This window comes from Tamandua tetradactyla, chromosome 12 (genome assembly GCF_023851605.1).
Source record: "Tamandua tetradactyla isolate mTamTet1 chromosome 12, mTamTet1.pri, whole genome shotgun sequence".
Taxonomy (NCBI): domain Eukaryota; kingdom Metazoa; phylum Chordata; class Mammalia; order Pilosa; family Myrmecophagidae; genus Tamandua; species Tamandua tetradactyla.
Window position 1 is genome coordinate 8447645 of NC_135338.1, and position 144179 is coordinate 8591823.

Consider the following 144179-nt stretch of genomic DNA (forward strand, 5'->3'; position numbering starts at 1 on the left):
TTTGAGTTACAAAACAGGCTACATGAAAGTTCTCTTTAGTGAATGCCAAATGCATCGTATGGATTGTGGAGAATTTTCAGAGAAGCAGGCACTATCATAAAGAAATCGTGCAAAGAATTGTAGAAGGCTTATTTCACCAAGGTATGTTGTAGGGGATCAAGATGGGCAGAGATGGATGCTTGTACCTAAACAGAGCTCCCCACTTGTGTTTGGGTTGGTAGGTTCCAAGGGCATTCCCAATAGCCCTTCTTTGGGAAGGGTTCTGCTCATCCAGAAGTGTCTTCAGCTCAGCCCGTGGCCCTGAGTCCAGGGGAATGAATGCTGACTTGTGCTCTTCCCCTGACCCCCTGCATTCCAACGACTTCAATGGCAAAACAGATCTCCCCACCACTTTGAAGGAAGTGTGCAGCCTCTCAAAATAACCCACGAAGCTGAGTTCATACATCTAAAGAAAGGGAAAGATCAAAGCTCCATGAATTCAAGTGGAAGAAAAAAAAAAAAACAAACACCCAGGATAACCAGAGGGGACAATCTTTGCAAAAATGAACTTTATATCTGATTTGATGGGCCATCTCTAGTTTGTGTTCTTTTGGGGTAATAATAGTCTTTGTTTAGTAGTCACTCTCCTAGGAGGGATTGCTAATGTAATACTCACTGAGTTTTCAGCTGCTGGTTGGGAATTATCAATAGGTCGTAAATAAACTACCACTACAGAGGAAAGACAGTAAGATTATATATACTCCTACTACCTCCCATTACAGAAAGAGCAACAATTATAAGGTTGTTCTCCTACAGCCACCCTGGGGAGAAAATGAGAGGAAAGTGTTCCATTAGCTTAATGAAGAGAGCACAGCAGAGCTACAGTCAAATTTTCTCACTATGAGCACCTCTGGTGTCCCCTCACACACGAGGGAAGCTTGAGTTGCAGGGTAACAATTAAACTTTCTGACAATTAGCCCCTACAATGTACACTCCCTGAAACCAAAGGGGATATTTCAAAGAATCGCATTTACATTCTTCTCTCCTCTTGCCTATGAAATTTGAGTGAGTCGTTTGCTTGTGGAAATAGAGGGAGTCAGGGTGAAAAGTCTTTTTTATAGATGACTGCAAAGCCTAGTTGGCAGGCCTGCTGGATAGCACACATCAATGGAGTGCCACTATTTACAAAAGGGAGGGTTAAAAAAAATGAAAGACATGCAGAGAAATGTTCACATCGACCTAATTAGGGAAATGATGGATTGGATTATTATGATAAATTTAGCTTCGGTGTTATCTTTGCCAGAAAGAAGAACAGGAGGAGGGCAAATGGATGTGAGGACTCTCTTGTGACAGCCAAATAATCTGGTTTGCCTCCTGGAAGGCACAGTATTGGAGGAAGAAGAGAGCAGGCTCCAAAACGGGTGCCTAAAGCTTAGGTTCCGTCTCCACCACTTAACCTCACATAGACCCAGCTATCCTCCTTTGCAAAATGGAGGTACAGCTAGGAAGTATCTTCTTGGGTTAGTGGGAGATAAAAGAGAAAATGCAAGAAATTGATAAATACTAAGTGTTTAATAAATGTTAGTTATTCGTATTCAAAATTACCCTAAAACATTTGTACAATGTAAGTAATAACATTTGTATGATAATGAGATGCTACTTCTTGGGTAAGAGTGAATGAACAAATTACTTGGTTTCATCCTAATCCAAGGAGAAGTGAACGGTATTGATGTAACCTGGAGATGTAATCCGTCTGAAATACTCTACAAATTATGGATAAAAATGGGCAAATAATGGGCTTTCCTCTCCTTCCTGTGACCATTATCCAAAGCACAAGCACTTTTGTTTGGACTTTTCCACCCAATGGAGAATCAGCACAGCAGAATGCTGATATTGGTTACGCCTGCCCACAATTGCTACTTCTCTATTTTTTTAATTTTGGTGAAATATACATAACAAACAATTTTTTTTTAATTTTTTTATTAATCAAAAAAAAGAAAAGAAATTAACACAACATTTAGAAATCATTCCATTCTACAAATGCACTCAGTAATTCTTAGTATCATCACATAGATGTATGATCATCATTTCTTAGTACATTTGCATCGATTTAGGAAAAGAACTAGCAAAACAGCAGAAAAAGATATAGAATGTTAATATAGAGAAGAGAATTAAAATAATAATACTAATAATATATATATATAAAAAGGAAAAAGAAAAAAACAAAAACAAAAGATACAAACACACAAACAAACAAAAAACCATATTTCAGGTGCAGCTTCATTCAGTGTTCCAACCTAGTTACATTACACTTAGGTATTATTGTGCTGTCCATTTTTGAGTTTTTGTTTCTAGTCCTGTTGCACAGTCTGTATCCCTTCAGCTCCAATTACCCATTATCTTACCCTGTTTCTAACTCCTGCTGGTCTCTGTTACCAATGATATATTCCAAGCTGATTCTCAAATGTCGGTTCACATCAGTGGGACCATACAGTATTTGTCCTTTAGTTTTGGGCTAGACTCACTCAGCATAATGTTCTCTAGGTCCATCCATGTTATTACATGCTTCATAAGTTTAGTCTGTCTTAAAGCTGCATAATATTCCATCGTAGGTATACGCCACAGTTTGTTTAGCCACTCGTCTGTTGATGAACATTTTGGCTGTTTCCATCTCTTTGCAATTGTAGATAATGCTGCTATAAACACTGGTGTGCAAATGTCTGTCTGTGTCTTTGCCCTTAAGTCCCTTGAGTAGATACCTAGCAGTGGTATCGCTGGGTCGTAATCCATTCTGCCATTCTATGTCTTTTGATTGGGAAATTCAGTCCATTAACTTTTAGTATTATTACTGTTTGGATAATATTTTCCTCTACCATTTTGCCTTTGTATTATATATATCATATCTGATTTTCCTTCTTTCTACACTTTACTCCATACCTCTCTCTTCTGTCTTTTCGTATCTGACTCTAGTGCTCCCTTTAGTATTTCTTGCAGAGCTGGTCTCTTGGTCACAAATTCTCTCAGTGACTTTTTGTCTATAAATGTTTTAATTTCTCCTTCATTTTTGAAGGACAATTTTGCTGGATATAGGAGTCTTGGTTGGCAGTTTTTCTCTTTTAGTAATTTAAATATATCATACCACTGTCTTCTAGCTTCCATGGTTTCTGCTGAGAAATCTACACATAGTCTTATTGGGTTTCCCTTGTATGTGACAGATTGTTTTTCTCTTGCTGCTTTCAAGATCCTCTCTTTCTCTTTGACCTCTGACATTCTAACTAGTAAGTGTCTTGGAGAACGCCTATTTGGGTCTATTCTCTTTGGGGTGCACTGCACTTCTTGGATCTGTAAATTTAGGTCTTTCATAAGAGTTGGGAAATTTTCAGTGATAATTTCTTCCATTAGTTTTTCTCCTCCTTTTCCCTTCTCTTCTCCTTCTGGGACACCCACAACACGTATATTTGTGCGCTTCATATTGTCATTCAGTTCCCTGATCCCCTGCTCAAGTTTTTCCATTCTTTTCCCTATAGTTTCTGTTTCTTTTTGGAATTCAGATGTTCCATCCTCCAGTTCACTAATTGTAGCTTCTGTCTCTTTAGATCTACCATTGTAGGTATCCATTGTTTTTTCCATTTTTTCTTCTTTGTCCTTCACTCCCATAAGTTGTGTGATTTGTTTTTTCAGATTTTCTATTTCTTCTTTTTGTTCAGCCCATGTCTTCTTCATGTCCTCCCTCAATTTATTGATTTGGTTTTTGAAGAGTTTTTCCATTTCTGTTCGTATATTCAGCATTTAGTTGTCTCAGCTCCTGTATCTCATTTGAACTATTGGTTTGTTCCTTTGACTGGGCCATATCTTCAATTTTCCGAGTGTCATCCATTATTTTCTGCTGGTGTCTGGGCATTTGATCAGATTTCCCTGGGTATGGGACCCAGCTGGTTGAAAGCTTTTTCTGTGAAATCTCTGGGCTCTGTTTTTCTTTTCCTGCCCAGTAGGTGGCGCTCGTGGCGCTCGTCTGTCTGCACGGCAGTTGGCCCGGGAAACCGCGCGGGGAGGCGGGGGTCGCTGGCCGCTGCGGCTTGGGAGAGTGCCGGTCCTAATTGCCCAGCTGGCCCGAAACGCCAAGCGTGACGGGAGGGCCCCGCTATCCAACGTTCCCAGTCAGACCGGGGAGCCACGTGCGTGGACGGGACCCCAGTCGCCAGCCACCCCAGTCGCCAGCCGCCCCGGCCGGGAAAACACGCGCCCCTCGGGTATCTCACCGCAGCAGATTCTCCCTGCCCGTTCAGCTGTTCCAGAATGGGGTACGCTGTCTTTTTGGTCTCTGTCATGACTCCGGGAGCTGTTTCGTATTGTTTCTGTTTCTTTAGTTGCTTTTCTGGAGGAGGAACTAAGACCCGCACGTCTTACTAAGCCGCCATCTTCTCCGCCATAACAAACAATTTTAACCATTTTAAGTACACAATTCTGTGACAGTAAGTACACTGACAATGGTTTGTTTATTTGCTTATTTACTTATCATTTTAGAACTGTGATAACATATAGACAACATAAAATTTCCTGTTTTAGCCACTTCCAAGTATACAATTCACTGTTGTTAATTAGATTCATAATGTCATACTACAAACACCACCCTCCATTATCAAAACTTTTCCATCACCTCAAAGAGAAATTCTATATCCATTAGCCATTGACTGCCCACACCTCCCCCCATAACCTGTAATCTATTTTTCTGTCAATGAATTTGCATATTCTAGTCATTTCATATAAGTGAAATCATACAATATTGTCCTTCTGTGTCTGGCTTATTTCATTCAACATGATGTCTTCAAGGTTCATCCATGCTGTAGCATGTATTAGCTTTTCATTTCTTTTTATGGCCGAGTAATATTATACTGTGTATACATATCATATTTCGTGTATTCATTCATCTGTTGATGGACACTTGGATTGTTTCTGCCTTTTGGCTATTGTGAGTAATGTTGCAGTGAACATAGGTGGACAAATATCAGTTTGAGTTTCTGCTTTCAATTCTTTGGGATATATTCCTAGAAGAGGAATTTCCAGGTTATACAGTCATTGTTTAACTTTCTGAGGAATTGCCAAACTGTTTTCCAAGCAGCCGTACGTTTTTACACTTCCATCAAGAAACCATATGAGGAGTTCTATTTCTTCGCATCCTCACTGACACTTGTTTTCTGTTTTTTAGATAATAGCCATTCCAGAGGTTGCGACGAAGTATATTGCTGTGGTTTTTATTTGTGTTTCTCTAATGGCTTAAGATGCTGAGCACCTTTACATATGTTTATTGGCCATTTGTATATCTTTTTGGAGAGATGTTTATTCACATCCTTTGCCCCTTTGAAAACTGAGTTGTGTGTCTTTTTATTGCTGAGTTGCAGGAGTTCTTTATATGTTTTGGATATTACCCCTTACAGACATATCATTTCCAACTATTTTCTCCCCATCTGTAGACTATCTTTTCACTTTCTTAATGATAATATTCTTTGGCCCACAAATTTTAAAATTCTGATGAAATCCAATTTGTGTTTTTGTTTTTATTGCCTTCTATTGCTTCTTATTGCCATATAGAGTTGCCTTTGAAAAATAGATACTGGATTGTCCAACGGGCTGCAAAGAGACCTCTCTGAGCAGGACGAAGCTGTTCTCAGAAGGCGGCTACACCTCCATGTTTTGGAATTAACATTGACCAGAGATGCAGCTCTAGTGTGTGTCCCTTTCTGTTTTGAAACACCCTGGTCTCCAGGGCACCAGGCAGCCTTACTAACTCTGGGTCAGGATTGGTCAAACGTCACACCTACTCTCAAAGGGGTTTCCCACATTGAAAATTTCTAGGCTCTGACTTTCAATTGTAATTACTGACAAGAAGCTAAAACGTGGCAAGTCTAATAGGGGCACAAAAGCACGGAGATTCTAAAATGGGAAGGGAGTTGGCTGGACGCTATGAATGTCCTCATAGGCAAGCAAAAATGCTGAGAGTCAATTGCCTACTTAAGGCCAGTCTGAGTTTCTTCTCCGGTTAAATGGGTCAACAGGCCTTTATGATGCTAACAATGGGATAGGATGCAGAACTAATCATGTTGTATAAAGGCATCGGGAAGCACATAGTTAACGCCCAGGTATTTGACAATCGCTAATTGTATTAATAGATACCACTCAAAAATTGAAGATTTCGGGCAGGCAAGGTGACTCAGTGGCAGCATTCTTACCTGCCATGCCAGAGACCAGGGTTTGATTCCTGGTGCCTGCCCATGTAAAAAAAAAAATTCCCTCGGATGTCCTTTTTACTAAGCATTGAAGAACATGTAAACTTAATTTTGGGATTGGTGCAGCACATCTCTGTTTCTTGCAGTTGGATGTACTTGGCACAAAACAAAACAAAATGAAGCAGGTTTAGTGAGCAGGGGTGAAATGAGGGTTGCAGTGATATTAAGGATTCTTCCGGGTGCAGGCAATAAAGGGATCCATTGTCTGCAGAGACATAATAAAACTCACCCAAAGTTGCTCTTTTATTATCACTATGACCAACAATTCTAAACAATGTTAGTGATAAAATATTGCTCCCCAAAACTATTTCACTGGCCTAAGTTCTAAATTGCTGTTATTGTTGAAATATCATAGGTGAAAGTTCAAATTAGCACATTTTGATCAGCCTTTACAAAACATTGAATCCTACGTGTAAATTAGTTTGGTGAAGTCCCAACTATACAGTTTGTTCCCTCCCTTCCCCACAAATGGATTTAGCTGCACCTGTTCTTTCAAGAGTAAGAGACAGTTGAGAATTGTTGAAGCTTGCTTTGAGGTCAGTTTTTGTCTCCAGTCCTTGCGGTACTACATATTCCTGCTTTTAAACAGTGTATGCGAAATTAACAATTTAGTACAGTAATTTTAAAGATGAAGAAACAGAGCTTCAGTTACTTCAATTCTGTTCTTTTGTGCAGTATTTTCAATGTTTAAAATTTACAACAGTGAAACAACATGCTAGTTCTGGGATGTATTGTTTGTTTTCGAGAAGTGCAAATTTTACTTCAAATGTTCTCTTTTATTAAATTTGAATAATACTTCTGTTTTCATTGTTAATCATTTCTTTTTAAACTAACTTAAGAAAACAGAATGCTACATCAGTGAAATGAGTTAGTTGTCTATATTGGAACTTTTACAGATGGTTTTATTAAAATTTATTAAAATTCACAGATCAATTACTATACTAGGTAGGTATTACTGTGACAGACCAATATGCAGGTATAAATTCTCTGTTCCTTACCTTTTAAAGATACATTCCTGTAAATTAGAAATATTAGTACATATTTATTTTTACTGTAATATCTTTGTTTACTGTCATGGTTATTAAGATTATATATGTATGTGTGTGTGTATATATATTCAATAAAAGACAGTTTTCACTACCTGCATCTCTTCTGTCCCTCATTATTGTTTCCTTTCATGATTATGAGTGAAAATAATGTTTTATATGGAGGCAGCAAGTGTTAAAAAATAATCCAAGCTGGGTGTCAAATACACAAGGTATGCTACTGATACACTAGACTGATAGTACTCTGAGATCTTCTACTAGAATCTCTATTAACCTGTTGCAGCTTTGCAAATATGCTTTGCATCTTAACCAGGTTGATTTTCAGTGATTACTGAGCCAATAAGCTATATAAGGCCAATTTGAGCTCCATTATTGACCCCATTAAAAGATAAGAATTCTTATTATTGTAATTACTTTGTCTTTACTGGTTAAATTAGCATTTGGTTATTGGGGCTGCTGTGCAATATACAATATTATTTTACCTACTGTGTGTTCAAAGAATTCTTGTCACAGTAACAGCATGCTAGTATGAAAAGCCTTATAGCAAATAGGTAAATCATGTCTTTTGTGAATTAAAAGGGGGGTAATTATGTCAGCCTTGCTGCATTTGTGGGTGAATAGCTAAAAATAATTGAAGCAAAAATGTCAGGAATTATTTAACATTAAGTACAAATAATCACAAGATTGTCATAAGAAGGTGACCTGTAAAGCATAATTTTTAGTTTATCGGGATAGCGTATCCAAATTAGAATAAGAAAACGCATATGCAAATACTTTTTCTTCATTTTTAGCAGTCCCAATTCCAGACCACTCATTACAAGGTACAATTGCTGTAATTTTCCTGTCAAAATAGGTCTGTGCAATAAAAGACCGCCAAATTATTATTTTTATTTTAAAAATTTATCTTTCTGCTTAATACAACTAGAACTCAAATAAACCCTGATATTGAAAATATTTTGGCTTCCTAGGAACATGTAGGATTATGCTGTCTGGGGTGTACCTATTACTGAGATTCATTTAAAAACAAACAGACCAGAACTTGCAATTGAGCTTCTAAGTCGTCTGTGATTAAACTGCACACTTAGTCCAGTGATTCTGCCATTAGGTCAAATCTTTCCGGGCAATCCTTTTTCTCTGCGGATGGCGTTCAACTCATGTGGCATACTCTTCTAAAATATTTGATTTCTTAAAATTGAGCCCCACGAATATAAGGTGGTTAAGCTAGATAAATGGTTTTATTTTAAAAGAAGAGGTTATAAGATTAATCTTCTGGGGCTTCTAAATTAGCTTTGAAACTATTTCCAGTAAGAAGCCCTCCCCCTCGCCCCAAATATTTTTCTAGCTGTGATAGCTTCACTGAAATGGACTCTAGAGGTGACTAATTTGAAAGACAACATGAATTTGAATACATGAACTGGTACAGTTAATGATATGAGCCTCATTTCTGCATAGTCAAAGGGATTCTAATGGCTTAAAGCAATGTTCAGTGCCATAAGTTAGTTGTCTGCATAAAAACGAAATACTTAGTCACCAAGGCACTCTCTGCCCCAATCACCTTCAGTATCACATTAGATTTTCTCCAACCTTTTTCTCTTAAATTTTGCTCAATTCATTACTCATGGTTGATTAATGACATGGTTTTGCATAAATAATTCTCAGCTTTGTTCCAAAAATGATTTGAGGAAAAAAGCAAGAAAGGACACAGTAGAGTAAAAATAAAGATCAGTACCATAAGGCAGGGTAGTATAATAAAATGTAACAGAATAAAAGCAGATAAATTGAGGCAAAGAAAAATAAGGGTAGACTAGTAAAATGAGGACAGTAAAAAGATAATAACCAGAACTGTTTATGCAAAGGTTACAAACAATTTTAAAAGTTAAAATTTCAGTTCCAGCTTCTTAGGTAGCAAAGCAGAGAGAAAAGTTTGTTACAGAGTATATATGTGTGTGAGTGAATTTTCTGTGTGTGTTTGGCACATAAGTGAAAGAAGAAGCAGTGGGGCTGGTTAGCTTGACTGGATGAAAATCTAAACCTTATTTTGCCCTTGACATAAAATTTTTAATTTCTCTGTGCTGCAGTTAATATAGGGAACTAATATTTGGCTTTTCTCTATTTTGCTACCACATTACCAAAAAATAATTGGGATGGAAACAATCACAACTTGTTTCCAGTTCTTGAATTATTTTAAAAATAGAAATAGCTGATGTCATTTTTCAAAAAGGAGTGCAGAGAAATGAAAAAGCATCACTTATGTACAATTTACTTTGTATTTGCTATATCATTTTATTCTTGCACCAACCTAAGAAGGCAAGAATCCCACTTTACAAATGAGGTCACTGGGTCCTAGCTCCCTCAGTTCAGACCTTCTTAAACAGAAATGGCATTTGAACTGAGGGTCTGCCTATCCCCAGATACTCTACTGACTCCATTGCTCACTGACCCTTCCGGGGATTTTACTGAAAACAACAACAACAACAAAAATACTTAAGTAGCATAATTAAGAGTTATTCCTACTTTAGAGTCCCTAAGCGTCAATCTCTGATTTTCACAGAGGCTCAACCTTAACTTCAGTGCAGCCATTTGAATTCAACCTCTGTGTTAGCCATATACCCCTGAACAAATATTTACTCAATATTTTTGTATTATACATTCATTTTTTATTTACATTTATTTAAAGAAAGGAAACTTCATATCACTACGATAAAACTTGTCTGTTTTCCAGAAATAGGAAAAAAAATATGAAGAGAAATAACTACGTGAGTTCACGCAGCCCCCTAGGACTCTTCCAGGCACCGCCATCCGTGCCTCTCAGGAAATGTCCCCGTGCAGGCCTGGGAAGTGAAGACACTCCTTGGATGTAGGGGAGTGGACTTCAGCAGAGTTTTCCTAAAGGTTAGATTCTGGCCTCGATACCATTCTGTAATTTACGTTTCTGTTGTCAGACATCAGAGATAGTTGGCATGGTGGCAGAGACTCAGCCTAGGAGAGGTGAAGGAATACGTCCACTGCCATAGAAATCCATAGCTCTGCAGCTTAGAGTGCTTACTCAATAGAGTGAATTTGGACAAACGTGCTAGATTAAAATAAAACAAAATGCCCACTTTCTGTGAGACCAGAACAAATTCTTTTCCATTCTTTTTAGCATCACTAATATTTAAGTGCTCTCATTCTGAAACTTCAGATATTCAGGAAGCTAAATTTGACAACTCAAATAATGTTTCATTAAATCACCAAGTTAAGTAATCTGGCATTTTAAGAACATTTTATCCTGTCAATTATACAGATATCTATTATTGGGGAAAAAAAGATTTCAGGAAAATTAGTGATAACACCAAGTATTTAAAGCATTTCTATATCTTTCAGATTCCATGTTTTGGGAAAGCAGGTACTTAGTCTTTATCTTTATATTGTTTCTTATTATGTGGGAATAAATATCTGTGACAGCATATTCTGAACACATGCATGTCTTGATCAGACATGCAACTTAGATTTAATCAGCAGTTCATTTTATGAAGAAATGACTCCCGCCTAGCACTTAGTTGTGTATGGAACAGATCGTATTTTGGACTATATAAGGAAAATACCTCCAGAAATGAACTGAGCTCTATCAATAGGTTGTGGGTTATTACTGTATTTGCTCAATGTTCCTGCAGATGAATTTCATTTTCATTCAACCCTGCTTTTGACAGAACAGGACTATTTTTTCAAAACTTATAATAAGTAAATTTTTGAGTAAATGTCTTTCCACGAATAATTATTACCAACTTTATCGAACTTTTCATGAATAATGATGGTCAAACTTCAGCAAACTGTTATAAAAATCCCTAGCCAAGTGCTATAAAAATCTTTATTAATTCCAGGCGCCTATCCAAGCAACTGAGTAGGTATTTCTGCATTATACAGCTGAACATTCAAAACCGAAGCCAAATGCACGATTCATAAAATCTTGATAATTTGAAGGCATAGCATTCTAATTACAGGTAGAGACAGTCCCACGACAAGGCCATCTACATCTTTCTCATAGCAGGGAATGAGCGCTGACTGACTACTAGCACTTAGGACTTCGAATCATTCTGCGCTCGCAATAACACTACAAAGCAGGGGAGAGACTGAAGACCCCAGAGCAGTCTCTCCAGGCCCTCCCAGCTTGTAAATGGAGATGGAATTTGGAATCAGGCCTATATGACTTCAGATGATTATTTTCTCTGGATCACTCTGCCTTTATAGTTGGTGGAACTGTTCAAAATAATTACTTGGAATTTGTGGATACTGGCAAGTTCATTTCGCCAGTATGTGAGGATCACTGAAACTCAGGGGCCTTTATGGGATGGGGTGCTCACATCCTATCAGGTCACTTTATAGCAGAGCAAAATCAGGTTTGACTAACAAACAGCGGGGAGCCTGTAAAGCTCACTGTAGGGTGAGTCCCAGAAGGAAACAGCTAAGATAGGTGAACCAGGTGCACCAACGTTCACTGAGGCACAGCTGCACAGAATGCCCCCCCCTCCGATGGGCAGCAACCAGAGGTCTCAGCTGTTGCTCGTCTAACCGGTTGAGCACAAGCTCAGCACAGACACGACGTCTGAAGAGTTGTGTCATAAATGGTGACAAACTTCCCAATAGTGCTAGAGATGGGAATTGCAAGGCAGATCCACACTGCTGAATGTGGTTCGAGTCACTGTTTGCACAATGGCCTTTTTAATACACACTTGCAAAATCACAATCAAGCAATCATCAATTTGTTTAAGTGGGAGGACAATCTGCTCAATACGCTTTATTACATATTTAACATCTTGATATTTCACTAATTCAAGTTTCTTTAGTGTTTCACATGGTACTGGGAATATAAAGATGCAAAGATGAACACCATTACTCTCAAGAAGTTCAAAATATTGGGATGGGAGGTGGGGGAAAGATACACAACCTAGTATAAACCTTTGTGAGGCCAGTGCACTAGAGCTTGCATTTTCCTTGTCCTACTCACACACTCACACACAGGTATGGATGTTTGAGGCTGAGAATGTGTTCCAAGAAAGAAGTTCTATAGGATGTGAACTATCCTGGAGAAAAAACTTAGCTTATCAAACGATGAAATAAAACATACACCTAGCCTACTGATGGATTAAAATACATTTAAAAATTTTCCTTATAATGCTATTTATCCATTGTTCCATGTATTCATTACTAATGCAGAGGTAAACCTCGTATTAGTATATGTGAACACACTGAAGACTAGTAAGGGTAAGAGGCAGAGGATGTAGAGTGCACAACGGCAGAGGGCCAGAGGGGACAAAGAAAGCTGAGAAGAGAGACTAATAGCTACCGCGCAATGGTTCCCCTGCAGCCCCCTATCTCCCTACCTCATATGACAGAACCCTAAAGCTTGGACGGAGAAATCACTTTAAGTCATGCAGATGGCATGTCAGTTGGTTCTGGAACCCACGCCAGGCTCAAATTTGAGGATATTTATACTAAATACACAGTAAACAAAAGTATATGTAGAAGCATTAGTGTACTTACTGCATATTTGGCTGGAAATTAAATATAGTAATAATTACTTTCTTTAGAAATCTATATTTACTCCAAACATTCAAACCCCAAATATTTGGAGGCAAAAAATAGTCTCTTGCCTGTATACTTACTATAATCGCCTTTTTTGTCTTCTGGTCTACTAGACTTTCAGGTTTCTGGGGTCGTTTGCTAAGGAGATTAACCTAAAGACAGGCGCTGCTGTCCTCCGGGGGCTCTTCCTTCCTTCCTCTGCCTGGTGAATCTCAACCATCACCTGCTTCGTGAGGCCTGTCCCCAAATTTTGGACAATTTCCCTATTAACTTTATATAGGAGTCCAATACTACCATGCTAATAATGCATTGCAGGAGTTTTCATGTACATTTTCTTTTTCTAACCACCTTCGTATCTAGTTTTGAAGATGCGTATACTAGCACAATAAAAGTGTAATACTGATTATGAATTTTTATTGACCAAATCCACTTGTACTAGATTGCTTTGCAGTTTCATTTTATTAATTTTTTTAACAGTTGTTAGGTTTACAGACAAATCATGCACAGTACTTTCCAAATCTCTCCCACTTCCAACATTTTCTCCTATTATTGACATTTTGCACTATAATGTGGTACCCTTCGTTACAGTTGATGAAATGACGTATATTATGAACTATGGCTTATAGTTTGCATTAGGGTTACACACAGAAGTTTTAAATTTCAAACCACATCTTATCTTTGATTTGTTTTTAGGCTTTCAACATTAGGTAAACTATTAGGAGCCATTTTAATAGGTGTGAGGGAAAATATTATAAGCTAATGGTATTCACGTTAGTTAAAAAAGTCATCTTTAGTTTATCAAATGGTATCTAAGTTAGTGTTTAATATTTAGAATTTAAGAACTTTGCTATCTGAATTTGTAGATTTTTTTCCTTGTTGCCTTAATTTTAAATTGGTTAATGAAGTTACTGTGCACAGGTTTTACGTTGATTATATGGATACCTTATTTAAATATGCCTCTGTTTGGTTAAGCTAACTAAGATATCCATTTTTGGTGGTTCTAAATGTATTGTTTGTTTTCTTCAATTAAAAAAAAGTCTTCTTGCCACTATTATCTAACAAGTAAGACATTACTAAGCACCACTGCTGGTTGTTTCCTTACCAAAAGCAGAGTTAGAGGCTTGGCATCTGCTTTATTTTAGATTATGGACAAAAATTAAAACCTTCTTATTAAAAGTGTCAAATAAGATATCCATTTAAAATGTAAAGTTATGATACAATAATTTGTAACTTTTAAACCATTTTTATTGATTCCTTCTGGACTTTAAAATAATAATTATATGATGCTCTAAAAATGTATGAGTTGCAGAAATGGTAAGTAATAAAATATCTGGCTAAGAGGTTCACAAGAGCCTTTACAGTATGGGCAAATCATTGATAATTAATGGATAATAATTTTAGACTAAGACGTGGAAGAAGACTGACAAACTTGTCCTGTCAATCAATCTAATAAAATAGTTCTTCAAAACTAGTCAATCCATAAAAGATTACAGAATGTTGAACTTGTATTCAATAACAACTGCTAAGAGAATAAGTAAAATACGGTACTTTAATTCCTCTTAAATACCATCTATGACCTGTAAAAAACAAATGATAAAAATTGTTCATTTCAGACAGGAAAAGCCAAAATTCTTTCTGAATTTTAAATTATCGACTTTCTATTTTACTAGTGCACTTATTTAAATGTTTATATGGTCAATCAACTTCAGTTTAACTGCTGCCCTGTCAGTTCTCAATTTAGTCCTTACAAGGTAATTCAAGATAACCGTAGATCTTAGAAATTATTTCATCACAATTATCAACAGATATTCCTCCAATGCACAAATTATATATCCAATTACCCTCCATTTCAGTAGTTTCACAATTGTTTTCATCTTTTTGTTTATTTTCAGCTAATCATTTTTTTACACATTGTAGTTCCTGGGAAGAAAGTTACATAACGCATTTGGAAGCAATTAGGAGGTGAATATAAGTAAATGGGTTCCTTTTCTTTTTATAAGGGATATATTTCCTAGAGACAAACATCTTTTTAAAAGAAATTCTATTACTAAAGTAAGATAGCAGAGAAACAATAAGTTACATGTCATTTCATATATTTTTCTAAGATGTACAAGTGATTTTTTATTATCATGCTGTATCACGGAGAACATCAGGTTGCTTGAAGATGCAACAAATATTCTTTGAACACTTCAATAAATACAGTGTAAACATTCACTTTAATAACGTTTCCTTTGTTAATGCAAAACTGGGTGCATTTTTCCCTTGCCTCTGGCTGAGCCATGACTAGCAGTGTAGCAACAGCAGAGAGCTCAAAGAACTTTTCAACAGCGATTTGCTTGTTCTAATTTACTTTTCAAGGCTGATGCTCAGGATCATTATGCTGCTTGCAAAAAGATCTATTTCTATTAATTTGGCCCATTCATTCCGATTGTTCTCATCATATTTAGTTTCCCTGGCAGCTTCACCAAGTAAGTTAACTGAATCAGAAGTGCCACAACAGTTTCATATACAAAACGAACTCCTATATCCTTTAGAAACAAATAAGCGACATCCGTTAAGAAAGTATGGGCACACTGACATGAATGACTCAGCTATATTCCCACATTATGGTGAAGACAGCTTTGTCTTTTGCTCTTCAAATAGTAAAACACTCTTTTTAGTTAGACCTATACAATAATAATGCCAAAGCATTGTTCAATTATAACTTCCTTAAATAAAGAAATTCTAAGAAGCCTTGTTTTCTGAGCTTGAATACAATAATCACTGATTAACAAGATCAAGAAATAGAAATCATGCAATTTTACATGATGCGTGTTGGAAAAGTAAGGCATATGTGAAATAATATTCTAAAAATAAAATGGGAAGTAACCAAGTACTCTCCACATCATCAATAAACTTCAAAATAGCAAAATAATTTCCCCAATATCCTTTCTGTGATGAGTATACCAATAGTTTCAAAATTTAAAGAACCCCAGCTAAGAGATCTGGTATCCCATTTCATATTGAACACGACTATAAAATAAGCAGAGAAAATAAACTCCTACTTCAATCAAATTAACAGTTAATAGACTTAACAATATAAGATAGATCATACTTTTGTTTGAGTAGGTGTAAGCAGGCTATTACTTTTAAAAATGAAAAAAAAATTCACAAGGTTAAAAAAAAAGTCATTAATTATTAATCTTCTAACCTGCAGAGGGCAGTCGAGTCCCTTAAAGGAGAAATTGTAAGAGATAACAAGAATATAATTTTTCATTTTTATTATTAGAAGTGCACTAAACAATTAATTTTTTACAGAAAGAAGTATTTAAAAGAGGCCACTTAAAGTAAACATATATCTGACTTTAAATATTTAGTAGATTATTTAGATATACAAATTTTTACGTGTCCTACAGGAAAAACAATTCAGCTGGTGGGTCATATCCTGGGGCATCGGTCAATCTGTAAACGCTTATGCACCATACATTAACATCACACTGCAAACAATTACACAGATTAGCCAGGGCTTTCTAGAAAGAAACCTGGACCTCAAAGTAACTTGCTTACAAGGCAGGTACTGATAACACAAATATACAGCATTGCACTGCTCCAGGCTTATCACATTCGTAAAACAGTTGGTGAGAAAAATTAGAAGCTAGTTGAAAAGGCTTTAGCTTAGTAGTTTTAACCATTCTAAGACTAATTTCATGAGTTACTGGGCAACATTCATTTTGCTGAATCTTTTCATTATGGATTAATTAACTGTTTTTGGAGAATATTTAACTTTAAAATATCCTTTTTCCTCTGATGATTCTGAAATTTCTCAGAGAAACCCACAAAATGAGACACACTATCATATTAAATACATTACACAAACATATGATATGTATATTCATGTTTTATAAAAATATACCCTTTGGTCATCTATTTTAAAATATACTGCAACATTTTATTAATTCAATATTTGCTGTATGGAGCAGTTAATTATTAAACAACATAGCTATAGGATCCTAACCTCTGTTATATTTTTTCTGACCCTCAATTTTTTTGTGGTTAAGTAAGCTGCTATCAAAAGATATTTATATACTGTCTGTTTATTAAATTGAAACTGGGGGGGGGGCTGGTTATTGATACCAATATAAGTTAGAAATCTACTTCTTTGAGAACTGTTTCAACTTATAAATTAGATGAAAAGTTTGAGCCAAAAAAAGTATAAGAAAAATATCTAAATACCTATCGCAAATTGCTTCGAGACTAAATTATGAAGCATTTAAAAATGTTTTGTCTAAACACTGTCTATAATAAAAAAGGAATCATTAATAAAAATGTTTCAAAAAAAATTTAGTTACAAATAACACTGAATTATTATTTTTTTAAAGGTCTTGAAAAATATTCGAAGAATAAATCCCCTAATTTGAAATCTTACAAGATAAATATTGACACTGGTATTGATAAAAGTTTCAGACAAATTCCTCGAGAAATCCAGTATAAAACAAATCTATTGACACGTTTTCTCAAAATACAGTATTCCATAAAATATTTCAAAATTTAAAATTACGGGAGAATAGGTATCCAGATTAATGAGGAAAGGCAGAAAAAATAGAAAAAATGGTTATTTTGATAATTTAAAATAATTACTTTCAAGTATTTTGGAAAAGGTATAATTTCTTCATTAAAAAAATTCATTCTGAAAATGAATGAAATTACTCTTATAATGAGAATATAAGCTTTTTTCTTCAAGCAAGGACAAAGTCAACAAATAAGGCATTGAAATTAAAATAGACACGGATAATTGTGCATTTTTCCCCAATGAGATTTCTTTATCACATAGCATGACATTTTTTAATGGGGGAAATGGAGAAATCATGCAGTTTAATAAAAGGAGCATTTTCTCCGCCTAAGTTGTGGCCACCCGCATGTACGATTTTTGGGTTATCTCAAGGCCAGTAAGTATACACCTAATACATGAAACACAACTGGGAGCTGCACTCATAACGTAGTTTTTGATTTTTCTTTCTTGGAGGACTGTTTCCTAAAATCATTCTCAGGCGAAGCAAAAGAAATGCTTATTCTATTACATAAAAAATAAAGTTTATTTGGTATTCAACTGACTTTCTAACTTAGCAGACAGGACTTTACATCTTCAAATACTGAAAATAAATTGCATTCTTGGCCCTTGCTTTAAAAGGTTATAGAGAATAAACGCACACCCTGGTAGTATTCTAGCGATCTCCCTAATCTCAGCTGCACTTTGTTAGAACGAGGTAACTGGTAGTTAAGTGAAAAACCCTAGATCAAAGGGGGATTAATCACCAACTGAATCCTTGCTGAATAAAACTGTCATTCAAGGAAAATTATTTCCACTGAACTTAGCAGAGGATTGAAGGTATTTGCATAACAGGGACCAACGTACTTCAGCCAGGTTAAAAAGGTTCAGAATTCATCCCATGTTTAGCTTTTTGCCTCCTTTTCCTTTCAGCAGCCTGGTACAATGGTTTCTAATCTGATAATACAGCTAACTATCTAAATGATGTCAGAACAGGAAAGTATTGCAAAGTTTGGATGAGGGATGGATCAATTTCACTTTCACTAACTCCTAAATCTGATTTGTTGGAATTTAAGATGTAATCCTAAAAAAGTCCCTTAAACCTGAGGGATGTTTATTAACATCCCTTTTTTGACCTTTGTCTTAGAAACAACTTTTCTTCTGTGGCAGCAGTCTCTACAGAGGCTCTTCTGGATGATAATTCTACCTACCCAGGGATATTGTAGGAGCCTATGAATGTCTATAAAATATTCTGAAATATTATAACAAAAACCAGAAAAGTATTAGCAGTTGTTATTTTATATAAAATGTCTGCTTCGAAAGAGATTAAGTCATACGTTGTATAAAACAACAGCTATTCTAACTCATTAGAGATACTGAGTGGGTGTGATATCAAGCTTAATTGAAAAGATTAAATTATTTTATGGGACAAATGTTTAATAAAAAAACTCTTAAAAACAAATAATCCTCTTAAGAATTTCTGACAAGGCTAACTGTTCAAACTCGACATTTAAATCACTTAATTAAAAGGTAAAAACGCCACCATTGTAAGGGCATTAGTCTACTAATATATTGCTAGTTTTAAAAATATTATTTAGTAAAAAATGAAGAGAAATATTTTAAGGGATTTATTATAATCATGGACCTTCTTGAGTTCATTTTCAGAAATTTGACACTTTAACTTTTGGGCTTCCTGAAAAATAATTACCAATATGGTAGACATAAAATTTCATAATCATATATTGTTACTAAAAAGGAAATTTAGCAATTTTGCATCTAGAGTAGGTCTGACACCATCCAAATCTTTCACCAGAAGTGGTTGTTCATATTCACTGCAAATGCAAACCATTTTTCAAGTTAAAAAATGCAAAGAATAGTTATCAAAGAAAATGAATAAAATCCATAGTGAGATAATTTTTTAGAAAATGATTGAAGTTTTAACCCAAGAAAGGACTCTCTTAGAGTGTCTTATAGCTTAGAATAAGAACATGCCAATCACGATTAAGCTTCTGGAATCGGAATCCCTTTGAAATGCAGCTGTTTCTTCTTTAATTGTGGCAGCGGACTCTAAAGAAAAGAAAGGTCCAGCCTTAAAGATGAGTAAGGAATACAAAATAGCTCAGGATTAGTTGTGGAGTTCAAAGGTCGCTAATTACACTAAGGAGTTCCCAGACACAGGGAAAACATTAAACAGGTCACCTACCAAACGGGAAACAGACTTTGTCTTCAGAAATTATCCTGAAGTGACAGGTTTCTAGACAAAATCAAAAGCATCGCTGCGTGCTCAGCTGATTTCAATGGGACGAAAACATGAGTTGGTTTTAGTTGTGTAGCGTTATGCTTAGAATGGAATGGCAACAGATGGCATCAGGTTCCTTATAGTCCTATACTTTTCCAGTACTCCCTAGATTTTCTTCAGCTTCTAGAAACATCAAACCAAAGATCTACTAGGTTTTCCAATTGTTAATAAAGTAAGTTTTGCCTAGAGGGTTATTATATTGAATTTCTGCCTACTCAGTAGATAAATGCCTTTTCCTATCTTTGTATACGTAAACATTTATATAATCAAGATTTCCAAATGGCTCTATTAATGCTAACAAAAGTGAAACTTTAAGATTTTTTCAAGTTTAAGAGGACTGAAATAATTTATGGGGAATGTTTTTTTCTTCTTTCAAAATGAAAGTTGTTATTACTAATTATCTATGATTACATTAGAACAAGTTGAAGTTCTAATTAGGAAATTCTTCTATTTTCTTTGTTACTTGGGATAATTTTGAACATGGAACATTATGCCATGAAAATGCTTGGCAGAAAGTAAGAATTTTTAACGACTAGGATTGACCTTCATTTAAAAAATCATTATCTGGGCAGCACGGTGGCTCAGCGGCAAGAATGCTTGCCTGCCATGCCAGAGGACCCGGGTTCGATTCCCGGTGCCTGCCCATGTTAAAAAAAAAAAAAAAAAAAAATCATTATCTAAAATTTCAAATTTATACGTAATATCCCTCAAACCATCATAGCTCTCCTCCCAGATTTTTCTAAAGTCTTCCTTAGAAGACTCATTAAATAACAGAAACCAAGATATTACTGTATTGAATAATAATTTGTAATGCATATTTTTTATAACACTCTTACTTTAGGTCGTATAAAAAGAACCTTCATGTGAAGTAAGTTTTGAGGCTCTTGAGATTTCATTTTTTTGAATAGTCACTTAAAAGTCCAACTTGACAATGAACTACTGTAAAAAAAAATGTGACGTGTAATTGCAACGATATTTAGAGAACAGAGTATGACCAGATAGTTTCTGAAGAAGCCAACAGAATGTTAATGAGAAAACGTGCTGCATGAGACTGAAATGAGAGCATATGCTACACTTTACCTACAGAATGCCTTTTGAATTTTTACATGAATTCATTCACAAATGAATTTTAATATAATAGAACATGGAAAAATCAATATGCGATAATCAGCTTTTTAAAATTTGGCTGCAGACATTAAGTGATCTCAAAACACTATACTCCTCTCCCCACCCTTCTTAATATGCTTGCTAACATCCTAAGCAAAATGTTACTGTGGCATATTACCTGTACCCTCACTCCCCACCCCAGCTAGATAAGCAGCCTGCAGTACATTAGTTGGGCCCTCAGGGGTTGCCAGTAACAGAAAATCCACAGGACTGCTCAAGTGAAAGGGGGAGAGTGGAGTTAACTGTAAGAACATAAAACACTGGCCCATGGCGAGTGCCACTCAGCGGGAGTCCTTTAGAGGGGAGCAGAGGCTTCTTGTCCACGCTGCTCAGCAAGGACTGGGAGATGTGGATTTCCTCGGAAGTAGCCTGGAGTGGCTACACGAGATGCAGCAGAGAACCAGGCACACAGTTACTACTTGCTATGCACGCTGAACCCACTTAGGAAAGTGGCCCAGAATGTGAGCGCTGCAGACCATCAAACAACTCCAGATGGAAAGCCCGTCAGGTTTCAGATGCTGGGGAGGACCCGAGCTCTATGAGCTGACCCAAGAGTGGAAATAAGAGAAGAAATCCCAGGGGGTGTGGGTGCGAGTTCCATTATGGGTACTGAGGCTGTTCAAGGAGCTCCTGGGTGCAGAGACCCAACAAATACTGAAAGTTTAGGACTCTGGGTCCGGTGGGTCCCTTAAGTGGTCCTCCCTCGGGGACAACGCTGGGCTGGAGTATGCGATTAGGTTGGAGAACTCCAAGGAGGCCTGCTGTAGGAGGCTGGGCCTCGGCACTCCTGACCCAGGCAGGCCCTGCAGTGGCTCACTGAACATCCTGTGCTTTGGAGGGGAGCCTGCCTCTACCTCCATCCCCACCACACTGAAGGAGTAACTCTTTCACCCCGAGGGGCAGAGCATGTAGTAGAGAGCACTGTCCCATCCCTCCAAGGAGAAAGCTGCCTCGGTGCTGGAGGAGTTGAGTTGGTTGACTCACCAAATGACTCTTTCTGCAAGTGCCATCGCACCTGACCTTGTCTCTTACCATAGTATCTCTGAGGCTCTTAGGAACATCAAATAAATTCCTCGCTGAGGAGCAAGGAACTGACACCCCCCAAAAAAGTGTTATTGTGACATATTAATAAGCGCTTAAAAAATTACTCTAGAACAGAGATAAACACCTCAACCAAACAATGTAGATTCTTTATTAGTCAATAGGATAGATCAGATTAGGAGAAGGTTAATAGTTAAACAATTTTCCTTTTTCTCCACTGGCTGCTTTTTCAAGAGATTTATAATTGTTTCTAGTGTGGTCTTTGCTATTCTATGACAATGCATTGCCCTAGGAGTTTAGTAACTTAGGTTTGAAAGAGAAAATAGGTTTGTTTTTTTTTAAATCTTGCATGCCAGCTACAATCTATTGGTAGTGGTTGCTTGGAGCTCTGCACTAAAAAAGAACCTGAGCCCTTTTCCAAGAAGGCTCAGAGGAGAAAGAAGGCTGAGATTGATTAGCAATGTCTGCTACAGGGGTAGAAAGCACATGGGTGACAGAATGACTAGTGGCCAGGACTAGTAATAGCACAAACCCAAGGAGAGTCATTATTTTGTGCTCAGAATCATATCCAAGTAAAATCAAAAGGTAACAAAACTGAGACATTCTATTTAAAATGCTCTTTCCAACTATACCAGACTAAGAACATTAAATAAGAGAATTCTAAATATTTAAATTGATGCTTTTTCACTCAGGCTGGTTATAACCATACACATTAAAAATAAACGATGATTACATTTAAGCTATGCTACAATTATATAAATGTTTCTCATTTAAACATGAGAAAATTACAGTAATAATGATCCATATGCCACTGGAGCAGGGGCTTTAGAATTCCAGATGTAATAATCAGAAGAAATTAGTTTCCGATCTAAAAAAAACAAAATTTCAAAAGATTATTAAGTTAATAAAAATTTGGTGAGATCAAACCCATGTTTTTTTTAAATTGTGCAAACTCCATCATTCCAAGGCAATACCTCAAAGTATTCATTTTAGTTCTACTGTATCACGGATTATTATACATTTTTTACTATTTAAAAAATATGGGTTCATTACATATTCAACTAATACATCTCTGAGATTGTACGAAATAGTGAAATGCAAATACGTTTCATTTATGCTAAAGAACTTTTTTTCTCACATTTTTCCTATATTCTGTTTCTTGTGGACCATTACCCTGATTGCAAATCCATTTAAAATGTTTTATTGGTTTCCTTCTGTAACCTTTTCACCAGGGTTCTGGTTCTGGTCGTGCAATTCGTTATCCATTCAAAGTGCCACAGACATATAAGTAAACACCCAACTGTTCCCAGCAACATTCTAATAGGTTGCTTTACTGATTTCTTATAGTTCTGATCAAATTTAGGCTCTTTGTTTTAACAGCTTTTAGACAAAAGACAATCTCTGTGAACTTCAGTTTTCTGATACGTAAAATGGAATGTTAATGCTCATTTGGAGTTAGACACACGTATATACTTATTTTTCTACACTATAACTAACAAATTCAGCCTTTTCTACCTTTCTTCTTCATAACAAAAAGACTACAGAATATATTACCTATTTTTTTTTTTAAAGTTTTGAAAACCTAGAAACATTGAGAAGCAATAGAGCACATTGGTTAGGGGCAGGCTCCAGAGCTGTTTGTTTGGGTTTGATTCCCAGTTCCCCCATTTATTAGTTGTGTGAACCTAACCAAGTTCTTTAATCTGTTTCTTCAGTTTGCTCATCTGTTAATAGAGGTGATAACAACATGTACATAGGGTGCTGTGAGGATAAATGAGTTAATACATATAAAACACTTAGAACTGTGTCTGGCACATAGGAAGCAATAAATGTTAGCTTTTTTATTAAAATCAGCATCACTATTACTATTACTAAACAATTTTGAGAACTAAGTTGTATATTGTAAATAAAGAGTTAATTGTCACGATAATGGCAAAAAAAAAGATTTCACATAGTTGTACACACTGGCAGTTACATTCTGAAACTAACAGGGGAAAGAAATAAAAAACAGGTCATAATGATCCATTTAAAATAACCTCTTTCATTCAATATATTTTGTATTAAGAAACAGGTATATTACTGAAATCCCCCATCCTATATTATGCTTTCTGAAATTTGCTTCAATACGTTTAGTTAACATTAATTAAATACTTAAAGTATTTCAGGTATGATCTAAAGAGGCAACATATTTCCCATAGATACAATCTAAATTATTGGTCTATTTGTATTCAGTGACTCTTGTCACTGGTTTGTCTAAACTGACATACTATATTATGCCTTCACAAAAATACAAATGCATTACAAATACTTTTTCATACAAATGCATTTGTTAAAAAAATGATGTAAAACAAAAAAAGTCTAGGGAGATAATGAATATCAGTGTACTCTGATTGTATTACATAGAATTCATTATTGCCATTCTCAAGTAACTGTTTAGAGTTCTTGGTTTTGAACTCTGTAATTCTCATGAAGCTTTCCAGAAGAGTACTGTCTTATTCCTCCTGTTTAAAGGACCCTAATCTTTAATTTAAGAAATACTTATGTAAATATAATAGGGAATACCTCTTATCATAGGAGGCAAAATTTCTGCTTAAGTTTAACTAACTCTAAACTGACTCTAGCTACTCTTCTAATGCCACTTTAGCAATGACTTGAACTGAATTAAACAATTTTGAATTCATTTATAAATTTTTTTCTATGCTTTTATATACAGTATATGCCTTTGCTTTACAGCCAATAAATTAATTGAAGGCATAAGACGTATCTATGGCCCTAATTCTAAGTAGAAAGGAAAAAGTGCTCATTAAATGCTTGATGACTATATTTGCTAAAAGTATTTAAAATTTTAATAACAATCATTTCTAACTTTTTTGAATCCTTAATATATGCCAACTGTCATGCTAAGTGCTTGGTTAATACTATCTTATTTACAACCTCATAACAATTCTGAGGTAAATGGTACTTATTTATTTAATATTTATTTCCATTTTACAGATTTGGAAAGTAAAACTTTGAAAAGTTTACTAATTTACCCAAAGATAAACTGTCTGAGCTACACTCAAGCCCTTGTCTGTCTGACACCAAAGCCCCTGTGAATCACATCTAAAGAGTATATTTATTATAACTAAGAGCAAAACAAATCCAACCTTATACTAAGTCAGGATACCACCTATATCCTGATTTTTACTCATCAGGAGAAGGGAGAAGGCAATGTAAACTACCTAAACTGTTACGTAGGGTGAGATGAGGCCAGAATTTTTGTATATTTGGATTATTCTCTGATCTCTTAAGTTTTGTTACATTTTAATTTTTACCTTAAGTAATAATTGTATAATAACAGTTTAATTCTGTCAAGTTAGCTTGAATCTGTTCAACTTACGTGTACTTATTTTTGGTTTTCCTGATGCAAAAACTTGAACTGAATGCTGATCCGCATAACACCCTGTGAGTGTGTAATCTGAGATCCTAAAATGAAGCTGGAAAAATAAGAGAAATGTACTAAATTAAGGTGACTACGTTGTAAAAACGATAGTCACTTTTTTTTTTTTAGGGTATTTATCTTACATAGATCGTAAAATAAAAATCACAAATATTAAACTTGAGTGTTTATACACACACACATACAGACACACAAACACACACTTTTCCCCTTTGCATTAGGGCCACTTCTTTGAAGGCTGCCATTATGAAGTGCTTAACACATGGCAAGGCACTTCACAATATGAACTCTAATCCACAATGCAAGGTAGGGTAATACACCTTCGAGGAAAACACAAGACTGCAGTTATTAAAATATTAATACCAGCTTATCTGGTGTTTGGGGGAACGAGCTGCTCTACTTAACTTAATTTTTAAAAAAACTGAAGTTTAACTTTATAAACTAAGCTTAGAAATGACCTCTCTCTTCACTTATAAAACCTTCCTACAGTTTAAACCAAAGTTCTTGGATTTAACTGATCATGTAGAGTCCTCACTATCAACACCAATTACTACACTGTGCTCTAATAGAGCGGGCCACCAGCTCCTTCTCTGAAGGCACAGCACTGGTGCCCCTCTGAATCACAGTGATATTCAGGGGACAGGCTATGAAAAGTCTTTTGTGTTATAGAACTTCAGTTTCCTTTTGTGTGGCTCTTCTCATCTCTGTTCTCTATTGTCTGCTGCTGAAGACTCCTGACTTTACAGTATCCCAATATCTTTTCTGCACTTTTTTCCTTTTATCTCCCGTCCCTGAAAATTTTCCCATCCCGTAACTTTCTCCTTTTGACTGCCAAACTTACTAATTGTATGCATAGGATGAAATTTTTGGATGTTCTCAGCAATTTTCTTTTGTTGCAACTCAATTTATCTCTGATAGTATAGAGCTCTTTTGCTTGCTTTTTTGGTATAATTCTGGATGTTAGAAGTTATGCCAGGTTTTGATTTTCACATAACAAATAAAATCATTTAGTTCATTCATTTATATATTAAATGCTTCCAATGAGATTCTAACTGGTTAGATGCTGAAAATGAACAGAAAAGTCATAATACCTACCTTTGAAGGACACATAAAGTGATAACATCTTACATTTTTTTCTGAAAATTATCTAGAAGTAGGATTTTATTCATGAATATCCTTGAAAGACAGCATGTGGACATAGTTTAGTCCAAGATAGAAGAAATGAGTATCACTAGAATATTTCTGATTTTACTACCACCTCTTCTAATTGCTTTTAAGTATAGATTTCACCCATCTCTCTTCTTTGATTTCTATATCATACTATTTAGATTTTTCTGCTATCTTTCCGAGCATCCCTTCAATTTACCTAACTGGTTTTCTGAATCTGCCTATTTTCTCTTATCTTTTTCTGATTTTATTCATTTCCACTGACTCAACTGTTTCTTCTCTATGAATAACTCCTAAATCCTTATACCCAGCTCAGCTCTCACAAGAATTAAGCTTTAGTATTTTTAGCTACCTACTGGAAACTGGGATATGTTACCATCACAAGCAACCTATATAATATTCAGCTCACTCCTTCTGACCTTTCTCTATATCAGAACTTTCTTATAAGTATATTCATCCCGTCAACAAACACTTATATACTAGGCACTACACTAGGTATTGGGGATAAAACGAAGGATTAGACTCACATGGTCCTTGCCCTCTCAAAGCTTCAAATCTGATGTAAGTTACATATTTCTTTAACTAACATCATCTTTGATTTATAGCTATTTTTTATCTCTCTAATTAATCAGTGACCAAGACTTTACCTTTATCATGGCTCTTATAGCAGTCCCTTCTTCTTCCCCTCCCTTTTTTTCCCTGTTGACACTATACTTGCTCAGCAAAACAACTTACTACCTTTCCCCTGGAATACTGAACAGCTATAAAGTGGTTGCTTTGTCTCTAGTTTTTTCACTCATCTTTCCTACATCAATTCTAGATTGAACTTTATAAGGTACATTTTGTGAAAGACCACTTTCCTGTTCCTCCAGATATAATATTTCCTGCCAAAGGAATAAAAGTCAGACTCAAACCTATACAATCCAGATAAAAATTACTTATCCAGCCCCTCGAGGTGCAACTGTTTCCAGCACTGGTTCTTAAGCATTTCTTATTTATCCTTCTCTTTGCTCCTTCAATTCACTCATTTCTTTGCTACATAAATGTTATTCAATTTTCAAAGCTTCATATTCATTCTAATCTAGGCTTCAAAATTTGTTTTAAATTTTTTTTAAAAAAATAACAACATACAAACATGAACATTCTTACCATATGATCATTCCTTCTTGGTATATAATCAATAACTCACATAGCTGTATATTCATTACCACAATCCCCTCTCAGAACATTTGCACCAATCCAGAAAAACAAATAAAAAGAAAAAAGAGAAAATTCGTACATAAAATACCCCCTGTTCTTCCCCCTCACCAATCACCAGCATTTCAATCTACTAAATCTACCCTAACATTTGTTTCCCCCTATTATTTATTTTTAATCCATATGTTTTATTCATCTGTTGATAAGGTAGATAAAAGGAGCATCAGACACAAGGTTTTCAAAATCACACAGTCACACTGCGACAGCTATATCATTATACAATCATCTTCAAGAAACATGGCTACTGGAACACAGCTCTACATTATCAGGCGCTTCCTCCAGCCTCTCCGTTACACCTTAACTACAAAGGTGGTATCTATATAACGCATAAGAACAACCTCCAGTTTAACTTCTCGATTCTGTTTGAAATCTCTCAGTCACTGACACTTTATTTTGTCTCATTCCTCTCTTCCTCCTTTTGGTTGAGACGTTTTTCTCAATCCCTTGATTCTGAGTCTCAGCTCATTCTAGGATTTCTGTCCCATCTTGCCAGGAAGGTCCACACCCCTGGGAGTCATGTCCCACGTAGAGTTTGCTTGGCATTTTGGTTGAGAGAAAGAGAGTAGGCCTCAGAGTTTTGCTTAAACTCCACCTTCACGGCAAAGCTTCCCTTAACTACTTTAGCTGGAAGTGCTTACTCCTTTCTTGAAACCAAAACCAGTTAGCACTGATCACTTATTGGCATACACAACTGATAAACCTCTAAGAGCAAGAACTACAGCTTCTATTTTTTGTATATAAATCTCGAATGTGATAACCAATAGCTGGGTAGAATTAGGTTAAGTTGGGTTGTTTAGGTTACACTTCAGTGTTTTACTTTGAAATTTTCTAAGTTTTAAGCAAAATAGAAAGTAGTTAAAATCAAACAAAAAAAATCTCACAGGGTGGGCCACGGTGGATTGGCAGCAGAGTTCTCACCTGCCATGCCTGAGACCCAGGTTCAATTCCCAGTGCCTGCCCATGCAAATAAAATTAAAAATCTTCACAGAAATCCCTCTCCTCTGCCTCTCCAAAATCTTAGCCCAGACAAGGACAGAATTCCAAGAATCATTGAAAGTAAACGAGACATATATAATTTAAAAGGGAAAGGTTTCTAATATAGTGAGCCATATAAACATATGTACCTTCACATATGCCGTACCTCCGATGCAAATCTGGTCAAATGGCTGCTTTTCATAGCCCTTAGATCCAAAAGTTACAGTTCCAGAAAGAGTAATTTCCATTGATTTTGGGAATTTTTGGCCTAAAAATACAAATACATCAATTAACTACTCTAGATTAAATAAATTCTAGAGCATATGCAATAAAAAAAATCCAAATAAACAACACTTAGCTCACCAATAATCCAAATCAGTAAGCTTTTCTCTCGAAATACTTCAAGTTGGCCAAAACTAACTTTGTATTCCAAATGCGTGATTGGACCTCTTTAAAAACACATAACAGAAAGAAAACATGATCACAAATGTCTCATTTTTAAGAGCTGCACAGCAAATATTGCTGCTGTCACTAATATAAGGATAGCACAAATGTAGATCTGATTCAAGCTTGCAGAATGAAGTAGAGCAAGTAATAAATATTATACACAAAAGCACCAGAAACCACTCTAACATTTCTGGTGATGATATACATTCCATTAATTCTAAAGACAACTAGAAAATGATACAGAATGTATTAATGCAATTATATGGGTTGACATGTAAAAATAAAAAATTTACTTTATATTTTGAAAAAAAAACTATGCTGTAGAACATATTTAAAAGAACTGATGATTTATACAATAAAAAATTGAAAAAAAAGTAGAACTGATGAGCAAGTAATTTATAACTGGCTTACTTTACCAACTGACAGTTGGCCTTGATCTGTATGTAGAGTACAAAGTAATTACTAAAAATAAAGCTAGTAGTGAAATACTCTCTGAAGAAGCGACACTGGTTTATTTACTAGCATGTTTAACTAAAAAAATGAAGAAACCCTCAAAGTTAAGGAGAGTATTTCTATGGCCATGTTTTGGTTCAGAACCGCCATTCATTTGAATGAAGTAAAATTATTTAAATCTTAAAACAAAGGTGAATCATTTATTATAGGGTGGGAAAGCAGTACTAAGCTAGGTAGAAATTATGGTATCATGTTATTCCTACCTATTGTAAAAAGGTATATGAGCTTCACAGAATTCAAAACCATTTTTCACACTTTCATGAAGTTTTAAATTAACAGTTATTTTTAGTTGAACTTCCTCCTCTTTCATCTGATAAAACCCCAAAATTGGTGGGACAGGGACCTGCAAACAAACATAAATAAAATTTTACATAGTTCTCAATTAACGGATCTAAAATAGTGATTGAGAAAAAAAGCCTTGCAGTAATAACCATGATTATGCACAGACGTCTTTAAAGACCAGGGGTTACTCCAAGTTGTTTTGGGAATAGCAATGGTGGAGCTATATTTGTTCTAAAAGCAAGGATTCTTATCTCCTTCTGCTCTCAGGGATGAGAAAGGTACCTTACAAAGGAATCCAATACGTTATTGTTTCTACTCTTGCTCGTCCATGTTTCGCCCCCTGCAGGTTCTCTAAGACCTACAGCATAGAATATGTAGCAGACAAAGTGATCACTGCCACCCTGCCCATAGTTCCTGCTGCCACATTTGAGTCCTGTGATCCTCAACCCTTAGATGAGAAGTACTTTACTCTATTAGTCATCAATACCTGATTGAATGGGAAACAATCCATAGGCTTGGGAAGCCAATCGTTCTGGAACACAGAGAGACTTGACTTATAAGGGGTAGGTCCTAGAGCCACATGCAAGGAGAGAAGGCTAACTGAAAGGAGACTGAGAAACAGAGATGAGGCAGACAATGTACAATGCGGACCTTGGGTAAAGAGTGCTTTTCTGAATAGAACCAGAAAAGCACTCTTTTCAGTACGGCCCGGCCCTACTTTTTTCGTTACCCTTGCATGACAATGAGATTGCCTGTTGCATTCTGAAAATAAAGTCCCTTTACTTAAGCAAGCATAAAGGATTTCCATCCTATTGATTAACAACTAGGACAAGAGACAAATGGCATAGCAGAAAGGAGGCAGGGATTTGGAATATGGAATATGTGAGTTCAAATCAAGGCTCTGCTTCGTATCAGCTATCTGACCTTGTGCAAATCATTTAACTCTCTATGATTCCACTAATTGATAAAATGGGAATAATAAAGTTTAACAACGTAAGAATTGTTAAAAAGGATTTGAGAGAAAACATGTAAAGTGCTAGGACAACAACAGCTGACAGAAAGCAGTTATTCAATAAGTAATAAACAGCTATTAAAAACATCATGTATTTGAAACTACACCCTCCTGGGATTAGAGGCATTTTAAGTTCATGGTTAAAACCATGACTAAATCATACCAGGATCTATCCTATGACCATGGACTTATCAGAGAATATTAAAAAGACGAATTCGTTAACCTTGAAAATCACCCTTTTTTTTTTATTCTCCAACTCACTTTATTTTGCAAGCATAACCTTAATACCGAACCTATCAAAAACATTACAAGAAAGGAAAATTAAACCCAGAGTCACAGATGCAAAAGGCATAAGCCAGATAAAAGCAGATAATATCTAGACATATATAAAAAAGATAATATACCATGACTATGCTTATCTTATTCAAAAAAGAAACGATATTTTAATATTTGAAAATCAGTCAATGTAATTCACTATATTAACCAAACATATAAGTGAGAGCAAATAATTTTTCCACATATATGGACATTGATTTACGACAAAGGAACCAGTGTAGAACAATAGACGTAGAAAGTATTTGGTAGAATTCAACATCCATTAATGATTTAAAACAATCAAATCTCCTAATTAAGGAATAGAAGAAATTTTTCTTTATTTGTTAAAAAGGGACTTCAAAATACCCATAAGCAAACATTACACTCAATGGTAAGATGTTGAAAGCTTTCCCTTTGAAATCAGAAAACCACTTATTTGTTACAATGATTTGCTGGGTAAATGTTGACAGCTTGCAGGGTTTTATTTAATGGTGTATTAAGCTAAGAAATAAAATTATAATGAAATAATTAGAAAATGACTTCTTTTTAAAAGAATACTGACAATCCCTCTACAAATCACATTAACTTCTTTCTAAGGAGATATGGTAAGAAGTCAGGCATCAAGTATGTAGGGTGTAGGGAAGAAAAATCTAAATTTCTGGACCCTCAATTTCTTTTTCTTGCTCTTACAACCTTCCCAGATCTTTATTCACTCCAGGGTAAGATAATAAACTACATTTGGAATTCAAAGAAAAAACAAAACAAAAACAAAAAAAGAAAGCCATTTAATACTGTTAACAGTTAACAGAGGTCAGTGGCAACCTATTCTAAGAATTGGATCTTCATTTATCAATTATTGTCTGGTAAATAACTCATTTACTTGTCTGGATCAGAAGTATAAGTGACTTGCTTATCCACAGTATTCAAAAGTATAAAGAAAGCAAAATCTCAACTTCTCCAAAGTAGCTTACCTGGGAAGTATAGTAGCATAAGTTGAATGACTCTAAAGGTGGAGTGAATGGAAATTTATAAGGTCCACTAAATGCAGAATCATCCACTGTATCAATACTACTAGAAGTCAGAATGGCAGAGTCAAGAGAAGTCACACAAGGATGAACAAGAATATCCTGAAGTGGAGATCCATTGGTGGGGAGACTCAAGCTGATGGTAACATTTGGCATGATTCCTTCCAAGTCACACTGCAACACAAACAGAAGGTTATTGCTCAGTTCTTAGATGCACACATCTTCTGTATGAGGCTTTTCTAAATCTGTCAAAGGGTCATTTCCCCCAACTTAACATTTCCTGCAAGCTATTTTTCTCCTTGCTTTCGGTGTTCTGATTAGCAAGTTCTATCACTCTCTCAGATACTCAAGCCAGAGAGAAGAGCCCTCCTACACCCTTGACTCATCACTAAAACCCTTCAAAGTAGTATTTTAAATCCACTGATCTCTCTCCATTCCTGTTGCAACCATTTTGGTGCAGGACCTTACAATTTCTGTCATAGCCCTCAAAATGTGTCTAGTTTCATTTTCCTCTAATGAATCCATCTTCCATTGATGCTAGAGCTATCTTAATGAAACATAATTCTAATTACATTGTATACATGCTCAAAATCTTTCAATGGTTTCCTTCCAGTTTACACTACTTTTAAAGTCCTTTGTTGTTTGTCTCCTGTCTTCCTCTTCAATCATTTTCTATCTCACAATTTATGGTGCGGACAAATTTGATTCTTACATTTCCTTTAATAAATCATAATATCTTATACCTTCATGTCTTTGCATGTGCTATTACCAGCTAAGCTGTCTTTTCTCCCTTGTAAACTCTTTCATTCTTCGAGTTTTAGTTCAACTGATGTTTTCTTGTGAAGCCTTATGTGCTCTATTATCACTTCTACAGCCTACCTCTGCCATGCAGAGAAGTCCAGAATCATCTGCCCAATGTGGTTTGGGTTACTTGTATAAGATTTGGAAGACAGAAGGGAAAGGAAAGTCATTTTTTTGGGAGGTCATGGAAGCCAGATGTGCCAGCTTCACATACTTCTCCATGAGCTCCTGCTTCAAGTTGTGTTGGTCAGATTCAAGACCTATGCAGACCTTTCCTTGAATTCCGTTGTAAAAGATAAGACATAGCAGCTTTTTAGACTTTTCCATGAACTCCAGCTTCTCTACTGACTGTAGTCTCCAGACTAAAACCATTAGTGATTATTCCTGGAAGGCTGAAGCCAGAGGATCAGAAAGTTTTATTCCACCAGCTCCTCCCACGCTTGAGTTGGCTCTAATTTCTATATAAACACTTTTGCTCCCATAAATCTTGAAGTGGCTTTTATTCTGACCCAACCAGACGGATACACCTTAGTTGAGTGTATGTGTGTGTTTATGTGTGTGTGTGCGCACAGCCAGGTTGAGATCAACAGTTCCTCCTGTGTACCTCAACTCTAACTTGACATTCATCTATTAAAGGATCTACTTAAATTGGCTGATTGAGCCATATAAAGCTCATCCATATGATTTGTTTGGCTAGAACTTCACAAAATTTTAAGATTTAGTGGAATTCAGCAAGTGTAATACTTAATGCAAATACATGCAGCTTAGTTCTACTATCATATACACAGAATGCATTGTGCATTAACTGCCCACTGTCTATAAGTATTAGTCTGCGCCACTGTTTGTTTTCTTCTTGAAGCTGTAAGTTCTCTGAAAGCAAGAGTTGGCATCCTCCTCCTCATATTTTTTATTCACCTACTACATGGCTAGGCATAGGAGATACTTAAAAAATAATTTCTTGCATGGTATGTTTTTCTAATTATGGACCTCACCGTTTTTACTCTAATATGAAATGCTTCATTAAAAAAAATGTTTTATCTACTGTTGAATATATGTGTGAATTCATTAATGTATCTGTAATACAATGTAAGCATAGAGGGCAGGCATTATAAACAGTACCATGTACAAATAGTGGCTTATAAAAAAGTCTTTCACCAAAGGGAGAGATGTTTATTTGGTGCAAAATTTATATTGTGGATAGCCCATTACCTAATTTAACTTGTATGGTCAGTTTAGTTGAACACCATAAGTACCCACAATCTTGAATAGGGTGTGAGATCTTGTTGGTTTGGCCAGGTTAGTGTGATGCCCCAGAGTAACTTGGGCAGTGAAAAAAGAAGTATTTGCAAAGTCCTTTTCGGAGACCGGGGAGAAAGGAGGAAATATTCAATTTCCCCATTTGGAGAGCTCCTGATATTATTTGCAAGCAGTGGGGACAATCAAATCAATAGGCTGAGCCCTCAATCTTGCGGTCTGCCCCTCTAAAGTTTATTCCTGCAAAAGATAAGCAGAGCCTACTTATAATTATGGCTAACAGTCACCCCCAGAGAACCTCTCTAAGTTCTCTTAGATGTGGCCTCTCTAAGCTAACTTGGCAGGTGAACTCACCACCCTCCCCACCTACATGGGACATGACTCCTAGGGGTGTAATCTTCCTGGCAATGTGGGACAGAAAACTCCAGGGATGAGCAGGGACCCAGCATCATGGGATGAGAAAGGCTTCTTGACCAAAAGGGGTGTGATGGTTTGAAAGGATTACATGCTCTAGAAAGTCATGTATTAATCCTAATAGATTTTGTGGGAGCAACCGTTTCTCTTAATCCCTATTCAATAACGCAGGTTGGAAACCTGATAAAGTTCTCTCTACAGAGATGTGACTCAATTGTGGGTATGAACTTTTGAACAGAGGGAGATGTGACTCCACCCATCCCATATGAGTCTTGATTACTTTACTACAATCCTTTAAAAGAGGAAGCATTTTGAAGAAAGCTTTAGAACGAGGGGAGAGCAGCAGAGACAAGAGAACTACAGAGTCCACCAGGCAGCAACCTTTGGAGATGAAGAACACCCCTGGGGGAGCTTCATGAAGCTAGAGGCCTGGAGAGGAAGCTAGAAGATGTTGCCATGTTTGTCATGTACCTTTCCAGTTGAGAAAGAAACTCTGAATTTCACTGGTCTTTCCTGAGTGAAGGTAACCTTTTGTTGGTGCCTTAATTTGGACACTTTTATAGACTTGCTTTAATTGGGACATTTTCTCGGCCTTAGAACTGTAAACTAGCAACTTATTAAATTCCCCCTTTTAAAAGCCATTCTTGTTCTGGTATATTGTATCCTGGCAGCTAGCAAACTAGAACAAGGGGGAAGAGAGAAATAAGACAAAATAAAGTTTCAGTGACTCAGAGATTTCAAACAGAGTCGAGAGGTTATTCTGGAGGTTATTTTTATGCATTACATTGAGATCCCTTTTTAGTTTATGGTATATTGGAGTAGCTGGAGGGAAGTACCTGAACTGTTGAGCTGTGTTTCAGTAGCCTTGATTCTTGAAGACGACTGTCCAACTATATAGTTTTTACAATGTGACTGTGTGATTGTGAAAACCTTATGTCACTGTGAAAACCTTGTGTCTCATGCTCCTTTTAGTCAAGGTATGCACAGATGAGTAAAAAATTATGGATAAAAATAAATATATAACAGAGAGGATAAGGGGGAAAATAAATTGGGTAGATTGAAATACTAGTGGTCAATAAGAGGGATGGGTAAGAGGAATGGGGTGTATGAGTTTTTTATTTCTTTTGTGATGGAAATTTTCTAAAAATGATTATGGTGATGAATACACAGCTATGTGATGATATTGTGAGACACTGACTGCACACTATATATGGACTGTATATATGTGAAGATTTGTCAATTAAAAAAAGAAAAGGTGACAGGATCTCAATTACGTTGCTTAAGCAGGAAGGCAGGCGCAAGAAACACCAGTCTAAAATAAAGCAATGCCTCAGAATCTGAGATGGTTTAGGAAGTGCATATAAAGTCCAAAAAAGCGGGAGAGATTATTGCCTTCAGTATATCTATATATAGTCTTGTGGAAAAAGCATTGGATACAGTATCAACAGATATGAATTCTGGTTTTAGATGTCTTATGTATAAGCCAACCTGCCTCAATTTTTCTTTCTGTAAAGGAGAATAATGTTTACACCTTAATCTGCCTCTCAAGGATACCATGTTAATAAAGATATGTCTATAAAGTAAAACAAAACAAAACAAAACAACAATTACAATGCCAATCGCATTTGAAAATATAATTGCCAAATAACCTCAGTACCAAATTTAAAAATATTTTAGTGTTTTGACCTTTACTACTGCTACTTCTGCTCTCTATATATGAAATAGCAAGAAAACAAAAACTTGTTTTGTTTTGTGAAACTTCTGAAAATAAAATAAGCAAATATTAATAGCAAATACTATTACAATTAAAAAACATTCTGTTTATGCTCATCAAATTATCCTTTAAAAGTTTAACATTCTTAAAGGGACCAGAGGAACAGCAGCCACTGTAGAAACTGCCAATGAAATAACCACTATTTATTCACTTAAAATACCAGATTATCAATCATTTATTATAGAATGAGGACATCCATTCTAGTAGGAACCTGTGTGCTTCCCTTTAAATCAATCTGATGTATGTAAATCTGACTTTTAGAACTAGGAATTATAAAACGAAAAGGGACCTAGGAGCTAATCTCATTCTAAAGATGGGAAAATATTTGTAAAATTTCATTAGTTGTCCAAGGATATAGAGAATCAGCAGTAAAGCAAGGACTAGAACTTCAGTTCACTGCCTTTCAGTTCACCAGGTTTTCTACAAGGACTAAGATAAACAAAAATAATTATTTCCCTTTATAATAGGCTTCACATGAAAACTGCTCTAAATATTTAAGCTCCTGAGTACTTAAAATATGTCTAGCAACAGTTACACCATTTACATACAAACTTTAAAAAACACTTAGTGTATGGATAGAGGTACACCCATCCTATTTTTTTTAAAAAGAGAGTTTTTTAAAGAAGAAAGTTCTCTATTATGATGATCAGAACTAAGACTAGAAGCCATTCTAAAATTTCCATAAGGAGTAAAATTGGGTCGACATATCAGTGAGCTGAGACATTTAAACACCATGATATTAACTAGTATTACATTATATATATATAACATATTCTCGGTTTATTGCAACAGAAAGAAAAACAGAAAAGTTGAATTCTCTTATTTCACTGAAATTATGAGAAAAAAAGATTCAATTTTTGAATACTTTAATTTCAGGGCCACTTAAAATAGTTTTTCCCAATTAAATTAGTAACTGGAATGTGCTTTTGATCATGATAGAAACGAGTTTAAAACAGATACATGAGTTTTTTCTTTTTATTTCATTTTTCTGAATTGATGCAAATGTTCTAAGAAATGATCATGGTGATGAATATACAACTATGTGGTGATATTATGAGTTATTGATTATATACCAAGAATGGAATGATCATATGGTAAGAATGTTCGTGTTTGTATGCTGTCATGTTTAAAAAAAAATTAAAAAATTAAAAACAAAAAACAGATACATAAACTTTTAGATCACTTTAAAAACAAAAAACAGATACATAAACTTTTAGATCACTTTAAAGTTAAGAATAAAAAAGAAAGACCCAATTTGCTTAATAGGACTATTCTAGTTCTCTGTCTTTGAAGTTCACTTTTATACACAGGATTTATACATGGCTACTCACCCTTATGTCTGATATTTTCCAATATTAAACCAGAGAACCCTAGGTTAATCTATCAACTTGTTTAAATAAAACAGGAACCCACTAAAATGATATCAAGTCAGAGATTTATCAATTCATCCCTAGAGATAATGGAAAATTGGTGTGGTGGTTTTGCAGTATGTCCATAAATTCGTAGCACTCTTCAAAAGGTGGAGTCTAATTCCACTTCTACTGAATGTGATCTAGACCTATGACTTGCTTCTTTCTAATCAACAGAAAGGAGGGAAGGGATGCTATGTGACCTCCAAGTCCAGGTAATAAAAAGGAGAGCTTCTGCCTGTTTCCCCCTTTCTCGCACCCTCTGTCTCTTTCTCTCTCTTGGATCACTCAACCTGAAGGAAGCCAGTCATTTCTTGCGAGGACACTAAAGCAGCCCGTGGAGAAACCCAAAGGAAAGCAACAGAGGCCTCCTGCCAATAAGCATCACTAACTTGCCAGACATGGGAAAGAGTCATCTTTCAAGTGGATCCTTCAGCCCCAGTAAAGCCTTTAAGTGACTGTACCTCCAGTTGACATTTTTACTGTGACTTCATGAGACACTCTGCTAGAACCACTCAGCTAAGTGGGTCCTGAACTTTGGACCCACAGAAACTAAGAGGATAATAATTGCTTACAGTTGTATTAAGCCTCTAAATCACTGGGGCTAACTCATAACACAGCAATAGTTAACCAGTGATAACAACTGGTAAGGAATGCAAAAAAGTAACATTATCAAATTTCACATGAATCTAGCATCTAATGACTGCTGCTTAAAATAAAAATCAAAAATGTTATCTGACAATGTAAAATACAGTTAGTAAATATTGCTTTGCTCAATATATGCTAAATGGTATGTTAAAGCAAGTATAAGAGAAAATCTCACCTTGCAAGTTACAGTTCCAACGACCTGCCACATGTCTGCTATATCCCGCTTATCATATTGCATGGATTTTATCTTTTCAGTGATAGAAATAGAAATTTGTGGTTTTCCTTTGTATGCTCCAGCTTTCCAAGCTGGCTGTTTTTGTGGCTGAGACACAGATGCAAAATTAATACTATCCAATGTATTCTGTAAGTTGGCATCTAACAAAGTACCAAATGGACAAGCCTGTAGAAGCAAGTCAGGCAACTGGTTCAATTTTGCATTTAGCTCAGCTTCATTTTTTTGACCTGAGTAAAGAAAATCCTGCAACCCAAAGAGAAGTTCAAAGCCTTGTGAGATTCCACTAATGCTAATTAATGGCGGACTAGGAGACAAAGGTTGCTCAACTAGTGGAACACAAGCATATATTATGCCATTCTTCAGAAAAGCCACAACTGGCCAGAGTTCTTCACCTTCTACTGAGAGTCCATAGACAGATGTTTTATTGATACGTGAACAGCTATCACGGCTCTCCACAAAGTCCGTATCATCATCCAATAATCTAAGTTCGAAGAGCAGTGCTTTAAGAAAGGGTCCATCTTCAGGAATAGGCACATAACTTGCTCCATTGAAGACTTTGGCTCGTTTTTCAACAGTTGGATATCGTCTGCATTACAGTAACAGAAACATTACAGTAACAACAACAAATACATATACACTTACAAAATCCAACAACCAAAAAATACCACATGTTAAGTTCCTACTATAGTATCTGTTTCATACTGGGTATGGTTTGTCAAATAATAAAGTATTACTATCTATCATTGAAAATGCTTAATTCAATTTATTTATTTAACATTAAAAACATATAATACATGGTTTTAATTCAAAATATTGTCTCTTGGCAGCTCACATTCTGTCTTGGTAGGCAAGGAATGTATACCTGTACACGTCTTAGGCATTTACGAGGATTTCATTTTTTTTCCCTGATACCATCTTAGTATAGTATTATTCTTATTTTTTAAGGACTCAAATAAATGTTTTTTGGATTCACTAACTGAGATGCTACAATTTTTAAAAGGATTGTTCTATTATACTCAACCTACAGTAAATAACGGATACCCTGAGTCTTCTTGTTAAGCCCTACAAGAACATGTAAGAGCATTTTAGCAATAATGGAAACTACTAATAGGTAACAAAAATAATACAATTTGAATAATCCTTTATGGTTTGCATGTCCTGGGCTGAATAAGTCACTGATTCATCCTTTTCTTGGGGGTTGGGGGAGGAGGAGTGGGTGCTGCAGAACAGAAGATGTTTTTAGTCATTACATAAATCTGAAAGATTACATTTTCTTGGTTCAAAAATACCCTTTTCCCTCCACTCCAAAGTCCAGGGGAAAGCCATTTATTAGCTATTAACCTTTGGGTAAATCATTTACCTTCCTTGAGCCTATTCTCTTATCTGTAAAAGGAAGGGGTGGCAATAAATTAGCAGCTCGTTATCAAGGGTTACTACCACACCTGGCCAAGACAATTATTTTCACTAACACTACTAATAAAATATTGAGGTTTGTTAATAATTTCAAAATACATAAATAAGAATGTAATAAAAAGTTATCCATAATTATCGAACTTCACCGATTTACATACTAATGCATTTTCTGGATTGAGAAGTTGGAAGAATTAGCTAGTACTACAGCAATGACCTAGCAGGTGAATGTCATTCTTCCTATGAGTGTCTGAATAAGATAGTTAAGGACTTGGAACTAATCTCTAGTTAGTTTTTCCTAAATATCTAAAGGATAATGAAAATTTTTCTTAAGCATAAAAATCTCATGATTGAATGTAAAGATGAAGCTGGGATTTAATACAATGCCTCAATATGTACTCAATAAATATTCTGTTATATGACTCACCCTGTCATTTAACACTCACCCGTATTTATGCTAGGCCTTTTCTAAAACAGGACTCAAACCTGGCTCTACAACTAGAGGGTACAATGCTAACGCAGGCCAGACTTAAGCTGATGCTATTACTATCTGGACAGCAAGCTATAAATCATAATCTAAACCAAGTTTCGTTGTGGGAAAAGACAGTTAGATAAAGGAAAGATCACTTGCCTTCTTAAATCTTAATCGATGGGCATTATCCTTTGGCATGGGTGGATAATATGACAAGGCAGTACCCGTTTGCCCTAAAACCAGCCCAGAGAGGTTAGTAAACGAGAATTATAAAAGTTAAGTAATGTGTTCAATTATACAAAATTTCAATCTCTTTTGTGCCTCCATAAAGATATTGAAAAGCCACCCAAACATATATAAATTTTTTTTCTGAAATATTATTCAGAACACTGTGGGAAGAATTTTCTGTAAACAAGCATGACTTCAAAGAATTTATCTTTTAAAGCTGTAAAAATCTCACCCCTTTGAGATCTTAAGATAAGCTATAAAGACATAGTAATAAAAACTGTATGGTATTGGTACAAGAGCAGACAAAGTAATAGAACGGAGACAAAACAATGCTTATATGGGGGAAATAATAAACATTATTGATGGCCTCACAAATCATTGAGGAAAAGATATGCTGTTCGAAAATATCAGTAATATCTAAATATGACATGGGACAAATAGCTAGAATACACAAGGAACTCCTGCAAACTAACAGGAAAAACCAGCAACTCCCACAAAGAAACAGACAAAGGATATGAACAGGCAATTCACAGAAGAGGAAAGGTTTAATAACCATGGCTATGCAGAGATGCAAATGAAAATAAGATATCCTTCGCACCCAGTACCCGGACAAAAACTAGAAATGTTAAGTACCAGGAAAAGAACCGAGATATGGGAACCCTCGTTCACTGGTGAGAGTGTAGACTAAAAGCAATCTAAACAACTTGTGATCTGTTTCGCAGTTTTTACTTAAAATCAGGATTGGTATGTTTGGATGCCTAGCAACATATATCAAATTTTCACACAGGTCATAAGAGGATCTGCTGGAGGATGTCCACTGCAGTACTGTTCTAATGACTGAGAGTTGGAGGTAACCTGGGAGATTATCACTAGGAGAGGGGGGTGTATACATACATAGCAGGTAAAAGCAACGATCTAGATCTGAATTGTCCAAATACGGTAGCCACTAGCAACATGCTAGCTTATTTAAATTAAATTAAATTTATTTAAACCTAAATTAAAATTGAATCCCTCAGTTACACTAGCCACATTTCAAGCACTCAATAGCTACATGGGGCTAGTCACTACAAAACTAGACAGCACAGATTTCGAATATTTCCCATTTTCACCACTGCAGAAAATTCTATTGGACAGCACTGGTCTCTCTGAACACCAAGTAATATGGATGTTTCTTAAAAACAGAGCTGAGTCAAAAATGTCATTGTTGTAAAGAAGGGGAAATTTGAAACATGGTTGGTTAGCGCCCCGTAAGTTTTCTTCCCTATGCTCTCATCACTTTCACATCAATTCTAAGCAGGATAAACTAATTATAAGACATTAGTGATAATAATAGGAAAACACATATATTACTTAAAATGTGCCAAGGGTCAACTCATCTAATTCTCGTAACACCGTAACGTAGTATTATTACAAACCTTCACTTAATAGATGAAATAAAGGAAGGTTAAATGACATGCCCTAGGTCATGGAACTAGTTGTGGCCGAGCTGGGATATAGATACGCTGCGTCACAAAACAATGTTACATATTATTATACCGATATTTTATTTCTGATCCATCATTCCAGAGGGTTCAGGCTCGCATTTACCTGGAGAATTTCACGATGCCACAAAGTGGAGTTCCGGGTTCGTGGCTTATGAGCCACACTGCTCGCTGGGCCATGACGGGCCACTAAAAGATCAGTCCATTTCTAATCACGGTCGCCACACAGGAAGAGCGCAGACCGGCTTTTTCCGCATGGACTCTTGCCAACAGCCCTGAAGCTCATCCCAGCTATCGGTCGGGCTCAGCAGAAAAGCTAGCTCCTTCAGATGACGTGAGTAAAATCTCTGAGCCCCTCCTGGACGACCCATGCCATAAAAAAGTTCTGTGAATCCGCACGCAGACTCCTGAGAAACTTACTTAGCCAGCCACCCTACTAATTCCTTTTTCTAAAGTCTACTTCCGGGACGGTGGCCCACAAGGATCATGATTCCTCACTTGCCCAGGCGACGAGCCTCTTCTCCGCTTCGCCCACTATTCGCTTCTCTGGTCGGCCCCTCCCGACAGCCTCTCGGGCGCGCGCAGCTCCACTTCCGGCGTACGCGGCGTTGACAATGGGAGCGGCGCGGGCGGCGCCGGGAGGCAGCTGACAAGGCGTCTGCGACTTCGCTTCATGGCCGCTCTCCCGCCCCGCCTGGGCTGTGTAGGGAGTGGGGGAGCCAAGGGCGACCCGGAGCCGGAGCTGGCGAGCCAAGCGGTACCTTGTGCACGGCGCCGCTGAGGCGCAGCATGTGAACAGGGGACGGCATCCAGTGCAGGGGCGAGTCTCTCAGCCGGCCGGTATGGCTACGACGGCCGAGCTCTTCGAGGTGGGTCCCGGTGGCTCCTCAGGGAGTGGCAGGCCCGGGGGTGCAGACACCGAGGCGGGCGGGGCAGGCAGGCAGAGGAGCGGGCGTTCGCGGGCTTCCCGGGCTTCCCGGGAGAAACACTGGGAAGAAAGGTGCGAAAGCGTAGGGGTGGGGTGGCGGCTCCGGTGTCGGTGCGGGCGCAGCGTGAGGTGGGGGAGGGGTGCTTTCGGGAAGGCGGTGGGCACGTGGGCACGTGGGCGCGGAGGGGACGCCCCGAAGGAAGAGGGTTGGTGTTCTTCGCTGTAGCAAGAGGAGACCCTCCGAGGTGAGGGCGTTGGGAGCTTTCTGCTCGGGAGTAGTAGTGGGAAGGGCTGACTCAGAACAGAAAAAGAGAATCCAGGAGCTCCAGCTTGGAGAATCATGTTTTCTGGAGGCCACCTGAGATGGGAGACTGTTCGGGGGTTCTTTTTGAGTGGTTATTCCGTTAGTAAATGTGGAAAGTGACACTCGTATGCCCGCTAGTTTACCCTTAACGTTTGAAAAGGCTGGAAGTTTTTTTTTTTTTTAGTACTGTAAAGGCCTTTTTATATTTAGTTCTTCAGACTGAAGACAGTAAAAACGGAAATGAACATGTGTTAGTCTTTAAGGAATTTAGGTGTATTATAAAACCAAGTAACCGCCAGCTAGAGAATTCTTAAGGCGTTAGACAACCAGCATTCTAAGGTGTTTTCAGTATCTAAAACTTACGTTTTAATTTGGTGAAGTCCAATATAGTAAGCTGTGATGTTTGAGATCATTGAATAGGAGAACTAATTAATGAAACCTATAAAGTTTCTCCTTTTAGGAAAGAAATGCAAGAATCAGATTTGAAAAAAAAAAAAAGGAAGGAAAGACCCTTTGTGTGTGCCTGTGTTTTCTACTGAGTCCTAACAGTAGTGTGAGCAATAGGGAAGGCTGTTGTTGACAATAGAAAATTCTTCCATAAGTAACAATTGTATCCTTTTTCTGCCTAAAATTCAGGAGTTTTTGTGGCTTAAAATTTTGTGGCCACAGTTTTTATAACAAATGGAATTTATCTTTTGCTACTGTGTTGCTGCATCTTGGATTTCATTCAGAATTCGAATAGATGCTTTTGTAACATCAGGTGTCATTGTCATAATAAGTTGTAGTGAAACAGTAATGTGTGACTGAAGGGTTATACTTACAAGAAAGACTTGAGAAATATTAGGTGCATTTTCTCTGATTTAAGTGTTGGGAGATATATTACACTAACTTCTGTGATCCCAAAATTGTTCTGTTTATCAGGAGATTTCTTCTTGCTAAGGACATTTACTGTGTGTGCCTAGACAAGATACTAAGTCGTTCACTAGTTCCTTGTTTTATAAATGTAGAAAACTATTTATGAAGCTGTTTGACATCTTTAATTTACTTAATGAAATGTGCGATAAACTAGCTGTTAACATAAAACTGTTATTTAAATACAGTTCATAGATGTTAACCTTTGGAGTTAATGAATCATGCTTGGCATTCCCAATTATGACTTGGGCCATATAATGTATATATTTTTTTAAATGTTTGATTGTATGAGTCGACATATGTGATTTGTGACCCCCCTGCGGAAGGAGGTGGAGGTAGAGAAATACGTATCTTGCTTTCTAGTGTCTGGCCTTTTAGTAAAGCAATATAGCCAAATTAGGGTTTAACCTAACTCAGTAACTTCAGCTACATGGCCAGTAAGATTCACTTATTGGTCAGTGATGAGGAACCAGAGGGTTCCCACAGCACCTTTAAACATAAATACAAATCTTGTGTGAACAGCTTCTTTACTGACCATAAATAATTTGTTGCTTCATCAAATTTAAAATGCATGTTAATAGTTAAAATTAGATGTCAGTAATTATGATTAAGAAATTTATCTTTTCAGACCTACAGTGGACTCTCAGCTCTTGAATAAGTTTTGATCTCTAAATGAAAAATTATCCTCTTTGCTTAAGAGGGAGAGGATAAAAACAAAACAGCCTGCAGACACTACTGTTGTTTCCTGTTGCTACTGCCATAGAAACTGGGTTGTAGGACAGGTCAGGATATCTTTTACTCCTGCTTCCTTTTCTTCGTCACGGCTGGATAACTGTGGGAAACAGGTCAGGATGTAGTCAAGGATATTTTTGTTTTTATATCCAGCTTTTCCTGAATTGTTAAGTTGAATTATGCTTTCATTTTCCACATTGAAAAAGGAGGTAAAATCAAAACAAAATTAAGCTTTTTGAATCCATGAAAGTTCATGAGTTGACACTACTTCTTTTAAAATCTAATTATTCATCTTATAACTATCTTTTTTAACATAAACAACAAACTCAAACTGTAGAATATTTGTTCAGTTAACAGAAATTATTTTGTAATAAAAAAATTATTTGGTGATAGGAGATTCCGTTATTTTAGTAAGGTAGCTCCAGGCAATTGCCCAGAATACCTTTTTAGTTTCAAGGATATATCTATGGTGTGTTTAAATGATCACCACAGGATGGACATGATAGACATTCTGAACATGGATTCCTGTGTAGTTCAGACTATTACTTATGTCGTTTATATATAAAGAGTGGCTGGGCTAGTAAAATTTTTTCTGTTGTAAATATTCCTCTCTTTTTACTATACTTCTGAGGAGGATACTGCACTTTCTTCTCACGTTGCTGATTTTCTTCTCTCCTAACATTCTTCAAGAGTCTTTCCTTCTCTTTGGCAAGCTTCCTTTCTGGGAGAGTTCTTTGTTAACTACAGTCAATTATTCATTCACTCAAAAAAAAATTCATTAAGTACCTATTAAATTGAAGATAAGATACTACAGTTGATGAGCTCACATATTCCAAAGGGCTTCCTATATAGAAATACTAATCCTGCAAGATGTGTGGCAAAAAAAACCCAAAATGGCTGAAAGGCTAAATAAGTTTTTGAAATGGATACTCTGCTTTGCTTGGAAATTTACAATAGACCTTTGTATGTTAAAGATTCTGAAAAGACCATTTCCCAATTTTTTTTTTTTTACCATAAGGCTATTTAATTTTCTACTACTTGTTAACTTTATTTTGTGAATTCCATGGAATGTGCTTTAGAAAATGTTGAATTAAATACAGAATCTGTCATTATCTTTAAATAGGGGGAGAAAAGATAGATATATAATCATATATTTAAAAAAACTCTTATCGTGAAATATATATATATATACAAAGAAAAGAAAGAAAAAGCAATAATTTTCAAAGTACACTTCAACAAGTAGTTTCAGAACAGATTTCAGAGTTTGTTATGGGTTATCATTCCACCATTTCAGATTTTTCCTTCTAGCTGCCCCAAAACACTGGAGGCTAGAAGAAGCGTCAATATAGTGATTCAGTAGTCAGACTCATTTGTTAAATCCTATTTTCTCTGTTATAACGTCTCCTTCTCCTTTGATCCTTCTCCCAGTCTGTAGGGATCTTTACGCAATGCCCATTCTGATTTTTTTCATGTTGAGAAAGGATGTTGACACTAAAGGATAGAGACATGTAATTAGGTGATAATCTTGGAGAGCCTGATCACTCTGGGTTTCAGGATTTATCTGGTCTAGGAACCCACTGGAAGTTATAGGTTCCAGGAAAGCAAACTTAGTGCACAAAACTTTTATAGAGTCTCATTTTGAGCCCTAGGTGTTTTTAAGAGTTAGCAGGAATGATGTTGGTTGTGGTTTAGCAAACTGTTTCAATTAGCACTATCTAACTGAAGCTTGCATAAGAGTAGTCTCCAGAATAACCTCTTAACTCTATTTCATCTCTCTTAGCCACTGATTTTATTAATACTTCTTTCCCCCATTTTGGTTGGAAAGGTGTTGTCAATCCCGATTCCATGGTGCCAGTGCCAGACTCATCCCTGGGAGCCATGCCCCACATTGGCAGGGGGACTTTCACCCCTGAATGTCATGTCCCACATGGGGGGGAGGGTAATGATTTTCCTTGCAGAGTTGAGCTTAGAGAGAGGCCACATCTGAGCAACAAAAGAGGTTTCCTGGAAGCAACTCTTAGGCCTTGTTATACGTAGTCTTAGCTTCTCCACTACAGAAATAAGTTTTGTAAGGACAAGACTCAAAAATCAAGGGCTTCTTGGGAGTTCTCAAATACCTGGGGTTTTCTAAATGGGAAAGTTTAATAGTTCATTTGTTTTTTTGCCCTTCAGACCCTCAAGGGGTGGTACCAATACTTATTATCAGCCCATGATAGTCTGAGATATATCCTGACATTTCATTAAGCTATACAAATATAATCATATACTTTAAAAAACAATAATTTTTGTTTACGAATATTCTATATCCATCACTCTCCCTTCCCCCTCTCCTTATATCTCCTGGTAACCTCTAATCTATTGTCTGCCTCTGTGAATTTGCTGTTTCTAGATTTCATATATGTGACATCATAACAGTATTGCCCATATATGCCTTGTTCATTACACTAAGCATATGTTTTCAAGTTTCATCTATGTTACACCGTGTCTCAAACCACATTCTTTCTTGTGGCTGAATAATACTCCATTGTGTGTATGTACCACATTTTGTTTACTCATTCATTTGTTAATGAGCACTTGGATTGTTTCCACCTTTTGACTGTTGTGATAGTGCTGCTATAAATATCAATGTACAATACCTAGTTTTAATTTTTTTTATATTTTTATTGAGAAATCTCCATACACATGCAGTCTATCCATAGTGTGCTGATTTGAAGTTAGTATGTACCCCAGAAAAGCCATGTCCTTTAATCTTTATTCAGTATTGCTGGGTAGAATAGTTTTGATCATTTCCATGGAGATGTGTCTCCACCCATTTGAAGTTGATTTGGTTATTGGCGGCCTTGAAGAGGAAACCATTTTGGAAAAAGCTTTAAAGCTACCAGAACCCAACGGAACGGACAGAGCCCTGGGGAAGCCATTGAAAAAACCCATTATAGAAAGCTAGCAGACATCGCCATGTGCCATTCCAGCTGCGAGAGAAATCCCTATTATTCTAACTACTAGAGTTTGCTTGTTATAATTAGTTCATATCAGTAAGGTCATACAATATTTGTGTTTTTTTGTGTGTGTCTGGCTTACTTCATGCAACATAACGTTCTCATGGTTCATCCATGTTGCATGCATCAGGACTTCATTCCTTCTCATGGCTGAATAATATGCTATCATATGTGTGCCATTTTGAATCTGTTGTATAACCCACAAAAGGCATGTCCTTTAATCTTCACTCAGTATTGCTAGATAGAACCTTTTTTATTGTTTCCGTAGAGATAGGAACCGCCCAGTTGTGCATGGTAGCTTGATTAGATGGTTTTCATGGAGATGTGTCTCCACCCATTCAAGGTGGGGTTGCTTTTGGAGACCTTTAAGAGGGAACCATTTTGGAAAAAGCTTGAGAGCCACAACAGCCACCAGAACTGACAGAGCCAACAGACTGTCTAGAGCCCCAGGGAAGCTGTTGAAGATTCTCGGAGAGAAAGCTAGCAGAGGTCACCATGTGCTTTTCCAGCTGAGTGAGAAACCTTGAACATCACTGGCCTTCTTGAACCAAGGTATCTTTCTGTGGATACCTTAATGTGGACATTTTTATAGTCTTGCCTTAATTTGGACATTTTCACAGCCTTAGAACTATAAACTTGCAACTTAACAAATTCCCCCTTTTAAAAGCTGTTCTGTTTCTGGTATATTGCATTCTGGCAGCTTACAAACTAGAACAGATTTTGGTACCATAGAAGTAGGTACTGCTACAGTTTGTGAATACCAAGCATTTTGGAACGGCGTTAAGAGGAAGTTTCTGGAAGAGTTGTGAGGAGCTTGATAAAAGAAGACCTAGAATGCTTTGAATGGACTGTTGGTAGAAATGTGAGCTCTAAAGATACTTCTGATAAGGCTCTAGATAGAAATGAGGCATGTGTTATTACAAACTGAAAGGAAAGCAACCCTTGTTTTAAAATGGCATATAATCTGGCAAAATTGACTAGTGGTTTTTGCTGAAAGGCAGATTTTGAAGCCATGAATTTGGCTATTTAGCAGAAGAGATTTCCAAATTAAATGTGGAAAGTGCAGCCTGTTCTCTTCTTGCAGCTTATAGTGAAATACAACAGGAAGGAGATAAGCAGAGAACTGAACTCTGGGGTACAAAGAAATAAAAAATTGAGTTTCTGGAAATTTCTGGGTTTCCAGAAAGGGAGACCCCAAGGAGTATTGCCCCACATGAGGATTTGACTAAACATGGACACAGCCATTAAAGAACAAGTGAGGATTTGAGATGGAGTTATGCAATTAAAATTTGTGGAAAGTCCTTTTGTCTGATGGGCATGATCCCAACCTATTGCATAGGAAATCAACAGAAGTGTTATAGTGTCTGTATAAATGTGAACCACTGCCAGTCTGGACAAAAAGGGACCAAAAAAAGGACAAATTTGAAGAAAAATAACTTCACAGGCAGAACTATGGAAGCTAAGGTGTGAAGTCAAGAAACCTCCAGCCAGGAGAGCAGACCCACCCAAGCACTTGGAGAGGGTGAGTTTGCCCCCAAGGCAGACTATGGACCTTCTGTGTCCCTGTTCCAGAAGCTTTGTGCCCCAGACCTTGGAGAGGGTGGAGCACATTCCTTGCGAATTGGGGAGAGCCTGGCTGCCACCACGTTGCCCTGGAGGGGTTCGAGTGTGTGCCCTGGAGATGGCAGAGAGCCTGGGTGCAACCCTGGTGCTTGAAAAGGTAGAGCTGAGAAAAAGGTGATTTCCTTACTGTTCCCCAAGTTTGCATTCGGAGACAGGTGGGCCACTGCATTGGACCTTGGAAAGGATGGGACTACCTTTTTCTAAATCCCGGAAGATAAATGACTCTTAAACTTTAAAATCTAATGGAGTTTTCTCTGAAGGTTTTTGAAACGGCTTGGGTCCTGTGACTCCTGTGTTCCTTCCAGTTCTCCCTATGGAAATAAGAATATGTATCCTATGACTGTCCCTCCTTTGTATATTGGCAGCAGATAATTTTACAGGTCCAGAGTCAGAGAAAAATTTTGCCTTAGGACAGACCAGGTCTGTAGCTGACTTTGATTGGGTTTTGTACTGTTTCTGATTTTGTATTGTATTTGTATTGTTATTGAAATGGTTTAATGCTTTGTGATGTTATGAAATGAATGTATTTTGCTTTTGGAAAGGACATGTCTTGTTGGGATCCAAAGGGTGGAATGTGCTCGTTTGAATCTGTTGTGCACCCCAGAAAAGACATGTCCTTTAATCTTCACTCAGTATTGTGGGGTGGAATCTTTTTGATTGTTTCCATGGAGATATGATGCACCCAATTGTGCCTAGTAACTTTTGATTATATGGTTTTCATGGAGATGCATCTCCGCCCATTCAACATGGGGCTGATTACTGGAGCCCTTTAAGAGGGAACCATTTTGGAAAAAGCTTTAGAGCCATAAGAGCCACCAGAACTGACAGATCCAACAGAACAAAGCCCTGGGGAAGCCATTGAAGATTCTTGGAGAAAAAGGTAGCAGAGGTCACCATGTACCTTTCCAGCTGAGAAAGAAACCTTGAACATCATCAGCCTTCTTGAACCAAGATATCTTTCCGTGGATGCTTTAATTTTGACATTTTCACAGCTTTGAAATTATAAACTTCAACTTAATAAATTCCTCTTTTTAGAAGCTTTGCCATTACTGGTATATCGTGTTCTGGCAGCTTGCAAATTAGAACAGTATGTAAACACCACATTTTGTTTATCCATTCATCAGTTGATGGACACTTGGGTTGCTTCCATCTTTTGGCAATTGTGAATAATGCTTCTGTAAACATTGGTGTGCAAATGTCTCTTCGAATCCCTGCTAACAGTTCTTGTGGGTATATACCTAGGAGTGTGATGCCAGATCATATGGCAATCATATACTTAGCTTCCTGAGGAACCGCCAAACTGTCTTCCACAACAGCTACACCATTTTACATTTTCACTAACAGTGAGTGAGTGTTTCTGTTTCTCCACATCCTCTCCAATACTTGTAGTTTACTAGCAGTGAGTGTTCCTGTTTCTCCATATCCTCTCCAGATACTTGTAGTTTTATATATATATATATTTAATAGTGGCCATTGTAGTAGGTATGAAATGATACCTCATTGTCATTTTGATTTGCATTTCCCTAATAGCTGGTGAAGATGAGCCTCTTTTCATGTGCTTTTTAGCCATTTGTATTTCATGTTTGGAAAAATATCTATTCAGGTCTTTTGCCCATTTTTTAATTGGGTTTTGTGTTTTTTTGTTGTTAAATTGTGTAGGATTTCTTTATATATTCTTGATATTAAATCCTTGTTGGATATGTAGTTTTGAAATATTTCCCCCGTTTAGAAGGTTATCTTTTCACTTTCCTGACAGTTTTTGAAACACAAATGTTTTAAATTTTGGCAAGGTCCCATTTATCTATTTTTTACTTTCATTGCTTGTGCTTTGGGTATAAAATCTGAGAAACCATTGCCTACCCCAAGATCTTAAAGATGTTTTCCTACATTTTCTTCTAGGAGTTTTATGGTCCTGGTTCTTATATTTAAGTCTTTGATCCATTTTGAGTTAATTTTTGTGTAGGTGTGAGATAGGGGCCCTCTTTCATTCTTTTGCACAAGGATATCCAGTTTTCCCAGCACCATTTGTTGAAGAATCTGTTTTGTCCCAGTTAAATGAACTTGACTGCATTGTCAAGTATCAGTTGGCTATAGATGTGAGGATTTATTTCTGAACTCTCAATTCGATTCCATTGGTCACCATATCTATCTTTGCGTCAGTAACATGTAGTTTTGACCACTGCAGCTTTGTAATGTGCTTTAAAGTCAGGAAGTATGAGTCCTCCAGTTTTGTTCTTCAAGATATTTTCGGCTATTTGGGACTTTCTGCATATAGGATTGTGTCATCTTCAAATAGTGAAAATTGACTTATTCCTTTCCAGTGTGGATGCCTTATATTTATTTTTTCTTGCCTTATTGCTGTAGTTAGAATTTTTAGCATTGTGCTAAACAGTGTTGACAGTGAGTATCTTTTTCCAGAATTTAGAGGGAAAGCTTTCTTTCTTTCACCATTTAGTATGATGTTACCTGTGGGTTTTTCGTATATGCCCTTTATCATGTTGAGGAAGTTTCTTTTATTCCTATTTTTTGAGGTGTTTTTTTTTCCCCCCAAGGAAAGATGCTGATTTTTGTCAGATGCCTTTTTTCCATCAACCAAAATGGTCATGTGGTTTCTCCCCTTTGGTTTGTTAATGTGTATTACATTAATTGATTTTCTTGAGTTGAGCCACCCTTGCATACTTAGGATAAGACCTGTTTGATCATTATTACATTTCTTTTAATGTGCTGTTGGATTCAATTTTCAAGTATTTGTTTACCGTTTTACGTCTGTATTTGTTAGAGAAATTGGTTTGAGATTTTCTTCTCTTGTAGTGTCTTTATCTCACTTTTGGTATAAGGGTGATGTTGGCTTCATAGAATGAGTTAGATAGTATACCCTCCTTCAATTTTTTGGAAGAGTTTCAGCAGGATTGGTATTCTTCTTGGAATGAGTCATAGAATTCATCTCTGAAGCCATCTTGTCCTAGGATTTTTTATTTTGTGGAAGGTTTTTGATAATTTATTCAATCTCTTTACTTTAAAAAATTTTTTTAATCTATTTATTTATTTATTTTATTTGTTAAATATACCAACATGCAAACACAAGCATTCTTACCATTCGATCATTCCATTCTACTTATATAATCAGTAATGCACAATATCATCACATAGTTGTATATTCATCATCATGATAATTTCTTAGAATATTTGCACCAATTCAGAAAAAGAAATAAAAAGAAAACAGAAAAAATTTTGTACATACCATACCTGTTACTCCTCCCTTTCATTGATCACTAGCATTTCAATCTACTGAATTTATTTTAACATTTGTTTCTCCTTCTATTTATTTATTTTTAATCCGTCTGTTTTACTCAATTGTCCATTCACTAGATAAAAGAAGCATCAGACACAAGGTTTTCACAAACACACAGCCACATTGTGAAAGCTATATCATTGTACAATCATCTTCAAGAAACATGGCTGCTGGAACACAGCTCTGCAGTTTCAGGCAGTTCCCTCCAGCCTCTCCAGTACACCTTAGCCAAAAAGGTTGTATTTATTTAATGCGTTAGAGTAACCTCCAAGATAACCTCTTGACTCTGTTTGGAATCTCTCAGCCATTGACACTTAATTTTGTCTCATTTCTCTCTTCCCCCTTCCAGTTGAGAAAGTTTTCTCAGTCCCTTGGTGCTGAGTCCCAGCTTATTGTAAGATTTCTGTCCCACGTTGCCAGGAAGGTCCACACCCCTGGGAGTCATGTCCCACGTAGAGAGGGGGAGGGCAGTGAGTTTGCTTGTCGTGTTGGCTGAGAGAGAGAGGCCACATCTGAGCAACAAAAGAGGTTCTCTTGGGGCTGACTCCTAGGCCTAATTTTAAGTAGGCTTAGCCTGTCTTTTGTGGAGTTAAGTTTCATATGAACAAAACCCCAGATTGGGGGCTCAGCCTATTGCTTTGGTTGTCCCCATTGCTTGTGAGAATATCAAGAATTCTCCACTTGGGAAACTTGGATTTCCCCCCTTTCTCACCTTTTCCTGAAGGGGACTTTGCAAATATTTTTTTATTTGCTGTTCAAATCACTCTGGGATTTATCGGGGCATCACTCTGGACAAACCTACAAAATCTCATGCCCTACTCAAGGTTCCATGTGCTTAACGGCATTCAAATAAGGTGTCCACATAAGTTGTATTGGAAATGCACTAGTCGGAATATAAATTTTGTACCAAATAAACATTTTTTGCTTTAGTCTCATACATTAAAGTTTTGAAATATTAATTACCATCTATTTTTAACACCCTGCAGTATTGACATTCCTTTGTTCTTACTCATGAAAAAAATTTTTAAATTTGTACATTTAGTCACTATCATTATACACTGTAGGCATTCCTGGATCATACCATCTGAGTCTTGATTGTCTATCTTTCCTTCTGATTTCTTTTGTGCCCCCAGGCCTCCTCCCTCGGTCATTCTCACATTCAGCTGCATTCAATATTCTAACATTGTATTACAGTTAGGTAGTATTGTGCTATCCATTTCTGAATTTTTATAGTCAGTCCCATTGCACAATCTGTATCCCTTCAGTTCCAATTGCACAATCTGTATCCCTTCAGTTCCAATTACCCAATGTCTACCCTATTTCTATCTCCTGATGACCTGTGTTCTTAACTGAAATTCTCCAAGTTCATTCATTAATGTTAGTTTATATCAGTGAGACCATACAGTATTTGTCTTTTTTGTGTCGGGCTAATCTCATTCAGTGTAATGTCCTTAAGGTCCATCCATGTTGTTACATATGTCATAACTTTATTCTGTCTTGCAGCTGCATAATATTTCATCGTATGTATATACCATAGCATGTTTAGCCACTCATCTGTTGATGGACATTTTGGCTGTTTCCATCTCTTGGCAATTATAAATAATCCTGCTTTAAACATTGGTATGCAAATGTCTGTTTGTGTCCTTGCTCTCATGTCTTCTGAGCAGTGGTATTGATGGGCCATATCACAGTTCTATACTTAGCTTCCTGAGGAACCGCCACACTTCCTTCCACAGCAGTTGTACCTTTTGACATTCCCACCAGCAGTTGGATAAGTGTGCCTCTTTCTCCACATCCTCTCTAGCACTTGTCGTTTTCTGTTTTATTGATAATGGCCATTCTCGTGGGTGTGAAATGATATCTCATTGTGGTTTTGATTTGCATTTCCCTAGTAGCCAAGAAAGTTGAGCATCTTTTCATGTGCGTTTTAGCCATTTGTATTTCCTCTTCTGAGAAGAGTCTGTTCAAGTCTTTTTCCTGTTTTGTAATTGGGTTGTCTGTCTTTTGTTGTTGAGGTGAATAATCTATATATTCTGGATACTAGACCTTTATGTGATATATTGTTTACAAATATTGTCTCCCACTGTGTAGGTTGTCTTTTTACTTTCGTAACAAAGTTCTTTGATGCACAAAAGTGTTTAATTTTGAGGAGTTCCCATTTATTTATTTCTTCAGTTCTTGTGCTTTGGGTGTAAGGTCTAGGAAACTGCCTCTTATTATGAGATTTATAAGATATTTCCCTACATTTTCTTGTCTTAGATCTAATGCTTAGGTCTTTGATCCATTTTGAATTAATTTTTGTATAGGGTGTGAAATATTGATCCTCTTTCATTCTTTTGTATGTGGATATCCAGTTCTCTAGGCACCTTTTATTGAAGAGATTTTTCTGTCCCAGGTGAGTTGGTTTGACTGCCTTATCAAAAATCAGTTGTCCATAGATGATAGAGTCAATATCTGAATATTCTGTTTGAATCCATTGGTCGGTATATCTATCTTTATGCTACTACCATGCTGTTTTGACCACTGTAAGCTTTGTAATACACCTTAAAGTCAGGTAGCATGAGACCTCCAACTTCATTTTTCTCAGAATACTTTTAGCTATTTGGGGCACCCTGCCCTTCCAGATAAATTTGATTATTGGTTTTTCTATTTCTGAAAAGTAAGTTTTGGGGATTTTAATTCATATTATATTGAATCTGCAAATCAATTTAGGTAGACTTGACATCTTAACTATATTTAGTCTTCCAATCCATGAACACGGTATGTCCCTCTATTTATTTAGGTCTTCTGTGATTTCTTCTAGCATTTCTTTGCATAGGTCTTTTGTCTCTTTAGTTAAATTTATTGTTAAATATTTTATTCTTTTGGTTGCAATTATAAATGCAATTTTTTTCTTGATTCCCCCCTCAGATTGTTTGTTAGTAGTGTATAGAAATACTACAGATATTTGAGTGTTGATGTTGTAACCTGCCACTTTGCTGTGCTCGTTTATTATCTCTAGTAGTTTTGCTGTGGTTTTTTTTATCATCTGTGAACAGGGAGAGCTTTACTTCTTCCTTTCCAATTTGATACCTTGTAGTTCTTTTTCTTGTCTTATTGCTTTGGCTAGAACTTGTAACACAACGTTGAATAAGAATGGTGATAGTGGATATCCTTGTCTTGTTCCTGATCTTAGGGGGAAAGTTTTCAGTTTTTTCCCATTAAGGATGATGTTAGCTATGTTTTTTTCATATTCCCTTTATCATGTTGAGGACGTTCCCTTCTTTTCCTATCCTTTGAAGTGTTTTCAACAAGAAAGGATGTTGAGTTATGTTAAATGCCTCTTGTGCATCAATCAAGATGATCATGTGGTTTTTTTGGCTTTGATTTGTTGATATGGTGTATTACATTAATTGATTTTCTTATGTTGAACCATCGTTGCATACCTGGGATGAATCCTACTTGGTCATGGTATATAATTCCTTTAATGTGCTGCTGGATTTGATTTGCAAGAATTTTGTTGAGGATTTTTGCATCTATATTCATTAGAGAGATTGGTCTATAATGATAGAAATTGGTAGTTTTCTTTTATTTTTTGTAAAAGCTTTGTCTGGTTTTGGCATGAGGGTGATGTTGGCTTCATAGAATGAGTTAGGTAGCTTTCCCTTCTCTTCAGTGTTTTGAAGAGTTTGAGCAGGATTGGTACTAATTCTTTCTAGAGTGTTTAGTAGAATTCACATGTGAAGCCATTTGGTTCTGGAGTTTTCATTTTTTGGAACTTCTTAATGACTGAATCAGTTTCTTTACTTATGATTGGTTTGTTGAGGTCATCTATTTCTTCTCAAGTCAAAGTTGGTTGTTCATGCCTTTCTAGGAAGTTGTCCATTTCATCTACATTGTCTGGTTTATTAGCATAAAGTTGTTTATAGTATCCTCTCATTACTTCCTTTATTTCTGTGGGGTCAGTGGTTATTTCTCCACTTCCATTTCTGATTTTATTTGCATCCTCTCTTCTTTTTGTTAACCTCACTAAGGGTCCATCAATCTTATTGATTTTCTCATAGAACCAACTTCTGGTTTTGTTGATTTTCTTGATTGTCTTCATGTTCTCAGTTTCATTCATTTCTGCTTTCATCCTCATCATTTCTTTTCTTTTGCTTGCTTTGGGGTTAGTTTCCTGTTCTTTCTCTACTTCTTCCATGTGGACAGCTAATTCCTCGATTTTTGCTCTTTCTTTCTTTCTTTTTTTTTTGATACAGGCATTTAGGGCAATAAGTTTCCATCTTTGCATTGCCTTTGCTGTATCCCATAAGTTTTGATATGTTGTGTTTTCATTTTCATTTGCCTCGAGATTTTTACTTATTTCTCTTGTAATTTCTTCCTTGACTGGTTGTTTAAGATTGTGTTGTTGAGCCTCCATATATTTGAATTTTCTGGTACTCTGCCTGTTATTGATTTCCAACTTCATTCCTTTATGGTCTGAGAAAATATTTTTTGTGGTTTAAATCTTTTTAAATTTATTGGGAATTATTTTGTGATCCAGCATATGGTCTATCCTTGAGAATGATACATGAGCACTTCAGAAAAAGTATATCCTGCTGTTGTGGGGTATAATGTTCTATAAATGTCTATTAAGTCTAGCTCATTTATTGTAGTATTCAAATTCTGTTTCTTTATTGATCCCCTGTCTAGATATTCTGTCCATTGATGAGAGTGGGAAATTGAAGTCTCCGGCTATTATGGTAGATGTGTCTATTTCTCTTGGGTGTTTTCAGTGTTTGTCTCATGTATTTTGGAGCATTCTGGTTTGGTGTATAAATATTTATGATTGTTATGTCTTCTTGTTGAATTGTTCCTTTTATTAATACATAGTGTTCTTTGTCTCTTTTAGCTGTTTTATGTTTGAACTCTAATTTGTTGGATATTAATATAGCTTTTCCTGCTCTTTTCTGACTGTTATTTGCATGGAATATCTTTTCCCAACCTTTCACTTTCAACCTATGTTTATCCATCGTACTAAGATGCTTTTCCTGTAGACGGCATATAGGTGTGTCCTGTTTTTTAATCCGTTCTGCCAGTCTGTGCCTTTTCATTGGGGAGTTTAATCCATTAACATTTAATAGTATTACTGTACGGGCAGTACTTTCTTTTACCATTTTGCCTTTTGGATTTTATATGTCATATCTAAGTTTTCTTCTTTTGACCTTTATTGATAGTCTTCATTTCTACACTCCTCTCCACACCTCTCTCTCCTGTTTTTTCTGATCTGTCTCTAGTGCTCCTTTAGTATTTCTTGCAGAGCCGGTCTCTTGGTCACAAATTCTCTCAGTGATTTTTGTCTGCAAATGTTTTCATTTCCCCCTCATTTTTGAAGGACAGTTTTGCTGGATATAGAATTCTTGGTTGGCAGTTTTTCTCTTTTAGTAATTTAAATATATCATCCCACTGTCTTCTTGCCTCCGTGGTTTCTGCTGAGAAATCTACGCATAGTCTTATTAGGCTTCCCTTGTATGTGATGGATTGCTTTACTCTTGCTGCTTTCAAGATTCTCTTTTTCTCTTTGACATTTAACTTTCTGATTAGTAAGTGTCTTGGAGTACGTCTGTTTGGATCTATTCTGTTTGGGGTATGCTGCACTTCTTGGATCTATAATTTTAAGACTTTCCTAAGAATTGGGAAATTTTCAGTGGTAATTTCCTCCATCAGTTTTTCTCCTCCTTTCCCCTTCTCTTCTCCTTTGGGGACACCCACAACACGTATATTTGTGTGCTTCATACTGTCATTAAATTCCTTGAGTCCCTGCTCATATTTTCCCAGTCTTTTCCACATATTTTTTTGCTTGTCACATTTCAGATGTTCATTCCTCCAGTTCACTAATCCTATCTTCTGCCTTTTGAAATCTTACATTGTAGGTTTCCATTGTTTTTTTTCATCTCTTCTACTGTGCTTTTAATTCCCATAAGTTCTGGGACTTTTTTTTTCAGACTTTGGATTTCTTCTTTTTGGTCATTCCTTGCCTTCTTTATATCCTCCCTCAATTCATTGATTTGGTTTTTGATGAGGTTTTCCATGTGTGTTCGAACATTCTGAATTAATTGTTTCAACTCCCGTATCTCATTTGAATTGTTGGTTTGTTCCTTTTTCTGGGCCATATTTTCAATTTTCCTAGCATTGAGTTGTTATTTTTTGCTGGCATCTAGGCGCTTAATTACCTTAGGTTTATTCTGGAGATTGTTTTCACTTTTTTTACCTAGGATTTTCTTGCTGGGTGACTTTGTTGTTTATCTGTTCTTTGACATTCTGTTCAGCTTATTCTGGACCTCTAGCTTCGGTTTTGTTTAATAGATCAGAATTTTTCAGTTCTTGTTTCTTGCTCTGCATGTATGGTGCCTTTTTCCCCTCACCCCTTAGGAAGGTATACTTAGGTATTATAGTCTCCAGCCCGATTTCCCCAGACCAAACTGGCCTCCTCCTAGGAGGAAAGAGTCACCTGTGTCCTATTTCCCTGAGGCTGAGACCCTGCAGGTTGAAAGACTTTCCTGTGAGGTCTCTGAACTACATTTCTCTTATCCTGCCCAATATGTGGCGCTTGTCTGCCTGCGGGTCCAACCAGCATAAGGTGAGGCAGTACCTTTAACTTCAGCAGACTCTCCCTGCCAGGGGCAGGTGGAGACAGAGGAGAGGTTGTAGGCTGGCTTTAATCGCTTCACTTTTTCAGACCCTGGGGTCTGAATTCCTTGAGGGAGGGAATCCACCTGAGCTGGTCCCCACTCCTGTCCCGGGGAAGGCACAGGCTGTAGACAAATACTCAAACAAGCTTAATTTTGCCTGTGACTGGGTCAGGGAAGCCTGAGAAGCCTTGCAGCTGTATCCAAAGAGTAGTTAAGCCATAGAAACACAGGCACTAAAACGAAAGAGAGAAATCCTTTTCAGAGCAGGTTCCTGCTCTTTGGGTTTGCCAATCAAGAGCTTAAGATGGTATGTTGCTCTGTGTATCTCCAGTTCCTGTGTGCCCCTGCCTTTCCTTCAGGGCCCAGACCTTTTCAAATCCAAAAGAGCCTCTGTGTTTTTGTTTTTGTTTTGTTCTGTTCTTTTCATTTTCCATCTGCCCTGCCCCCTCTGCACCGGGGCAAAAACCACTGATCTCTACTTTTAATGGATATTCAGCTGAGCTGGGGGCCTATTTTTATAAAGTCAGAATTTGTTAATTAGTTCCGCAATTGGAGCCTGGTTGCGCTCAGCCTCTGCTGCTAGTAAAGTCTCTTTCCTTTCCCCTCTGGGAAGCAGCCTTTGCCAGAGGGGCAGCTGGTCCAGCTTGTCCAGACTGGTGTACGGTGTGTTTCTGGTCACTGATGTGGCCCCAGCAGTTGTTCTGTACTGTTCCTGGTTATTTATTACCTGCTCTGAAGGGTGAACTAAATCCCACTCCTCACTAAGCCACCATCTTGGTCCTCCTCAATCTCTTCACTTTTAATTGGTTTGTTGAGGCCTTCTGTTTCTTCTAGTATCAGTGTAGGTTATTTGTGTGTTTTTAGCACCTTGTCCATTTCATCTCAGTTGTCTAAGTTTTTGGCATACAGTTCATAGTATCCTCTTATGATCCTTTTTATTTCTATGGGGTCAGTAGTATTGACTCCCATCTATCTCATTTCTGATTTTATTTGCATCGTCTCTCCTTTTTTCTTTGTCAATTTTATTGATCTTCTCAAAGAAACAACTTTTGGTTTTGTTAATTCACTTCATATTTTTGATTCTCAATTTCATTTATTTTTGCTCTAGTCTTTGTTATTTCTTTTCTTCTTCCTTTGGTATTAGTTTGCTGTTCTTCTAGTTAGTGCAGATGTGCATTTAGGTTTTTTACTTTAGCTCACTTTTTTTTTATTAAAAAAAATTAACAAAACATTTAGAAATCATTCCATTCTACATGTACAATCAGTAATTCTTAATATCATCACATAGTTGCATATTCATCATTTCTTAGTACATTTGCATCGATTTAGAAAAAGAAATAAAAAGACAACCGAATAAGAATTGAAACGATAATAGAGAGAAAAAAAAACCTATACCTCACGTGCAGTTTAGCTCACTTTTTAATGTAGGCATTTAAGGCAAAAATTTCCCTCTGAGGCCTACTTTCAGTGCATTCCATAAGTTTTGATATGTTGTGTTCTCATTTTCATTCACTTCGAGATATTTACTGATATTTCTTGTAGTGTACTCTTTGACACACTGATTGTTTAAGAGTGTGTTGTTTACCTTCCATGTATTTGTGATTTTCCAGTTCTCTACCTGTTATTGATTTCTAGCTTTACGCCATTGTGGGCAAGGGGAGATGCTTTGTGTAATTTTGGTCTTTTAAAATTTTGTGATCCAGCATATGGTCTCTCCTGAAGAATGATCCATGAGTACTTGAGAAGAATGTATATCCTGCTGTTTGGGATTGCAGTGTTCTATATATGTTTGGTCTAGTTCATGTATCACGTTATTCAAGTTCTCAATCTCCTTACTGATTATCTGACTAGATATTCTATGTATGGGTGAGAGCTGTGTGCTCAGTTCTACAACTTTTATCGTGAGATGTCTATTTCTCCCTTCACTTTGCCAGCTTTTGTCTGTACTTTGGAGAACCATGGCTCCGTGCATAAATATTAATGATTTTTATTTCTTCTTGGTGAATTGCCTTTTTCATTAATATGTAGTGTTGTCTCTTTTAACATTTTCACATTATTAGTCTGATATTAGTATAGCTACCCCAGGTCTTTTTTGGTTAGTCTTTGTCTGGCTAACTTTTCCAACCTTTCACTCTCAACCTATGAGTCTTTGGATCTAAGTTGTGTCTCTTGTAGGCAGCATTTAGTTGGTCATAATTTTTTATCCCTGTTGCCAATCTCTGTTGATTGGGGAGTTTAATCTGTTGTCATTTAATTCTATTACTGTAAAGGTAGTATACTTCCAGCATTTTATCTTTTGGTTTTCATATGTTGTATCTTATTTTTGTCTCTTTTTTTCAACCTTCTAGTTATCCTTACTGATAATTTTCATTTATACGCTCTCCTCCACACATCTCACCCCTGTCTTTTCTTTTCACCCTGCAGAACTCCTTTAATTTCCTGTAGGGAAGGTCTCTCATTGATGATATTCTCTCAGTTCTGTGTATCTGAATATTTTACACTTGCCCTCATTTTTGAAGGACAGTTTTACCAGATAAAGAATTCTTGGCTGGTAGTTTTTCCTCTTTTTATATTTTAAATGTATCATTCCACTGCCTTCTTTTCTACATGGTTTCTGATGAGAAATCAAAACTTAGTCTTATTTGGTTCCCTTATATGTGGTGGATCATTTTTTTTCTTGCTTCTTTCAGGATCTTTGATATTTGGCATTCTGATTAGTGTGTCCCAGAATAAGTCTATTAGGATTATTTTGTTTGGTGTACATTACGCTTCTTGGATATGTATATTTATGTCTTTCATAAGAGTTGGTGATTATTTCCTCAAATATTCTTTCTGCCTCTTTTCTCTGCTCTTCTCCTTCTTGGATGCCTATGACACATGTGTTTGTGCACTTTGTGCTGTCATTCAAATCCTTGAGATCCTACTTGTTTTTATGATTTTCATTATTTGTTCTTCTGTCTGTATAGTTTTGGTTGTTCTGCCTACCAGTTCACTGATTCTTTCTTATTATTCATATCTGCTTTTGTGTGCCACTAGTATATTTCTGATTTCTTCTATGATGCCTTTCATTCACATAATTTCTATTTTGGTCCTTTTTGTACTTTCAGATTCTTCTCTATGCTCATCTAGTGTCTTAATATCCTTGATCTCTTTTACTATAATTTCCTTAACCTTCTTTAGTTGATTTAGATTTGTTTGAGCATCTTTGATTAGTTGTTCCAAATTCTGTGTCTCCTCCAAAGTTTTAATTTGTTCCTTTGATTGGGCCGTATCTTTCTGTTTCTTGGTAAGGCTTGTAACTTATTGGTAATGTCTGGGCTACTGATTATCTTAATGACTTTACTCCAAAGATCAGTTTCACACTCTTGCCTAGGATTTTATTGTTGATTGTTCTTTTTGTTAAAGCTCTTCTTTCACACTTAGTTCAACTTATTCTAGACCTTTAGAATTGCCCATGTTCAACTGATCATATTATTTCAACTCTTCTTCATTTGATTCTTGCCCTGAATTTGCAGTACAGTTTTTAAGATTGCACTATGTGTGCAATTGTTTCACCTCCAGAAAAGAAAGGAGAAAGCTTCTTTTCCTGGGAATCCTGTTTCTTCTGTGGCGTTCTTGATCTTCTCCTTTAGTTTTTGTTTAGCCTCTATGGTGTGTTTTTTACACTGCTTTTGCTGCCTCTTGTTGCATTTGCCTGGAGGGTACATTCTGGGGAGGAGGGTCACAAGAAAGGGGACTTTCCCAAGTTAGTTTTCTGAGCCAAAACGGGGCCCCAGCCCCACGAAGGAAGTGCAGACCTGGTCCAGAGAACTCTGTGGGCATGGTTAGGGAGGACACCAAAAGCTTTTTTGACAAGTCCCGTAAGTTGCACTTTCCTGGTCTGCCCAGCAGATGGCACCATTCAGCAAACTGTTCCCCGCAGCCCTATATAAATACTGTATCTTTTTTTTGGACATGGGCAGGCTCTGGGAATCGAACCCAGGTCTCTGGAATAGCAGGTGAGAATTTTGCCACTGAGCCACCGTTGCACCACCCTTAGTACTGGGTCTTTAAACCTCCACCACTTATGCCCATGACGATGGCAGAATTGAAACAATGACCATTGCCATCCTTGTCCATAGTGGGCTAAAACAGCAGTTCTGAGCCAAAACCCAGTAATACAAATTTTCCAAGCAACAGTTGTGATCAGAGTTTGGCCATGTACCCTCCCCCACCTCCCCAACACACATACACTATTCTTTGGGACAAGGACTTCCACATCCCTCTCTGTCTACAACAGCCAAACAGGGACCGGACCTCATATGGTCGCCTTTGACGGGTGTTGTCAGCTGCCGTGGAATGAGCTACGCATGGTTCTTTTACCACATTTTCTCAGCCCCTTTCTCCCGCTCTTCCCTGGATGCTGAACAGTGCTCCTCTGGCCTCCAAAGCCCCAGAACAGTTGTTTTAGACAGTAGCTGTTTTAAGGAAGTAGTGAGTCCTGGAGTTCCCTGCTCTCATTTTTGTGCCCAGTTTTTAATTGGGTTGTTTGTCTTTTTGTGTTGCGTTGTAAACAACAAAGTTCTTTATATGTTTTGTATATTAAACTTTTATCTGATATATGATTTGAAATTATTTTCTTCTATTCCAGAGGTTGTCTTTTCGTATGTTCATGTACTCTAAATAAAGTTATAAGTGGTATCAAAGAATTCTTGATAAAGAGTTGAGAGGATGGAAAGACTGCCTCTAGAAGAGGGAAAGGATTAGAAGATGGTGTTTGAATGATCCAAAGGGATAGCTTTGATTTGAATTTTTGGAACAGGGTAGAGAGGCTATTCAGTAAAATAGACAAGAAAAGCCAAAACATAAAGAAAGGTAATTGTGTGTCCTGGAAACAAAAGAAGAGTTCATTTTGAGTGGGGTAAAGCATGTATGAAGAGGAGTAGTGCCATGTAAGTTAAATTGAGATCTGATTGTGGAGGCCTGGAAATACCAGAATTAGGAATTGGATTTTTCCTTCTGTAAACATAGGATTAAAGTGTCTGAGCAGGAAAGTAACAAAGTTAGGTAATTCGCATATAGTGGTAGCAGCTTTATGACTTCCAAATTAGAATTTGAATAGTCAAGAACACATTTTCCCACAGAAACACATTAATATGTCCCTTAGATTTTCAAACCAAGTTACAAAAGCTATTTAAACAGATTTGGGTAAAAAGAAGTCCCTCCTGTTCAGTTATAAAGCCAAGTATATTTTAAGGAACTTGAGATAATACAAGTAAGGACCATCTCTTCAACTTCAGAGTGCTGAAAAGCAGTCTGTTTTAGCCATAACAGTTGTTAAATAAACATTTGTGGAAGCTGACTACTACTATATTATCATTTATGAAAAAAAATGTATTCATTCAGTAAATGTATTGAGTGCTTGACCCACCCTCTGCCAGGCATCATTCCAGTTGATGGAGTTTAAAGATGGTTTAAGATAAAAATCTAATTGGAGGCAACAGACATGTTAACAGATAATATAGTGCAATGGGAATACAGAAGTGCTTCCTGGGATAATTAGTTCCATGGTAACAGAGTAATGACATATAAATTGTATCTTGATGAATGAGTAGAAAAATTCCAAGTAGAAGGGCATTCCAAGGCAGAGATAGAAGATGTAGCATGTAAGAGGTTCCAGTTTGTAACGTGAGGTGTGTTCAGGAAATATGGAAAAGAGGTAGAATGTGTATATACTTGTTTTGGGAATAGGGAGTGATGGTTCATAACAAGACATTGAAACCATAGCGGTAGTTTGTTGGAAAGTTTCAGAAGGCCATATAGGCCATTCTTAAGGGGGCTGACATGACTTTTTTCTTTTCTTTTCTCCAGATAATTTTCCTGATAGTATGAAGAATGACCTTAAGTGGAGAGAGATTGTTAACTGGGGAAATAAAAGGACTTGGGTAGTTTGGCATACTTCTTGCTATTTGGTAGGTGTTCTAGAATTGTCTCTTGATTGATTACTCTAGGCAGAGGAAATCTTGACTTGATTCAATGGGGATAGAGAAGAGAGGGAATTTAAGTGATATATTGGAGGTAGAACTGAAAGAATTTGATGACTGAGGAGTTGAATTTATTCCATATTTTTGAATTTTAGAAAGTAGATGGTTGGTGATTCACTACAAAGAAGACTGGGAAGAAATGATCAGAGCTAGAAGATTACACTAGGGGAGAATTACAAAAAGGGAAGATTATATTTTCCAAAATGGCTACAGCAAGATCTTCCATACCACAATGTGATGTTGACACTTCCCAAAGAGAGGCAAAGTTCATGTTCCCTTCTTGAACGTTATCCTGTACATTTCCATTCTACCTTTGAATCCTATTTTGCCTAGCTTGAGGCAAAGCATTTTTTATAGTACTCTAAAAAAATATTCAATAAACATAATTCATTTATTTATTCAAGTAAAACCGCAAAGATTTCCAGAAAAAGCAGATCAGGTGGAATTAGAAAAAAAATCAAACATGGTAAAATTCATTTAGTTCCAGCGTCACAATTTGCCTCAGCTCATAGTTGGTTTATATTACAGTCTTGGATTTATAGCACCATGTTATGTCTGTTCTTTTTTTGGGAGGGTGGGGGTGGTGACCCTTTTTGTCTTGATTTTTATACATGGATCTTGGCTGATTTTCAAGATGCTCTGTAGAGGATTTGGCCCTGGCCCCACTCGCCAGTAATTTGCTTTATTGTACATCTGCTGTGTGCTCATCAGTGCTCTGTTCACCACAGGTGAAAAGCAAGAGAGGCGTGAGACAGATCCTGCCCTTGCTTTCAATTTAAGTGTGAAGAGAAAAGCAAACCTTACAAAAATGGTTATAAAACAAATGACAACTGGTAATAGTTTGCTCTGTGTAGGGATATGACTTTTTACAACTCAAAGGGATGTAAGAGTGGAGAAATAAGTGGAGATAATGTGGAGAAGAAACTACCTTCAAGGAAGAAATGGAAATTGAGCCAGGCTTTGAATAATGGTATAGTGGTGTTTGAATTGTGAGGGGAGAAAGGGGTGGGTTACCTGTCCACAGGAAGCAGTAGTAGCGTGGATTTGAAGAGAAGAATGAAATATGATGATAGGAATATGGTGTTCATTCTGGGGTTTAGAGAAATTTGAGCAGGTAGAGCAAGATAAGGACCTTAAAGGGTAGGCAGAGGAGTGTGAACTTGAGAGTATAGGAATCACAAAAGGAAATGTCTGTCTAAAGATTTTTAAAGATTTGTTTTGCAGTGCACTAAAATTAAGGAATACACGTTACAGGTAGAACTTGAACCCTTGGGTTAGTTGGTTTAATAGGATATAGAAATACCTCTCTGAAATACTTTTTTTTAAAGTCAGGATGAAGATGAATGTACTGGTTTCTTTGAATTTGTGTGTGGTTCTTACACATTTTATTAGATCTATTCTAGAAAAAGGTGCTATAAGAAAATAAAAAATTTAGTTGGATTCTTTTTCAAGAAACTGTTAAATTAGGGCTTTAGGTTCTTGTCCAAAGGTTTGGTGTCATTATTTTTTATGGAAATGATCACAGACACACCATGTTTCATCTTACAATTGGTAGCATTTATAAATAATGATACCAGTTTAACAGCAACACAGTTACCAGTATTGAATTTAATATCATTTTATATTAGTCTACAGGGCATAGTTCTTCAATTTTTGTTTTTGTTTTGTTAATTTTTGTGTTTAATTACTGTATTAAAATAAGATGAACATTTACCTTTGTCACTTGCAAAATTCAGAAATTTTTTTGGGCAGATGTTTACAGATATCTTTGAGAGACCTTTTTGGAGGCCTTGGTCAGTTAAAGGTTTTAGGATGTATTAATTTTTTTTTATAATTGTAAATGTCTTTGAAACAGCCTTAGTTATTAGAGAGCAAGGTATTGCGTTTATTAGTTTTTATAAGCAGAAAGTTTTTTTTTTAATCTCCATCCCATTAGGAGCAGTAAGACGTTTATCTTTAAAACCTCGTAATAGATAGTGTTATTGACTCTGAAGATAAAACCTCAGACACTTGTTTTCTAATTCTCCTCTTCTCTCACTGGTCGCTTCTACTTTGTCTCTTTTTTGGATCCTTTTTCCTTTTCTTGTCCAAATGCTGTCGTGTCCTTTTCCCTCCTAGATGATTTCATTTAGACCTGAGGTTTTAAATAACCACCTACCTATATGTTGATGACTCTAAAATTATATCTAGCTCCAGTTTCTTCCTGATAGCACAAACTTGTTTTTCCAACTATAGTCTCTGTCTTTTCATTTTGTATCTAATAGACATCTCCAATATAATATTCAGAGCATAGCTATTGTTTCCCCAGTTTCTCATCCATCTCCTTTCTCAGTCTTCCCCACCACCTTTCAGGCCTCAAACCTCTGTTCTGGCCTCAGGTCTTTACAAGTCCATAACTCAGTTTTTTCTTTTTTCTCCCTATATCCAGTCCATCAGCAATTCCTATTAGTACATCCTTCAAAATACCATGAATCTGATTATTTCTCAGCACTCCGTCCACTGCCACCTTTGTGTGAGGCACTAACGTTTCTTGACTGGATTACTACAGAGTCATAGTTTGGATATTCTGGGAAGCAAATTCTGAAGCAGAGTTTAGTGTGTAGAATGTTTATTGAAAATACCCTTGAGAGCCACATCTGTGAAGTTGCAGGGTAAGGAAGCAACACTGGGCAAAAGGAGAAGTAGAACTACAATGCTGACCCTAAAGGTTGAATGCTATAGGGAGATTTGGAGCTAAAATGGCCTGTTAGAGTCATCCTTCTTAATCAGTCATTAGCTATGAGTCACTCTGGGAAAGGTATGACATTGGGTAAGGTGGTTTTCTGCAGCTGAGGGGATCCCTGGAGATACTGCCTGGTAAAAGCTGTATATTGATAGCTTTACTGGCACTTAAGGCAGCAATACCTCCTTAAAGGATGGGACATCTGGATGGGACACATTGGGTGTGCTACAAATCACCTTTGTACCACTAAGATCCATTTCTTTATATTCATTTGGGGACCAGCTTCTCCAGGATTGCAGTTGAGATTCTTCCTAGAGGAAAATTAGAAGATAAGTGGAATGAACTACAGCCCCTACTGTTGCACTAGATACTCATGTCTCCCACTCTACTATCCATTGTAACTTCCATTTCTTTTAGCTAATACCTCTGCTTCTCTTGGTGGCTTTACGGGTGATGTGACCGAGACTTTTATCTCTGATTCCCCATACCTTTTTAAAGCCAAGGTTGCTACAATTGTCCGTATACCTTTGGAATTGGGCCAAGGAGTATCAAGAGAATCCCCAAGTGGATCACCTGTGTGTCAAACATTTTGCTCCTACATCATTATAGTATCCTTGCCTCCTGATGATCAGGGTCAATTATCCCTGCCAAAGATGGTCACTTCTCTTGCCATTTATTCTCTGGATATAAGCAACCCAAGTGCCCAGGCAGCACCTTAGTTACAATTTGTCACTCTTAGGGTGAAAATGTTCCGCTTGGGATCCAGAGCCCAGAGTTGCAGGTGATGGAAGCGCAAATTGGGAGTTATAATAAGTGGAGCCACTTCTACCTTTACCTTTTGTTCCTGGCCCCATGTGTTTCTCCTATCTGGGATACAACCGAATATAAGACTTTTAATTGGATGTATACTGCTAGATAGTGCTCCATTTTTTTAAAGTATCATCTTTGAACTAGTGCTTCAGCTAGCTATGTCTTAAACAGGCTGGTCCAGTGCTCTGTTAGACCAGGAGCTTATGATTGTGCTTTGTGATATGACCAGTGGATCCATGATTGTGGGCCAATTCCTTTACTTCCTTTTCTGTTAAGGCCCCTTAATCTGAAGTGGTATGTGAGATTACATACCAGGAGAATAAACATTCCCTCTGAGGTAAGGCAGACCTAACTCAAAATGTATGTCTATTCCTCTTTTAATAAATTATTGTTCCTTCCAGGGTGGAAAGGGCTCAATGTAATCAACTTGCTACTATGAGGCTGGTTGATCTGCTTGAACGATGGTATTCTAGTTTGCTAGCTGCCGGAATGCAATATACCAGAAACGGAATGGCTTTTAAAAGGGAGAATTTAATGAGTCGCTGGTTTACAGTTCTAAGGCTGAGAAAATGTCCCAATTAAAACACATCTATAGAAATGTCCAATCTAAGGCATACAGGGAAAGATACCTTGGTTTGAGAAGGCCGATGAAGTTCAGGGTTCCTCTCTCATCTGGAAAGGCACATGGTGAACACAGTCACGGTTTCTCTCTTGGCTGGAAGGGCACATGGCAGACACAGTGTCATCTGCTAGCTTACTCTCCTGGCTTCTGGTTTCATGAAGCTTCCTGGGAGGCGTTTCCCTTCTTCATCTCCAAAGGTTGCTGGCTCATGGACTCTCTGCTTTGTGGTGCTGCAGCATTCTCTGCTCTCTCTGAGTCTCTCTCCAAAATGTTTCCTCTTTTATAGGACTTCAGAAACTAATCAAGACCCACTCAAATGGGTGGAGACATGTCATCCCCTAATCCAGTTTAACAACCATTCTTAACTAAATCACATCAACCAGGGAGATGATCTCATTACAGTTTCAAACATACAGTATTGAATAGAGATTATTCTACCTTTACGAAATGGGATTTATATTAAAACATGACTTTCTTAGGGGGCATATATCCTTTCAAACCAGCACAGATGGTATACCTTTTGGGGGCTCAGAGTTGTTCTCTGCCACTGGCAGGCTAGATATTCTCCTTTGGCAGTAGTTGGATCAGCTTGGTAAGTAGGAACCCATCCTATTGGGTCCATGTATTAGCCTCTCTGTATTGTAACCACTTTTTTCATGTGTCCGTTGTGTGCAGTCTGGATAGATGCTGGCTGGTGTAAACTGGGAGAATCTAATTTTGTCTATTTGGTTGTTTAGTTCTTCTTCCATGGTGGATAGTTGTGGTGTCTTGTAGTAATGTACCCCAGAAAAATCTGTTCTTTATCTTAATCCATTCCTGTGGGATAGGGCCTTTTTTTTTTTTTTAAGAAAAGTTGTACAGTTACAGAAAAATCATGCCTAAAATAGAATTCTCCTGTATCACTCTGTAAATAGGACCTTTTAAAAAGTTTATTTCAGTTAAGGTGTGGCCCAACTGAATCAGATTGGGTATTAATTCTGTTACTGGAGGTGTTATAGGGAAGGCCACAGAAGAAAAGCCATGAGGAGCAGCCACAAGCTGAAAGTCAGTGGAACTTGGAAGAGAAAGAAGAAGACACGACCATGTGACTAGCCATATGACAGAAAAGCCAAATTTTAAGGTTCTGCAACAGCCAGCCCTGGAATACCACAGATTTGGAGAGAAAGCATCATCTAGCGCACACCTTGATTTTGGAATTCTCCTTGCTTCAGAACCATGAAGGAGCAAATCCTGTCTTCTAAGCCAACCCATTGAGTAGTATTTGCTTTAGCGGTCAGGAAACTAAATGCCTATGAGTCCATTTATAGTTAACACCTGACATATGTGCTAGAACAGGTGTGGAATATGCTGCCTCCAGGACCTGGAGAAGCCTACCCATTGTTGTTTGTTTTTCTTTTTAATGGGAGTTACAAGATACAATAATTTGTCCTTAACTTTCGTTGGAATGGTCCAGCATTTTACAAATTTAGTGTGCCCCTAAATCTTTGTACTATATGTGTCCTGCCCCCTGGAGCACGTCTTACTAAGTCCAGTGTGCTAGCCTCTTCTTGCTCATTCAACCCAATTGGCATGAGGTCTGTTAGTATGATGGATCAATGTGATGTTATGCAGGTTGTCTAAATGATACAGATCATGTTATAATAGAAGATTCACTGAGCCCTGAAGCAAAACTATAAATGTGTATATGCTTCATTTCCATGTGATTGTGAACTGTCTTATCCTCTGTTGCTAGAGATAGAGAGAATGTAATCATCAGATTATTGGCCATGTACCTTGTAGTGAAGCTGGAAGATACTACATTTGGCTTAACAGATAAACCGGGATTGCTTTTGGGTTGATTTGAAATAGTCATCCTCCAGAATGCAGACTGGTAAATTAACTGGGAGTATGATGGGTAACATCACCCCTGCATCCTTTAGATCAGCTGTTACAGCTCATGTGATGGCTACCTGTTTTCAAAGTTTTATTGAAACAAAGCCATCTTGTTTATGTATCATCTGTGCCTTCTTTTGCACCACAGTGGCAGAGTTGAGTGGTTGTAATGGAGACTATATCCTGCAAACCTAAAATATTTACTATATGGCCATTTCGACAAGTTTGCTACCCTTCACTTTAGATCCTAAAGATGGCACTAATTTTTGCCACCCAATTTGGTTTATTCCCTTTTCTTGACGCAGTTTCAGAGACTTCCACTTGGGCTTTTCCATTATCCCCCTACCCCCACCTCACTTGGGCAGGCAGGCACCAAGAAATGAACCCAGTGCCTGCCCAAGCTGTGGCATCCTTGTCCTGCAGGTGGAGGGCAGCTCAAGAGCTCACCTATGGAACACTGTGGGCGAGGTCAATTCATGGCTGCTGGGTGTCAGAGATTGTTGGCTATAGGACATACAGTGCAGTGCTAGAGACCAGGAGGAAACTGTTTCTTACGCAAGTGGGGACATTTGAATCCATGTAAGTGGGGGATTTCCTAGGACCATGTACACATGCCTGAGACAAGATCAGGTGCAAAAAGAATCAGGAAGGCCCATGTGTTTTGGCCTTGCTAGTCTCTCAACTCAGTGCATGGATAATCCCTGAAGGGAGAGCACTTGGACAGGCCAGTTGGCAAAGACTGGGAAAAGTGTATTCTTTATTTCCTTCTTTTTCTTTTCTTTTCATTTTAATGACATTCAAGGAAAGCTCTTTCATAACACTAGTTGGATATAAGCTTAAGGAACAGACACTACCGACTCTAAATTATAATACTGCATTAAAATATCAAAATGTCCAGATTTCATCAAAAGATTACAAAACATACAAAGAAACATCAAGTGATGGCCCAGGTAAAAGAGAAGATTGAAGCATTAGAAACTGACAGTGGGGAGGACCAGACTTGGGACATACCAGACAAGGAGTTTTAAAAACTGTCCTGAATATGTTCAAAGAATTAAGGGAAGGCATGGACAAAGAACTAGGAATCATAAAAATGATAGATGGAACACAAAGCGAATCTCAGTAGCAAGATGAACATTATGAAAAGAACCAGGCAGAGCTAAAGACCATAGTTACAGAAATAAAAAAATTCCCTAGGGGGTTCAAACAAAAATTAGAGCTGGAGGCTGAAAGAATCAGTGAATTTGGAGATAAGATGATTGATATCATCCAGTCTGAGAAGCAGGAAAAAAAACTTATACAGAGCCTAAGGAACCTGTGGGAAGCCTCCAGGTGTACCATTGTATGTATTGTGGGAGTCTTGGAAGGAGAAGAAGAGAGAAAGGAGTGGAGAGAGTATTCAACAAAATAATGACTGAACAGTACCCAAATTTAATGAAAAAAATTAATATACACATGCAGAATGCTCAACAAACTCCAAACAGGATAAACTCAAATACTGTGGCATATTATAATCAAACTATCAAATGTCAGAGGTAAAGAGAGAGTTCTAAAAACCTAAAGAGAGAAGCAGTTTGTCATATACAAGGGAGCCTCAGTAAGATTAAGTGCTGATTTCTCATCAGAAACCATGGAGGAAAGAAAGCAGTGGGATGACCTATTTAACTGGTGAAAACAAAAAATAGCAAATCAAGAATTCTATATCCAGCCAAATTGTCTTTCAAAAATTAGGGAGAAGGGGTGTAAGGGTACTTCAGTGATAGAATACTTGCCTGCTATGTGAGAAACCCAGGTTTGATTCCCAGCCCTGGAATCAACTCTCCTCCCTGCCCTGACTAGAAAATTTCAACATATGTTGCAGTGGGATAGTCACATAGAAAAAGAATGAAATGTGACCCCCGCCATACAAAAAAAAAAAAAACAAACCAAAAAACAGAAGAGGGAGAAACACCCCCAAATCAGTAGTGGTTCTGTGCATTAATAAGGAACAATCTGAAGATGACATAAATTTTAAAATTCCATTGACAGTAGCCACACACACACACAAAATCAAATACCTAGGATGCCATATTGGGGGCTGAGTGTGGGTCTCTGCTGCTGGCAGATTGGGCACTCAGCAGTGGCTGTAGCCAGGTCAGGCTTGGTGAGTGGAAGTCCATGTTGCTGAGCCCATGCATAACCTCCATCCCTACCACCATGACCACTTTGTTCATGAGCCCATTGGGCAATGACAGGAGTTGCTGGGGAAAGACGCTGACTGGTATCCACAGAACGGGTCATCTTATCCACTTGATTATTAAAATCTTCCTCTGCTGAAGTCACCCTCTGGTGTGCATTCACGTGGGACACAAATATGTTCATGTTTTTAGCCCACTCAGAAAGGTCTATCCACATACTTCTTCCCCAGACTTCTTTGTCACCAATTTTCCAATTATGGTCTTTCCAAGTCCCTGACCATCCAGCCAAACCATTAGCAACAGCCCATGAGTCAGTATACAAACGCACCTCTGGCTAGTTTTCCTTCCAATTAAAATGAACAACCAGGTGCACTGCTCAAAAAGTTCTGCCCACTGGGAGTATTTCCCCTCACCACTGTCCTTCAAGGACACCCCAGAAAGGGGTTGTAATGCTGCAGCTGTCCACTTTTGGGTGGTACATGCATATCGTGCTGAACCATCTGTAAACCAGGCCTGAGATTTCTCTTGCTCAGTCAATTCACTGTAAGGAACTCCCCAAGAGGCCATAGCTCTGGTCTGGGAAAGAGAAGTTATGTGGCAGGAGTGGAAACCATGGGCATTTGTGCCACTTTTCATGTGACTTACTTGTGCCTTCAGGACCTGCTCTGGCTCTATCTCGTATATACCATTTCCATTTTACAATAGAGTGCTGCTGCACACTCCCAACTTTATGGCTTGGTGGGTCAGACAACAGCCAACTCATGATAGGCAACTCAGGTCTCATGGTAACTTGGTGGCCCATGGTTAAGCATTCAGTCTCTAGTAAGGCCCATTAGCAGGCCAAAAGCTGTTTCTCAAAAGGAGAGTAATTATCTACAGCAGATGGTAAGGCTTTGCTCCAAAATCCTAAGGGTCTGCGTTGTGATTCTCCTAAAGGGGCCTGCCAAAGGCTCCAGACAGCATCTCTATTTGCCACTGGCACTTCCAGCACCGTTGGATCTGCTGGATCATATTTCCCAAGTGGCAAAGCAGCTTGTACAGCAGACTGGACCTGTCGCAGAGCCTCGTCTTGTTCAGGTCCCCACTCAAAATTAGCAGCTTTTCTGGTCACTCGATAAATGGGCCGGTGTAGCACACCCAAATGAGGAATATGTTGTTGCCAAAATCCAAAAAGACCAACTAGGCGTTGTGCCTCTTTTTTGGTTGTGGAAGGGACCAGATGCAGCAACTTATCCTTCACCTTAGAAGGGATATCTCGACATGCCCCACACCACTGGACACCCAGAAATTTTACTGAGGTGGAAGACCCCTGTATTTTTGTTGGATTTATCTCCCATCCTCTGGCACGCAAATGCCTTACCAGTAAATCTAGAGTAGTTGCTACTTTTTGCTCACTAGGTCCAATCAACATGATATCATCAATATTATGGACCAGTGTGATGTCTTGTGGGAGGTAGAAACGATCAAGGTCTCTGCGAACAAGATTATGACATAGGGCTGGAGAGTTGATATACCCCTGAGGTAGGACAGTGAAAGTATATTGCTGACCTTGCCAGCTGAAAGCAAACTGTTTCTGGTGGTCCTTACTAATAGCTATTGAGAAAAAAGCATTTGCCAGATCAATAGCTGCATATCAGGTACCAGGGGATGTATTGATTTGCTCAAGCAATGATACTGCATCTGGAACAGCAGCTGCAATTGGAGTTACCACCTGGTTGAGCTTACGATAATCCATTGTCATTCTCCAAGACCCATCTGTTTTCTGCATAGGCCAAATAGGAGAGTTGAACGGGGATGTGGTGGGAATCACCACCCCTGTATCTTTCAAGTCTTTAAGAGTGGCAGTAATCTCTGCAATCCCTCCAGGAATACGGTATTGCTTCTGATTTACTATTCTGCTTGGAAGGGGCAGTTCTAGTGGCTTCCACTTGGCCTTTCCCACCATAATAGCACTCACTGCATGAGTTAGAGAACCAACGTGGGGATTCTGCCAGTTGCTCAGTATGTCTATGCCAATTATACATTCCGGAACTGGGGAAATAACTACAGGATGGGTCCGGGGGCCCACTGAACCCACTGTAAGACGGTCCTGAGCTAAAACTTCATTGATCACCTGGCCTCCATAAGCCCCCACTCTGACTGGTGGTCCAGAGTGACGTTTTGGGTCCCCTGGAATTAATGTCACTTCTGAACCAGTGTCTAATAATCCCCGAAATATCTGATCATTTCCTTTTCCCCAATGCGCAGTTACCCTAGTAAAAGGCCATCGGTCTCCTTGGGGAAGACTTGGAGGAAGATTAACAGTATAAATTTGTGGCAGTATAACAGGTTTCTTCCCCAAAGGGACCTGGCCTCCCCTTTATTCAAGGAGCTCTGGGTCTGTAAACTGTTTCATGTCTGGAAACTGATTAAGGGGTCGTGACTCTGTGTTTTTGTAATTCAGGTTAGACTTTTGTTCACTTGACCTAGAACTCTTTTGTTTATACAGCTCCAACAAGAATTTAGTAGACTGCCCTTCTATTGTATTTCCAGGTACCCCATGATTTACTAGCCAATGCCACAAATCTCTGCGTGTCATATAATTTTGACGCCTCCTTTGAGTTTGCTGTCTATTATAATAGCCACGTCTACCCACGTCTACGTCTTTGGTGATTAAGTGCTGCCACCTGGCTTCTGCCAACTCGGGATCCTGTCATCCCCACTGTGTTTAAGGATTCCGGCTCAATTACAGCAGTTCCTACAGTAATATCTGACCTACAGAAAAGTGCAACCACAGAGCTCTTTAGGAATGATGGTGCTAGTCTCACAAATTTATTTCTAACTGTTCTGGTAAAAGGTGCATCCTCTGGATATTCCTGGGGTGTAAGAGCTGGCTTTGCTTGATAAATCCACTCGAACATTCCAATCACTCTAAGCCTCTGGATCGCCTCATCTACATTATACCAGGGCAGTTCTGGCCTTTCAGCCTCAGGTAATGTTGGCCACCTTTTGATCCATGTTTCAACCAACCACCCAAACAAGCTGTTGACACCTTTTCTAACTGCTCAAGCTGTAACATTGAATGCAGAATCTCTGCTTAGTGGGCCCATATCAATAAGTTCAGCCTGATCCAGCCTTATATTCCTCCCACCATTATCTCACACTCTTAAAATCCATTGCCACACACATTCCCCTGATTTCTGTCTATATAAATTGGTAAAACTCACACAGTTCTTTTGGAGTATAATGTACCTCCTCATGTGTAATACTTTGTACCTCACCTTTAGGGGCCTGTTGGGACTTTAGTCTAGTTATAGGTCTGGAAGAAATGAGGGGTGGTGGGGGTGGGTCATGAAAAGAATTCGAAATATCTTCCAAGCCATTTGCTTCAGGGCCTTCATTTGCAGTTTCATCTGGTGAAACAGGATTAATCACTCCAGGGCTGTACCCTTCAGGAGGAGGTTGGGTGGCCAATTCTTCAAGGCAGGCTGGAGGTGGGGCGGCTGTGTCCTCAGGGCAGACTATTACAGGGTTATCTAGATAAGACTCAGCATGGCCTAGGGTTTCAACCTCGCCCCCAACATCATTATCAATCCATATGTCACCATCCCATTTTTCAGGGTCCCACTCCTTTCCAATCAGTGCCCTCACTTTAATGGCATACACCATGCAAGACTGAGATTTCAGTTTACGATGTTAAGTTGCTACTCTAACAGTAAGATTCTGAGTCTAATTTTCAGAGATCTCATGTCTACGGCTACAGGAAATAAGATTTTCCTTCAGGATACTCATAAAAATGTCTACATCTTTCAGACGGCGCTTAAGCTTCTAGTTTGAAGCCTTAAGCTCATCCCTTTCACCCCTTAATGTAGCCAGTGTATCTAACAACAACCACCCAACATCTCTATAACTCTTATTTCTACAAAACTCTGTAAAGGTGTCAAAAACATCCCCCAGAGTTTGGCTTCATACAAGCGAAGCATTAGGAGAATCAAATGATGGTATTTTGACTATCTCCTTTGCCAACTCCATGGATTGGGAGTGTCATTCTGATTACGGGAATCAGAGTCCTTAGTGTCTCTGAGTCTAGTCAGAGTAGAAAACCATTCATAAAAACCCATTTTTAAGATTCTGTTTCTTAAGAACCACTCCTGGTACAAGATGTATTAGTTAGGGTTCTCTAGAGAAACAGAATCATCAGGGAAGACTTGCAAATATAAAATTTATAAAAATGTCTCACATGACTGCAGGAACGCAGAGTCCAAAATCCACAGGGCAGGCTGTGAAGCTGACGACTCCGATGGAAGGTCTGGATGAACTCCACAGGAGAGGCTCACCAGCCGAAGCAGGAATGGGACCGTCTCCTCTGAGTCCTCCTTAAAAGGCTTCCAGTGATTAGATTTAGCACCACTAATTGTAGAAGACACTCCCCTGTGGCTGATTACAAATGGAATCAGCTGTGGATGCAGCTGATGTGATCATGACCTAATCCTATGAAATGTCCTCATTGCAACAGACAGGCCAGTACTTGCCCAATCAGATAAGCAGGTACCACAACTTGGCCAAGTTGACACCTGTCCCTAACCATGACAGACATGAAGTAGCTGCTATGGAAGACCATTTGGCAGCTCCTTAGAAAGCTAAGTATAGAAGTGTAGAATTGCCAAATAACGTGGCAGTTTTACTTCTTGGTCTATTCCCCTAAGAATTGAAAGCAGAAACTCAAAACATTTATTTGCACAATGTTGTTTTTTATGGCATATTCATGATTGCCAAAAGATGGATGCAACTTAAGTATCCATCAGCTAGTGAATGGATACACAAGATGTGACATATATATACAATGAAATGTTATTTGGCCATAAAAAAGAATGGTGTTCTGATACATGCATCAACATGGATGATACATGTATATTCATCATATTGAATGAAATAAGCTAGAAGCAAAAAGATAAATATTGTATAGTCTCACTGATAAGAAATAGAGTCAAAATCTAGAATATAGGTTACCAGGGATGAATTAGGGGTAGGGAATAGGGAATTAAAGCTTAAAATGTAAAGAGTTTCTATTTGAGTTGGATGGTAGTTTTGTTAATGTGTGCTAGTGATGGCTGTACAATATTGCGAGTGTAATTAACAGCACTGTATTATGTATTTGAGTGTAGTTAAAAGGGAAATATCAGTTGTATATATATTTTATATAATATATAAATATAGATATTTATATTACTAGGTTAAAAATTTTTAAGAAAATGTTGGAACTGCTCAACACAAACATTAACCCCCAAGTTAAATCATGGACTATACAATTAATAGTGCAGTTGTAGAAATGTGCTTTCATTAATTGTTATGTCTTAACTGATTCCAAAGGCCTTAGACTTAACTACTGGTAAAATCAACAGCTTTTTCTTTAAAAAAGATTAAATTATTTTGGGAAATAGTACTTCGAAAAGCTCATGGTATTCACACTAAATACATGTAGTAATCATGCTCCTTTCTTTCTATAAATCAGTACATTGGGCATTTAGAATAGTTGGTAGCATGGTAAAAGACTTAATTGTTGAATGAAGAAATACTGTATTTTGAGAGAATTGGAATATTTCATATGAAAAATGCTTATTTTTTATCATGTCAGTAATATGTACGGATTTATACATTTTTGGATATATTTAATAATGCTGATACATTGACATTTATAAACAGTATTCTGTGTTTAATTGAAAACTGCATCTTCTCACTATTTGCATATATATTAAGTATTTGCATATATATGCAAAAGGAAGGACAGGAAAAAGGAGCATGATTACTATATGAAGTTAGTGTGAATACCATGAACTTTTGGAAGTACTATTTCCCAAAATAATTTAATCTTTCAAAGAAAAAGCTGTTGATTTTACCAGTAGTTAAGTCTAGTGCCTTAGGAATCAGGAAAGATACAATTACTGTATATCTTGGATTAAATAACCTTGTCACACAATTTCACAGGTATAAAAGAAATCAATATTAATAGAACTTATCTCATAGTCTTGTAAGGATTATAGGATATATATAAAGCATCTAAAGTGGTAGGCACATGCCTGGCACGTAAAAGCACTTAAAAGCTGTAGCATTCATCACCCTCTCATTTGTTAGCAGTGTTCCAGGTGTAGATGAGGTTTTCTAAAATTTTTTCTGGCTCCCCTTATAAATTCCTTTTTCCTGAGTCAGTATTTCTCAATTTATATATGAAAATTAAGGATTGTTAGACATGCCAATCTTTTGTCTCAACAGACTTGATTTAAATGAGTTAAGTGTATTTCAGAGAGCTAAAATTTTTACTTTACAAGAACATCTGATTTATTCTTATTATTTAATTCTCAAATATGTCAGCATTCATGGATAAATTGGATTTTCTTTTTTTTAAGTAGGTAGTAATCTTGTTTACATTTTATATTCAGATATCTTTCCTATAATGGAAATTTGTGGGAAAAACTGGATTAATATGACTGGTGTTTTTCAATTACTTGACTACTATGAAAGTCTTTTGAAGTTAAATATATATGTATGTTTTTTAATATTAATACCTACTTGTATTATTTTGTGTTCTTTCTGGTTAATGTTTACTTTTCCTGGGATAAGTGATTTAATATACATAAAGGCTGTATGTTTTTCTAATAATTTATTTGCCAATTTGAAAGTTAAGGGTAGATTTTATATACAGAGAGGCATGTGACAGTTTATCAATTGATAAAATTACTAATTTGCATTATTCATGTTTCATATGTTTCGAATGTTTATAAACATAGGTGGAAATTGAAAAGACAAAATCAGTGCCTTCTTGGAGAAGTTACTAACTTTTTAATTTCACCTTTATTCTTATACAAGGAGGTACTTTTGCCACTCAGTTTTACACAGCATTAGTACAGCAGAATGATTTAAACCTCTGCTGTTCCACTTAAAATCTATTATCTTGGACAAATAATTAACCTCTTTAAATTTCAGTTTTCCCATCATAAAGGGGCAGTAAAAATAGAACTTTCTCTCTGAGAGGATTAAATGAGATAATGCATAGCCTTGGGTGATAAATGTTAGCTGATAACTGTATCCCTACTCTTACTCTGATATGCCCTCTTACTGAAATTAATCCTGTCACATTCCTCTTACCTGATCAGCCCGGTGAATCATTTCTCTGTTTCCAAGGTGATGATGATGAGGGCCAGGTGATAATTTATTAGGCTTAATTCGTACTTCTCTTTGGTCCTTTATATGGTCCCTGTATCTGGTCCTTGCTTGCTTCTCAGTGACTCCAATGGATTAAACATGACCTTACTTTTCCCTAATGGTGTGGAAAACTTTTTGTTCTGCTGATTTTTCTTTTTCCTTTAGATCTCAGCTTAAATATCACTTCAGGAAGAGTTTGCCTGTTAAAACAATTTTCTTCTATTCATCCCATCTTCCCATGACCTTTGTTCCTCTGTTATATTCTCTTATAACAACCAGCACTTTACTTTTCATCACACTTATCACAATTGTAATTAATTATTTTTGTATTTACTTGTTTACTGTTGGCATCCCTACCTAGAAGAGCGCCTTGAGGCCTTGCAGGAAGCCTGGAAATGGGTTCTCATTCTATTACAAACAGGATAAAAAGCAAGATAGGTTGAAAATTTATTCTAAATAGAATGGAGCCTGTCATTGTCTACATCAGCACTCCTCACTCCTGTTGCCATTTTTGGCGAATCTGTTGAATTCACATCTGTATTTTCATTGCCTACCATGATGCTAGCACACAGTAGATATTCAGTAAATACTTTCCCAATTAAGAACCCATTTCGAACCTGCCAGTTCCCTGTTGAGTTAGTGATTCACTCAGCATTGTGAATACTGAAGTTTATATATACATTTTTAATATTATTTTTTTACACATTGTTGCATTTTAAATTTATATTCCTCCCCTCTGTTAGTAGTAGGCTATGAGTTTCTTGAGAACTCAGTGTTTTTTACATATCTTTTTTAGTCCATAGTATAACAGAATTTTATATTGTTTAGATATTTTATCAATGAAAATATGTTTTTTTAAATTATTGTTAACAAATGGAAAATTTTACAGATATAAAAATTCAAATTGGAGGGTGGTGCTGTGCTGGCTCAGTGGCAGAATTCTCGCCTGCCATGCTGGAGACCTGGGTTGATTCTGGGTGCCTGCCCATGCAAAAAAAATTCGCATTGGAATCACCATCAAGAGTGTAGATTACAGTTTACCCTCTCCTGCATTGCATCTTATAATTAAAAGAAAAAAGCTTTGTCCATTTTCAATGTGTAAAACAAGTGATAATTTGACTGTTAGATTATAAGTGAAACCAAATTTTCATGATTTTTGACCATTTGTATTTCTTTCTCTTTTTTTCCACTTGTATTTCTTTTATAAATTGCTTGTTTTTTGTCTTTTGCTCATTTTTCTGTTGGGGAGTTCTAATTGGGCATTACTACTGTTTTTGTATTCTCATATATTTTCATTAAGTAATTTTTTTGCTGAATTAAAAAAACTTGTATATTAATAATACAGATGTATTTAAATAATTAGTAACCTAATTTCATTTATGTTCTCACATAGTAGAATTCTGTTTTTCTTTTGAAAGTAGCTATAAAACTTTGTTAAAGAATATTTGTTTTATAAACCAGGAGCCTTTTGTGGCAGATGAGTATATTGAACGTCTTGTATGGAGAACCCCGGGAGGAGGTTCTAGAGGGGGAGCAGAAGCTTTTGATCCAAAAAGGTGAAGTAAAAACATGTTTATTTCATAAATGCAATCAAGTACGTATTTGTGTTTAGAGTAGAGGTAACTGTTGGGATTCCTTTTTTAATGTTCACGTAAAGGGATTTTAGTTAACAGTTGGCTAACAAAAAAGCACAAGAATGAGCTATAGAAGTTTGGGATTGTGCATTTACTTTTATCTTTTATATTAGAGAAAAACTTTACCTGGTATGAGGGAAAAGATTTTATTAAGTATAAGAATTTAATTTTTCTCTAATTAGTAAGAAATAAGAAAAGGTTGGTTAAACCTCTAAAATAAAAACATTTGAATATATTGTTTCAAGTATTGTTGTGTATCAGCAGAGAAGAAAATCATTGAACCCTGAAATGTACAATATTTTTTTACATAATACATTTACCTTCTTGACTGTTTCATTTAGGCTATAAAATTGGTTTCTATTCTGAGAGTTAATGGTCATTTTCAGTGAGGTTTTCATTCACTGCAGAGATAATCTGCTAGAAAGTCAGTAATTAAAGATTGGCTTTATTTGTAAAGTTATGTTTGTTTTAAAGCTATATGGCCTAGACAAAGCTATGAAGCATTCATAAAGTAACCAGAAGACTTGATCTCATTGATTGAAGAGATTCTTAACAACCTGCTATCAAGAAAATTAACATTATCATCTCTAACTGAAGGAGCTCTTTTTAAGACTTTATTTGGAATTATAAATGAATTGGTAAGCTCCTAATGAATAATCATAACTGGGTTGATACATACTATATTTTCCTCTATTAGATTATTAGAAGAATTTGTAAGTCATATTCAAGAACTCCAGATAATGGATGAAAGGATTCAAAGGAAAGTGGAAAAACTAGAACAACAGTGTCAGAAAGAAGCCAAGGAATTTGCCAAGAAAGTACAAGAGCTCCAGAAAAGCAATCAGGTAAACATTTAGCTGATTAATTTGTATAGTCTGTAATTTCTTTATTTCTTTCCCGTTTTAAGTTCTTTTAAAAAGTCTAGTCAAATAATAGTAATTGTTGAGATATCTCTTTACTGTCCCCCTACCATGAGATAAAAAGAATTAACTATTACTTGTTATCAGATACTGCGCCATTGGCTTACTACTGAATTTTGGTTTGAGATCAGAATATTCCTATCTCAGGAAGTGCTATCTAGCTCAGTATGCTTTTTTCTTCCCTTCTAACAACCGAAACTTTCAAGGATGACATTTCAGCTGACCTGCACTTTTAGGGGCTCTTCATGAGCTTGAATATTTTAGGTGTAGTCATTTGCATTTTCTTTAAATCATAAAACAAAATAGTACAAGATCAGCTATTGCCTGGATCAGGTTTTTTTCTAGAGGTTTCTCAAAAGTTATAAGTCTCTGCCCTAGTGAGAATTCTAGTGTAACTCTGGAAAAAGCAGGTGTAGAACTCTTCCTTAGTCTGTTTTGGAGTAAAGCCCACTAGGCTGGCTTTTTGGAGTAAAAGCCACTTAATCTGGAACCTCTGAACCATTTTCACAGCCTGGGCCTGATCTGTAATTTGATTGCTGTTTCTAAGTATAGTTTGAAGAACATTGTTTAGCTCTCCTGCCCCCCAGGGACCATTTGATCTTTAGTGTAAGTGATTAGCAAGCTGATTTCTGTTAAGATTTAATTTGTTTTGGATACTTTCACTTAAACTTATACAGTCGTGAGAAATATTTGATAAGGAAAGCACTAATTTAAATAAGGTAGGGAATGTGGCTTTGTAGAGGAAAGGCAGGCTTGTGGATATGTTCTAAGTAGTTAAAGAAACGGTTACCAAATATTCCTAATGCAGATTCCCTTGGAAATAATAATAGTATTAATGGTTAGACTAACTGGCTCTGGAACATCTACCTGAGTTTGAGTCACAGCTCTGCAATTTATTAGTATATAATCTCAAGCACCATAACCTTTCTTCCCCCACTTTTTCGTCTGTAGAATGGGATGTTATGAGCATTAAATAAGTAAACACATAATATGCATAGAACAGTGTCTAACACATTTCCATGGAAACAGCTTAATCAAAAAGATTAAGTATTGAATGAGAATTGAAGAACATGGCTTTTCTGGGGTACACAACAGTTTCAAACAAGCATAGTATCATAGGGAATATTGTTCACAGTGGGGTTTTTGTGTGTGTGTGTGTGTGTGTGTGTGTGTGTGTGTGTGTGTGTGTGTGTTGTGTGCGTGGCCTGGGAATCAAAATACATAGTGTTTTAAATTGGTTTCTTTTACCTCTGACTCTTTTTTGTCTAGTAGCAAAAAGAGCAAGTTCTTTAGATGTCTTGTCCTTTTGATTAGTTCACTGTTTTTAAAGTCATTATTTAGGGTTAAATGACACTTTGTTAAGCAGGATAGATAAAACTTTACTGTATTTTATTAATAAATGCATTTATTACAAATATTATTTGAATAGTTAAAGGTATAAAGGTTTGTAGCTTGGGTTAAAAAATTTTCAGAACGTATGCTAACAAGCATGAATTGTTCTTTTTAGATCATGTTGTATGTAACTATGTTATCATTACGTAGGTAAGAGACTAGCAATGAGATTGGGCATTGAATTTTAATATGTATCAACTTTCAAACAGGATTTTCTGTATTTTATACTCATGCACATTTTTCCCAGGTTGCCTTCCAGCATTTCCAGGAACTAGATGAGCACATCAGCTATGTAGCAACTAAGGTCTGTCACCTTGGAGACCAGTTAGAGGGGGTAAACACACCAAGACAACGGGCTGTGGAGGCTCAGAAACTGATGAAATACTTTAATGAGTTTCTAGATGGAGAATTGAAATCCGATGTTTTTACAAATTCTGAAAAGGTAAGCACAGTAGGAATATCAAATCACAGCATTAATAACGTCCTAATTATGAAATACAATTATTACCCACCAGAGTTCTGAAGTGTAAATTATCACAGTTGTCTGTACATTGCTGATGTTATGTTGATACTCAAATCTTTAACTGGGTTGATGGGCACATATAAAATTATGTATGATTCAGAAATGTTGAAGGAACTATGTTCATAAGTATTTCTTTTCCATAAGCACCTTCTAATATGGACAGAATTTCTCTTTTTTTGAATAATTATATTCCATTGGGCAGGGAATGGTCTGACCTAAATAAGCTTTAAAGTCTTTCTGTACAAAGAATTCAGAGCCACTAGTTATTATTATTATTTAATTTTTGAATATTGATCTCATAAAGAATTAAAGCATAGTCTGGGCCAAGGAGAATTGGAAAATTTGAATTAATTTTTATGTTAACCTTTTCATAGCACTAGTCACTTAATTGTACATGATATTGTCACTTAGAGCACGTGGTATTGACTGCTCTACAGTATTAAAAGAAGGCAAATTTTCTCACTTTCTTCCCCTCGGGAAAAAAGCAAAATGCTTGGAAAAATAGACACTCTCACGGACAGTGTATGCACATAGTAAAATTGCTTACTAATATAATAAGTAGTCTTCCTGAATTATTCCAAATTTACTTCATAGACTGTCTCAGATAGTAGAATGTTAAAAGCTAAGTTCTTTGAATTAAGCAACACATTTGTGAGTAGGATACCTAAGATTTTAGAATTTATGATGTTTAGAAATCTTGGAAAATATGTTTCATATCTGTAGATAATTTTTCTAAAAAAGTGTCTTAAATAATGAGTTTCTGTAATTATATTTATGATATAAAGTAAAAGTGATTAAATTAAACTGATAAAACATTGGCAGTATCAAATTTTTGTACATTTTTGTGATTTTTCTGTGTAAGAGGATGCATAAGGCTTGAACACTGAACTCTTCAGAATAGCTTATGGAATGTTTTGTTTTTATTTCTAAAGTTTTCTAAATGCAGACATATATATATTGATATGACATTATTAAAGTTTATATTTTACATATAAAATGTTTTATATGTGAAATAATTGTTTATCATTCAAGCCTTATACCTGTTGGATTATTCAGTTATAACCAAAATGCAGATATGTTACTCAGTGTGAGCTGGTCTATTTGAATGCAATTCAAAGAAGTCATTTGGATTTTGACTGAATAACTTATTTTTAACCTGATTGTATTTTTTGTGATGCTTTATATCATGAAATTATATTCTTTGCTCTTAACACATTTTAATTATCCTCAAATAATTATATAGTTCTTCATATTGTTGTCTCTTAATTTTTGATGTTCTAATTGAAAGAAAAATTTCTATTGTTATGAGTTCATTTACTTGATCGCTCAGCTATTTTTAATTTAAGAATAAATATAAACTAACAGAGTGCTTAAACTGATTTTTCTGGGCGGGCCGCGGTGGCTCAGCGGGCAAAGTGCTTGCCTGCTATGCCGGAGGACCTTGGTTCGATTCCCGGCCCCAGCCCATGTAACAAACAAACAAAATACAATAAAACAAGAAAATGTTTAAAGATGTTTCCCTTTCTTCCTCCCTTCCTTCCTTCTCTCTGTCTTTCCTTCCCTTCCTCCCTCTTTAAAAAAAAAAAAAAAAAAAAAAACTGATTTTTCTTAATTTATCTCCTTTGCTTCATTCTCTTCGGTATTCCTTTTTCTTTTCATCTCCTTTTTTCCTTAATTTTTTATATTTTACTCTTCCTTTCCTAGTTGCCTTGTTTTCTCTGATTTCACTCACAAATTTTGGGTTACTATTTGCTAATGTGAATAATTTTTTTTGACCTGATAATAACACAATGAATCAGTTAGAATTCATATGGTATTACATGGCAAGTTAATCTAGTTAATCTCGGTTTCTGGATATGGCCAGCCAGCCACGTTCCTAGTGGAAAGAAAAGGAAAATCACCTACATAGTTAAGGAGGTATGTGCTTATGGGGGGGATTTAGAATGAATTGAGATATCAGTACATCTTCTTTGTTCTTCCTGCTCCCTATTCATTTTTGTTTTTGCAGTCTTTGCTTTTTAGAGTCTCTTGATCATCTTTCCCAAAAAGAAACAAACCTATTTTATGTCTATATTATACACTCCCTCTTTACCTCTGTCCTTGCAGAGTATGTCAGTTGTTTTCTTCCTAGAATAGCAGCTTATTGTTTTTCACTTTTTTTCATGTAGATAATGCCTGATATTCTGATTATTTTTAACACTGTTTATTACCATCTGTGGTCTCTCATTTCACCCATTTAATATTCAATTATTCAATAACTGATGTAAGCAAATTATTAGATTGTGGTTTTTACAGCTTCTATATTTATGCAGTAGTTTTTTTTTTTTTTCTGGTAATGTATATAAAAAATTTTCCTATTGTCTACTTTCAGATATACAAATTGGTGGTATTAATTACATTTAAAATACTGCACACCACCATTACCACCATCCTTTACCAAGACTTTTCTATCAACCCCAATCAAAAACTGTACCAATCAATTAAACATTAACTCCCCATTCCATACTCCCACCTGACCCCTGTTAACCTGTATTCTAGTTTCCAAATATGAGTTTGCATTTTTTTTCACATAAGTGAAATCATATATTTGTCCTTTTGTGTCTGGTTTATTTCATTCAACACAGTATCTTTAAGTTTAAATCATGTATATATCAGACCTTCATTGCTTCTTATGGCTGAAAACTGTTTCATTGTGAGTACATACCACATTTTGTTTATCCAGTCATTTGTTGATGGACACTTGGGTTGCTTCTAAGTTTTGGCATTTATAAATAATGCCAATATAAACTTTGGTGTGTAAATATCTGTTGAAGTCCCAGCTTTCAGTTTTTGGGGGTATATATTTAGAAGTGGTATTGTTGGGTCATCTGGTAATTCTATACTTAACTTCTGAGAAACTGGCAAACTTTTCTCCAGCTGTTGTATCATTTTACATTCCTACAATCAATGTCTGAGAGTTCCCTCCCACATTGTTATTTTCTGGTGTTTTTTTGTTTGTTTGTTTGTTTTATTGTAGCCATTCTAGTGGGTGTGAAGTGGTAACTCATTGTGGTTTTGATTTGCATTTCACTAATGGGTATTGATGTTGAGAATCTTTTCATGTGCTATTGGCCATTTGTACATCTACTTTGGAGAAATGTCTATTCAGATCCTTAGCCCATTTTTCAGTTGAGCTGTTTTTCTTTTTGTTGTTGAGTTGTAGGAGTTCTTTAAATAGCATTAATGTTGAACCCTTATCAGATCCCATTCTGTAGTTGTCTTTTTACTTCCATGATAAATTCCTTTGCACAGAAGTTTTTAATTTTGATGAAGTCCTGTTTGTTTTTTCTTTTGTTGCTTGTGCTTTTGGTGCAGAGTTGCAGTAGTGTTTTTTAGTTGATAGCATTAAGGACTAAAATTGTGCTTTAAACAATTTTTTCAAAATAATTAGCTATGGGGATTCAATAAAAACAAGCATTATTAATTGCTATAGTACCAACTTTATTAAGTGAAGTTTGCAAACAGCCCTTAATTTAGCTTCCAACTTTTAAGAGAACAAGAACAAACTCCTAGAGAAAACACAAGAAAACTTATTAGCCAGTCAGGTTTTTTCTGAAGGGAAGGTATTGCTGAGGAGATACTGCTTGCTAGTACAACTAAATTGCATAGTAAAGAGTGATACTGCAGTGATACTTTTGCCTATGCACAGCAGGATAGGGTGACTATTGATAACTGAAAATGACAGTGACGTGCTACTAGGAAAGAAGTAACTGAAGCAGAAATGTTGTATTTAGTATCATTTGGAGCAAGAAGTAACAACAGACCTTGATGTTGTTATCCAGTTTCTCGCCCTATTTCATATGACTACTTATGTAGAAAAATCTGTATTAATATTTTTAGCTCTTTCATATTTGTAAGAGTTTTTGAATGATCATAAACTCAAATATTGAGCTGTTAACACTTTCTCTGTGCCAAATAAAACTCAATACTAATTAGAAATTTAAACACAAAGTGAATGTTTATTATATAAATCCCACAGACTGTGGTATGAATAAGCAGTTAAATATCTGCATTTGCAGAATTTTAGTCCCCTTGTCTAATCTTTACTTCTACAACTTGAATAAGAGCACACAATATATACTGTATTTTATTTAGGAGATATATACTAAACTTTATCTTTGCTTTCAGAACAAGTGTTATAAATTTATATGTTCATTAAATAACAGATTTCTGTTTTATCAACTTAGCTTAAAGTAGGATATATACAGCACAATATGACTTATGACAAAATTTTCATAAGTTTTGTTTATCCTTTTTGTGTTCATAAACTCATAATAGACTTACGCTTTTGCTTTCAGCCAGCAATGATTTGAATTTTTTTCAGAGTAACCTTGGATTGCAAGTTCTATTTGAGTGGGGATTGTAGCATCATAAAGTTACAAAATTCCAATACTGAAAGAGAAATGTGCATTTTAATGTCTCATTATTGGTAATTCCCCAGATGTATTCTTGTTGCACACGAAGTTTTATTTGTTGTGGATTTTTAAAAGAAAAGTGTTTGGGGGGCAGGACTCTGGGGTATTACTCGTTTCAAATATATAACTATTTATATTTTTAAAAATTATTTATTTATGTATTTTTAATAGATAAAGGAGGCAGCAGACATCATTCAGAAGTTGCACCTAATTGCCCAGGAGTTACCTTTTGATAGGTATATGTTATTTCTCAAGATACTTTCTTTCTCAAAAGCTAATTTGAATTTAAGTTGGACTTTATTTATAAAACAAGGTTGTATTTTTCCCAAATGATTTTCTGTGCCTGTTAACTCAAGAATTTATTACAGTTATTAACTTAAATTTGTTTACCTTCTCTGTGTAAGACATAGTATAAAATGGTTGATTGAAAAAGATGATATATTCTTAATATCTAAATTTAATGATATACCTTGAAGTTATTTCAGTCTTTTGTTTTTCTTCTGAAAAAAGATTTGATGAGGGAGAATTTTGAAATTGAGCAGAGTTAGATTTTGAATTTTTATTCTCTGGACTCTAAGATCCAGCATGGATCTTGACAGGGACAGGGAAAAAAGCATAGGGAAGTCAGCTACTTTTCTAATTTCTAGAAGATGATTCTTAGACTTTTTGGGACCTTGCTTACTTTTGAAAAGCTTAAGAAAGCTATAAAGTTTCCTCAAATAATTAAGATATGCACAATTAGACTTTTTAGTCTACCCATAGACCCCTCCCTAGGGGCTTCAAGTGAAAACCCCTGTTTTAGATGCAAGGCCCCAGAGCCATTGCTAAGTTAAATATATTAACAGTTTCATCCTGAAAGAAATGAGAAGGAACATTTTTCATGGTGTTCCCCAGTCTAGAGAATGTCAGATTCATTAATAAAATCTTTATAGTAGTAGACCTTGGCCCAACGTGAATATCTAAAAGATATGTCTTTCCTTTGGAATTATCTGTTATTTTTTTGGTGCTACATCAACCTCTTCTGGTATCAAATATGAATATATTAGTATACTTAAAACTTGATCATTGTCTCCCAAACATAGTGAGAGTGGATTCCTAAAAAAGTATCTTTTTTTACTCTCAATTCTTTGTATCTTCATAAAGGATTAGCAGTAATGATCATCTGTGTTTATTTTGCTGTTGTTAATAATCTCATCCTTGCCCAGCATTATGAATTTAACTTACTGTAATGATTCCTAAGGTCATCCATCAAAACTCCTCTTTAACTCTGTCTTATTTGAGAATTAGCCATTTACTTAAATGATTAAAATGGCTGGCTCAGAATACGTGCTTGATAATTGTTGGTTGTATCTCCCACCCCTTCAGTACATACTTCACTTGCAATTCTGTTTTAGCCTCTAATAAACCTTAAAGTTGAATATATATCCTATTCAGATTTAATTTTTTCACGCAGATCAGTATGGTCTTATATATACTGTGTGACCTACTGTGACTTTGATATATTCTGTTTGTATAACTAATTTTTCATCTCCCATTTCATCTGCCTTTGGCATCTCTTTGCCAGCCACTAACTTTCTTTCTCTTCAAACTGACTACATGGGCTCTCTCAACATTAATTTTCCATGCTGTGGCTTTGATGTTTGAGATTTGAAAATTTATCATTTTATGTGAGACTTGTATTTTTGGTTTGAAATTTGTGAAGATTGTATTGCAGGATCCTTTTATCGCCTCTATTTTTCTAGTGTGAAAATAATTCACTTTTATATACTTATTTCTTATTATTTTCCTATTATATAATAAGAAATTTTATTTCTTTAAGCAGTCACAAGAATGGGGCAAACAGACAAATGTCACGTGAATTTAAAATGCCAGTGAACATAAATAAGTGGCCATCACTCAGTGTTGTGATTGGCTGTGTTATTAATGCCTCATGCAGAATTCAAATTACATCTTCTTTTTTAAAAAAGAACTGGTTATTCAATCAGTTTTCTAAATGAAAACCAGGTACCTCATCTGAATTGCCCAAGCTCAGTTTTGTCACCTGGCATGTTCCCTGTTAGTCCTCTCTCTTTAGGCTTTTTCTTTTTTAAAATATAACCTTTTTATTTTATGATAGTTTTAGATTTACCGGAAAGTTACAAACATAGTATAGTAGGTTTCCATATAGAGCACACCCAGTTTCCCCTTTTGTTAGCATCTTATGGTACATTTGTCATAAGTAATGAACTTCATTGTCTATATTTATATTTCAGATTTTCAGAAGTGAAATCCAAGATTGCAAGTAAGTGAAATTCAATTTGTTTAAATTTCTTGAATAAGTAATAAAACTACCTGTGTAAAAGGAAAAAAAAAAAAACATGAAAGAGGAAATAGTGGGAACAGTGTCACCTACCATATCCCTGAAACAACCATTACCAGTTTCTTGGGTATTCTTCCAGAGTATTCTGTGGTTTTTATCTATCTATCTATATATATATATTTTTTTAATGTATATATGTATGTATATAATGTGTGTGTACATGTATGTATATATGTATACATATGAGTAAATATACACACATATCTGTTATTCATATCTTGTTTTATTTAAAAATATTTGGTAGCACACCATAAAAATAGCTTTATACTTTGCTTTTTACATTTAATAATGTATATCTTGAAGATTGTTTTGTGTCCGCACGTTTACCTCTAAAAAGATAAATTCATATGAACATTTCGATACCTATTGAAATCCTTACATGGCTAGTTTGCTTGCTGATGTTTGAGTTTCATTTTAGCCTAGATTATTCCAGGTTTCTGGAAAGACCACTATGTTTTCAGGCTCTGCGTTAGCCTGGATCACTGTTTGGCAAGATTGATAGACCTGTCTGTTTTCCCAAAGGTTTTAGAATAAGAATGACATAGGTAGTTGAACTTCTGGGAATGCCATTGATCATTATAGATTAGTTCAAAGTTCAGATATTCATTCAGAACCATATTAGTTTCAAGAATGTTGTGAATCAAATACCACATATTATCTTCAGATGAAATTTGATGCTTCAACCTACCATTGTACATGATAAAGACATCTGAACTTTACTAAAGAGTTCAGTAAAGAGTCCTCCTTGCCCTTTCCATAGCTTCAGCTTTCAGATTTTTCCTATTTTTTGCTGTCTGAAATGGCATCTAGAGGTCTTTTTTCCCCCAATCAGCTATTCTTTTTGGGGATCAGACTATGGGGGAGTGTTGTAGTTTGCAAGCTGCCAGAATACGATATACCAGAACTGAAATGGCTTTTAAAAAGGGAATTTAATAAGTTCGAAGTGTACAGTTCTAAGGCCATGAGAATGTCCAAATTAAAGTGAGTCTATAAAAATGTCCAATCTAAGGCATCCAGGGAAAGAAAGATACCTTGGTTTAAGACGGCCAATTATGTTCAGAGTTCCTCTCTCAACTGGAAAGGCACGTGGCGAACATGGTGATGTCTGCTAGTTTTCTCTCCCAGCTTCTTGTTTCATGAATCTCCCCTGGAGGCCTTTTCCTTTATCTCCAAAGGTCTCTGGCTGCACAGGCTCTGTTGCTCTTTCTGAAATATTCTAAAAAAGGGACTGTCTCCAAAATGTTTCCCCTTTTAAAGGATTCCAGTCAAGGCCGACCTGGAATGGGTGAAGTCACATCTCCCTCTAATCAAAAGTTAATACCCACAATCGGGTAAGTCACATCTCCATGGAAACAATCAAAAAGCTCCCAGCCAGCAATATTGAATGAGGATTAAAGGACATGGCTTTTCTGAGGTTCACCACAGATTCAGACTGGCACAGGAAGCTCAACTTTTTTTTAGCAGTTTGGAAGATTTTTGTGTCTTGGAAATATTTATAAACCAGAGAATATTACAAGGATTGAGCCCACTACCTATGATCTCAAACTATTTTTGTAGTTCTTTCAAAAGTGGGCTAGATCTGTACACATTATATTTATAAATATATAATGTATATGTAATTTAGATACTTATTATAACTTGATAACTGGTGTGTCTTGTGGCTGGGTGACTTTCTTTTTTCTTTCTAGGTAAGTACCATGATTTAGAATGCCAGCTGATTCAGGAGTTTACCAGTGCTCAAAGAAGAGGTGAAATCTCCAGAATGAGAGAAGTAGCAGCTGTTTTACTTCATTTTAAGGTAAATAGTTAAGAAAACAAAACAAACAAATAGAGAAAACAAGAAGACTAGTCATCAAATCTTTATTATGGTCTTTGATTTTCCCATTTATTTATCGAGTTATATCAAAATCATAATTTTCATTGTTCGAATAGTTTGTACATTCTGTATCTCTCTAAAAAGTCTTAAATGTTACATATTTAATATTATTTAAGTAAGAATTATGTATTCAGTTATGTTAATATTTTATCAGTGAATCTTTTATTTAGTTTGATGTACAAAGCCATGTTGTCTTTCTTTGTTTTGATGATGTTTCTTTTTAGTCATGCATATTATAAGTCAGAAGCAAAAAAGATTTGACAGTAAATATCTGGAATTTACAAACAAGAGTTAGGTGGAAAGTGATTATTAAAGACCCAGTTCAGGGTCTCAGTTGGTAATACAAGGAATGTTGAGTCTGGTCATGAAACTATCTTCCTGCAGTTTGAATCAAGGGAAGAAGCCCTGTTTTAGTATTTCTGCAAAGAAGGTGTTTAAAGAAATCGAACATTCTTCAGTTTGCTTCTTCATATTTATGTCGGTTAAATTAGGGCAATGGAAGCAGTTTGTTGGAGTTTTCATATAGTCAACATGTCTGCGTGAGCATTGAGGATGGTTCTTGAGGCAACGGTATATTTTATTTTGCTTACTTGTTTTTAGGTGTGATTTGTTGATAGGCGAAATTCTCGTTACAGTGAGCTTACTATTACAAATTACTTTGTTTTAAATAAACTTTGTTAAAGTGGACTAGTGTAAGAAATTTATTCCCTGACTGCCAAATCTTTTAAGCTTCTGGCTCACACACAGTTCTGTCCAGTTTCTAGCAAGGGAAGGTAAATGCTTTGAATCTAAGAGAGGAAAGAAGGAAGTTATACATAAACTCTTCTCTCAAGACCTTGAATATTTGTGTTTGTGTTACATGTTTGTTTGTTGTTAAAAGGTAATGGCTAGGTGATCATATGGCAAAAATTGCAGTAATGAAATTCAGCTATACCTCAACTTCTTTCTTTCTTTTTAAAGTCTAGCTAGGAAATGAACTGGCTGATCAATTTCATTATAGAAAGTAACTAGGAAAAGGCACCTGTATTAGGTTTTTGGTTTTGTAAAATTAATTTTATTTAGGTCAGTAACTGTTACTTTTGGCCATTCACTAGGACTTAAACCTAGCTTTATTATTTGTAACACTTCTTTGTATTGAGATTATTTTAAAACCAGGATAGTGATAATAATGTGTTTCTTTCCTCTGTTGTAGGGTTATTCCCATTGTGTTGATGTTTATATAAAGCAGTGCCAGGAGGTAATACTTTATTGGATTTTATTTTATTTTATACTAATTTGTGATTTGAAAACCGTGTATTTACTGTGTAAAATGCCTCTGCTCTTTAGGGTGCTTTCTTGAGAAATGATATATTTGAAGATGCAGCAGTACTCTGTCAACGGGTGAACAAACAAGTGGGAGATATCTTTAGTAATCCAGAAACAGTACTGGCTAAACTTATTCAAAATGTATTTGAAATCAGATTGCAGGTAATTTTACAAATTTTTTTTTTTTTTTTAACATGGGCAGACACTGGGAATCGAACCCTGGTCCTCTGGCATGGCAGGCAAGCATTCTTGCCTGCTGAGCCACCGTGGCCCGCCCCAGGTAATTTTAAATAGTGACAAATTAATAATTCTTAAGGCAATGTGTTTATTTTCTATAATTTAAAAGTTTTTGAAAATTTAGTTTTACTTATTAGTAACCATAGGAATAGTAATCTACTCACTCAGTTAAGGGAAAAAGTATGCCTATATCATGTTATGAAATGTACTATTGTTTTGCCAAAGAAAATTCTCTATTCATTAAGTGGCATGTACTTGAAATTTGTGTAGTGTAATAGTAGTAATAAATTGTAGTAGGACATTCTCAGGTTTTGTTTTTTGATCCTCACCATGACCAAGAGATGGCATTTGTGAAATTGAACAAGAATTACAAATGGGAGTGTATAGAGTTTTTTTGTAATTAAGTACTAACATGAGAAGAAAAAAGGCAGGAATTTAACTTTCTACCTTGACTCTCGTGACACTGTACTTCAAGGCAGCATTTCCTAAACTTTTTGTTTATCACTGGATTGCACAGCATAAAATTTGTTTTTTAAACAAAGTTCAGGACTTTTAATAACTTTTAAAGCTACTAATATAATATGTACTGTGATTCTCCAGAAGTGGGATGTAATATATATTATCTCCTAAGTTTACTGACCATGGAACCCTATTTTAGAGTAATGCCTATGTATGTTAACCAGACCACAGTTTTGGAAATGCTATTCTAATGAATTGACTTAGTTGGTAAAGCCTTAGGTTTTGTTGGTGTACATCTTGAAACAGGATAGGCTGGTTTCAAAAGAAAAGGTCTTTCTGTATTCTTAATACTTTTCCCAAGACTCATAATAGATCTTCTGTAGTTAATGTGAGAAGCAGAAAGATAAAAAACTGCTTTCTTGTTTTTTATGATTGGTGTTTTTTCTGTGCATTGCCATTTTCATTGGGCTTTAGTCAGAACAGATCAAGAATGTGGAGGAATTTTAGGGAAAAAATACCTTGAAGTTATGGAATTTAATTTTTAATAGAGAGTGTTGATTTTTCTTTCTTTTAGGGTTTTGTGAAAGACCAATTAGAAGAATATAGAAAGTCTGATGCAGAACAATATCTCAGAAATCTCTATGATCTGTTTACAAGGTATATTTTTATTCGTTAAAATATTATAATAGGTCTCATATAGTCTTTTTGTAATAGGAAATGGGGATGTATTCAGGTATTTTGAATAACAGTTTATCGGATAGCAATATACCTTTTAGCATTAAAAGATGTTTGGCTGCATAAACTGGTATTGTACAAGAACAGTATAAATTTACGTGAACTAGGTATTATCCTTCATAGAAATGGAGTACTTTAATGAAACATAAAACCTTATTCATTTTTTTAAACTAAGACTTGAAAATCTTGTTTATGATTTTAATTGTAAGCTAGTTTACTAAATTTTTTTCTAAGAAGTAGTATTATTTATCTGCAGTTAAAACTTTAGAAATTATGAAAAAAGTGACAAATTCTTAACAAATGTCAATTTCTGCCTTATGTCTGGTGTGAGAATTTGTCTTGTGTGTTTGTAAATGGCATTGTTACTCTTAGAGATGATCTGTCAGAAGCTTTTTGGAGTTTTTGGTTTTTTCCCCTTGGCTTTTCTTAACCATATTGCTGTTCTTCAGTAACATCACTTTCATCGTTTGGGGACAAGGGTTTTCAAAAGTAACCATAATCAGGAAGTCCATCTTAACAACAGCACTTTTGTGACCTTGTCTTCAACATTTGGAAATAGGATATTAGAGGAAAGTCCACTTGGACAAAAAGCAAAAGAGAATGAAAAGAGAGTAAACCTTTTAGTACTCTGACTTGGGTACCATTGAAGCATACTTGGAGCCATTCTGTCATTTTGCCATTTCTAAACTGGTTGATTGCCTCCCAGTTTCTTCTCCTATGTTATCTTTCAGAGTTTAAGGCAGAGCTCAAACGCAGTGTTGTTTGTAATATTCCATTTTACCTTATATATAACCCTATAGAATTGCTCTCTACATCGTAAGTACTCTCCCAGAGTTAAAAAATGATGGTTTAACGGAAGTCTTTAAAGTCACATTGTAAAAATATATATTCCTTAGTATTGTTACTATACCTAAAATATACATTAATCTTTTTCCCCCCTTTTCCATGAAAAGAACCACCAATCTTTCCAGCAAGTTGATGGAGTTTAACTTAGGTACTGATAAACAGACTTTCTTGTCTAAGCTTATCAAATCCATTTTCATTTCCTATTTGGAGAACTATATTGAGGTGGAGACTGGTTATTTGAAAAGCAGAAGTGCTCTGATCCTCCAGCGCTATTATGATTCAAAAAACCATCAAAAGAGATCCATTGGCACAGGAGGGTGAGTGTTTGTTGTTTAATATTGTAGTTAAAACTAAAGATATTAGGAATGTTATTATTTTGGACAGATTTGTCCAATATTGATTGTATTAGATTATAATATAAAGAACTCTTTTAACTCAGGTTGTTCACACCATTGGTCAAATCCTGTCTCTTGAACCACATGTTGAAATGACCTAACATAATGTGATTAAAATGTAAAGCAGAATATCAGAATTATAAAGAGTTTCTTAGTTTTTTCTTTCACCTTTTTTCAGATTGAGTAAATCGTTCCAGGTTATTGACAAGGAAGAACATCATTTTGTTGTTGCACATGTGAAATGTAAATAGTTCACAGTTTGGGTACCCTAAATTAATGAGCTTTTTAGTTACTTGAGCGTGGAGTTATTGTTAATACCTTTAAGCCTCTGGTTATTCACATACTAGAAGAAAATGATTTTCTGTAAGGATTGGTAGCACTTCAGTCACCCAGATGTCAACTCTCTGGAGCCCAGTTGATTCCAGGAGGCAAAATGACTTCTGTGGAGCCATGCTATTAAAGTCTCGAGTCCACACATAGACCCAAAGCAGTGTCTTGTTCCCCATTCGTCATATATTGAATAATGATTGGAAAGGTTACAATTAGGGGTAGGAGGTAGCATCTGAAAGGCAGTAGCAAGGAAGGAAAGAGAAAACTAAAGAAAAATCATAAGAATTTTTTTAAGTAGTTCACAGTAGTCCTGTATATTACAGGAATGAAAAAATTCTAAAGTTATAAAGAAACCACTATGCTGATCACATTTATCACGTTGAAAATGACCCTCAACTAAACTGTTTTAAGATGTACAGTTTGTTTAAATGATTAAATATATTTGTAAATAGTTAAAATTTTATTTTTAGATACCTTAGAAATGCTGCTAATATATTTTAACAGAATAGCATGCTAAACAGACCTCTTTGGCTAAAGTTCTTATACAAGGACCTCTTATAAACAAACAACAAAACGGTAAATCCATGGGGAAGTTCAAGAATTCTATACTAGATACACAGAAATTGCTTCAGCTTTTCAGAAGAAACACTGGGAATGATCAGATTATAAAATCCATGAAGGTAAGATCTGGCAAAACCAGATCATGTAGTACCAGGGAAACCTCAAATTAACACTGACCACAGTCTCCATGAAACAGCTCAGCACAATAGGGGAAGATTTACTAAAGCTTTATTTTTGAACAGGACCATTTGGTTACTTGGAATATTAATTTATTTGAAATTACTAACTTCCTGAAGAAGCTAGACAAATAGGGAGTTTCTGATTATGAAGTCAGAACTGTAGAACTGAAAGGATTTAGAGATTACTCACTCCAAGTTTACTCATTTTCCAGATGAAAAGTCTTCTGTTCAGAGATGTAGACTTGCTGCATTTCACAGAACTAGTTTTTAGAATTAGAACTTAGGTGTTTGGCCCATTTTTCTTTCTTGTTGTATACAAATACTTGCAGGTGAAATCTGTTTAAAGTGTTCTTTTTCATTTGCCTGTATGATGTGTCCAGTATTCAAGATTTGAAAGAGAGAATTAGACAACGTACCAACTTACCACTGGGGCCAAGTATCGATACTCATGGGGAAACTTTCCTATCCCAAGAAGTGGTGGTTAATCTTTTACAAGAAACCAAACAAGCCTTTGAAAGATGTCATAGGGTAAGAGTGATTGTAAATTTATTTTATTTATATACGGTTATGTATTTTAAGTTACCTTGTTTAAACCAAATCAATTTTAAATTGAAATTAAGTGAGATATGAAAGGGAGGGTTAGGCCTTTCCTATAAAGAAATGGAGAATCAGGGAGAGAAAGATGTTTTAAGAGCATGGCCATCAAAGGGAAATAGTGAAGAATCAACTCCATTAAAGTTTAGAATTTCCCTACAACAAACTCATTTTAAACAAAGTAAACAGATAAGTCACAGCCCACAAGAAGGAATTTGTAACCAGTATTAGGAGCAGGAAATTATGTCAAACAATAATGACTAATAATTTTATAACACATACCATGTTCTAAGAACTATTCTAAGAATTTCACCTATATATTAACTCATTTTAATCATCATAATCACTTTGTGAGGTCATTATTAGTCCTGTTTTATAGATGAGATATATAGCTTCTAAGTAATGAAATAGACAATTGAGGCTGTCTTAATTTTTAATTTATATGGTTTATATTATTTATATTGAGGTGTAGTAAAACTGTATAAATAGACATATTAAATACATTTATATAAATCATAAGACAAATCAAAGGATACACATGAGTAACAGAAAAGAAAATGTAAATTATCAGTAAGATAGTAGTGAGGGAATTGAAACTTAAAATAGGGAAATACCATCTCATTCTCATTAGGTTGGCAAAAATTAAGTCTGGTGGTTCCAAATGTTGGTAAGAGCGCGGAGCAACAAGAATCCTCACACACTGCCAGTAGGGAGTGAAAATCAGCAGTTACTTTGGCAGTAACATAGAGAAACTCCTATTATGCATTGTGACATGTCTAACATCCATATCAGCATTATTTGTCATGGTGAGAAGTTAGAAGCAAATGAAATGTCTACCAAAGAGAGAATTGATGAATGAACTGGGATTGGTCGTATCCTAGAAAACAAAAAAATTTAAATGAGTGAACAAGAGTCATGTATCAATGTGAATAAATCTTGGAAATATGAAGTTGAATGAAAAGAGCAAGATGGGAAAAAGATATATTCAGTATACTTCTATATAAAGTTTTAAAAAGTAAAACAGTACTGTATATTTTGTTAGGATGTTTACAAAGCATGTAAGTATAAAGACAAGCCTGGAAGTGTTAAACAAATTCAGGATTGTGATTGCATTAAGGGAGGGATAACCAAGGGACTTTAACCATAAGATTATATTCCCACCCCCCACCCCACCTCCGCACCCCACAAAGCAAAAGTCCGAAGCACATGAGGAAAAATGTTAAGCTCTGACACATCTGGGTAGATGATGGGTATCTTTGGTATAGTAATTCCTATACTTTTCTGACCTGGAAATATATTACAGTATTTCTAGAGTCTCAGATCCTTGAAAATTAAGCGGTCAGCATTTTAATTTATTGATCAAATCTTGGCAATTAGCTCTAAATCATGACCTGTCTGGAAAATTACAAGATTGAAATTCAGTTCAGAGCAATCCGATCAACAAACATTATTGTGTATTTACTTTGCACCAGCCACTGTAAGGATATAAATACGAAAAATACAGGTACATTACTTTTGATTGATATGGTGAAAGGAGATAGACATGTAAAGAATTAGTACCAAATAGGTGTACACTGCTGGGATCAAAGATAAGCAACTGACTGTCTGGCTAAGAAATTAGAGCAGCATATTTATTGGAAAAGGTAAGTAGAATGTCATCAAGAACATGATCCTGGAAGGATGTTTCAGGTAGAGAAAACAGCACATGTACAAAAAAAACGTACAAAGATCCACCGTGCAGTCTGAAATGCTTGAAATATGGGTGTATGTAAGGAGAGTAGTAGGGGAGGAAGCTGAAAAGATAGACATAAACTCTGTATATTTTGCTTACCCTTACAGGTGATGACAGAAGATGTAAAGGATATTAAAAGAGACAGTATAATGATCAGATTAGTTGATTTTTTCCTTTTTAAAAATATATTGAGGGCGGGCCGCCGTGGCTTAGCGGGCAAAGTGCTTGCCTGCCATGCCGGAGGACCTCGGTTCGATTCCCGGCCCCAGCCCATGTAAAAAACAAACAAACAAACAAAATACAATAAAACAAGAAAATGTTTAAAGATGTTTCCCTTTCTTCCTCCCTTCCTTCCTTCCTTCTCTCTGTCTTTCCTTCCCTTCCTCCCTCTCTCTTTAAAAAAAAAAAAAATATATTGAAATATTTTTGCATTCAATTAATTGCTTATATTTAAACTATAAAATTTGATAACTTGATAAATTAGGGTACTTTTATGATGCTATCAATACAGTCAAAATACTGAACATATCCATCACCCTCCAAAATTTCCTTGTACTCTTTTGAAATCCCTCTTTCCCCCTTTCCCACTTCCATTGTCAGGTAATCACTGATTTGCAGTCATATAGATTGGTAACATTTTCTAGAATTTTATATAAGTGGGATCATACATTAAGTATGTTTTTACGATTTTTAGTCTGGCTTCTTTGACTCAAAGTATAATTATTTTGAGATTCATTCATGTTGTGTATGTAAATAATTTGTTCCTTTTATTGATGAGTGGTATTTATTGTAGGGAAAAGCCACAGTTTGTTTATGCATTTAACTATTGGTGGACATTTAGATTGGTTCTAGAGTTTGGCTGTTACAAAGATTCTGTGAACATTGATGTACATGTCTTTGTATGGATCTGTGCTTTCAGTTTTCTTTAGTAAATACTTAGGATTGATATGACTGGGTTATATGATAAACAATTGTTTAACTTTTTAAGACACTACCAAACTAAAATAGTTTTTCCATTTTCCATTCTCATCAGCAGTATTCACGTTTCAGGTGCTCCTATGTAGATCCCATAGGATTTTCAATATAGATTATCATGTTGCCTGCCAATAAAGACAGTTTTACTTATTCTGTTCTAGTGTAGATGTCTTTTATTTTAGCCTCTTCCTTTGTTGCACTGGTTAGAATCTTCAGTATAGTGTTGACTAGAAGTGGAGAGAGCATAAACCTGGCATTATTCTTGTTCTTAGGGGTAAAGTACTCGGTCTTTCATCATTAAGTATGATGCTAACTGTAGATTTTTCATAGAAGATCCTTATTGGATTGAGAAAATTCTTATGGTCCTAGTTCACTCATTTTTTTTGGATATTGGATTTTGTCAGTGCTTTCTTTTTATTGTTATTATGATGAATTAACATTGATTCTTCAAACATTAACCTTGCATTCCTTAGATTAAACCCCACTTGGTCATGTATTATCCTATTTATAATTTGTTGGATTAGGTTTGCTAACATTTTAAGGATTTTTGCCTCTGTGTTCATGAAGGATTTTAGTCTATAATTTTCTCTTCTTGTAAATCTTGTCTGGTTTTGGTATCAGGGTAACGTTGGCCTCATAGAATGAGTTGGGAAGTATTCTCTTCTGTTTTCTTAAGAGTCTGTGTACAATTGCTATAATTTTCTCCTTAAATATGTGGTAGAATTCACAGTGAAATTATTTGGGTTTGTTGTTTTCTTTGTGATGGTTTTTAATTACAGATTTAACTTCTTTAATATAACTAGGGCTGTTTAGATTCTACTTCCTTTAAAGTGAGCTTTCATGCAAGTTTGTATCTTTTAAAGGATTTCTACATTTCATATAAGTAGTTGAATATATTGGCATTAAGTTGTTCATAGTATTTTCTTACTATCGTTTTAATACCTATAGACTCTGTAGTGTTGTCACCTCATTCATTTCTGATGTCAATAATTTGTCTTCTCTCTTTTTTACTGATTAATCTGGCTAGAGGTCTATCCATTTTATTGATATTTCCACAGAACTAGCTTTTAGTTTCGTTGATTCTTTTTTCCCTCTTTTGTTTTTTCTGTTTTGTATTTCACTGATTTCCATTCTTTATTATTTCCGTTCTTCTGCTTAATAGGGTTTCATTGGCTTTCTTTTTCTAGTTTTTTAAGGTAGAAATTGGGGTCGTTAACTTGAGACCTTTCTTCTTCTGATATAAACATTTAGTCCTATAAATTTTGCTCTAAATATCGCTTTAGCTGCACCCCCCCAAATTTTGATATGTTGTATCTTATTTTCATCCTTCTAATTTTTTTTCATTTCCCATTTGATATTACTTGGCCCGAGTATGATTTATAAATATATTATTTCATTTCCAGATATTTGAGGATTTTTCAGACATCTTTCTGTTACAGATTTAAAATTTGATTCCATTGTGATCAGATAACGCACTTTTTTCCTTGTGTGTCTCCTTCCATATATGTATTTATAAATCTGTACATACAGAGGCAGATATTGATAATATATATCAAAAGAAATTCTGTTCGCCACACTTTTTGATTTTTGGGGGTTGCATGGACCAGGAATCAGTAACATGCATCTATTATGTGAATCCTTTTTAAATATATTGAGACTTGTTTTTGTTTTTTTTTGCCCAAATGTAGTATATTTTGGTAAATATTCTGTGTGCACTTGAAAAGAATGTGTATTCTGATGTTGTTAGGTGGAGTATTCTGTAAATGTCAGGTCCAATTAATTGATAGTATTGTTCAGATTTTCTGTATCCTTACTGATTTTTCTGTCTACCTATTCTTTTGGTTTTGCATAGATGTATGGATGTGATCAGGAGGGTAAGATGGAAATTTTTTTTTTATGCCTTTTGAAGAAAATGAGAACATCAGTGACCAAAGAAGGGAGATGAAGATTGGGGTAGAGAGACTAATGAGGGGTAAAGATTGAGGCAGTTATCAGAAGACCAGGAGGAGAGTTAAGTAACACCAAATTAGTGTTTATAATTAGTAGGGATTTAAAGTGAGTTTGTGTTATGGACTTCATCCACTCTTAGCATTATACATCAGATAATACCCTGAGGGGGTCATAAGTGGAGACTACAAATAGGTTCAACAAAGGCAGAAATCAAAATTTATGTCATTGAAAAGCATATTTAAGAAGTTGAAAATAACTTTCTAACTTTTTAAAAGTGTGTGTTGGTTTGCTAATGCTGCTGGAATGCAATATACTAGGAATGGAATGGCTTATAAAAAGGTAATTTACCAAGTTCCAAGTTTACAGTTCTAAGGCCATAAAAATGACCAACGTAAAGCATCCAGTGAAAGATACCTTGACTCAAGAAAGGCCAATGACTGTCATGTGGGAAGGCACATGGCTGGCATTTTCTGGTCCTTGGTCCCAGTTCCATTGCTTCTAGCTTCTGATGCCAGTGATTTCCTCTCTAAGTGTCTGTTGGGCCTTCACTTAGCTCCTCTGGGACACAACTCTGGATTCTGGCTTGCTTAGCATCTCATGGGAAGGCACGGATGTCTGCTGGGCTCTGCATCACCAAACACTCACGTCTAGGTGTTTGCTTTCTCTGTTGGCACTCCAGGCATCTCCAAATGTCTGTGTCTTTGTTGACTCTGAAGCAGCTGTTCTTCAAGCATCTGCATCTGAGGTTTCTCCAAAATGTTCCCCTTTAAAAGACTCCATTAAACTTATTAAGACCCACCTGGAATAGGTGGAGTCACATTGCTATCTAATCAAAAGGCCACACCCAAAATTTTGAGTGGGTCAGTCTCTATGGAAACAATGTAATCAGAAGTTTCTATCCTATAACATTGAATCAGGATTAAAGGACATGGCTTTTCTGGGGTACACAACACTTTCAAACCAGCATGTAGCTGGTAGTGATTCTTTTACTGAGTAGCTAGTTTATCAGCAGTAATGGCATGAAAACATTTCTTATGTGATTATATGTACCAAACATTGCTAAAAACACTTTACATGCATTTTCATATTTTATTCTCACCTCAACTCTAAGAGGTAAGTTCTGTTAATATTATTCACGTATTGTAGGTGAAGGAACTTAGACTTGATGGGGTTAAATAATATATCAAATGTCCCTCAGTCAGAAAGTGATGAAGCTGGGATTTGATCCTCTTGTATTTTATAGTACCTCTGTTACTAATTTCTCAAACCCAGCTCCTGATAAACTAAAGCATCTTTTTTGTTCTGAATTTTGCTGGGCCAGCCCTTGCTCAGTAGCTTTCAAATCTGTTTGACCATAATCCACAATAAGAAACATTTACAAAGCAGCCCAGTATTATATGTGTGTATTTGGATGTGCTTATATAGTGTGTGTATATATATTGGATGAAACTATATTTACCTTTACTGTATATTATACTTTATTTTCTATTGGTTTTCTCTTCTTTTTCTTTCATGTCACAATCCATTAACAAGTTGTAGTACAATTTTGAAAAACATCTAATCTAAGCATTTTAACTATGTATATGAGAGATGTTTTGTTTTGATACCTAAAATGCTATAACTTATTCCAAATTGATTGCTAAAAAAAAAAAGGCCTTTTTAAAAGGTACACTTGAGGAGTGATGCATTTGTTTTGTGTTTTTAAAGCTCTCTGATCCTTCTGATTTACCAAGGAATGCCTTTAGAATTTTTACCATTCTTGTGGAATTTTTATGTATTGAGCATATTGATTATGCTTTGGAAACAGGACTTGCTGGTAAGTATATTTATGTTATACTTTGTATTAAATTCCTTTTATCCTGCTTGGTTCACCTATAGGCATAATGTTCTATATATAGCTATAGAGAATTCAGTTCACTAATAAATAGTGCTTTTTGAGCTGTAATGCAAGGATTTGCTAGGTATGAAAAATTGTACTAAAAGATACAATTCCCTCAATGTTTACATTCAGCAGAACAGGGTAGGCTACATAAGTTACTACAATGTATGGCGGAATGTATTATAATTCTGTAGGTCATAAAATGTTAAGGGAGCAGAAATGAAGGCAAGAGTAATTCTGGTTGGGAGAATTAAGTTGTAAGGTTTAGTAAGGAAAAGGAAAATATTAAATATGTCTAGAAAGGAATGGGCTCATTTAAAATTTTCTTTTGTTTTTGGTCTTTTGGGCTATGACCTCTCACCTGAGTTCCACTCTCATTAGTCTAATTGCTCACTTGACCTCTTTACCTATATGTTCGGTACACATCTCAAATTTAACATATCCAAAATAAAATTCTTTATCTTCCCCCTAAATCTGTTCTGCTCCCTTCCTTCCCTGTGTCATTTAAAGGCATTACCGTCTATCAGTTGCTCAAGCTCAAAACCCATGAGTTACCTTAATTCTTAGTCTCCATCATCCTTGGTAACCAGTCCATCAGTAAATCCTGTCAGTAAACCTCCAAACATAACTTGAGTTCATCTTTTCTTCATCTCACTGATGCCACACTACTTTAAACATTGTCTTCTTTCTCCACTCCTGACTGATCTCCCTGTGTCCATTCTTGCTTCCTGAAATTACTGACTCCATACAACAACTAGTTTATCACTCCCTTTATTATCAGTCTGTAATCTAGCCTCTTATGTATTCATGCTCATCTCATGTTACCTTTCCCTTAAGGCCCCAGGCACTCTGGCCTTCATTTTTTGTCCTCGCTCAAATTCTTTGTGCTCACTCAGTTTCTTTGTGCTTCGTATTTCCCTATCCCAAACTCGTTCCCCTCAGCTCCTAAACATAGCTGATATTTCCGTTTTTTTTTTTTTTTTTTTTGAGGGAGGAAGGGAAGGAAAGACAGAGAAGGAAGGAAGGATAGAAGGAAGGAAGGGAGGAAGAAAGGGAAACATCTTTAAACATTTTCTTGTTTTATTATATTTTGTTTGTTTGTTTGTTTTTTACATGGGCTGGGGCCGGGAATCGAACCGAGGTCCTCCGGCATAGCAGGCAAGCACTCTTGCCCGCTGAGCCACCGCGGCCCGCCCCGATATTTCCGTTTTTTAATCTCAACTCAGATACCAGCTTCTCAGCGAGGTCTTTGCTGACCACCCTAGCTAAAGTAGCCCTCCTGTCCAAGCCCATTGTCACTGAATTAACTTTTTTGTAGCACTTATCACAGTGTGAAACTTTTATCAGTAATTGCCCATACTCACCAGAATTTATTCATTCAGTAAGTATTTATTAAGTGCCTACTCTGCACCCATAGAGTTATATTATTTTGGAAGAGAGTGACATTAAGTAAATGAATGGAAAGTGCAGTGAAGAACAATAAATCTGAATAAGGGGGGAGAGAGTGGAAATAGGGATGTGGGGTAGGAGTTCAAGGCAGAGGGCTTTTTAAGAAAGGTTGGTCAGGGAAGTCCTCTCTGAGACTCACAAGCCAGAAATCTGAATAAAGTGTGGGAGTAAATTGAATATTTAGGGAAAGAGTAGAGAGAATAACATGTAAACTCATGAAGAGAGGAATCTTTTCTGTCTTAGACTCTAGCACTTAGAGAGCACATAGTAGATGCTCAGAAAATCTTTGTTGACCATGTATATAACATCATGAGGTATTTTTTTATTTTTTTTGCATGGGCAAACACTGGGAATCGAACCCAGTTCTCTGGCGTGGCAGGCAATAAGGTTTTAAACATTGAAGCAAAATTGTCTGCAAGTCAGTCATCTTGGTTCAACTGTGGTTTATCCTTACCTAGTTTTTTTCCACATAGTTGTTCTCATGATGTAGATAGTTATTTGTATCCTGCTTTTAAAAAAAAAAAAATGAAAAAAAACTAAACAACTGTAGTAGATCCTTAACATCAAGAATTTCAAAATACATTTGCCATTTGCAAATGATCTGATCATGCATAACTTGGTGATTTGGACTGGAATAGTACTCACCTCAAAGATGTTACGGAGATAATGAATAGAATAGTGACTAACATGAATGTGGATCTGTGTGGTATGAGGGATTTCTTATTAGTGGAAACCTAGTATCTTCATTTAGCAACATTCTCAATTTTAAAGGGCTTAGGAGATTTCCTTGTAGAATGGAAAGTCATAAGCATTTTTCAGGCAGCCATTTAGTTAGTACCCATCTTGGATCTTTTCAGATTTTCGGTAATATAAATAATGCTGTAATGAACATTATAGAGCTCAAGGTATTATCCTTATTTTGAATTATTCCCTTTGCATGCAATCCCCGAAATAAATTACCAGGTCAAAGTATGTTACCCATTTTTTGCTTTTAATTTTGATACATATAAATTTTTTCTTAGTTATTTTCCCCTGTCACATGACTACTAGCATGTATGTGTGTGTACCAGTTTTTCTGCACATCATTGATATCCTCTAAAAACCTTAATAATTTGGTGGTTATGAAATTTTCATTTCTTTTGTTAATAGCAAGGAATAGTATTTTTTGCACATATATTGAGTTTACGTTTTTCTTTTGTAAGTTCATTTGCAATGGAGCCTTTAGCTTTCTTACCAATTGGCAATTTTGTCTTTTGTTGGGGGAAAAAACACCTTTGTTTAGAATTTTTAAAACTTTTCAAAAATTATCCTATAAAGGAACTATATTAAACTTTTATTTTCTCATTTGCTATGCGTATTTTTCCTAGTCTCTTATGTCTTGTAATTTTGACTGGAAACATAAGCATCTTGAACAGTTAGTCTTTTGCAAAAAGGAAGAAACTGAAATCCAGAAAGGTCAGCTGAAAGGCCAGAATATGGAGTGACTTGAATGCCATTTTGAAAATCGCAAATTCTATAGGTAATGAGGAGACTGAGTATATTTGAGTAAAGAGTAGAGAATATGGTGAGTAAAATGTTTAAGGCAAAGTTTAGGCACATTACTATGGCAAAAGTATATATGAGATAAAAGGTAAAGAGACTTAAAGAAAGAAGACCAATAAGAAAATGATTTTCACAGCGGTATTGAAACCTGGTTATAAGAATAACGGTAGGAGTGTACTTATGGTTCATGTGATGGTTCATGTACCAGAGAATGGGAAAGGAGGAGGAGAAGATAAGTCCATCTTGGTCCATGCCATTAGTCTTTATTATTTGATAAATCATGAAAACTGAGTAGTTGGTGAAAATTTGGGTTTAAAAATAACATTGAGTGTATTTTTATTAAGCTATTAAGCTTAATTTTCCTCTTCTATAACAAAGTATCTTTGCTAATTTATTAAAACAGCATAACAGCAGTATTTTTATTCATGTTATATGCATAAAACCACATCCTTTTTTGCTGTTGCAAGGTGGATTTCTTCCAATATGATTCTAGCATATATTTATCTTCCAATTTTAGGAATTCCTTCTTCAGATTCTAGAAATGCAAATCTCTATTTTTTGGATGTTGTGCAACAGGCCAATACTATTTTTCATCTTTTTGACAAGCAGTTTAATGATCACCTTATGCCACTAATAAGGTTAGTCAAATTGTCTAGTTTTCATTTGTATTTAAGTGAATATTATAAGACTTATACTATCTTTTTGTTAATGTATGAAAGTAATGCATGTTCATAAAAATTCAGACTGTTCAGGAGGGTATGAAATAACCGAAGTTCTTTTCCTTCTTCCTTGCCATTTCCCCTTTCTGCTATATTTATGTTAGTGTATTTGGAAAGACTGAATCAGTTGTAAACCTAAATCTGATGTGAAAGAGACTTCTAGTTCAGTGAAACTAAGCACATTTGATAGTCTTAAAAAGATCCAACAGTCACAGTTTACGTGGACCTATTTGTTACAGTATAAAGACATGACAAAAGTATCATGAGATTAATAGAACTGATTTTGATAGGGCACAAAGTCTTCATTTATATCTTCATAAGGATTTATATGAGCTTCAAATGCTAAGATTAAATAAGGTAGTGCATATATGAACATGCTTTAAAAATTGTATTTTTAATAAATACAGAGGAAAATATTCATATAAAAGATAAAATTCTAGACATTTGTTATAAATATGTCAAGAAATTATCAAAAGATACTCAAAGAACACTCATAATCCCAGAATCACTTTTAAAAGGAAATCTTTGAGGGTGCACGGGTAGTTCATTGGTTAGAATGCCTGCCTTCCTTGCGGGAGACCTGGGTTCAATTCCCAGACCATGCAGCGAAAAAAAAGGGAATCTTTGAGAATTTGCTTTTTAAAGAGCAGTTGTGCCACATTATAAAGAATTCACATAACTATTGGGGTTCCATATCCCTAATATTTTGAGTGTCTTTGACATTTAGGTAGCATTCAGAAGGTAAGTATGATTATCTTTTTTTTTTTTTACTATATCTGGATTGAACAGTGTTGATACTTTGTGACTTCTCTTACTATTTATTATACTAGACATTTACTTATAAAAGAAACCAAATCCAAATTTTCAAAACAGATGTTTGTTATTCTTAAGGGATGTCTCCTCAAAGATGAGAATAACAAAGCTAAATCTTCCTCTCCTCTTTTAATGTTAATTGTTCTTGGTGTGACCAAATAATGAATTGGGCACAGTGAATACTAAGTAATTAGCTTACTGTTTATGCGCTTCTTAGATTTGGTAGCAAATTGAAATAATGTGTATTTGTGTAAGTGTATATAACATACAGTACTCATGTGTATCTGGAAAACTTTTGGAAATTACAAGATTGTTAATAATGTGCTTTTTTTTCTCCCTTTATTCAATAGCTCTTCTCCCAAGTTATCTGAATGCCTTCAGAAGAAAAAAGAAATAATTGAACAAATGGAGATGAAACTAGATACTGGTATTGATAGGCAAGTTGCTGGTTTTATTTTTTTCTCTTGTATTTTTTTTTTCAATTGTGTAAGAATATTATCTTAGCAGCATTAAAGTAATTTTTAAAGAAGAAAATTTTATCTTAACTCCGCCATCATGTGGTGTAACATCTTACATATCATTTTCATTCCTGGTGTGTTTAGATATACTCTTAAACCATATTCTGTTGAAAACCTCTTTTGTAAGCCTCACTGCACACAGACACTCTCACACACTCCAGACTTGTTAAAATGACATGTAACTAGAGGATTTCATTTTTATTTAGAATCTTCAGTTTTGAGTATGAAGTGCTTTAAATGAATAATAATGTTAATTCTCTAAAAATAATCTGGGTGTACAAACTTACATTCAAAAAAAAAATTGTAATGCTTATTGTAGAAATTACCTGTGTTGTAGTATAGAGCAACTCTTTTTGAGATGGTAGCCAGCAACACACTCACGTGTTTGTGTTTATTGATGATGATAACAGCTACCATTTATCACACACTTGCTATGTGTCAGGTACATTTGTACAACGTTCATCTATATTATTTCATGCATTACATAGGAATTGCAATTTCCGTTTTGCAGTTGAGGAAATAGAGGCTTAAAGGAATTAAGTAATTTGCTCAACAACACACAGCTAATGGCTAGTAAAACTTGGACTCTGTAACTTTAAAGCCCAATGCTACTAAGGTTTTTAAAGTATTATTTGGTATAATTCTGTTCCTCTCTCTTCTACTCAAGGAATCATATTTGAATGTAAGTTAGTGTGTTTGCTGTTTTAAGGATAACCTCGAATCCTTTCTGATTTATGAAAAAGTAAAAATTTTTACTTTATTGATAGTAATAAATTGCTTACAACTCACCTCCCATCTGATCTTGGCACTAAAAGTGAGAACTGTGGAGTATGTGATAATAAGGGAAAGAAAAATAAAACTAGAAATTAATAGTGTTACAGCATTAGTCAGTCAAATTAGTTTCCTTGAAGAATTATATGCTCAGAAGAATCCTAAAAAGTGGTCTCTCTTTTTGTTTTCAGCCAGGTACCACATAAGATTACACACAGATAGAACCTCATTTAAATCATTGTGATTAAAATGTATGCATATACATCATGCATATATCTGCATTTAATACATTATAATCACTGCTAAGAAGTATGTATTTTATTAACGTAAATCCTTTATATTAACAACTTAAGTCCATTTCTTTTTATTTTGCCTCAAAATACCTGAAAATCATTTTCTGAGTGATGGAGTGTTGGATACATTAAGCTTCCAAAAATATATTAGATATATAATTCCTAGTTTTCTTTTTCTTAAATTAGGTAATTTTTTATAAATTAGTTTTTTTTTTTATCTTTCCTTATAAGCCTCCAAGTCTTTGCATTAGTTACTACATTGAAGGCACACTCGTCTCTTGAGCTTTCTTGAATGTAATTCTCCCATATCCATGTACTATGGGGCCAAAAGGTGGGCTTGCTATTCACTTGCATCCCAGAGCTGTTATTCATCTGTTAATATACCAGAAACCCACTGGCCTCTGAAGCTCTCGTAATCTGGTACACCATCCTCTTCCCTTTTTTATTGCTGTTGCCTGTCAGTTTATGTCAGTCTCTTATATTCTCATTTTTGTTTGTCTCTAGATAGCTACTAGCAATTTCTTCTTTGACCCACTGGTTGTTTAAGAATGTGTTATATAATATCTATGTATTTGTGAAACTTCTCGTTCTTTGGTGGTTATTGATATCCAGCTTCATTCATTGTGATCAGAGAAAGTGCTTTGAATAATTTCAGTGTTTTTTAATTCATAAAGACCTGTTTTGTGCCCCAGCATATGGTCTATCCTGGAGAATGTTCCATGAGCACTAGAGAAGAATGTATATCCTGGTGTTGTGGGGTGTAATGACCTATATATGTTTGTTAGGTCTAATTCATTTATCAAGTTGTTTAACTTCTCTGTTTCCTTGTTGCTGTTCTGTCTGGGTGTTCTATCTGTAGAAGAGACTGGTGTATTGAAGTTTCCTACTCTTATTGTTGAAACATCTATCGCTTCATTCAGTTTTGCCAGTGTCTGTCTCGTGTACATTCAAACTCCTTGATTGGGAGCATGAACATTTATGATTGTTATTTCTTCTTGGTAAATTGTCCCTTTTTTAAATATATAGTGTCCTTCTTTGTCTCTTATGATGTATTTACATTTAACATCTATTTGTCTGATATTAGTATAGCTACTCCTGCTTTCTTTCGGTTGCAACTTGTGTGGAACATCTTTTTCCATCCTTTCACTTTCAGTGTGTTTGTATCCTTGTGTCTAAGATGAGTCTCTTGTAAGCAGCATAGCTAGATTATATTTCTTTTTTTTTTTTTTTCTCACATGGGCAGGCACTGGGAAACGAACCCGGGTCCTCTGGCATTGCAGGCAAGCATTCCTGCCTGCTGAGCCACCATGACCCGCCCTAGATTATATTTCTTAATCTCTTCTGCTAATCTCTGTCTTTTAATTGGTAAATATAATCCGTTAGTATTCAAAGTGATTACTGAAAAGGCGTTTCTTCAATCCACCATCTTATCTTTTGGATTTTGTCAGATCTGTATATTCTTTTCCCTGTTTCTCTTTGTATTCTTTAAGTTACCCTTTATGCTTTAATTCTGTGTTCTTTTCCAGACCTCCCTGTCCTGTCCTTTTTTTTCAGCTGGCAGAACTCCCTTTAGTATTTCTTGTAGGGCTGTCTTTTGTTTACAGGTTCTTTCAGGATTTGTTTGTCTGTAAAAATTTTAATCTCTCCCTCAGTTTTGAAGGACAATTTGGCTGGGTACAGAATTCTTGGCTGGAAGTCTTTCTCATTCAGAATTCTAAATATATCGTACCACTCCCCTCTCGCCTCCATAGTGCCAGTTGAGTAGTCTGAACTCAGTCTTAGGTGTTTTCCCTTGTATGTAGTAGATTGTTTTCCTCTTGCTGTTTTCAGGATTTTCTGCTTCTCCAACATTTGACAGATTGATTTGTATGTTTTTTGGGGAAGGCCTATTTGGAGTTATTCTATTTGAAGTTCATTGAGCTTCTTTGACTTGCATGTTTATGTCCTTTATAAGGGTTGGGAGGTTTTCCCCTATTATATCCTCAACTCCTCTTCCTAGCCCTTTATTCTTCTCATCTCCTTCTGGGACACCAGTGATTCCTGTATTTGTGCACTTTGTTTTGTTCATCATTTCTCTGAGATCCAATTCAACTTTTTCCATCTTTTTTGGCGTTTGCTGTTTTGAGTGTTCGAAATTTAGTTGTCCTGTCCTCTAGTTCCCTTATTCTTTCTTCTGCCTCTTCACATTTGCTGTTGTATGTCTCTAGTATGTTTTGTGCTTGGTCTCTTGCATCTTTAATCTCTTTGATATCTGCTGTTTTTCTATTTATTCTTTCAAATTACTCTTTATGTTCTTCTAGTGGCTTCTTGATCTCCTTTATGTCATTAGCCATCTGATTTATTTTGTTAGTAGTTACATGAACATCTCTGATTAGTTGTTCCAATGTCTGTCTCCTCTCTAATGTTTTAATTTGATCGTTAGGTTGGGCTATATCTGTCTGCACCGTGATGTTTAGTGATCTTCTGCTGTCTTTGTGGCATGTAAATACCTTGATTGGTTTAATATCTGGAAGTTGATTTCCTTCAGTAGTCTCAAGCCTTGTATTTGCAGGATGGATGTGAAGCAGGATGCAGTATGTGGGGTAGGGCACAACAGTGTAGTAATACATTGCAGCACAGTTATAGATGCAAGTTTGGAAATGTTTTCCTGGTGCCTGTGAGCGTGGGTGCCCAGTGGTGGTGAAGGATGTGGCTGTGCAGGTGCACAGTTCTGAGGGGCAGGGCCTGGTGTTTGCTGGTCTAGGGTGCAGGGCCTTTTGTGTGCATGCACAGAGCTAGGGCGGCGGGTTGGTATTGGGCCTGCATGGGCTGCGGGCAGAGGTGGCCCGACCCTGCAAGTCGTTGCTTTCCCAGAGCTGGGGGTGGGGTCTGTGTGGATGTGCAGATCTGAGAGTGCTGTAAACTGATGTACACGGATGCAGAGCTCAGGGAGGGCAGGGTGGGGCTGTACAACTGTATGCGCTAGGGATGGGTATAACCTGGTAATGGAGGTAAGCAATCACAGTCTTTATGTCCTGGCAACTGACTGCAATGGGTAGGGACTGGGAGGGTAGGGCTCAGGAGAGGCTGGGCGAGACTCTGCTTGCACAGGAAAGGTGGGTTGGGCTGGGGCAAGCATGTGAGTGCTTAGGGTGGGGTTGTGGGGCGGGTATACACCAGAGGGATTAGCAGAGGTGGAGGCACTTGGAGCACAGGGAGGGGGGCAGGTAATAGGGTTCAGGTGCATGGGGTATGGGGTAAGTTGAGGGTTGCTGGTCTGCGCTCATGAGGATAGCATGTTCAATAAACACAGCTTGGCTTACTTCCTAGTTCCTGTCTCCCCATTAGTGCACTCCTGAGGGCTTCGGGATTCTGCTTTAGGCTGTTTGCACCAGCCAGATGGTCTCTGGTTCCCTGCATCTCGGTTCCTCAGCTTTTGCAGCATGGTGCAGAAAACTCTCCCAGGTCAATTACACCCTGGAATCGCCATCTCAGTTGCCCTCCTGTCCCTTCTCAAGCTGTTCCTTGGACCAGTGTTGAATTCGATCTATCCTATTCTGCCATCTTCCCAGAACTCTTGTCAGTCCCTTCTATTTATTGAGAATATGACAACTTGGCTCACAGTCTTTCTTTTAATCTTAACTCTTAGGCTATTCTTAATTCCATATGAGTGGACTCACTCATTTACTTTTCCCTACTTAACCCACTGTCATGCCCCACTGAACCTTGTTATCATTTATAACAAATGGCTTGACTCGGAATAATTCCACACTATTTCTACAACCTCCTATTCTTTCAACTTCTTAATTTTCCAAATAACTGTTCTCTGACCTCCTCAGGACCTCTTGCCCTTGATCTGTTCATTTTCTGCCAGTGTGTTATCTTTTTTTCCTGGCTTTACTTCCTTCATTATTTTTCTTAAGTCTTTTGGCCCATTTCTTGAATAACTTCCTCAAAAGTACCCTAAAATCTCCTTCCTTCAACCACAGCTGCCTTACAGATCATGAACTGTGGATCAGTGCCGTATCTTTTATTATAACTGGGTGGCTGATTGCTGTTGGGGAATATCAGAGAGCTCACGGATTACAAGCCTGTGCTGTCACTGGTCAGCTGTATCTTCAGTGCTACGTGTCTGTCTTCTTGTTTGTCTGTAGACATTGAGACCCGTGCTCCTCTCACCTTCTCTTCCAAAGCTTGTTCGTTCTTCTTAATGATCATTCTTCTTCTTTTCTTCTGAACTTCTTAACTATCTCTCTATATGTTTTTGCCTTTGAAAACCCTCAGTTGTTAAGGAAATGAGGTAGTGACAGGCATTTAGGATCTTCAGTATTGTCCTAAAGAAGGTACTGGGTAAATGAATCTTTGTTCTCTGTTTTGAGCTGGAAGTTGATAAAACCAAGAACTCTTTAATATCAGGAGTTAGAATTTACTTTTTTCCTAAGATTTAGGCCTTAACCAATGTTTTAAATCTAATTTAGCATGGATAATATTAAAATACATATATGATAAATGGATCAGATATGTTATGTTCTTAATTCTCTAGGACATTAAATTGTATGATTGGACAGATGAAGCATATCTTGGCTGCAGAACAAAAGAAGACAGATTTTAAACCAGAAGATGAAAACAATGTTTTGATTCAGTATACCAATGTAAGTAAAATGATTCGATTTGCTAGTAAGAATATTTGCTTTGTTAATGCTTTGGTTAACATTTTCATTGGTTTATCTTAGTATGCTCAAAGTGTTTTTTTTTCTTTTATACTTCGAGATTAGTGAAAAATAGCTTGTATTTTTTCTTTAGCTAAGCTGATATGTGTTTCTGTGTAATAAATATAGAAAAAATTTTACAGGCCTGTGTTAAAGTCTGTACTTATGTAAGAAAACAAGTAGAGAAGATTAAAAATTCCATGGATGGAAAGAATGTGGATACAGTTTTGATGGAACTTGGAGTACGTTTTCATCGACTTATTTATGAACATCTTCAACAATATTCCTATAGTTGTATGGGTGGCATGTTAGCAATTTGCGATGTAGCTGAATACAGGAAGTGTGCCAAAGACTTCAAGGTATGTTCACACAAATATCAGACTTGCACATAGGCTCAGGAACATTAAGTCAGAACATTAAAAAATCTGTATTGACATATGATTAGTGACATTTATAATTTTTCCTGACATTATAGTGAGATAAATCTAACATATCCATATGAAAAAGGTACTGTTTCAATCATATGTTCAGTATTACTGCATTTTTGCTTAGAAAAGGCCTTGTTGACTTCCATGGCTAATACTCTGTCTGCCACACATCAGGAAAATAATTTATCCTTTCTTCAAGTGTATCTCTCTGTTCATTTTCCTTAAGGTTTAGATTATTTAAGAAAAGTGCTATTTAATCATAACTAGTCCTAGTCCCTAAAAGTATAAAAATGATTGTTACTATTGAAGAAAACTGACAAAGACTATAGTGAACTTATGTAACTTCTGAAATCTTAGAGTTTAAAGCCTCAGGAGCTTTTAGAAATTCTAATCTACTGAACTACCTTTCTAATCTATTAAATTCTGAGTGACAGTATATAAGCAAAAAGTTATAAAACTGCAATTTATTTTGTTTCAATATTATTTTTTTCTTTCTCTCAATTCAGATTCCACTGGTATTACAACTTTTTGATACTTTGCATGCACTTTGCAATCTCCTGGTAGTTGCTCCAGATAACTTAAAGCAGGTCTGCTCAGGAGAACAACTTGCTAATCTGGACAAGAACATACTTCACTCCTTCGTACAACTTCGTGCTGACTATAGATCTGCCCGCCTTGCTCGACACTTCAGCTGAGGTTGAATTTACAAAGGAGATATATTGTAATTTGGTGGGCTTCAATTGATAGAAAGCACAGGAGATTCCTTATGACACAGCCAACATTTTATGGAATAATGACTATTTGAAAGAAAACAGCAGCCATACTTACCCTTGAGATTTATTTGAAATTTGGACACCAGTGGCTATATTTTACTCTTTCTCTTAAAGCTGAATTTTCATTCCATTCTTGAACTTACAAATTTTCAAATTCTGTGAAACTACATGTTACTGTTTTCATCCTGGAAAATGTTGGTGTCAGAAGGCAAATGAATGTTACCAGTGTTTTGTTCTTGTTCCTTAACATATTTCATTAGAATATTTCACCATCCCGTTTTACATTACTAATGGGTGAAATACAGCAAAACTGCATTTATTATTCTCCAATTTTTAATGACCTTTTCAGCACTGGTAATTGTTGTTCAAGTTATTTTATGTTTTCCTAAAGAACTTTTTGCCTCTTTCAAAAGGTTACAATTTCAGCATAATTTTCATAGGTGGATGATTGTTTTTTTTCTGAGGTGCAACAATGATACTATCCCAAGAAAAATGTTATAAACTAAACTAAAACAATGAAATATCTTATTAGGTAGTAGGGGTGATCAGAATATACCTGCTTTTTGGGTAAAACCTAAGAAAAGTTACTATTTCTTATTTGGTAAGTGGATTTTAAGCCAACCCTAGCAAATAAATAAAACAACCTTATTTTGTATTTCACTTAAGATAAGGTAGAAGACCTTAATTAAAGGACCATATTTATTCATTATTTTAATACTATAAGGGAAGTAAAAAGTTGAGGTATAGTTTAAGTGGTAAGTATAATGGTAAAAAATATTAACAATACTGAGCAACAATGCAATCCTTTAAATTTTGTATGTTAATGCTAAACTTGAATAAGATGGTATGACTAAACATGCAGGAGGTCTTCTATTTTAAGAGGAATTGGTATTGATAGATAACATACATTCTAAGTTTGGAGGTGAGCTTTGCAAGACTAGTTGCTTTTCATATTTATATTCTGTCATTGTCCTTTTTCAAGGCATTTCTGAGGTGATTTCTACTGGATGTGGTTAATTGAATTGGCTTAATATGGTGACAGAATAAATCACTTTTAAAATTTTTAACATTGAGTGGAAATTTAGTAAAGGCCATCAGTCTATAAATTCCATAAACTTGCTCTGTGCGAATGCATTCTAAACTATACAGTATTTCAACTTCCATTTCGTTCTTGTTCATAGCTTTCTAGAAGCAGGTAAACTTTAATGTTTAACCCATTCTTGGCAGTTTTTTAATGTAGTTCTTTTTTGGCCTAATCTTGAAAAACTGCTTGTCTCTCAGAATCTGTATCTGAATGGTCATCAGCTGTACCAAAATTTCCAGGTCCAGGACTAGCTATTTAAGTTACTCTTGACTTGAATTTTCTTCATTTACTGTTTAGCCCAGTGTTATCAAGGTAAGCAAGAGAAGTGAAGAATGTCAACTTTTGTCAAAGCATTCTAGGAAATCGTGGCAGCTTTAAAAGGCTGTAGTTTACTATTCCTTAGCCAAGAGAAAGACAGCACAGATTATGGATACTATAGAAAGTCATATGCTTATACTATTGCCATTGTAGAAAGCTCTGATGTAAATTCAGATTATACCTCTGTTACTTAAAGCCAACAATTTTAAGGCAGTAGTTTTACTGGCCATTTGAACTCTTTGTACACAGTGTCAATTTGTAAAAAAAGAAAAAAAGAAAAGAAAAAAAAACCTCAAATAAAATATGAGATAACATTTTAAGACTTCCAAAACAGAGAAATGCTTCAAATTATTTTGTTTGGTTTAGTTTTTAAAATGTAAAACATATACTTGTTGCTTAGATATTTTGTTAATTATTTCCATGCTTGAGTTCTGTGCAATATTTTCCATTATGTCCATTGACAGGGCAGTGACAAAGAAAACCCGTAAGTGAATATATTTAAAAAGTGTTAACATTATTGCTCAATAAACAAATTCCCTGTAATTGTTATTTTTATTTCACTCCATTTTTATATTTTAAAATACTGAATCTTATAAATGATTTTTTATTTTAAATTTAAGATGCTCCTCATTTTTTGTAGCATAGGTCTTCTCACTTTTTTAAAAGAAAATACTTGACTATATAACGACAATTAGAAATTTAACCTAAACAGATTGTCTTTCTCTAAGAAAAAAACATGTGTATGAAACAATATGCATTCTTTGTATTCTGAACTTTAAAGCATTTTTCATATTTAAAGCCATCAGAAAATTTTGTCCAAAGTAGATGATCAATAAGTAATGTTTTTCAGTATACATATGAAATTTGGAGTAGAGATAATGCGTTTTGAATATTGGTAACTTTAGCCAACATTTAAATGAGGACTCTAAGCAATATCTCCCAGTTCCAGATGAGCTAATATGAAATAGCTAATGTGTTAAACATTGAAAATATTTAACATATTTAATATTTAAAATACCAGGCATTGTTTTGTTGTTGTTTTTTCCCTAAAACTTGAGTGCATGATAGTCACATAAGATAGTACAGAAAGTAAAACATAAACAGGTTTAGGAAGATAGTCTAGTTTTGAAAATTATGATATTGAAAATGACTGTAACTACAGTAAATGAATAGTCCATGCGAAGAATTATAAAATAATAGCTGAATTGATTTGCAGACAATTGACCATCTGACCATTCCAAGATAATTAATGACCTCTTTTGAGGATCACATTGTTGTAAGTCCCGAGAACTCTTCTTGTTATTTAAAAAGAGCTGTTAAAGTAGGTTAATTTTTCATATATTTTAGACTGTTTTCTTTTCCCTTTCACTTTTAAATATTTTACTTTATGAGCTTTCTGGCCCAGAGTGAAATAATTTCATTATCAGCTAGTAAATCGATCCCAAGTAGAGAATTTACTGATTCCTGAAAACCGCTTTTTCTCATGATGGTGAATATTACAAGTATCCAGGTAAAGGAATATTGGTTTCTGAAGTGCCACAAACCCCTTTATAAGCATAGTACCTAATACATGCTTGAACTGTTTGTAAGAGCCAACAAGATGCCCTCAATGTATAAAGCTCATATCTGGAAGTCGAACTTTTTTTTTAATGTGAAAATACTCTGTGCATTGCCTACACTTTGCCAGTAGATTTCTCTTAAGTGCAGGATGTTTTCTAGAAGCATGCTGAATGTTCCTGATTTCTCGTGGTTAATTTGACATGGAAAGTATTGTGTTTTCATCCAGTTAGTTCAGTTATATTCAATTCTTGTATTACTCTCTGCTTGAGAAAGTATGTCCTATAAGACATTGGACACTTTGGAAGAGAAGACCTGACTATATTGTTAAACTAAGCAGTTCTGCATGAACTGAAGGCAGGCAACAATTTATTTTCTTTTAATGCATAATAAAGGTAATTATAGCTACATTTATTGACATTAGTCCCAGGCACTAGGATAAGCCCCTACATCATGTCATTTGATTCCCAAAAAGTCAAGAGTTAAGTACTATTGACAAATGAGAAATCTAAAGCACAAAAAGATTAAGCAGACCTGTTCAGGGTTTACAGGTATTAAGAGGTTCAAATTAAAACTTAAATCTTTCTGATTTACTCTAATGTCTCTACTATAGTCTCCTTAATGTAACCTTATAACCTTAAATAGATTGTTTAGTTGGCTTGTTAGTTTTGCTTAATCTTTTTCCTTCATTCAGTGTTTTGCGTTCATTGTAGAGTTTAGATTATAAAGTTAGTGTTCAGGGTCAGTATCTAATTTACAGTTGGATTATTTTTAAAATTTGTCTAATGTGTGCTCACACTTCTTAAATTTGGTTTTTAAAATTTTATAAGTGCTCATGAAATTTGAATTGAATTGACTATCAAGTTTGTACCTAATGAAATCTGTCCATCAAAAAGTTAAAATTATTTTTGTATAGTCATAATACTGTGTCTGGTTAATAATTTCACAACAAGAAAGAGTTCGGTATTTTTACTATGCCATTGTAAGTAATAACGCTACATGTGGAAGATACAAAGAGATCAATATTTCTGCCTTCAAAAACACTATTTTAAATTTCCTGAGCTTGCAAATTCTGTTACATACTCAGTGCCTTGGTTGTTTTTCAGTGACTAATGTTGGAATGAAAATGAAGGGTAAAATGTACCGGGTGGTATTAGCAATAGGTAGTCATTTTCATGTAATCAAAAATTGGATGTTGTCTTTTGGAAAATTGTGTTAACTCTTAATTTTTATTCCTACCTTTGGTCAAAATTTCTCTTTTCAAATTTAGGTATGGGAGTGGTGGTCCTTAAATGTAGAGGGCAAAAGAAATCTGACACATTAGAGAATAAGCATTTCAGTTGGTGATTTGGAGCAGTGAGGCGGATAACTCTGGGCTCAACAAGTTTCACATATTTATAATAGCCTATATACTTTAATGCTATTATTTGGTAGGTACCAGTAAACTTCAGTTCTTGTAATTAAAATACTCACTTTTGGGGTGTGAGACAAGTATTTAAGTGTACTTGCTTATTCTTTAAGTGGTTTAGAAGGTTGCAGTCTGCCTCACCATGCAAAGCCAATTTAAATATGAATATATCACATCATACTTCAAACAGCAAACAATCTCAGAAGTCATTTATTCAAAAGGCATAGATTTGCGCTCGACAGCAGTGATGCATTACAAATATATAATTATTTGCACTAATATTTGAGCAGGTGGAATGGATTAGACATGGTCAACATTGTGCTGCTGATAACATGTATTTTTCTATATTAATATGTACTGTGCAACATGTATTAAAATTGTCAATAATTCATTTTAGCCAAGATACTAATATTTATATTACTGTGTTTAAGAGACAGTATCCAACTGAGCCACTTTTAATTTAAAAGTCTGAAATTGTAATTAAGTTTACTTTAAAAAACACTGAAATTGCTTTATAATCAGTGGAAGGTCTGTAAAACATAGAGTTATCAGTGACTAGTGACTTAATAGGATGTTAGGCAAGAAGTATGGAGGGTTAAGAAAGGGAGTAAGAATTTGGAATGAGTAAATTGTTTCATTTATAACAAAGAGGAGTGACTTTGTTTTGTTTCACCATTGGTTTTCTTTAATGGAAGAAAATGTCTTAACCCTTCCAGCGTGTCTTCATATTAATAAACTGAGCCTAAAGACTGAACAGCACCTTCTCCAAGGAATTAACCTCTAATTATGAACTTTAAATTTTTTTTAGATTAAATTTTGAAGGATGGGAAGCCTTCCTAATGCCCTATAATCTTAAATAGACAGGTTCCTAGAATGAGCCCATCTTTTTACCTGCCTATCATTTTAATCTTTATACTTTGGTTCCCTTGAACACTGACCTTTATCTTGTGGCAGTTCTGTCGGACCTCTTGCTTTTTGCTATAGATAATACTGTCCAAAAAGAATTTGGACAATGCTGACCAAAAGAAAACTGTGAAATTACCTTTGCGTATACTGTTTGCAAATGCTGTATGCTATTTAGAAGATAATGTGGGGGTAAAGTATATATTAAATTATATGAACATATTTTATAAAGAATATTAAGTGCCTCTATATAAGGATTCACCAGTAGAATGTATTTCCAATTTTTGCCACAAGGGGGACAAGTTATTTTTATAGTATAATATCTGCATTTTTGTTTGATTTTTTTAAGAAAAGAGTTCACGTAGCTTCTCTTTATTGAAAAGCACTTAAACATGTCACTATCCTTATTCATAGGAAGTATGTGTGTGCACCTGTGTGTGTTTAAATAAGATTCTGAAAGTCATGTTTGAGAAAAATTTCTTGGAATTAGTAACAGAACAAGCAGTTTTGAAGAACATGTATGTGCACAGTAAATACAAAATGTGGACAATGTTCATCATAATTAAAACTTTTAAAAATCATCTCATTTAATTCCTTTATCAAAATTTTAAGAGGGTTAAGACATAAGAATTTATTGATTCATTTTCTGCGTTTTGCTTTTTAAAGAGAAAATTTTGAAATAATCTTAAACTTACAGAAAGATTATAAATACTGTAAAAATAAATTTTTCCCTTCTGAGAATAAGTTGCTGTCATGATATGCTCCATTACCCACCAATACTTATCTGTTTCCTACAAAGGTTATTCTCCTGTATAACCACAATACAACCATCAAAATAAGGAAGTTAACCTTGATATATTACTAACGTTTACTCCTCAGACCCTATTCAGGTTTTATGATTTGTCCCAATAGTATCTTACCAGCATCCAGTTGAAAATGATGTGTCACCTCAGGTTATAGCGCCTTTTTTAGGTTTTCACTCTGAAACAGTTCAGTTTTTCTTTCATGACCTTGTCACTTTTGTAGATTATAGGTCAATTTTGTGTAGAAAGTCCCTACATTTGGATTTTTCTGTGGTTTCCTCATGACTAGATTTAAGTTCTGTTTCTTTGTCAGGAATACCACAGAAACGATTGTGTTTTCATTGCATTCTCTCAAGTGGTGCATAATTTTAGTTTGTCTCCTTGCAGTGTTCATTTTGATTGCTTACTTAAAGAACTTCCTGTCAGGCTTTCCTCTGTAAAGTTAATTATTTTCCGCTTTGTAATTAAGTATTTAGTGGGAGGTGCTTTGGAAAAATATATACGTAAATATAGTTCCTAATCAGAATTTTAATTTATTTTTTAATATCAGTTTGGATCCTTGGATTTCTGTTCAATAGAGTATAATGTTATTATTTTCTTTTTAACTTCAAATTTTCCCAGATTTGGCCAGCGGGTACCTCTTCATGTTGACTCCTAAGTCGTTTTGACATCCCCATCATTCTTTAAACACTTTCTTACTTTCTGGCACGAGGGAATGTTTCAAACTCACCTTGTACTTGCCTTGCCCCAGCTCTAGAATCAGCTGTATATCTACCCTTTAGTAGAGATTGGTTTATAGCAGCCAAGATTTGATCATGAGATCTTCTCATTACAATTGCGTTATCACTGCTCCTGCTCCCTCCAAGTGGATAATGCTAGGGGACTTTACGTAGGTATGTACTTGTGTAAATATGTATGTTAAGTGTGCAAATGTGTATGTCTATGTGTGGATACATATTTACATCTATACTTCTTTCTATATCTATATATATATATTGAAAACCATGAATTCACAACTGCCTTATCCTGTTCTAATCCAACATCAAAAGTTTTATTCCCCTTTCCATATGTGTTACTTTCTTTTTCTAACAATAGAAACTTGGATCCCATTATCCTTAAGACATTTACTGATTTGATCAGTACTCCTTTAACCAGTCTCTCCTGCTTCCACTCTCTCCCCTCTGTGACATCATCCTCACCTTTCTTGAGCTCCAACAGCCCATGCTGGGCTTCCCTCTTCCCAATTTTGGGAGGATTCCCTCCTCTCCCTACTTGGCTATCATGACTTTGACTTTAGAATGTGGGGGAGTAAGGAGGAGTATGACAGGAAATGTTACAGATAAATCCTAAACTAAAAAATTAGTTTCATCACTCGGAGGCAATTACTTAGCATTTTGATGTTTTATTAAATACATTAACTTAGTAAATTAGTAAAACTGATTTGAGGAGGTCAAGTGTTTATGCCGAGAACACAGAACTTAAATTTTGAATTAAATTTGAAATGCATCCCAAGTGTGTTTATATAGCTCCTTGCTACCATGAGTAATTGCTACTTTACATCAGAGAAACTGATTATGTGAATAGAAATCTGACCATTAATCACTGAATACCAACAGAATGTTTTAACTAATAAAGTTCAAAGGAAGATGATCACACAATTGTCTTCTTTTTTTGTAGGCCAAAAAATAAAAATAAATGTTAAGTAAAATAAACTTCATTTCAGAAAGGAGCCTTCTGAGGTGGAGCTAATACATATTAAGAAAAACCCAGTTGTCTATATATGATCAAGTTACTCAGTTGTCTCAGTTTCCTGGTTACATCTCTGATCACTGCTATAACTTATATTACATAATTTTAAGTGCAAGGAAATGCAGACATTCCATACCCAGAAATAGATTAGCTCAAGAAGTGAAAGTAATATTGAGTCCACTTGAAAGTGAGGACTGTAACCTCCTCCAATACTACCAGCATGCAGTGGCCAAATACCATTGTGATTTAGAGTGAAGGCTCTGGAATAAGATAAGTAGCAGGTGTGTGTCTTGGCTTTGTCACTTGCTAATTATGTGAGCTTGTGCAAATTGGCCAACTTGAGCTACAGTTGTAAAATGAGAAGAAAAGATATTTATTTTATCCTTACCACTTAATATTAGCTCCCTGAAGATATTCTCTGTGTTTTCACTCCTTTGTGAGGTTGCCTCATTCATTGATTCTTCATCTGACAAATACTGAGATTCTGCCAAACACCTCATTAGAAGCTAGGGGTATTAAAATAAAAAGATCCTGCCTCCAAGAGTCTCTACCTTAGTGAAAGCACTAATGTACGCAACGAATAATGGTATGCTGTTAATAATTGCTGCAGTAGCAGCATGGAACCTGGTACTATGAGAGCCCAGAGAAGGCTGTTTTTAATTTGTGAACTAGGGGTTAGGAGTTAGGTACATAAGACTATTACAGTTATCTCTTACTGAATACCTGCTATATACACCTTGATAAGTACATTTGTTTTTTCACTTGCTACTCAGTGAGAGAGAGGTACTGTTATCCCTATTCTACAGATGGGGGGAGAGGGAACTTGGGCACAGAGGAGTTAAATAACATACTAAAGTTATACAGCCAAAAGGTGACAGGATTCAAACCCATGTCCTCAGGCCTCCAAAGCCAATCGCTTCATTCCATTTCCTTGAAGATATCACAAAGGTTGCATTCTAGCTGGGCTTAAAAAAGACAAGTAGCATTTCTTAAAGTGGGGCAGGGAAAGGGGCTTTACATGTAGAGGTGAAATGCTTGTACAGAGGTGTGAAGGCATGAGTCACTGGCGTATTCACGGAATGGGAACCAACAAGAGGCTACCTTTACTCAAGAAAGGCTGATGCCATCAGGAACACCTCTGTCAGCTGGGAAGGCATGTGGCTGACATCTGCTGGTCACTTGCTCCCGGGCTCCATTGCTTTTAGTCTCTGTTTCTGGTGGGAGTTCCTTACCATCTGATTGGGTGAAGTCACATCTCCTAATCAAAAGGTCACACCTATAATTGGGCATGTCACATCTCTGCAGGTATAATCTAATCAAGAGTTTACACTCTGCAGTACTGAATCAGGATTAAAAAAACAGCTACCCCTACAAGATTGAATCAGGTTTAAAACATGGCTTTACTAGGGTGCATAATAGCTTCAAACTGGCACAGAAGGGATACTAATACTATTGACTTACATTATGTACATTAGAAAAAGTAGGTTTCGGGGGTAAGTCAATGAGCACTAGAACATCTATTCTCTTACTAGGATAACTTGGTTAAGATCATGTGAAAAATGAAAATTTTTTACTCCATTTTTTTCAAAAATATTAGAAATTATGACAGAAAACATTCTATGACTTTGACATAGATTGATTTTGCAATTTTAAGAATATATTATTGGGTGAATGTATAATTGAGTTTTTTATTTTTTACTGAAAGCAAAAAATTAAAGCATTTCCAGCAATTTAGTGCATGAATGTACTGGGTAGACTCAAATAGAATGTCAAAATCCATCCTCTAGGTAGTCTAAATTGGAATGTCTATAGACAACTTCCTCTAATTGGGCTGCTCACATTTTGGGAATGCTTTACATTCACCCAATTTGAAGCCAGCGTTTTCCATTTCAGTCCTTAGGATGTGAATTACTAACTTCTTGGGGAAGACAGTACAAATATCAAGGTGCTGCAAATCTATAACACAGTTCTCAACCATTCTATTTTAACTAATCCCAAAGAGTGCATGTTTATCTTAGTAAACTTAAAAAAAGTGACTCCTTGGCAATAATATGTGGAAAGTATAATTGCAAATTATGCGTATACCACAAACTAATTTTATTTGATAGATTTCAGGGAGGTGTTTTGAAAGCATATTTTCGGATACTTTGGAGGTTTGATATCAACAGGATTTGCAAATGGGCTACTAGTTAACAAAGGATTAGCATGTTTCTCTGGAGGTAATTTAGTTCTCAATCTAGTAGGAAAAAACATAGTCATCCTTATCTTGCAGATGCTGTCTATTCTGCTTTAACAATTTTATTAAAACAATATAATGACGTTTTCATTATGATTATCAATGGTTTTGACCAAAAGAGAGAATTTACAAAGCATTCAATATTCTTAATAGCTAAGAAAGCTGTGAATACAAATTTCCTTAAAATTCTCAAACTATAATTAGTAAATGTTTTCTTAATTTTAGTAAATATTTTCTTTAGTAAAAATAAATGTATCTTTAAAATAGATTTTAATGTTTTGATTTTTCTGTGAGGCAGATTAGATAAAAATAAATGAGTCATCTAACAACCACTGAATACACATTCAATTCAGGTGCAGATGGAAATTTATAAAATCAACTATGTTAAACCTTAACATCCTAACAATTTCCAAAAATTTGAAATTATTCAGAGTATGTTCTCTATCTGAAATTCAGCTAGAAGTAACAAAACATTTACCAAAAAATTTCCATACATTTGGAAATTAAGCAATACAATTCTAAGTAATCCATGAATCAAAAAAATTACAATGGAAACTAGAAAATATTTGAACTAAATAGCTAAAAATATGTAACTTATCAAAACTTGTAGAATCAAATTAAAGATACGCATAGAGAAAAATTGATAGCCTTAAATGTGCATATGAGAAAAGAATGTAAACTGGAAAGTCCTTTTTAAAAAGCATTGTAGTATCCATTTTAAAATGTTAGAATAAAACATAAATCCAAAGGAAAGAAAGTGATATAATGCAAATAACAGCAGAACTTAATAAAGCATGAAGCAAACGCACAAGAGAGAATATAGGCAAATAATGAACCTTGACTGCCTACTTAATACTATACACAAAAATAAATTCCAGATCTGGTTCCACCTCAGCAGGAAAGCATGGCACTTTCCCAACCTCCAGGCAGAGAGCATTCAGTCCACCTCAGTGTTCCCCAGAGCTCTTTGTGAGTTAGGGAGGCCAACGGGACTTACAGAGATCCTCGTGTTGAGTCTCCTGCTCTTCTCTAGGGAAGCCTGCATTCAGGACTTCTGGTTCCTAGGCTTTCTCTGGCCTAGAGGGGAAACGTGACACATTCCAACTCTCTCCTTGGTGTGCCTGGATGGACTTAAGTCCTCGCTCGCTCTTATTCCCCTGTGCTTGCTGGCTTCAGCAACTACTATTTCCAGAAGTCCTTGATCCTTGGAGCAGAATTGGATCCATGGGACAAATGTGTAGACTGCCACCTTGCTAAAATTTACCTGTTCTGTCTATTAAGATAGAAATAACCCGGAGTAATGGCATGTGATCTTTATCGTTTTATCCCAATATCAATGAATTTATTAGAATGTTTTTAAATTTATTTTTCTCTATTACAGACCAGGAGAGGAAGTGTCTTCCTTATCCTTACTCTTCATAGTCAATATTGATTCTCTAAAATACTTTTCAAACATCCATTTTTAATCCATATGACTGTTAGAGGCTTTTCTGTTACAGGCTTACCCTCCCTCAATCTATTCAGTGCACTTCAGACTGAAGGATCTATCTAAGAGGCAAACATAATCACTTACTTCTTGAAGTCCTTCCTTGGCCCCCATTGCCTTTACCTGACCCTTCATTATCTGGTTCCTGTTGATCTCTTCAGCCTCATCTTTTACCACCCTTGCTATGCTCTAGCCATTTATGAAAAACTACAGTACCAGGCTCTTTTCTGCGCTTCTCTGGGTCCTTACAAGTGTTGTTTGCTATTCCTGAAACACAGACCCTTTTGCTGTTTGCCAAATTTCAACTACAGTGTAATTTACAAGCTTTCTCTGATACGCATTACTGGATTATGCACTCTCATAGCATCTTGTATTTAGTTTTCACTCACTGATCAAATGTTTTTAAAGCACAGACAAAAAATTCCAACTTTCATGAATGTTGTATTCTAGTGGAGGTAGAAAGTCATTAACAATATAAATGAATGTGTTAGTTGATGGTGATAAGTACCAAGGAGAAAAATGTATAAGAGAAAAGGAGTACTGGGGAAGTGGACATGCTCAGTGGCATCTCCCAGCCTTCACCTATCCCCCCTTCTTTTCTTAGTATACAGATGTTTCAATGTTTCCATTCTCTAGCCCAGAGATTTAGGTCTAATGGAATGGTCTGACTGTACTTTAAATCCAAAACTGGGAACAAGCAGCTCCAGCTGCTTATCGAAGTGGGAACTCTGCACAAAGCTTTCTTGATGCATGCTTTTTGCTCAGTAGCAGGGCCCCCTCCCCCTGGGGTGTATAAATACTCAACATACAAACAGCACAGGGTCTCTCAATTCTAATGTGAAGTGGGGCGTGCAAAGTTGCCATCCACTAACCCTGACCCAAGCAGTTGCCTTTCCTGGGAGACCAGCCACAATGGGATCTCTTCCCTTGCTCTTTTGGGCCTCTTGTGCTTTGTAAAGTAATAAAGTGGTCATTTGTTGAGACTCTTTATTGTGCCTGAGCTGTGTTCCCACAAAACACCATGTAGCAACTCACTCTACAAGGGGCTAGGGGACTTGGAGGTAGAAGGGGTTGCTCTTTAAAGTAGTAAAAGAAGGCCTTCGGAGAGGATGACATTGAGCAAAGACTCATAGTAGGTGAGTAATAAGGCCTGCATGTATCTGAAGGAACAATTCTGGGGCAGAGAGAATAATAGGTACAAAGGTCTGGTACTCCTTTACATTAGAGAATAGTGGGCAATGGCTGGGGATCACCAGAAGAAGAGAAGACAGAACAAGAGGCTAGAGGTACAGAATACAAACCTTACCTATTGGAGCCCTTCATCAAATGTAATCCCTTCGGCCATAGAATACTTGTCTTATTCCTTTCATAGGATGCTTATCATATTCTTTCATATATTATAGTTATTTTTGTGAAAGTTCTATTCACTGCAAGTATGAAAAGATCCAAAAGATGTAGAAAGTATAGAGAATTTTTCTGGAGGATATCAGTAATAATGTAAGCCACCTCTTTTTCATATTAAAACCTGACATTTTATCATTTGACTTATAGAAGAAAGGGGAAGGTTTTGGAAAAACATTTACTTAGAAAGAAAATGATCTATTGTTTCCTGTCGTGTTGTCTTTCTAGCTGTCCTTTGTTTGAAGTTTCTCCTTCTCTCTAAAAACCATTGACATAGAATAATCTCCTTCAGATTAACCAGTAAGCACCAAAGTTAAGAGTAACAGTGGATGCAATAAAGTCAGTACTGGACAAGAGAACAGAACGCTCTGTATATAGCCATGATAATGAAGAAGAACAAAGAGAAGCAACCCAGGAGGCCGCTGTCCTCATGACCTCTTGGGGTGGGGGCGGGGTACATATGTACCTCTCACAACAATGGTCAATGGGGAGCGAATGCATAGGTAGGGGCTGATGTCATGTGTGGTCCAGTCCCGATTTGTGCAGACCAGAGGAAATGGAACTCATCAGCAAAGCTATAAACCTTGTAAATCACAACAGGCGATTTAGTCTACACAAATATTTTCCACCAGCAGTGTGGAATATGCAAATGCACAGAGATGGAGAAACTAGATGAACAATAAGAGCAAACTCTGGAAAACAGCAACAGCATCATGGCAGAAAGACTTGTAAAATAGACTAGAATCAAGTGGATACAGGGGTGTTTGGTGTGCCCCAGTCCACCGACGTGCCGCTGGAGGCACTGCAGCCCACTCAGGGCTGGAGGAAAATGGGTAGCATTAGAGAAAAGATGTGGAATTTAGTGAATTAAGTGTGCCCATTTTAGTGTCATTTACACTAGTAGATTTTGTGTCTTACCAATTCATCCCTTTGTTTACAGAGACCTTTAAAGGCACTAAAATAGAATAGAAACAAAGAAATCTTCTGCACCTTGATAACTTTCCAGCCATGATAGTTTTACCAGGAACGTGGTTTCATGGATTGTTGTGGCAGGTGGGGACCGGAAATGGCAGTACTCCCCATGAACCTTCATTTTTTAACTGAGCATCGTGCCACCCACAGGCAGGGAAAGAGTTAAGTATGTCAGGCTGCATCCGCAAAATAGAGGAGGAGAAAGAAATGCTACCAACACGATTTTAAACAAAAGGCATGAAAATGATGGCTGTTCTGGCTATGGAAAAAAAAATGTCCTTTTCATACATATTGACAGCCAGAGGGGGCTTATTATTGAGAATATGGGTAAGGTTACTGCCAGTTTCTGCTGGTTCTCATGTTTAAAAAGAAACTATGGAAACCAGGAGAAGGAATATTAATTAAGTTCAAATTTGGAATGTCTTTGCCAGGAGTGGATGAATGAATTCAATGAAGCAACCTGTTGGGTCGTAATTCAGTGTTTTGTTAGCAATTTAATAGAATGATGAACTTTTCATAAATTAATACTTTGTTTTAATAATCTTATTAAAAGGTTCTTTCTTGATAAGATTAGTCCTGGAATGTGATTTTTTTTTCAACTTAAAGAACTGGCATGTATTTTCTTTCTTTTTTTCACAATTTTAAATAGCCAGCTTATTGGTTATAACTAATTTTTAAAAAATGTATTATTTTATTTTACATGGTAAAAATAAAAAGCCCAAAATAAAATAGACAAATGAATCCCTTACTCTAGATCCAGTTTCCCCAACCACTGTCTGAACAAACCAGTCATCAGCTTCTCGGCATGTTGTCCAATGCTGTCTGTTTGCTGTTAGGACTATTGCGATTCTTAAAATGTTTCCCATTACATATAAAATATTTCAAGGTCCTATCATGATTACATCTTTGGGGTATTATTCACTAAGAATACAAGCCTTTTATATTATATAATATTTTCTAATATAGAAACTAATAGGGATGTCTGGAGAGGGTAATGCTAATGAGAAAATACAAAATGGGAAAATCATTCACCTGAATAAACCTGGAGAAGTTTACAAGTAAAGCTTCAGTGGTCCCTACAGGGTTTCAAGGAAGTCTCCACTTCACAACGTGAGTGCGTTGTGGTTGTCTTAGTTCTTAGACTAATTTGCTTCTTTCTGGTGGTAAGGATGGCAGTGTCGAGGAAACACTGACTGAACTGAAAATCAGCTCCATTTGAATGTGGAACTGCATTCTGAACGCAAGCGTAGCCCGCTGAAAGGTTCTGAACACTAAGCTGCATGCCTTGCCGAGCCTTAGTCCAAATAGACAACAGCAGATGGTAACAATGCACTTCTCATCGGTGGTAGGAGGGAGGCAGTCTTGTTTCAAGTAATACTATTTCTGGGCAATAATCCAAAATGCGCAGTAGGCAGAAGTTAAAAGGAAGTGCTTGCTTTTAGGTTTTTAAAATATATCCCTTAATCCTGGGCGATGATTGACAATCATGATTTAGAGTATGGGGGGCCCCCCTCTTTAATCCAGCAAGTTTGATGTTATTTGTGTATCTAGTAGGGCTTTTCTTCTGCTAAAACTAAGTGGAAGCCTGTGCAATTGATGCCACATTTCAAAAATGATTCCTGGCCTGGTACTCTATTTACAGATTAGTAAACACACAGGGTCCAGCCTCCCCATCATCTTTTTGAAATTTAAAGGCTCTAAAAGGCGCATTTACAATTGAAATGTTTCTTGCTGTGTAAGATTATGGCCAAGAGATGACTCCCCCTCCCCCCATAATTTAATTTCCTGAGAAAAGAAGCAGTCTATAAGATTATATTAATCCTGATTTGATTATTAAAAATGGAATATTAGCTACTGGTATTTACAAATGATTAAAATTTTGTCATTACTGGCTTTGTGTGGTTTGTTGTAAGTACTTTGGAGAAATTTTAGTGATCTACTCCCAAGCCCCTTGCTCCCGTGACAAAGTTTTTCTAGTGAAGCTGATGTAGGCAATAGATCATGTTCAGCCGTCACATTCCTATTGTTTTACCAGCTGCAACAAAAACTTGATTTAAAAGCCTGTATTATTAGTAGACAATTAATTCAATCACAAATTGCAAAACAAAGTACAACTGCGAAGAGAAACTGCCCTGGAGGGAGGTAAGTAGGCAAATCTCACAAGAATGACAATAAAAGTGGTTTTTTGGGGGGCGCTTAAGCAGTAGCATTAGTGTCTCTCTTACAACTGCATTACATCAAAGCAAAATGGGCTCATGAGGCGTGAGAGAGGGTGAAGTCCAAGTGATCCGGTGTGTCCCCTCTGTTCTCATTATGACATTTTTAATTACGAAAAATTTTTTTAAATGTTAAGTAAAGCATGGTGCAGGAAATGTAGAAAATATAAAATGTATAAAAAGAAAATAAACTTTACCCTCAAAGCCAAATTTTTGGACATTGTCACTGCAGAGTAGATTTGTCTGTTATTTTTTTGCCCCTAATCTTGGAGTGTTATAAGGATCTAGACATAAGGGCTAAAGTATACTGCCCAAGAGAAAGCCTGGCTGCTGTGAGCATGCAGGAGTGCAGAGAAGGGGCTCTCTACAGACTCTGATATGGGGATGAGGGAGGTAAAGTGCTACTGCTTTGGTCCATACTTACCCACCATAGCTACATCAGCAGAGCTTTGTTCCTTCCTGTAAAACCACCAGTGATAGGATCTTTTGTGTTTAGAGTATCTAACCTAATAAGTGAATGTCAGTAATTCAATTAACATTTCAAAAGTCTTTTTTTTTTTGCTGCAGAATAATGTATTTGACATTTAAAGACTAATACAAAAATTCTGAGTGATAGACAAAATAGTATGAAAATCAAATCACAATATGCATAGTAAAGCTGTTATTAAACCCAAATTTCCTTTTTGCCTTAGGACTTGCAGTTTCTGGTCACTAAATAATTGAATGCTAAAATGAAAACTCTCTTTGCCTACAGCTTTGCTCAACTTAATAGTAAGAATGGTACAGATATCTTATCAAATCTCAACAAGTATTTCCGGAGAGGTAAAATAGATGGCTCGAAGTCTCAAAACTCAAAACAGGCTCAAAACTTAAACCCCAAGCCCTGAGACTCCCAAATCCAGGGAAAAATCAAGAACCTTCTGCTCAGTCAGCGATGGCCATCTACCCGGAAACCTATCCTGTGACATGCCTTTTCCTCTACCCGGAATGTGCTTTCCCCTCCCGGTCACTGGGTATGGCTCATCCAGGTGTTGCTCAGATGTCACCTGAGCGGGGGAGCCTTTGCCTACTGCTCCCCATTGCTCCTTGGAGCTGCCAGAGCAGGTGCTTCACATAACCCCTCTGCTTCAGCTCTCTATCTGTTTACTACTTGTCTCCTCCTTTCCTGTGAGCTGCCACAGGGCATTTTTGTATCCCCACAGCTGGCCTAGCACAGCATTAAAAAATGATTTGTTGACTGATCGACTTATTAAATGGATGAATAAACAAATGGCTGGATGAATTTACTCATGAGATAAAGGCACCCAGCACCTAGCACCACGTCTGGGATGGAGTTAGTACACATAGATGCAATAGGAACAGCTCCTGATGCTTAGTACACTTACTGAGTAGTTATCAGACTTTGTGTTCCGTGCTTTAATGAATTCTCATTTACCCCCTCACAACAACATTTATGGTGAGACCTTTATTATCCTTATTTCACAGAGGAGGAAACTGAAGCTTAAAAGGGTTAAATTACTGGTTCAAAAGTATACAAGCTGAAACTCACAGACCTGAATTCAAACCCGTGCTGTCTGATCCCAAAGTTCGTGTGCTAATTACCACTACTAAATACTGCCTTTGTCCGCAGCAGGCAGTTAATACTTGTTGAGAGAATGAATGAATGAAGTAAGAAAGTTCTTCCCTATGTGAGAAAAATTATAGTAAGTACTTAGCACCAGGTGTGCAAGTGCCCAGTGAATGGCACCTATTGTTTTTGTTATCAGCAAAACAACCGTCTGTCAGCAAACACATAACCCACACATCATCCGTGAAAACCTGACATGAAATCAAGGCTGGATTGAGATATGTGAGCGCTGTGGACAGGGTAGCAATTTAGTACTCTTTTAAGCCCACTTTCTTTAAACACTTGTTCAATATTTGTTTAGTGGGGCAGGGTCAGCACCAGCAAGGATACTTTCTTTATAAAGAAAAGTTTCTTTCCTTCTCTTTTCTTTTCTTATTTTCTTTTCTCCTTTTAATTCCTTTTAAAGGTGCCATCTACTTCAGTGCAAATATGACCTTGTTATATTGCGCTTTCATGTTGTGAGACATGTATAGAGACTGAGTCTACTGGCAACATATTTCTGTGGTATTTTTCACATTCCTAATAGATTGGTGTCACAGGTATTTGTCTGCTTGGTCCGCTGCATAATCTAGCTCTCTCTGAAGAGTGATATTATTACAGCAATTGCCAAAAAATGTCACAGGTACCCTGTGATCTAAATGACTCCGTAATTCTCAACCACAGTTTTGAATGCATTCATCTGGGGAAGTTAAAAAAAAATCTGCCGTTTCCCAGTACCCAATCTCAAAGCTTCTGATTAAGGAGACGTATGGGGAACGGGGTTTTTTGGTGATTGACAATATTGGAAGAAGCTCACCCCTGTGGCCATGTTGCGCATGTCCAGAACAAAAGAGAGAAAGTATATAAAGGTTTCTTTGTCACTGAGAAATTAGGATTTAAGGGATGATTTTGATTGCTGAATCATTATGTAAATATTCCTTTTTGCTTTCTGGCATATTGGAGTGGACAATACCTGAAATCTTCTCATTGTAATCCAGTTGCCTTGATCTCTGATAATGGTTGTATAGCCTTTATCTTGTGCCCTTGTGATTGTAAAATGCTTGTGACTAACCGTCACTTGTACACATTTATCCAGTTTTTCAACTTTAGAGTTTGTGATCTCTAAAGACAGCCCCTAATGTTTATGAATGAAGGGTCCTGGGTTAGCCCAGAACTAACCCATCCCACGTCCGAAGTTAATTTGATAACTGAAGCTGGATTTAATCAAAATGGGCCCACCTGTCATGAGCAGAAGTTTAGATTTTAACCTATACGTCACCTATACTTCATTACAATATTAAAAATCACGCCCATCAGCATATTAAGGCTGCCATTTTCTTACATACATTCTGTGACTAAACATGTAATCATCTGCACATGCTCGATAATTAAATCACCTCTAATTATGTCATCTGGGGCCATTGTGCTCATTATCCTAAAACCTGCCCATTTTTTTTGTACTATAAAACTATCAGAATTACTGCAATTCGGGAAGAGAGATTTTGGGGTCCATAGGCCATCTGGTCTCCTATGAAGCACCTAATAAAAACCTTTTTCTCTCTCTGAAGTACCAGCATCTCAGGATTGATCATTTGAGGGCATCTGGTGAAAGAATCCACCGGCTTTGTCCAGTCATGTATAAATATATATATATGTATTTTGGCATTGGCAGGCACTGGGAATCGAACCTGGGTCTCCAGCATGGAGGCGAGAACTCTGCCTGCTGAGCCACCACGCCCCCCCCCCCCCCCGTTCAGTAACATTTTGAGTGTCTAGCATGTAAAAAGCATTCAATTAATTTTCCTTACCCTGAAAACTCCTGAGTGGGATAGCAGACAGAAAAAGGGAGTAGGGATTTATTTCTAGGCCTCTCTAGGGGGAGGGGACTTTGTGGATAAAACTAATCTGTTGAACAGATATAGCCCTCTAGTCCAGTGGTTCATACCCTTTGCTTTTCATTGAGAGCAACTGGGGAGTTTAAAAAATAACCTGTGTACACTGGCAACACATTTCCATGGCATATTTAGCACTCCTAGTATATTAATGCCACGAGCTCTTACCCAAAAGGATTCTGATATAATTGGTTTGAGGTATGGCCTAGGTACCAAGAGTTGTTCAAAGATCCCCAGATGGTTCTAATTTGCATAAAAGTGTGAGAACCCTTGGTCTAGTTGAAGAGGTTATGTCAGACGTTGGGTGACCGTTTGTCTATTAGCAATACCTCTTCAACAATTTTATCCTCTTGGACTGATTCTTTTACGACTATGAAAGTCCCACTCTCAGAGGACAGGTCCCTGTTTCAAAGATAAAGAAAAGGTGATACAACAAATGTGGCTACAATGCAGGAATCTCTGGTTTTCCTAGAAGTTCCAAACTGGGTATCAGAAGCATTCTGCTGAGGCATTTCTTTCATGTGTAACTTTGATCGATCTATCTTTTCCCTAAGAAAAGTCCTGACTTTTATTGAACTTCCTAACCTGTAGACTTCTCAGAGGTGTTGTCCATCAGGCAATCAAAGAACACACTAGAAACGTGTATGTTGGGGCTATGTCTCTTGTGAGGTATGCAAGGTGCATACCTCAGGTGCAAGGTAAAAGCGCAGTTCGGAGCCCACCAAGCGCAGAACCCTGCGTCCTTGGTGGCTGTCCCCATGTGCCACCATCTGAGGCTGGTGCAGAAAGAGGTAGCCAGCTTTAGCACATTGCTTTGACAGGAAGACCCAGAGGCTCTTCCAAGTGCTTACATGTCGAGTCAATCAGGGTCCTTTACTCTTTCAGCTTTACGCAGGAAATCATGGAGAGTTGTATGAATCATGCCTAAGAAGGAACGTACGTTGACCACATGGTCAGAAAATGGAGACAAGTACAGGACCTAAGTGCAGCCAACATGAACACAGTCAAAGGGCGAGGTAAAGAGGCAAACCATGAATTGGAATGATTCTACAGCACATGTCTAAAGGACTCTCCAATTCTGGAACCCACAAAGCTAATTAACGGACATGAAAACCAGAGGATACCCAAACTCCACAAGGAACAGTTTTAACACAGGAGATTTCTTCTGTCCGTCAGACTCTCTCTGTGCCTCACACCAATCTTACAACATGCAAATTCCACTACTAAGGCTTTGTTATGAAATAAAACACAAATGTCTTGAGAAAGAGTAAACGGAATAAGCCTTCCCATTAATGCATATGCGGTGATTCTCAACCCTGGCTGCGTATTAGAAGCACCTGGAAGAGTTCTTTTTTAAATACTGAGCTCTGCCATCAGAGATTCTAATTCAGCTGGTCTAGGGCAGGGCCCAGGCATCAGTATATTTAGCAAAAATAAATAAATAAATACATTTTTATGTGCAGCCAAAGTTGGGAACCGTTGGTCTAGAGTGTGAAAAATTTGATTATTTCCTTTCTGGATATAATCCTCCAGATTGGGAAGGAAAGAAAACCGAATCCTTGGGCAAAGGGAGGTAGGAAGAAGTAGCTGGGGTGAAGGGAAGGCAGTGCAGACTGGCAAAACAGAGGCTGTACTGAAAATAAACTTCAATTTGCCAGTTTTGCCTGGAGCTGGTTCTGACCCAGGACATGCGAGAGATAAGAAGCAAGGAGGAGAAGCAGCATCTAAGGAAAGTGCATTTTCATGAATTCATATTTAAAAGCTGTCACAACAAGCATCCTCAACATCACTGGGTTTCAGAAATTGACCACCTTTATCATAGCAGTTATAGCTGCTGTGGTCCTGATTTTCCTGGAAAACGCTAAAATAAGAACTGTAGCAAAAGTGGCTCTTGAATATATTTATGGTAGTAATGGTGGGTGAGGGGTCAGCTTCAGGATTCCTTAGGGTAGCTTATGTAAGAGCCTTCAAGTGCGCCCTCAGAAAATAAATCTTAATCTTTCATTGTGAAATCACTGTGTAAATGTCTTTAAAAAAGTTAATCCTATTTCACGTTGGTTTTTGTCTGTTTCTCTATCATTTGCTGCCAAACATCTTGCCCTTTGCCCTGTTCCCTTGCTACTTTGGTTGGCATGAAGACTTTTTAATTACTTGGGTGGGTTGCTCTCCGGACTCGTTGCAGAACCATTTTCCAGGGCTGATGCTGTCCCTTCGCTCTGTGGCCTCTGAGAGGCAGTGTCGTATCATGTACCAGGCTTGCGCGGCGGGGATTTGAATCTCAGCCCTTTGATCTTGGGAAAACCCGCGCTGAATTTCTATATCCTCATCTGTACAATGGGAATGATGATAAATTACAATCGCAGGGTTGTGAGAATCACGGGAGAATACGTGTGAAAGTTGCTTTACAAATGAAAACATGCTATGCCAAGAATTTTTCTTCTCCTTTAGCCCATCCCACAAGGAAGACCTGTTAGATCTCTTCAGCTTAGCATGAAAGAGGTCTGGACTATTTGGGGATATCTTTAAGGCATCTTCCCTTGGTCTGTGGATCACTTTGGAACAGGTGTGCTGAGAGGATCCTCTCTGTTCAGGTTCACAGCAGATGTGAAGTCACCAGAGTCACCTCTGAGCAAGAGCTTTATTGGTAGGACTTGTGGTAGTTCATCGATATTGTCGGATGAATTTGACATGCAAATACAATTCAAGAGACTATATGGGGGGTAGTTGATCCTTTCCTTCTCCAAAAACCTTAGTGTTGATCTAGGGCAGTGGTTCTCAAAGTGTGGTCCCCAGGTCAGCAGCAGCAGCTTCAGGTTAGAGATGAAATTATTGGCTCTACCCCGGACCTTCTCATTAGAAGCTCTGTGGGTGAGGTCCAGCAAACTGTGGTTTAACAAACCGTTCAAGTGATTTTGATGCTCACTAAAGTTTAAGAACCGCTAATCTAGAAGTCAGCTGCCCAGGAAGCCTTGAGCCCCTGCCCTCCCTCCTGGGTTCTTTAGAAGTAGAGCGTGCGGTCTTCACTTATCTCTCTTAGATAGCTTCATTGTAGTTGCCTCCTTGGGAACTGGAGCTTCATTTGGCTATGTACTGGTACTGTCTGCTAGACTGATAAAAAGTTATAAACTACTTGAATTCACAGACCATGTCTTAAAATCTATCTCCCTCCTTTTCATTCAGTGTAAGGCAATCTTCAGGGGCAAAACTCACAGCCTGATTGGCAGCTATGTATAGGGATACAGGGATTAGGACTAAAAAGGAAGGCAATCTCTGGAATTCTCTAGCTCAGGAATGGGATCCAAAGAATGGTGGGAAGGTGTTTGCGATGCTAGAGAAGTAGTAACAAGTTATGGGTCCTGTTTATCTTGATAGTTGGCTGTGACGCAGGATGGATTTGATTAGAGACATCATTTGGATTCAATTTGGAGGTTTAGACCATGCAAGGGACAGTTCACCTAATTAACTTTTTCCTCCTGATTGGCATAATGTATATGTGGCAACAACTTCACTTATTTATTTTTCGTTTTTGTGTATCTCTGTTTTTAACTTCCTTTATTTTTAAAGATGCTTTTACCTTCCCAAACTTGAGACAATATGGTTTAGTAGAAAGAGGACTGTCCTATGCACAAACTCAGGTGTTCTAGTCCAGTCTTGCCACCAACTCTCTGAACTTTGTTTTTCTCACTGTAAAAAGGGGTTTGACTACGTGATTTCTAAGGTCTCTCTTCCAGCTCTAAAATTCTTGGGTTAACTGATCCAAGAATTGTGATTGTGACCCTGTCTTCTCACTCCAATTTTTTTTCTCGCAAGGATTCTTGGTGCAGATAGCACTATCTTGGACTTCGTGTTTGAATTGTGGGGAGGGGGAAAGCAAAGACTCTCCAAAGCTGTGTGTTGGCCCTGGGGTTGGCCTCGTCCCAGCAGCCTACCTCGGTCTTGGTGACACACTCAGCTTATTCTCTGGGGTTCTAGTGACCATCGAAGGGTCCAAGATGAACGTCCCTGTGCTATGCAAGCAGCCTGATCTACCGCCATCAGATTCTTCATTCAAGTGGCTGATCTCTCAGAGCTTTGCCTCATCAACCTCCTGAATTCAGCTGCATTTACTTCAGGGCCAACTGTTTGGGGAAGGAAAGCCTTTCATTTCTCTTCCTGCATGGCTGTGCATGTCATCTGACCTCAAAAACTAGCATGAAATTGACTTATTTCCACTATTCTTGGTTAAAAGAAATGTAATTTTATTCTGTGGCTCTTCACACATTTGGTAGTAACTGACCATAAATAGTTTTAGGACTGGAGAGGGTCAAGCAAATAAAACAGCCTTGCCCATAGGCTGGGGGTGGTGGGGATTTCTACCCAACAAATTTAAATTGCCTGTCCTTTGATCATAACCTTCATTGGTGGCCTGAAGGAAGATGGCACTGGTATGCTGAAGGCTAAAATTTCCATTTCTATCACTTTTTCTTTACCCACTGGAGCCGCTACTGGAAGATTGTTGGTCATTCTCTGGACCAGTGTCTGGTTTTAAAATGTGCCAGAGATCTGTGTAAAATGTCACTTTTTACAAAATGGTCAGTAAAATGTATTTCTTGTTTTACATGTGATCATCGCTATGGCATTCATATTTGAGTAATCATGTTGGGGAAGCATAGGAAACATATTTTCTTTACTTGATTATTGGCCTTGAGCCCCAAAAGGTTATTTCTCAGGTCCTAATTGATAAAGCAAAGAGAAATTCAGGACCAACAAACGAAAAGGTGGCTTCTGCCCTTTATTCAATTCTAAGGTTCTGTGAGTTTCCAGACTGAGCAAGATCTCATCTGCCTTTGATCATGAACTCAAGTTCTTGATCTACTTGTATGACGATGGCCTCTTTACCGAAGCTTTAACAGTAAAGCCGATACTCAGATTCTTCCATTTCCTTGCCACCAAATGCTTGAGGGCAGAATCAGTGGTCTTTGGCTCTCAATACATTTTAAGCCATTCTTTTGCCATCATTACCCATCGTGATGTGACCAGTGTGTGGGGGGGAGGGGGAGGGGTGAAAAAATTAATTGGCTAAAACACAGGTCACAGTATTGCAAGGAAGTTGCCAGGGTGAGCCCAGGGTCCCTGGTAAGACAACCCTCCAAATCCATCCCTTTGCCTGACTTTGGTTCAGCACCATCTGTGGCAATATTTTATTTTGGCTTAAATATTGGTGGGGATGACTCTGCACCTTGCAGCCACCAGGAACTTCCAGGACAATCACAGCAATTCCAAGGATCTCCAGATAATTGTGTGAGCCCAAGGCTGGGAGACTGGGCTGGAATACTGGGGCTCAGGAGCCCTGCTTCCCAGCATTCTCCTGCCACGCCTCTCCCTCACCCCAAGAAATACAAGAAGTTTAGTCTGCCACATTCGAAAATGAAGGCTGAGGAAGGTAGTAACCAATGCCAATCTTGTTCTATCCAAACTGTTCGGGGTTTTCTATGTTAAGGATGTCAGTACATTTAAGGTAAGAGAATACTCAATTTATTTTGATCAGCTGAATTGAAAATGCAGGTAACCTACTCCTGGGAGAAAATGTTCATTTTTTATTGGACCTTTGGGGCTTAAGAATGATTTTTTATCTTCTACATCATTTTATACCTACCATATTTTGGTAGGTTCAGGCCACTTTGATGATCTTCATTTTTAGATGAGAAGCCTGTGGCACAGAGCAGTCAAATGACTGGGTCTAGACCACACAGCTGAACAGCAGTGGAGAGGAGACCCTCATCCACTGCTTGGGATTTCCAGCCCAAATTCTTTTCCACCTGTCCCTTGGAGCAATAAGTGTCAGCTGGCATGTTAGTTATGTGCCTGAGATGCTGCAGACTTTATCCTGCCTCCTCCCACCCCAAAAAAGCAATCTGAACGATGGTCTGACATCAA

General features: G+C 36.4%; 2 protein-coding genes across 4 annotated transcripts; one reads left to right on the forward strand and one right to left on the reverse strand.

Moving 5' to 3' along the window:
* Positions 1–16985: 16985 nt before the first annotated feature.
* AP5M1 (adaptor related protein complex 5 subunit mu 1) lies at positions 16986–43082 on the reverse strand. Of its 2 annotated transcripts, XM_077122545.1 has the most exons (9): positions 42568–43082; positions 38811–39456; positions 32282–32509; positions 29905–30044; positions 29105–29190; positions 28891–29009; positions 25283–25379; positions 22693–22771; positions 16986–19463 (listed from the first exon to the last, which is right to left on the reverse strand). In XM_077122545.1, exons 1-9 carry the CDS (start codon positions 42639–42641, stop codon positions 19445–19447), a joined length of 1488 nt encoding a protein of 495 aa, XP_076978660.1. In that variant the 5' UTR covers positions 42642–43082; the 3' UTR covers positions 16986–19444. The 2 variants fall into 2 exon arrangements, with proteins under 2 accessions (XP_076978660.1, XP_076978661.1); XM_077122546.1 differs by lacking the exon at positions 16986–19463 and having other exon boundaries at positions 21414–22771; positions 42568–43079.
* EXOC5 (exocyst complex component 5) lies at positions 43045–119699 on the forward strand. 2 transcript variants are annotated; one of them, XM_077122544.1, is made up of 18 exons: positions 43045–43330; positions 82765–82859; positions 83635–83782; positions 85497–85691; positions 90398–90462; positions 92479–92507; positions 94274–94383; positions 95654–95698; positions 95788–95928; positions 97037–97119; positions 98151–98360; positions 99889–100036; positions 106467–106575; positions 110147–110267; positions 111512–111598; positions 117266–117374; positions 117575–117790; positions 118366–119699. In XM_077122544.1, exons 1-18 carry the CDS (start codon positions 43304–43306, stop codon positions 118552–118554), a joined length of 2127 nt encoding a protein of 708 aa, XP_076978659.1. In that variant the 5' UTR covers positions 43045–43303; the 3' UTR covers positions 118555–119699. The 2 variants fall into 2 exon arrangements, with proteins under 2 accessions (XP_076978659.1, XP_076978658.1); XM_077122543.1 differs by lacking the exon at positions 43045–43330 and adding an exon at positions 65751–65849.
* The last annotated feature ends 24480 nt before the right edge of the window (positions 119700–144179 follow it).

Excerpts from the sequence above, each read along its gene's own strand:
- AP5M1 (XM_077122545.1), bottom strand. The coding sequence starts at position 42,641 with ATGGCCCAGCGAGCAGTGTGGCTCATAAGCCACGAACCCGGAACTCCA. Across the intron at positions 39,457-42,567 it reads GGCATCGTGAAATTCTCCAG|ACGATATCCAACTGTTGAAA; the intron begins GTAAATGCGAGC and ends ACTGTAATGCAG. Across the intron at positions 25,380-28,890 it reads GAGGTACGGCATATGTGAAG|CTTCATTTTAGGATCTCAGA; the intron begins GTACATATGTTT and ends TTATTTTTCCAG.
- EXOC5 (XM_077122543.1), top strand. The coding sequence starts at position 65,766 with ATGAAGAATGACCTTAAGTGGAGAGAGATTGTTAACTGGGGAAATAAA. Across the intron at positions 110,268-111,511 it reads CACCTTATGCCACTAATAAG|CTCTTCTCCCAAGTTATCTG; the intron begins GTTAGTCAAATT and ends TTTATTCAATAG. Across the intron at positions 117,791-118,365 it reads AGTGTGCCAAAGACTTCAAG|ATTCCACTGGTATTACAACT; the intron begins GTATGTTCACAC and ends CTCTCAATTCAG.